At 37.7% G+C, this 113,938-nt stretch overlaps 4 protein-coding genes and 1 long non-coding RNA gene across 7 annotated transcripts; 2 read left to right on the top strand and 3 right to left on the bottom strand.

Moving 5' to 3' along the window:
* The first annotated feature begins 352 nt into the window (after nt 1-352).
* On the top strand, nt 353-18,670 carry trip10b (thyroid hormone receptor interactor 10b). The gene is made up of 14 exons (XM_028018362.1): nt 353-583; nt 6,754-6,869; nt 7,493-7,546; nt 10,044-10,191; nt 10,296-10,358; nt 10,814-10,918; nt 11,068-11,196; nt 11,292-11,438; nt 12,729-12,884; nt 15,752-15,861; nt 16,653-16,785; nt 16,865-16,935; nt 17,967-18,076; nt 18,161-18,670. Exons 1-14 carry the CDS (start codon nt 560-562, stop codon nt 18,304-18,306), a joined length of 1,512 nt encoding a protein of 503 aa, XP_027874163.1. The 5' UTR covers nt 353-559; the 3' UTR covers nt 18,307-18,670.
* On the bottom strand, nt 15,868-32,504 carry LOC114145040 (uncharacterized). Its single transcript, XR_003595597.1, has 3 exons — nt 32,492-32,504; nt 29,748-29,753; nt 15,868-16,647 (listed from the first exon to the last, which is right to left on the bottom strand). It is a non-coding gene; the product is annotated as an uncharacterized LOC114145040 (long non-coding RNA).
* Nucleotides 22,605-27,417, bottom strand: LOC114145039 (uncharacterized). Its single transcript, XM_028018363.1, has 4 exons — nt 26,433-27,417; nt 25,396-25,925; nt 24,990-25,238; nt 22,605-22,905 (listed from the first exon to the last, which is right to left on the bottom strand). The coding sequence occupies exons 2-4, from the start codon at nt 25,918-25,920 to the stop codon at nt 22,900-22,902; spliced, it is 780 nt and encodes a 259-aa protein (XP_027874164.1). The 5' UTR covers nt 25,921-25,925; nt 26,433-27,417; the 3' UTR covers nt 22,605-22,899.
* A 5,711-nt stretch (nt 32,505-38,215) lies between the features above and the next one.
* Nucleotides 38,216-57,929, bottom strand: sh2d3a (SH2 domain containing 3A). Of its 2 annotated transcripts, XM_028018169.1 has the most exons (20): nt 57,759-57,929; nt 57,452-57,552; nt 57,207-57,324; nt 54,511-54,540; nt 54,373-54,434; nt 53,096-53,229; nt 47,826-47,865; nt 47,593-47,709; nt 45,380-45,523; nt 44,259-44,551; nt 43,833-43,918; nt 43,229-43,348; nt 43,001-43,158; nt 42,726-42,926; nt 41,472-41,633; nt 40,606-40,721; nt 40,190-40,361; nt 40,002-40,113; nt 39,142-39,327; nt 38,216-38,803 (listed from the first exon to the last, which is right to left on the bottom strand). In XM_028018169.1, exons 2-20 carry the CDS (start codon nt 57,539-57,541, stop codon nt 38,613-38,615), a joined length of 2,532 nt encoding a protein of 843 aa, XP_027873970.1. In that variant the 5' UTR covers nt 57,542-57,552; nt 57,759-57,929; the 3' UTR covers nt 38,216-38,612. The 2 variants fall into 2 exon arrangements, with proteins under 2 accessions (XP_027873970.1, XP_027873971.1); XM_028018170.1 differs by lacking the exons at nt 53,096-53,229; nt 54,373-54,434; nt 54,511-54,540; ... (1 more) ...; nt 57,452-57,552; nt 57,759-57,929 and adding an exon at nt 50,653-51,782.
* Nucleotides 57,930-63,108: 5,179 nt separating this feature from the next.
* On the top strand, nt 63,109-91,596 carry vav1 (vav guanine nucleotide exchange factor 1). 2 transcript variants are annotated; one of them, XM_028019158.1, is made up of 29 exons: nt 63,109-63,266; nt 63,542-63,639; nt 63,751-63,867; nt 68,492-68,608; nt 72,137-72,195; nt 72,783-72,848; nt 74,087-74,195; nt 75,329-75,424; nt 77,268-77,336; nt 77,429-77,532; nt 77,617-77,716; nt 80,337-80,432; nt 80,515-80,583; nt 80,654-80,740; nt 80,824-80,909; nt 80,988-81,123; nt 81,594-81,703; nt 82,209-82,310; nt 82,400-82,494; nt 82,582-82,607; nt 82,700-82,736; nt 83,503-83,639; nt 85,326-85,391; nt 85,581-85,612; nt 87,398-87,508; nt 89,556-89,643; nt 89,763-89,892; nt 91,160-91,308; nt 91,400-91,596. In XM_028019158.1, the coding sequence occupies exons 2-29, from the start codon at nt 63,553-63,555 to the stop codon at nt 91,451-91,453; spliced, it is 2,535 nt and encodes an 844-aa protein (XP_027874959.1). In that variant the 5' UTR covers nt 63,109-63,266; nt 63,542-63,552; the 3' UTR covers nt 91,454-91,596. The 2 variants fall into 2 exon arrangements, with proteins under 2 accessions (XP_027874959.1, XP_027874960.1); XM_028019159.1 differs by lacking the exons at nt 91,160-91,308; nt 91,400-91,596 and adding an exon at nt 90,339-90,493.
* Nucleotides 91,597-113,938: the final 22,342 nt, after the last annotated feature.

Below are 113,938 nucleotides of genomic sequence, written 5' to 3' on the forward strand. Positions count from 1 at the left end.
TGTTTCTAGTTGACTGTTTCTGTGTTGACAGCACATCAACACTTTCAGAAAGATCTGATGTGTTTTGTTTGGTTTTTTTTCTCTCAGGTGTGAAATGCTGACGGGGCTTTAGCGTTTTTACTGTCAGACATTTCTTTAGTTTTAATTATGATTTTAACAATCCGCTCCTGAAAATTTCCTGGACAGGAAAACAGCCTAAAGCTGCTTCTGGCAGACAAAGCAAACAGCCGGTAGTTTTACATTCCCTCTTCCGTCCTCTATAGGAACAATCAAAGTTGTTTCCGTAAAACTGCGCCTAGGCATTCTCTCTCTCTCTCTCTCTCTCTCTCTCTCTCTCTCTCTCTCTCTCTCTCTCTCTCTCTCTGCTGGAGGAATCAGGACAGCCTTGTCGGTGCCAAGGAGGAGTAGGCGTAGACTTCCTTTAAACATTTTCCTTCGCTTTCATACAAACCTAGCTTTGCTCTTACATTTTTCGCGTTGTTTTGTGTTCCTGTTTTTCCCTCCAATAGCAGAGAAAAATTCTCTTTTTTTATTTTGAGACATCTTAGCCTCTGCAGACATGGACTGGGGAACAAGTCTTTGGGTGAGTTGACAGCTGACAACCCTTTTGGAGTCATTCCTGACAGAAAACAAACTTTTCAACATCTCCTAAATGTTTGTTGCTCGACTTTTTTTTTTTTTCCCGGAGACGCAACATGTAATAGTCGTTACTGTAACGTCGCTGAGCAGAATGATCCTTTGCGGGGCTGAACAGACTCCCGCAGACGGAGATTTCGTAACTTCTGCATACCTCATCATTAGCAGAGGAAGTAAAACAGTTTATGGCCCGTTCTGCTCACAGGAAGGTTCTGCACTTTTCTTTTTTTTTTTACACTGTTGTTGTGGTTTACAAGCTTTTTCTTTGTCACTCTCCGTCTTAATGCAGTGCTCTTAATCAGAGATTTGCTTTGTGACAACCCCGGTCAGGGCGCAAATTACCAGGAGAAAGTACACTGTGTCACCTGTGTTCCCAGGTAGCAGTGAACAGGTTAGAAAAACCTAAACACTACACACAGCTTATTAACAACAGCGCCACCTATGGCATCTAAAGCGAATACCTTTGTGCTGTGGCCCTTTACAGCTTCAGTCTGTTTTCTTGTTGTTGCTTTTGTCACATTCAAATGTTTCAGTTGATTAAAATATGATTTAATATAAGATAAAGATAACAGGTACAAATTAAAATCCAGTTTTAAAATTTAGATTTCTTTATTAAGGGCAATTCTTTGCTAACCTGTTGTGTGTCTGGTCAGAATTTCCTGGGCGTGTTTATTTATGTGGAAAACAGCCTGACCTTCCAGGTGTGATGCAGTGGGATAACCTTCCATTCTTTTTTTTCTCTTGATAACAAATAATAAAATGAGATTTTTCTCATTTATAAAATGATTTCCTCCTCCTCCAAACTTGTGAACTTTTGTAAGAGATGCTCTGCCATGATCACAAACTAAATTTAGAAAACTGGGAAGGAAAGGCTGAGTTTAAAATCATTGTGATAACACACGGACAACTGTCAGTTAATCCTGGGTTTATTTAGCATATGCATAGATATAGATGGTGTATAGCAGAAAAAAATGATAAAGCTAAAACAACATCAGTAGATTTGGGTTCTGCATGGCTGAGAATCCAAATACTGTTCAGTGTCCAGCTGCAGCTAATGCAGGTTTTATTTATTTCAATTTTGTTTAATCAGTAAATATTTTTTTATGTGTGAAAAATGTGAAAACAGAGAGAAGCTTCATCATAGTTATCCATGACTTCCACGAATTGTCATCAATACATTGTTTGATACAATAGTCTGTAATTACACTGAGTCAGTTTGACCAGCTGTGATTATCATTAACCTGATTATAAACCTGTATGTTCTTGGTACTGGTGACAGTTTTGTTTAAAATCAATCAACTCACTTTAGGATAACATGATACAGTCAGTTTGTTATTGTACCAGAACAAAACACAGTTTTTTATGTCTGAAACTTTTCTCATAGCAGAGCAGAAGACGACAGTGTTTGATTTTTGACCTTTGCTGAGGTCGATAAAATAGGTGGATCAGATCGACTTCACATGTAGAAATCGGCCGATCACCGATCTCCCAAAATTAAGGAAGGATAAATCGGTGGATGCAGTAGAGTGAGCGTCTCTGGGGCTGCAGAGACACGTGGAAGAGCTGCTGTTTTGAAAGTTGCTGCCCTTGTAAAGCTTGTGAAACATTAAACTGACTTTGTTTGCTGTTCAACTAAGTCAGTGTTGACTCCTCTTTTCCACTCTACAGTCAGTAGCCATGCTTTAGGCTACAGCTCTGTCTTGTTGTAAAGCAGTAAATGCAGTTAAGAGGTCTTACAAAGTCAAAGTCTGTCTGTTTTTGAAGCATAAACATGTCTAGAGCTTCCTTGTTAGTGTAGCTTCAGAGTTGTTTTATTTATTGTTATGAGACAGTTTAAGTACAAGTTTAGCTCCATCTTTATTACAAGTTATATTTTCACTGTGCCCCTATTTAATATTGTTTCCTTTACCTGCGTACCATTACCATCCTAGAACAGGTTCTGACTCCCCGGCTTTTCAGCATGTTTACAGTGTAAGCATCTTTTTGTTTGAGTTCATCAAGGATGAGCTGAAAGGAAAAAGAGCCATGTTCAACCTCCATTCAATCTTTTCTGACAGAAAACTGCATTGAATATTTTTTTGTGTTTCTAATTAACAGAAACTGTTGACAGCATAAACAAACTCATCTAAAATAGACCTTTAATAAATTGCAGGATTGTTGTTGTGTTCACATCAACTGCCATTGCTCCTGTTTGTAATACTTACATACAAGCAAGTGTTTCTGTCAGAGCAAAACAGTAAAACCTGTTAATTTAAACTGAGGTTATAGAAACAAGAAAAAGTCTTACATCTCTTTTGAGGAATTTTTCCAGGTGTTCCAAAGAGGAATGTGGGAGATGAAGGGATGAAAAAACCCTCAAGTCTATAAAAAATCCTTTCTGACAAAAAACTTTGGTTTAAAAAACTTTAAACTTCTTCAAGATCCCACACAGATCACGTACGGTTACCAATTGTTGAAGTTTCAAAAACTTTGCGTGTTGGTTTCTGATTAAGAAGATGCGAATCAGATGATTCCTCTCTGGACATTTACCCAGGATCCTCAGCCAGATCTTACCTCAGAATGATGTCATACAGGATAAATATAAAGAATTACTTCCATAGTTATTTTTGCTGTATCATTTATAAACACAAAGCATAATCCAGAGTATTACCAAAGTGGTGGATGTCCTAAATAGATACTCGGTTGTTGCACCTCATCACCAATAGAAACCGTCTGGCCACTTTTCAGAACAACACAAACACAGAGGGTCTTCTCTCTGCTGTTGTTTTCTACCTTATCAGAAATAGATTTAAAGCACATATTTAATACTTTAGCCAGTTACTTTGGTTTCATTTGATAGCTTTTATCCGAAGTCTTAACTATTTTTTATTCCTTGTCAGGTCTCCACTTCTCTTCCTTTGATTCACATGTTCAGAGTTGATGAAGAGGATTGAACTTTCTCACCAGGGGTTAATTTAATCCTTCCTAAACTATCGTCACCTTCACCCTCCTTGGCCTCGCTGTTGTGTTTAGATTTTAAACAAAAGTTATCGTTGCCATAGCAACAATAGTTGCTGGAGTGTCTTTCAAACCTGTTTCCTAATTCAGTAGGTAGAGTTAAGTTTAATTTATTTTTCCAAAGGTGACTCATAATAGAATATAGAAAACCAAAGTAAAAAATAAAATAATAATTTAATGGGGAATTCTCTAACCAGGGGAAAATAGAACCTGCAGGTTAAAACTCATACGCACACGGTTGTGATCATTCGTTGTCTTGTTGGAACACCCAGTTTGATTCAACTTTCATCCATCTACCAAAGAACCAGTACAGCAGCCGCACTGCACTGTGATACCTCCACTATGTTTGGAAGTTGATAAAGATTTGAAAATGTCACCTGTAACTGTGGCAAAGAGTTAATTCCTTTTCTTATCTGACAATTAAACAAGAAGGCACATAGACAGCAGTTCAGTTCAGTTCAGTTCAGCTCATTTTCATAGACCCAATTCACAACAAACGTCATTCACAACAAAAAGCCGTCTTTTCCCATTTGATTTGTTATTTATTTATTATTTACTCATTAATAAATATGAATATTACATGTGACAACTAAAAGAAATCATGAATGAGAAAGAACAGAAAGAACTACAAACTTACATTATCTCCCCCCTACTCACATAAATGTTAGAATATTAGCTGTTCAATTCAGAAGTCTATTACTGCCATATTTCAAATACAAGGAAATCCACTAACGCACAAAAATTACAAAGGAAATCAGCTTATTCAACACTAAATTACTTCATAATGATTTTCACATTTCTTTTAAATGCAGAAATTTAGATTGTTTTATGATGAACAGATCCAAGTTAGATCCAGGAATATACAGCAACATTAATACAGTCACATAGACAAATTAAATATCATAAATTAAATTAGGATATGATGCAGTTTATGTTGACTTATCATGACAGTTTGTAAAAATTGCAAAAGAAAAAAACAACTACACAATGTTCATCAATGAGAACACCCAGCTCACTGAATTGTATCTTTTGCTTTTCTGAAACTTATCGTCCTGAACAACTCCCTCTAACAGGAAGGAGTGTGTAGCAGAATGAGCTGGGGCTTTGATAAGAAACAACAGAAACACAAAAACACAGAACCACTGGTGCAGGAGTACTTTACTTTTTCTTAGAAAGTGTAAGAAGATGCAGGTTGCTAAATGACTTTTAACCAAATAGTGAAGATGTATGTTTATATTTTAACCTACATTTATAATTATGACAAAAATTATCCATCCATCCATTTTCTAAGACCCTTGTCCCTAGTGGGGTCAGGAGGGGTGCTGGTGTCTATCTCCAGCGAACGAGGTGGGGTCACCCTGGACAGGTCGCCAGTCTGTCGCAGGGCAATGACTAAAATTATGTTTTTAAAAATTTTGTCTGTTTTCAAGCAAAATGTTTTTTGTGATCATGTTTGAACATCTTCACAATCTCAGGACTGCTTCATCTGAAAAGCCTAAGGTTAAATATATATTTTTTAAGTAAATAAGTAAAGTCTTTATTGTCATTTTACATTTCTGCATAATGTACAGAAGCACAACAACATTGAGGAATTGGCCAATTATGCATGAGCAAAAGAAGTTGCCTGAGACATATGCACACAATGGATTAGGGTGTGGATCTTCCTAAGCCACACCCACAAATACCACAAATACCACAAATACCAGCCTCTGATATGTTTAAATCCTAAAACATTTATTCAGCTTGGAGTAGAAAAATACATATTTAAAAATAACCTTAAGCTCTAAAAACTTTCTTGCCTAACAATTGTGTACTCTGTGTATAAATGTCAGATGTACATCAAATATACAGTATGTTATGATTTTATTATCACATTATTTTAACATTAAAATGCTCCCAAAACCTGAACCTCACACTTGGTCCACTTTGTTACTTCATTTGTTTTAGAAAATGGCTCTGAGATGCTTTTGAAAAAGAATGAGACTTTTTGGTAAACTGTGTCTGAATGGAGATATGGAATGTTGAAACTGTTTGGTCAAATTACTATACTGACAAATGCTAAAAAAGCAACTTAGAAACAGTAAGAAGCAGATGGCAGAACCAGCCCAGCCATATTGTGATTGAGTTGAGGCAGAGTAAGCTAAGATCACAAACATTTGTGCTGCTGCCAGTATGCTGCGTCATAACGACGGATAGGACGAGTCAAACTGGTTCCAGGTTTCACAGCAGCCCCAGAGACGGCCAGTCACAGGGTGGAGGTAGAGCGAGCTAATGGTTATCTCATTCCTAAACAATATTTCCCCCTTTTCACACAAGCATGTAGACATAAGAAAGCAAAGCCTCGGTGTGTTCCTACACAGGAGTGATAAATCTGGGAGATTTGCTGGGTTAATCTCTTCATCAACACCAGCTTTTGCTTTGGTTTTCTTGTCGGCCATCTGATTTTCCTGATTGCTTTCCTTCCTGGTGCAAACATGCGGCTCCATTGTCCTGCTGTGTTTCTCCTTCACATCCCGACCATCGCTGACTGTGTTCATGTGTGATCTCCGTTTAGATTTTCCTTTTGACTTCCCAGTATCTGTGTTTACAGCTCTCCATTAAAGCAAAACATACGAGTCTCTTTCTTTTCATTTCCCTTCTACAACAGACTGAGGAGCCACCCTGAATCTGTGTTTCTCTCTGTGTAAGCAGACGTCTCAGTTTGGTGGCGTGTTGTTTTTCAGAAAACCTTTGAGCATATTGTTATCCATCGCTGTGGGGATAAAGGCCTGAGGGTTCACTGAGAACAACTGCTACTGGTCCAACAGGTTTTTTGTGTTTTTGGTAAATGAATGTGTGTAAACAGATAAGAGTTGTAGGCTATTGGGAGAGTAAAGTATGAGTTTTTTTTGGTTATTATACCTTTGCACTATTTTTTATGTGTTCATAAATATGCATGCCATGCTCCTTCGGTAAGAACTCAGCCCAGTAATTTTCTCAGAAGTACTTAGCATTGACTGAGCAGTGTGTCAGTGTTAGACATAAAACTGACTTCCTCAGGGACCAGCTGTTTGTTACACATGTTAACGTAATGGTGTGTCTCCGCAGAAGAATTTAATCACTCTGGGCTTTTCCTCTTAGGACCAGAATGATGTCATCGACAAACACACTCAGTCTGGCCTTGACCTGATGGAGCGTTACATAAAGTTTGTAAAGGAGCGGACGGAGATAGAACAGAACTACGCCAAGCAGCTCAGGTGTGCTCTGATTTTTTTTTTTCTTGCATTGATTTTTCTGTGCATATTACAGTTTTAAATGTCAGAGTTCCATGCAAAGCTACGACTGTAACTGCAATGAAAAAGATTTGTAGCTTATAAGTTTTCAAATAAAGAAAAATGGAAAGGTGTGGAAGTATTCGTCTTCTGAATTTGATACCAGTATGTGCAATTAATAACCCCCAAAAGCATCATGGTAGCAGTATCATCCTGCAGGGATGCTTTCCTTCAGCACAGACAAATAACTTGGTCAGACTTTATGGGAAGATCGATGAAGGTAAATACAAGGCAATACTGAATAAATAATAGTACGATTAATGATTAAAACCTGTAAAAGAAGCAATGGCCCAGCCAAAGTCCACATCTAAGTCCAACAAAAAATCTGTGGCAAGAGCTGAGAATCTGAGCTCTGCTATGATGTAGACTAACATCCCCAACACCCTTTCATACTCATCTGTCATCAAATCCCTATAAAATACACTGAAATAATCCCACAAAAAGTGGCAAAGTTCAATGAGATGCAGAGGACATGTAGACTCTCAGTGAACTTGTACCTTTATACCGGCATGCAAATGTCAATTTTGTTTCTTTTTATTATCTAACAGGAATTTGACAAAGAAGTACTCCAAACGAGGAGGCAAAGAGGAGCAGGAGTGCAAGTAAGAAAATGAATCGCTCATCAAAATCCTCCACAGTTCTGGTTTTCTTTTCTTGCACTTGACATTGTGTTGATTTTGCAATGGCATGATGAGGCCTATCTATCATTGCTTTTTTTAAAACAATGATTGATTGTCATACTTCCATTCTAGTGAAATTAGAAACCCCAGAAGGCTGTAAAATGCTGCACAATTAAATGCCAAAAGATCTTCATAATCTTCATACCAATAAGCATGTAAGACAGAGGGTGTCTGTCCAAAGGAGAAATAGTCATTTTGGAGGATTTTAGTAACTTTAGCATATCAGGGGAGGACTGCATAATTGACTGGCATCAGCTCAGATTAGGTTTGGTCAGGAAAGTGTTTTGGGTGTAGTCCATTGAGATCCAGCCTCTGGGCTGATCCAGACCACTTTGAACAGGTTTTATGTTGCAGTCGACTTGGGAACGCCTTCTATTCCCACTGAAAAACTGGAATAAGTTGCTGGGCATGGGGAGGCCTGGGAGCTCTACTGGAGGACAGAGCAAACTAGACAGGTAGTTACTGTAATAATTAGCCTTCAGGTATTATGTACATTGTGAGTTTGTTAACAACCATGGTCATTATATGTACAAAATAAATACATTTTGTGTTGCACTTGCTTAAAAACTCGCATGAAGCATTTTTAGAAAAATCCTACCTTTAATTAGATATTTTTAAGTGGGAAAACATTCCTCAATCTGTTTTTTTTTCACAAATCACAATCACTTTGAAGCAGATATAAATTAAGCTATTTCATAATGTATGCTATAGTTTTTAGAGTGTTTTAAATTAAATTTGAATCAGTAATGCATGACGTCCGGTTTACATGTACAAATATTACATGAGACAGGCGCTGGATGGTCAGTCCTGCAGTCACCCTCCTCAAAATATCATTTTTAGGGTTATTTACCCATTTTTAATATAATCACAGACAATACTTTATGCTGCTAAAGAAAGATATAGCTCAGACCCAACAAAATTCTACTTTGTACAAATGTTGAGAATAATAGCCATTGTAAGCGTTAAGCTATGGCTTCACTGGCCATCTCAAAGTATGCCATGTTTTAAAGCTATAGTTTTAAAAGCATTAAAAGTTTCTATCATTCCTGCAGTATAAAGTTTTTCTGATGAATCACCAGAGGAAGTGAATATAGGTTAGAGCAGAGTTGTTCTCAACTCATTACAGCTCTTCCTCAAACTAATTCTTCTGGTTTAAGAGTAAGACAGCTGGCTTATTGGAGATTTGTGCATTAAATCAAAGGATGTCACCCATTACTATTGTCAAGGTAATGCTCTTTTGAATGTGAGACTGGTATTTAAAAAATCTAAGGCATGTCTCTTTTAAGCAGAGTGCAGGCTAGCTGACTAATTGGCCGACTAATACTAGGTGTTACTCATTAAAAGTGATATTCTGAGCAATAAGACTTTAACTCTTCTTCAGCTGTCATAAATATTTCAATAATTGTTCTATTTTCATCTAATCAGAAACTCCCACTGAGGTCATAAATCTCTTCCAGAAGGGATTTACCATATTTTGCCATCCGTGACTGAGAGGAAGTGTTAACAATAGAAATACATATTTTAAAATGATCTAATTGTTCTCAGTTATTATATGAATTGAATATTTTTTCACTAAAGCAGGATTTATTCTAAAGCAGCCTAATATGCTGTAACAGAAAGAGTATAACCAAACATATAAAGTAATTATTAGTTCAGATTTTGTTCTGCTTAAAAAGCAGTTCAAGTCCATTTTTTAAAAGTAATAAGAACAGTTACTGCTGTTTTTGAGATGTTTGTTTTGACATTATTAAGCAAAGCAGTTAGCAAGTGTAGCGCTGATAAAATGCAAACAAATATTGATTATGGGATAAGTAAACTGCACTACAGCTGCATGTTAGTAGATTATATTTTTTACTGGAAAGGTAATTGAGTTCACAATGTAAATAAAATAATGAAACTCAATGTTGCCCAAAATAAACAAAAATATTTTCTTATGTCTTCTCATGAAATGATTGGTTCACTGTGTTTAGATTTGTTGTCCACAGATAAAATGTAGTTTTCTCCAAATGTTTTTATTTTATTATTTTATTTTCCACATAAGAAATAAAACAAAAATATACAGAACAAGTTTGTGAAAACAGAATTATTCCTTGTCAGCAACAGTCTATTATTTAGATTCATTACACAAACATGGAGCGCAATATTATTTCTGTTTCATTTTTTGTATAACTTAGATTATTAACTAATGAAAAAGGATTTTGAGAACAGAGGTGATAGGCTCAGTACTGTACTTGGCTGGAAATCCCTTTGCATGAATTACTGCATCAAAGCGGTGGGCATGGAGTAGATCACCCTGCAGGTGTTTTAATTAGAACATATTCTTTGCTTACAGTAGTCAACCACAAAATACAGTTTGATGGGTTCTGCTTTTCTGATGTATTTCCAACTTTCCAAATGTTCCCTCTCACTGCTGGTGTAGGTTCAGCAACCACGCGTCTTTCCAGGAGATCCTGAATGAGCTGGGTGACTATGCAGGCCAACGTGAGCTTGTTGCTGAGAACATGACGGCCAACATCTGTGATAAGCTTACCAAATATCTCCAGGACCTCAAACTGGAACGTAAAACAGTGAGTGAGGGAGGGAGGGATGTGAAGTTTTGCCCATCTTGCTGAAGTTTGCAGTGTTATCATCCAAAGCTGCAGCAGATTCTTCACAGCCTCTCTGTTTTCAGCACCTTTCTGACGTAAAGAAGGCCCAGCAGAATCTCGAGAGCAGCTTTAAACACCTAGAAAATGTGAGTCAAGAGTTGGTGACTTAGTTTTTTAAATCTAAATTATACCATGTCATAAATTATAATATATGTCTTGCTTTTGCTGTGGAACTGTTTTACAGGCTCCTAAATCTTAAAAATGTCTGTTTTTTTCTTGAATAAACAGATTAATTTAGAGTTTATCTAAGAGAAAACAGAGCAACATGTTGAAACAAACTCTGTTTTTATGTTAACTTTGCATTGCTAACTTAGTAACTCTGTTAATTATTCTCACTCAAACACAGTTTTGATTTATGTTTTGTATTGATCCAATGATCCAATTATACCTTACAGATTATATTAATAACACCCAGGAAGAGGTGAAGAGAACAGAGCAAATCTTCCCTAATTTGTAGAGTTAGGTCTTAGTTCTATGACTTTGCTTTGTTAAAACTGCTGTTGCTGAAATGTAATACATTTGTACATGTTCATGCTTGCAGATTAAAAAGCGCTTTGCCAAGGAGTGGGCGGAGGCTGACAAAGCCACACAGCAGGCAGAGAAAACAGAGAGCGACACTAATGCCACCAAATTTGATGTTGAAAAAGTAAATGCTCTTAAACATTGGCTGTTAAACAGTAGTATTCTAAATGTTTTCCTTTACCTGTCATTTTTACGCCATCCTTTATATTTGGACCTGCATCCTTTAATCTTCCATTGACTTTATTTTTATGTATTTATGTCATTATTCTCTAGGCAAAGAACCATGCTCTTGCTCGTACGCGTGCAGCAGAAGAATTCAGGAACAACTATGCAGCAGAACTCCAGAAATTCAACAAAGAACAAAAGTACTTCTACTACACAGAGATACCACAGATCTACAACGTGAGAAAGTCTTTTTGACGCACTGTAACAACGCTGCTCGGTAGTTTCTGATCAATTTGAATCTAAAAGAGTTTGACGATTTGTGTTTTGAACAGAAACTCCAAGTCATGGACGAGCGGAGGATCCAGCAGCTGGCGGAGTGTTACTGCCTGTTTTCACACATCGAAAAGGACGTCCTGCCAATCATCTCCAAGTGTCTGGAGGGAATTGCTGCTGCAGGAACAAAAATTGATCACAAAAAGGCAAGTGGGTCACTCTGTTCCTCTGACATGTCTGACATTTCTCTGATCTGATGGGCAGCAAGCTCAATCAATCAATCAATCAATCAATCAATCAATCAATCAATCAATCAATCAATCAATCAATCAAGTTTATTTGTACAGCACATTTCAGCAGCAAGGCAGTTCAAAGTTCTTTACATAATAATAACACTAAATTACAGAGTTATAAAGAAAACATCACAACAATTGAACAAACATCACATTGTGACAAGTGCCATCACCAAAACCCAAAACCAATTCATTCAGAGCATCAATTTACAACAAACAGGGCCAATTGAAGCCAATGATGCATTTAATACATAAATGCAATATAATGGAGTCAAATGAAGTAGATCAGATAATTCCAGTTAATTAAAACATGCGATTTAAGGAAGCCTGAAATATAGCATCAGCTGTTACCTCTGAAGCAATCTCTCATCCTGAGTAAAGGAGAAACCCGTAAAACTAAAGTTAAAGCAGCCATCTACCTAGAGCAGGTAGCAGACACTAAAGAATTGGGCCAGCTTTATGGAAAAGAAATATTAACAGTAACCAAAGATATTAGGAGCCAGTTAATGTGTTGTTTATGAAAGATGTATATCTGAACACAGAAATGTTGCTTCAGTTGTGTTCTCTTGTATATAAAAGGCAGGCAATAATTCCATATAATAAAAATCATTTTTGTGACATTTTTCGAGAATATTTCTGGGTTTTCTCAACAGACCACCACAAATTCTTTGCTGCAATTCTCGTTTGATGTTTCTTTGTTCAGTTGGACAGCATTGTTCTCCAGCTGCTGGCTGGCCCACCATGATGTCACAGTTCATGCAGAAAAATCAGATATTCTGCAATACATGAAGCTTCGGAGTCTCTTTATTTCTGTGAACTCTTGTGACAATGACTCAAAAACATGTTTTGTGCAGCAGGAGTTTTATAGCACATTGTGACCTGAGCCCTCCAGAGGAAGGAGAGGTGAAGAGATGTTTAAATTGTTTTGTTTTACCTGGCGAACACAGGAATTTAAATGACCCTCATCAATATGTTTAAGGCTTTTTGAATCTGACATCGGATTCAAACAGGCTTGAGGCTGTAACTGCTGCCAAAGGATCATCAACAACATATTAAGTAAACATACTTAATATGTATGATTTTTGATTTCAGATAGGAAATCAAAATCAACCACCAGAGCTGGACCATTTGATCGCTGAAACATCGCCCTTTCTGCAGTGTGTGTTGATTCACACCTGATGTTTAATTTTTGTGTCGTGGCAGGACTCAAAACTTTTAATAGAGCAACACAAGTCTGGCTTTGACAGACCCGCCGATGTGGAGTTTGAGGACTACTCCCAGGGCGTCAAACCATCAAACTCAGAATCTACCCTCAACCCTCTGAAAGGACGCAAGCACAAGATCTTCAAGAAGCTCAAGGTGAGCCTGACTGTCTCTGAATATGTTTGGAGAGAGAGAGTCAGATATTAACACAGCGCGGCTCTCCTTATCTTTGCTCTGCTGGTTCTACCTGTAGGAACCTGCTATAAGAAACACTATCTTTTATCACAATGTCTTAAAATAAATGCACACACACACCTACACAAATTCTATCTTGTCAGCCAACGTTCTCACTCAGGGGTAAATTCTAACTCCAGTTTGCTGCAGAGACATGCCCCTCTGACTTTTAATACGTGCTGTTTGAAATATTTCTTCATCTCAAAATCTCGCTCTTCCTGTCTTTCCTTTTGATCTGATCTGTTGTTTTGTTTCAACAAATCCCTCCATCTTGTGTTTTTGCTGTGTTCTCCAGCAGTGTCAATTGTGAAAGCAACTTTTTATTTAGTTTTAGTGTAATGTTAGTTTGATTAAACTTAAAATGTAATTTAGATTTAGTTGTAATTTAGTCATCAGAATTGTTTTAGTTTCAGTCTAATTTTAGTCGACTAATTATAATAAATATTTAGTCAACTAAATCTACTGTCAATTTAGTTGACAAAATTAAATGCAACCACTATTGTAGTTAGCATGATAGTGAAAGAAATAGTACTGATGCTCTATGTGTCTGTAGTTTACACTTCAATCTTTCCATCTGTCTGTCCTTTCCGCTCTCCACGCTGTTCTGTTCTGTTCTGTCCCGGTCTGAATGAGTTCAGTCAAAATTCCTCCACCCCCCCCCCCCCCCCCCCCCCCTCTTCCCCTTCCCCCAACACACACACACACACACACACACACGCACACACACAGAACTTTTCCCTTCATACATAAAATGTGGCTGTTGAGAGCTGGTCGATTTTGGACCAGGTCTGTGTTCACATCTGTTGTATCTACAGCCAACATGTAGTTCCCTTACCTGTGACTCAAATTAATGATAAGTCAATGCTGCTCCACAGAAAGTCATCAGAATACAGAGTTCATCTCAGGTTGTTGTGAGAGAGGCTGGAGATCTGCAGACAGTCCCAATGTTCCCCATTGGTTAGGGTTAGAGCCAACAATGAGTAGTGAGGATCAGACCTGGAGAACTATGAACTGCTTCAGGTTCTTGTTTATTAGAAATGTTAGAAATCCTCTTTGCAACTCGTCCCAGTCTGACAAGCATTTGCCTTGATTTCAAAGTTGATTTGATTTCTGTTTCTACAAACCGTTTCTACTGACTTCTAACAGTATCTCCGTCACAAAATCCAAATTCTAAAGATCCAAACTATCTGGCTGAAGCTGCTGAGACTTTTATTGAACCCCTTTTATTATTATGTTCTGATGAAAATCCCTGCTGTCATCCTGTGAGTGCAGGATTACTCATCTAGGTGGAGTTACTGTTTCACTAGAATAACCAAAGTGAGTTTAATTTGAGAAATGTTTGATTTGATTTTGTTCAGGGATCTCTGGTCAAACTTTTACCTGTGATGGCATAATAGACAGAGTGAATATGCCATCAGTTCTTTATAATTTAGATATCAATATCAAATGTACATAGCCTTAGTTTTATTTTCAGTATTTCTGTCCAAACATTATTTTGTTTACACATTTGCTCATTATTTAAAAATTAAAAAAGTCAAGAAATATGTGGAAATCGATTTGTCACGCTGCTTAAAACCTGAGATGCATTTATAAAAAGACATCAGCTCCACATAGCTTGCCGCTCATTTAAACGCTCACGCGGTATGCTGACTGTGTTAGCAGTTGTTTTGGGAATACTTCGTTGTGTGGGAAGTTTCTGTCTGAACCTTTGACGTTTGAGTGTTACAGCATTTTTCATCAAACTTCTTCAAGAACACAAACTCAGGCGTCACTATTCAAGCTGTACCTAAGACAGAGTCATCATGTTCTTTATGAAACTTTCATTAGACCAAAGTTGAATATTTTACAAAGCACTGTTCAATACATCATCTGAAACTATTAAGATTATAGCACAAAGTTTAAGACATAGTCATCCACCCAGGCTGAGGAGCAAAGAGAGCACAAAGCAATCCTGAGGTCCATAACAACTCTCAATGAGCTGCAGAGATTCACAGCTTAGGCTGGAGACAAGGATCACAATACTTGTAGACGGTGATAATCTGATGCAAATTTTTTTTTTCGATGTCTGCCAGATGTAGGGAACAGTGAAAACAGCGACAATTTGGCCTTCATTCAAAATGATTTGTGTTATAAAAATGAACATTCTGAACGCACCACGCTGAATGCTGGCAGCATGCTGTGGGGCTTCTTTTGTTCAGCATGGACAGCAGAGCTGGTGAGGGTTTAGAGACATTACTACAACAAAATATGTTGTTACAGTCTGAAGAATGTTCTTTCAGCAGGACAAATACCCTAAACATGCAACCAGACCTGCCATGGTCTGTGTATTTGTCAGAATGGTCCAGTCAAAGACCAGACCTAAATCTAAGTTAGAATATTGATCCTTGATTCCCATAGACTCTCACCATCACGCTGAAGTTACAGAGAACAGAGAACAAGAGGCCAAAATTTCAGTCTGTAAAAACGTACATGGAAAGACTTGATATGCAGCTGTAACTGCTCTAAGACATTCTATAAAATACTGACTCACAGATGAGTCAATGCTGACTCATACAAATGCATGCCACACTTCAGTTTATTAAGAAAACTATGAAACTACATATTTTATTTCTCTGCACAGTTATACCCTACTTTGCGTTGGTCTATGACACAAAATGTAACATATGTGGCTGTAATATGACTAACTGTGGAAAAGTTGAAGGGATATGGATACTTTTGCCAGGGACTGTTCATTATGCCCCTATCACTTGTCATAGTCATCTGCATTGATGCACTGTTTGTTTGTGTAGTCTCCTCCTGCAGAGGATTTCTCCCACCTTCCTCCAGAACAGAGGAAGAAGAAGCTGCAGGCAAAGATTGATGACATCACTAAAGAACTGACCAAGGAACAGGACTCAGGGTAAAACCGGGAGTTGCTAACTTCTGTTACTTGGAAACAAAGTGAAAGTAAAACCAGGCTCTGTTCAGTGGGAAATCTTAGAGATATGCTGCCTTATCGATGCAATGCTCTTTTATACAACATGTCCTCTGAACACTTCCCATTATTCAGATTCTTATCAGAAATTCCACCACCGAAAGAGGCTTCCTGTCATCATAGGTGTTTTTGATGGTGGACCCAAATGCAGAGAGGCTGAGGTAGCTTAGATGAGGAATGTTTTAATGAAAAAATGATTATCAGAACTTAAAAAAACAAAGGAGAACACAGGGAGCCAGAGCAGAGCAAAACACATAACTCCAAGGGAAAAAAACATCCAGGTAATCAGAGAAGAGATGGGATGCAAAGGGGTGTGAGCAGGAGAAGGGTTAAAATACTGGAACAAAAGACCTGGGCTGATGAACTAATGGGTTCCAGGTGTGAGGAGAGAGAGGGAAAATGGCACAGTGGGCGAGGGAGAGTATGCAAGGAAATAAATCTAACAGTAAAGAATAACTAGACCTAAGAAATATAATTAAGCTGAAGTAACAAAGAATAACTGGACACAAGAAGTAAACATAATGAACTAGAATCACTGAAGGACTGAACTAAAGTAAAACAGAAACAAGACTGATGTAATAAAAAAGAAAGACTAAGGAACACAGAATAATCAAACCTCAAAAACAACCCAGGACACAACACTTCCTTATTAGAAGCAGATCATTCCCCAGCAGTAACACCTCTGTCTGTCTGTCTGTCTGTCTGTCTGACCTCAGCGAAGCTCTGGAGAAGATGAGGGGTGTGTATGTGCAGAATCCACAGATGGGCGACCCCTCCTGTCTGGAGCCCCAAATCACACAGACAAGCCAGAACATCGGCCGCCTGAGAGGGGAACTGGCTAAATATGAGGTTATTACACAACATGCAGATATGCATGTGTACAACACACTGTGTGAGTTTAAACATTTGACTTGTCCATTCCTCCCAGATGTGGTTATCAGAGGCAGTGGGTGGAGAAGACTCCTCAAACAATACCACCAACAATAACAGTCAGTCTGGGTAAGACCTGCATTTAAGGGATTATTTAGGATCTGCATTACTTTTGTTGTTCAGTAGAAAGCCAGGCTTTCTAGTCAAATGAATTTTGTCAACCAAGCAGCCTTTCACTTTTTTTATTTGTCTCTCTTTTCACTTCATTTCTGTTGAACCTTGGCATCATCTTGTGTTATGTTGGGTTAAAGATGGAGAAACGGCCACAAAAACATGTCTACTGCAGAAGAACAGTTTGTTTGAATCAAGTCACATATTTAGGAAATTTGTAAAAATCCATCAGTGGATTAAAACAATTTTCAAAGTCTGCAGCCAAAATGTCTTTGGGAATCACTATTAGTTTTTGTCTGTCAAATTTAGTTTTTCTTTTTGGCATTTTTTAAAACAATTCAACTATCGAAATGACAACAAACTATGTCTCTGTGACATGCTGCTGGTCAAAGTGTCCCGAGTTTAAATTTGTCAGAACCGTTTTGTGGGGATGCAGACTTTAAGTTCATTTGTGGTTTGACAAAAATAAAAAAAGAAAAATTGTAAGAAAGCAAAGACTTTGGTGACTGTCCTGGACACGTGGCAACAATTATTGCACTTTCATCACAGTGGAACCCTTAAGAGTTTCATCTGAGTTTAACTTTAGTGTTCCTAGACAAAAAATTGATAGCTGAATATTTACAAATATTACAAGTTTTTTTATGTAACTACTTTTGGCAAACATAATGCCTACCTGCAAGTCAAGATTAAAAAAGGAACATATGGTGGTGGCATGCAGGCAGAGTGGGATTATTTCCTATTCTCTTACCTTCTTCTCTCTCTTCCCATTTTCTGACTAATAACAGAATAAAGGCTTTTAGTGTCACAAAAAAGGGAACATGTTGGTAATTTCACTGCTTATCTTAACTAATCCAAGAAACAAAATAAACCATAAGGAGAGTTATTTTCTTTTTCATTTGTGACGCCTACCTCATGGGTCACTGTTATGAATTTGCAGAACTTTAATGAACAGGAAAACGTCTTGTGAATCTCGTTTTGTTCTCCTCCAGCATAACAGCCACACAAAATTCGTCATCTAACGTCTACGCAGAGTTCGATGACGAGTTTGATGACATTGAAAGTCCCGTTGGTCAATGCACTGCTCTCTACACCTTCGCAGGTACATTTGTGATTTACCTATTGAGCTTCTGCTAGAATAAATCTGCTCTCCATGTTTCTACATCTGATGTGTTCTGGCGTACAGGCAACAGCGAGGGCACCATTTCTATTACTGAAGGGGAGCTGCTGAGTGTCATGGAGGAGGATAAAGGAGATGGATGGATGAGAGTCCTCAGAGCCAGTGGACAGGAGGGCTACATACCAACATCATATGTCAAACTCACACCTTAGTTTAGTTCCATCCCAGAGTTTTTTTCTGGAAGGTCAAAAATCTAGTGGTGAACACAAAGACGTGGGATATAATTGCAGCTGCCCTCAACTTGTGTTTCATCACTTCAAGATGGTTACAGTGAAATGAATATGAGTGGGTATTATTCACTTATATTGCAGTATAGTACACTCCAGATCTCTGCTCTCTGTGGCATGAAATGCTGCCTCAATATGCAGATTACCAGCTTGGTGTGGTCCTTATCAGTTTAAGTGCATTTAGAACTTAGAAATGACAGATCTTGTGAATGTTTACCTTAATTTGTGTCACGCTGATGATGTAAGCGCTGTTATATAGAACCTTATTAAAGTATTCATTGCATTTGAATTTTCCTTTTTTTTTTGTCAGATTAAAACCACAAACCTCAAAGTGTTTCAGTAGGTCATTTTGCAGTAACCAAACAAAGCAATGCACAATGTTATGTTGTGATATGAGGCTGAAAAGTGTGGCCTGCATTTGTATTCAATCCCCTTTAGTCTGGGACTTTTAGAGTCCAGGTGGGTGTAATTTAATCCCATATATATACATTTGAGAACATAAAATAATATTCCAACTTTTAAACATCTGATGGCAAGGGGAGTATTAATCAGAGAAGCCATGGAGTCAACAGTATCTGGAAGAGCTGCAGACAATCACAGCTGAGGTCTCAACAGCTATGGAAGAGTAGCACCAGAAAACTATTGAAGTCTGCAGTGTGCCACATGACACAATGAAGAAACAGCAAACATGTAAAAGATGGTGTTGTATTCAAATGAGTATAAATTGAAATGTTTTTGGTGAAAACATTTGTAAAACAATTAGAAAACCCTCATTTATCTCATTTATTTATTTATATAGCTATGAATACATTATACATATGATTTATTGAGATGATAAAAGAAAGAACCTTGAACACATAGATCAACAGGTTTTGTGTGTACATTCATAACATTCTCTTTCTGTTGGTTTTCTCATCCAGGGTGTCAGACACACACAGATCTAATATTTTTACATGTACTGCATGTATGAGTTGGAAAAGTGGACAAGCACAAAACTTAAACTTATGCACATTTGTTGACTAACATTGACTAATTTAGATGTCTACGCATGCATTTTTAATTGACAATAATCTTACGCCAGTCATAACTCCTTGTGTTTTCATAGCAACTAAAACAAACAAAACCCTGACACAGGTTGTTTGACATCATCGTATCCATGAGAACCTCTGTGTGATGTCAGTGATGTCATAAATGTTCAGAGAGATACAAGAATTCTCAGTTTGCTTTTCAACTTGGTTGGAGGTAGATCGATTCCAGAGAGACGACTTCAAACTGACTTTACAAACCATTTTAACTGAACACCAAGTCAAGAGGATTTTTGCCTGTGATGGGACCTTGGATTTCTTGTTACGAAGGGAGTTGAAAAGTTGTTAGGATATATCACAAGAGGCAACAATGTCCTTGTAGAGAGCTCTGAGGACGAGAGATGAAAAAACTTTGCTTTTGACATTGAAACCTGAAGACCAAAAGGACATGGAAGATTCCTCTAATGATGAGAAAGTTACCGTGAAAATCAAAACTACGGATTTGACAGTAAAGGCATCAGAAAACTTTGTTGCTTTTGAAAGTGTCAATGTTCCTCATGACCAAATGGACCTGGATGTGTTTGCTTGCTCACAGTTTGAGTGAGTTACATTTACAACCACACTTATCTCTTTGCCAACACAGATATTACAAAAAAATGTCTTTACCAGTCTTCCCAAAAACATAATGGACCTGGATGTGACTCCAAGCTGAAACAGCGAGGAAATTGTGACAAATTTTGAAGAAATCTCTGAGGATTCATCATCAGAAGAATCCTCTTCAGCAGAAGAAAAGAAATTCAAAATGACACAGACGATTTTGACAGTGTGGATGCTAATTTTGAGCCAACCATGTACTTTTGAAAATTTTCCAATTCAATCTTCAACTGTTGGACGAATGCCACAACATTATGAACTTGAGTATTACCTGAAGGTTTGTGGCTCAGAATCTGGATTTTTTATAGAGACGTCATTGTTTGCAAAGTTTTTCTTTACAACAATCCACCTTTCAGGAAGATATTTTCCCCCAGATGAAGTCTTTGCAGTTCAGAATGAAATAATTGAAACACTGAAGGTAATGGATGTAGTACATCGGGACAAGCCAGTATTCTTTTTGTTTTATATGTTGCACTATCTGACCCACTATGTCATTAACACAGACTGTGAGCTGTACAGAGGTGACTATTGTGAACAATGTTCTGATATTGAAGTGATTGTCAGAAGTGACATTCACCTGTCATTATCCTACCAAAGGAACAACAAGAGGACAATACAACTACTATTGTAAACTGTTAAATTTGTGGAAAATGTTGTGAAACTTGCAACGCTAACATAAAGACAAAATGCTTTTTCAAAGACACTGATGTGTTGACCCCGATACTGCCATGGTAAGTCAGTGCAGATGATTTAAGATATCCTGATTCCTGACCCAGTCTTTGAAATTCCTGTGAAAACTTAAACTCAGTCGTATCATCTGTCCTCAGTCATTTGCTGGTGACAAGCAGCGACTTCTAACACTAACAGCCTTCAAACATACCTGATGTGTGGACAGAATCATCACACAAACTATTTCTCAGTGCTACGCTAAATGCATGCCGGTTAACGGCATAATCAAATTCTAAGAATTGTTGTGATGACGTGGTGAAGGCCGGGCCTGGGTTCAAACCTGGGTTCAGCGTTTGTGCATTAGCACTTAGATCTCAGTCCTACCCTGTTCCCTGGGGCAGTGAGAGTTGTGGTTCCTTTTGGAAGCAGGGCTGGTTAGAAGTCAGCCGTTGGTTGTATCACTGACCACAGGGGGGATACATAGAAGAGTCGTCCTTCAGATTTTACAGACAGGAAACATCTGGTTCAGCTGCACCACGAGTCCAGCTCAGACATGATACTTAGTTGAGATATTTTTTTATTGATTTAGTTAAAGGGTAAAGTTGAGGTAACTAAAAAAATCCGCATCAAATTCTACTTTTAGAAATTCTAGTATCCACCATTATGAAGAAAAAAAAGAATTTATACAAATCTAACAGGATTTAAATTTCATATCCTGATCAAAAATAAAAGAGGGTTTTACTTTATTATCAGTGGCCAACTTAATGCCATCCAGATCAAGTGATGGACTAAATAGTTTATTCTACATATGCTTTGGTTCAAAGGCAATAACTTCTGTTAATGGTGGAACATTTTCAGTTGAATGAAGCCGACACTCCATCCATGTGAAAAATAACAGAAGATAGAAGAATGAGCTCTTAGTGCTCTGTCTGTGCTGCTTTGGTTTCTGAGATATTAAAAATGAGTCGAGGTCATCCAGAGGTCACCATTCCCTCATCTTGCTCCAAAACAAACAAAAGTAGTCTTACTTTTTAGTGCTTCATTTGTTCACATCTGGATTTTTAGCAACAAATCTCACCTTCTGAACTCAGTTTAAAGTCTTGTCTCCAATCAGTCCATTCTCTGATGATTGAAACATCAACAGTCACGTGTGAGCAAAACATTTTTAAAATTCTTGCTTCCAGCACAGTCTGGGATTTCTCCCCTTCACTTCGTCTATCTCCATTCAATTTTTGACCGGGCCAATCAGTGAACAGAAGGAGTTGTGAACGATGATGTTGATTTTCTGTGATGTTTTAGAATTGTGGTCTGCCTGTTTTAGCAATGACAGTGGAGGAAGTAAATGAAGCTGCTCAGTCTATGTTGGTCACGCTTTCAAATATTGAATTAATATTCATCTGTTCAGCTCGGCTTTTCTCTCTTTGCAGTGGATGATGGGATTTTAAAGCTCAGGCCATTTCCATTAATCGTCATAGTGTTGAACTGACACATTATTATGTCGTGGACAAATGTTTACTGTTGAGTAAAATTTAAACAGAGGCCACGCCTCCAGAAATGATGTTGAGAAATTATATTTATATCGATATTGTTTCTCAATAGCCAAGAGCCCAGACCCTCTGAACAAAGCAAAGCATAGAACATGGGGCTGGTTTTTACCAGGCTAGTAGTTTACAAACATGGATTAAAAAATCTAGGGGAATATATTTATAACACCCATATTTTATAAATATGAATTTATAATAGTTAATGTTGTGTTCTTGATTTTAGAAGAAAAGAAACGTGGAACAAAAGAACATGTACTTTAATAATGAACAAACATTTTGAACAAATGTCTTGCTTACATCCTGACTTACACAATCACAAAACCTCCAGTGATTAATGTTCAAGATCTCCAGTGTTTAACGTTTATTATTCATGAACATCACAGTTAAGATAAAATGACGTTTGATCAAAACATGCATAACAACTGAGGTGAAGAATCAACATTGGAAGAATCCCAAAGAATCAACCCTGGCTGCAGAATGTCATACGGATCAATCACTGTCCATTTCTGTCCTTTGCAGACTAAAAATCCAGGCGTTATAGACTAACTGTGAATTGCCTCAGGCAGAGTCCAGGACATGGCTGCATAATGATGTCACTCAAGCATTGACTGCAGACAGAAGGTGTCTCAGAGCTGGAGAAGAAATGCAGAGAGGAAATAATTGGGAAAAAGGATGAATCTTTGTTATATTAATGAGCCAGATGGATTATGTTTACCACTGAAATCCAAAAGTTCCTGGCATGACTTCACCACCTCCCAAGTTGTTTAGAGAGGCAAAGATCTTGTGGAGTGAAGACTCAAGCAATGCTTGATGTACAAGGAAACAACTTTATTGCTAATAAACATCTAGACAATAAGATTTACACCATTTATCCATATAATTTAGCTAACAGTGGGTTAAATTTTTTGAGATTTATATCATGTTAAAATGTTTCCCCACAAAAAAAGCAGACCTGTGATTCCTTGATCCTTGAATCTCCATTTGCTTGCTCATACAAACTGTTGCTTATTTCCATAAAGCTCCTCCTTAGAGCTATAGTCTTCAAGCTAAACATTTTGTTCACAGAGCACCCACCCCCACCCTTCCCCAATACAGCTCCTTTACACTAGCCGCAGCAGCAATTAGCAAACACCTAGTCTAGTCTTGTGTTCCTCGTTTGCTGGTGGCAGCACTTTGGAAGTTCAGCAAAGTACAAGCGGTCTTGTAAAAGCGAATGCCCACACACCAACACGCGGGATGACAAGAGACGGAGACATTATGACTGTGAAGCAGGTTGAGAGCTGAGTTTGTTCGAGGTTTATTGACAGAAACCAAAAGATGTTTTGTTCTCTGCAAACCTGCATTTGTAATTTTTTTTTATACTTGACTAGTTCTATGGAAATGTAAGGAATACATTTTAAGCTGGATGTGAAGTCAAAGCATTGCTTATGTAAACATGAAAGTTATTAAGATTGAGTTTGCTTGGCAGTTAAAGAAAAATCATTATTTCAGGCATGCTGTCTGAGAATTTTTATCACATTTTGTTCATTCATTATTACAATTTGACTAAATCTACTATTTTCAGTGAATTTTGAAAAAACATTTTCCTTTCAGTCTTTATTGTACTGCTGAATTTCAGTACATTAACATTAACATTTCTGTAATTCAGTTAAAAGATTCAACCTCATATATATTTATTGAACACACTGATACTTCATTGATTATTTTTTGTTGATTTTACAGCCAATAAAATTCAGCTCATAAAATTCATGTATTCAGTTTCTCAGAAAGGTGGATTTGTACATGACAAAAATATTACTAGATTACCCAGTTATTGGGTTTCTTTAGAGCGACAACTTTTGAAACTAATTTTTTACATCATGTCGATGAGAACCTCTATGTTCTCATCAGTGATGTCATAAATGTTCAGAGAGATACAAGAATTCTCAGTTTGCTTCTCAACTTGGTTGGAGGTAGATCGATCCCAGAGAGACGACTTCAAACTGACTTTACAAACCATTTTAACTGAACACCAAGTCAAGAGGATTTTTGCCTGTGATGGGACCTTGGATTTCTTGTTACGAAGGGAGTTGAAAAGTTGTTAGGATATATCACAAGAGGCAACAATGTCCTTGTAGAGAGCTCTGAGGACGAGAGATGAAAATACTTTGCTTTTGACATTGAACCCTGAAGACCAAAAGGACATGGAAGATTCCTCTAAGGATGAGAAAGTTACCATCAAAACATGGAGAAAGAAGGAGACCATCTCTGGTTCATCAAGTCTGATCATGATGAGTTTCATTTTATCTGTGCTGCAAACTAAGAGCTGTGACTCAGTTTGTGTCTCAGTTTATGAGTTATGGTAACCTTCATCAGGTGAAAACTTCACATCTTGTCTAGTATTGCTTTGCTCACAGAAAAGCTTTTTTTGACAATTTGACATACTTTCTTTTTCTTGTGTATTGTAGAAGTTTGCTGTAATTTCTGACACATTTGTGATTAGTATAAATTTGACTCACAGCTTTAAATGTTTAACTAATTGGAGTGTTTTATATGTTTTTTTAATAATGCAAATTACATTTTTTGTTTCTTCTATAGTATATATCATCTTGGAATGATCCCAAATGACAGCTTCAAGTCTGCCATTTAGTAGCAGTCACACATGATCCCATGTGGAAGGCACTCAATCAATATTAACAGGACAAATAGATGTGAATTTTAAAATGACAAGACTTACCCTCTTTTTCTCTACAGGCTCCTTGCCCTCATCCTCACTCGACGACTCTGACAGTGTGAGGAGACGAGGCTCCTCCGCTTCGCTACAACCTTGGGCGTCCGGGTCTGTGGCCTGTAGGAACTTCTTGCGGAGCTCCGCAAGTTGTTCAGTGCTTTGGTGCAAGGCGTAAAATTTTTCTGCTGTGGCAGTGTCATGGCACATGCATTTGCTCACTTTGCTCCTTGTTTCCGGCAACAACACATCTCTAGCCTTGAAAAATAATGGAAGTTGTTCAATATTTTGTTTTTATTTTAAGTTTTCACAATGAAAAAGTGATATAATTACTTACATAAGTAGCTATTCAAAGATTATCTTAAGTGGCAAGAACACAGGTAAGTAATTGAATATATTGAAGAATTTTACATACCTCCTCCAGAGACTTTATTTTGGCCTTTGCTGTTTTGGCCCACCGCTTCTTGATTCTGATTTGCCGCCAAAGCGCCTTGTTGTCGGCGGCGAGCTTGGTGCAGGTGGAGCAAAAAGGGTTGGAGGACTCTGCCGCATCTAAAACATCGTGGATGAGCTCATCCTCGTCCTGGTCGAGATCTAGGCTTGACATCATGGGCGGGGTGGGGTTGGAGGCCCTGAGGGCCCTTAAGCCGTCCATGGTGACCTTTCTCTTTATATCCTTGACAAACTCCTGGACTTGGGCCTTGTCCAGCTCTGGGTGGCCCTGCTCCTTTAGGTGCCTGTCAACCCGGGACTTGGAAAAGCCACATCCAGGGACAGGGCAGGGAAGGTGGCGGTAATTAACACGCCCTGAGGCATGGTTTAATAAGAGCCTTTTTTCAGCTTTATTGACCACCCTGTGTCTGCTGGCCAAGTGTTTGCCTAGATATGCAAACTCAAATTCGCATATTGGGCAACATGCTGTGGACTTGGGTGGAATCATTTCTCCTGACAAGGAGAAATAAGACAGTTTTAATTATTTTAATATAAAAAATTGGTGTGAAATTACAGAGCTAAAGTCACATAAGTAGGAGAAGTCAAGCATGATACTAAATGGCAGTCACTCACTGCCATTTTGAAGCAGGCAGGCACATGTGCTCTTAAATATCTTCATAAATAAACGCATTTTAACGCTATTAAGACATTAAAAACAACTTACCGTCCAGTGTTAGCTGTTAGTATCATGTTAGCTGTAGAACAGCTAACATGATGCTAAATGGCAGCCACTCATTGCCATTTTGAAGCAGGTAGGCACATGTGCTCTTAAATTAACACATTTTAACGCTATTAAGCCATTTAAAACAACTTACCATCGAGTTTAAGCTGTAGAACAGCCAACATGACACTAAATGGCAGCCACTCACTGCCATTTTGAAGCAGGCAGGCACATGTGCTCTTAAATATCTTCATAAATAAACGCATTTTAACGCTATTAAGCCATTATAAACAACTTACCGTCGAGTGTTCCTGTGGAACTGCTAAATTTACTAAGATTTTCTTTCTTTCTTTGCTCTCTCAATGTGCTGCTTGCTCCTCTGCAATCTCTCTCACAATAAGTTTAGCACCTAACTATTTAGGTGGTCATCTGCTTGATGGCCCATCAAGCAGATGAGTAATCATGTCATGTGACCCGCAGTGGCAGAGCTCCTGCTTCTGTATTTATTTTCATGGCTGTTCTACAGCAGTTAACAAGCTGTAGCTGTGAGGACATGTGACCGCTGTGGCAAAGCAGTTACTTATTTTTCTTAGAATAAACACATTTGAACAATTTTCAGTCATTAAAAACAACTTACCATTCACTCCTACCAAAGCCTGTGTGCGCTGCCAGTCGTGTCTCTCACAATGATGAAGCAGTAAAGAACTTTCCAGCTTTCAGGAAGCCTGTCTGCTCATATACATAATAATAATGATGTGGCCTATGATGTTACATGTCCTTGTGGCACAATGGTTAGGACACTTGGCTCCCACCTGGGAGAACCTTGTTCGAATCCACCCTGGGCCACCAATGTTTTTCCTGTTTGCAAGTGCACTGCCATTTCGGATCATTTTAGAATGATCCGAAATGGCTGTAAAATGTGGGGTATAGAACAGATAATCACGGAACTTGTCACATATCGCCCACTTTAACACCAAGAATTCAAGTTTGTCACTGTGTAGGTGATAAATCTGTTCCGCTGGCATCAGTGTGCGTGACCCATATCCAATCACCCTCATTTTTCCATCCTGGACTTGATAGAGAACCGCACTGAGACCTTTTTGGGATGCATCTGTGTGAAGCGTGAAAGAGCGGTTGAAATCGGGGTATGCCAGTACTGGGGGCTTGGTCAGTCGGTCAATGCTCAAGGACCTGTTGATGTTCTTTGGTCCACTCTATTGGGGTTCAGGAGGACGATTGGTGGTCTTTTGTTTTTCCCTGCAGCTGTTTAAGCTGAGAGGTGTCGGCCTTTGACTGAAGCCGACACATGTGCTCTTAAATATCTTCATAAATAAACACATTTTAACGCTATTAAGACATTCAAAACCACCTGTTGAAGCAGGTCATACAGCGGCTTGGCTATACATAAAAAATCCTGCACATATGTTCTGTAATAGCTCAGGAACCCAAGCATTTGTCTGATGTCCCCAACTGACTGTGGTGTCTTGTCTTTCAGTGCTTGAACTGCTTCAAGATCTTTGGGGTCCATCCTTACTCCATCTGCCGACACCAACCGACCTCCTGACCTGACCCAAACCTGAACTCCTTGCGAAAGAGCTCGCATTTCTCTGGCTTCAGCTTTACACCATGGCGCTGCAAGGCTTGGAGGACTCTGCGTAACACCTGCACTTGCTCTTCAAATGATCTGGAGAAGCACAACACATTATCAAGGTAAGAGACGCAGCACTCATCTCTCAGCTCATCAAGCATCCCCTCAATGCTCCTTTGAAAAGCTGCCAGTGCGTTCGACAACCCAAACGGTATTCGGACTCACTCGTACAGGCCCAATGGAGTTGTGAATGCGGTCAGGTACCTTGATCCTTCGGCAATAAATCCTTGATGGTACACTTTCTCTTGGTCCAGAATCGAGAACCAAGCATATCCTCCCAGGGAGTCAGTGAGGTCTTGGATTCTAGGGAGGGGGTGGCGATCGGGTACGGTTTTGTTGCTGAGCAGTCGGTAGTCAACACAAAGTCGTAAGGACCCATCTTTCTTCCTGACACATATGACAGGGGCTGCGTATGGTGACTGAGACTTCACAATCCACCCTTTAACCAGAAGTTCCTGGATGTTTTCCTTCACTTCTTTGTAGAGTGGATTTGGAATGGATGCATAGGCTCTTTGGACTGGGATATCATCCTTAGTCCTGATTTCCATCTGCAGAGAAGGGATGCATCCAATGTCATCACCGTCACGAGAAGGCTCTACACTCCTCACAGAGCACTACCTTTGCCACCTGTTGTTGTTCGTGGCTTAGGTGACTGATCTCGACAGGAGGGAGCCAGGAGTCGGTTGGAGAGCTGCTGGAGGACATAACACCATTGACCTTAACTGCAGCCATTTCTTTTTGGTCGGACCCTGAAGTGTTGGTCTCCAGAACTTTTATGACATGCTGGATGGTTCCCAGGATAGTTCTTTTGGGTAGAGTGACCTCATGTTTTGAGTGATTGGAGATGGGCACTTTAACATATGGTCGCCTGGCCTCATTGACTTTTAAGAGGCCCTCCCCCACGCCCAATTGTCCTATAGCAGTGCTCCCCTCTGCAGGCCCTATTACAAAAGGGTCAGAGATTTTAAAGTTTGGGGGTACCCTGCACCACACATGAGTTGTTCTGCCAGGGGGAATAATAGTGTGGTCTCTACCCACTCTTATTGTGACTGGATCATCATATGTCCTGGGTGACACCTGGATGAAAACTCACAATGGCCTCTACCTGCACCTCCTCTATTCCAAATGCATTCCGGAGGAGACTGACCACTGTGGTAACCGCCTCACCTGAGGACTCCTTCCTTTTGATGATCTCCTCCAGTACATTGGCTCCGAGAAAGGGCTGGGGCAGGGGCAGGGGAAAGGAGCCTGTATGGTTAGGTTGGGGTCATCGTTTCCTACTAAGTTGACAGTAAGCTCCACCCATCCACTGTATGGGACTGCATGGCCTGTAACTGCATAGATACTGAGTTTCTCCTCTAATAAATCAGAAAGGGGTCTCACTGTACAATTTGAAATGTGAGTGGCAGCCCATTCTTGGTCGATTATACCCACTTGCAACCCTGAATCAAATAGGGTTGTAATTGGGTAGCAGGCTTTTGTTTCCAACCAGGGGTGCTGAGGGGTGTGTGAGGCCCCTGATGTTGTCTTTGACTGAGGCGTCTTGCTATTTTACTTTGAAGTTTGATCTACTGTTCGGGACTGGAATTGCTCGCCGGTCTCTGGGTGTCCCTCAACAGAGACCGAGTCCCATTTCCCTGCGGCATGACTCGCTTCAAACACCCAATCGCTCTGTGCCCTGCTTCTCCACATGTAAAGCAGTGGTTACACTCCTGTGAGTTCTGCTCAGTACACCTAGGGCAATGAGCCATCCTGCCCCTCATCTGAGCTGTGGGTTGCCTCAAAAGAGGTTGTGGCGGCCTGCTTGAGGATGGTTGGTAGAGAGGGTGTGGTTGCATATGGGCTGACCTAGTTAAAGGTTGAAACACTTGTGGGTTAGCTGCATGCAGATCCATCAATGAAGCCACCATCTGAGTCAGGGCCTCAACTTAAGCACTGAACTGCCCTATTGTCTGGAGATTCTTACTGTCTGCTACTGTGTCTTGTGACTTGTTGTGGTCACCTCCTGTTTCAACTTTGGTACTGTGTGCTTGTGTTGTCTTTTGTCTAGGGAGTTGGCCCAGTCTATGCTGGTGCACATTCTCATCACTCATGATTTTCATGACTTGGCTGAGGATGTCATATAACTCTGACTCACCTTGGAGGGGAGAAATTGGGATTGTGGGGTCACAATAGATTCATACTGTTAGAGTTTCTCGCCCAGTTCTTCATACACCTGTCTCAGTCCTATACCGACCCCATTTTTGTGTTGGGTTGGGTAATGGAGTCAGGTTGAAGCTGCATGACTGTACTGTTAAAGTGAGCATGGGGTTGTGATGTGGAGTGTTTGATCATTACAGACTGAGTGTGACTAGGTGTCAGAGGTGGGGACTCGAGTCACATGACTTGGACTCGAGTCAGACTCGAGTCGTTAAAATCACGACTTGAGACTTGACTTGAAAAAATGCTCAAAGACTCGGACTTGACTTTGACTTTCATGCTATTGACTTGGGACTTGACTCGACTTGAAGCTGTTTACTTGAAAAGACTTGATATTTTTTACTCAAAGTCTTAAAATTTAAAACACATTATTTATAAAGTGGCGTCATTAATTAATTTCACTCATTCCGTATCAATATGCGCAGACCGTCACTATGGTTTTCCTCTCTCCTTATGTATGTATGTGTACGTAGCTGCAGCACAACCAATCAAATTAACAGGATTTGGACGTTTAAAAAAACGCGGCAAAGCTACAGAGCTCAGGGAACGAAATACGAAATAACCGCTCGAATATGCTTCCGCGAGTAATTTCTTTTGGCTACGTAGGTTATGAACTTTCGACTAAAAAACGAACTGCAACTTGTAAAACATGCAAGAAGAGAATATCGGATGGAGATGCCACGACGTCCAACTTTGTCCGGCATTTGAAGCTTCACAAAGATCGGTAGGTGGCACTTTTCTTTTGCTGTAAGATAGCTGACTTTAGCTAACTTCATGTTAGCATGTGTACTCCGGGTTAAATTGGTGATTATTTACCATAAATCCGGTCCTTCAAATGCCTCCACAAATAATGTGCACCGTGTTAGCTCAGGAAGCCGGTGGATAGTGAGCGGGGCTCCGGAACAGAAAGCAGATTCTGGACCTGAACACAGGGAACAGAGCCTCTCTGTCCCATCATGATGATGAGCCGGGTCTAGTATCATCTAAGGATGGTTGGTGTATTTGAAGACATCTACGTTGGGAAATTATATTGACAATATATTGTTTTGACAGGTCAGAGAAAAGAGGAAAAAACTGCTGTTATGGTTCTTTGTATTGTGCTGTGGAAATGTCAGCATTTTCGTCTTTTTTTATTGAATATCAAGTTTAACAGAACTGGGCAATAAAGTGGTCCAATTTAAAAATGTTTTTTATACTTTGTGTTCAGCTACACATGTTCTATCATTTGAGATAAATACATATTTTAAAACGAACAAATGGTCTATTATTTGAATTTTATGTATAATTGCAGCCCTGCGACAGACTGGCGACCTGTCCAGGGTGTACCCCGCCTCTCGCCCGGAACGTAGCTGGAGATGGGCACCAGCAACCCTCCCGACCCCATTAGGGACAAGGGTGAACAGAAAATGGATGGATGGATGGATGTATAATTGCAAATTATAAAAAATAAATAAATAAAAACGACTCAAAATGACTTGAAATTAAAGGTTCCTGACTTGAGACTTGACTCGACTTTTGCCTGTCTTTACTTGAGACTTGACTCGGACTTGAGGACAAAGACTTGAGACTTACTTGAGACTTGCAACACAGTGACTTGGTCACACCTCTGCTAGGTGTAATACGTGCACAAACATCATTCAAGACACCCGCTTCAGAATTATCAGTAGCATCAACGTTCTTTAGCTTATATATCAAGTCATTCAAATCCAGCAACCAACCCATAGCTTTGTCTTCCCGCCCGAGTAAGGTATCAGACTGCAAAAAGGAGATGACAAAGTTCATGCAGCTTTCTTCATCGTTTGGGTCCAGTACATCTCCATGCTGGCTGTTAGTAGCAATGTCTTTTGCCACCTGATAAACGTTGTCACTTGAGAGTTTGAAAAGTTGTTTCTTGATGTTCCATATTAACTCTTTGCGAACCACTGCCATGGTATTTGGTTCTACCACAGCTCAGTCCTCCAGTTTAGTCCTCTGATAAATTACACGTTGTCCTCAAAATCAATGAGTTGACTCCTCTGCAGATAGCGCACGTTGTCCTCTGGATCAACAACTTGGCTCAGCTGCAACTAGCGTACGTTGTCTTCTGGATCGGCGATGTGGCTCTGCTGCAGCTAGAGTACGTTGTCTTCTGGATCGGAGATGCGGCTCCTCGGCAATCAGCATACGTTGACCTCAAGATCAGCAGCGCGGTTCCAGTGGTGGATGGCGGTTCCTTCCCAGTCTGATCTTCCACCCTGGACACCCACGGGTTGACTCCTGGTCTTCAGCTGTGTACTGTCACCTTGGTCACATGGTTCTGGTATCACTGGATCTTCTTCCAACGGTTTTGATGAGGAGAGATCCCGGACGAGCCCCCACAGTTTGTTACACACCTCAGCTGTATTGAAACAGTTGTAACAAATGATGTTTTTTTCTTTTATGTCTCCACTTCTCCTTTCTTCCAAATGGAAAGCCTGTGAACAAGAACAGCTTTAGCGAATGAGAGAACGACCGCCGTCTTCTTCCCCAAACTCTGTCTGTTTGTTACAAATTCTCAAAATTATGAAATCATGAAATTATACAATGAATATTCCTTTGTGCATTCATGTCCATGTGTCCTTCTGTTGCTCCAAAACAACCATATTCCATCTACTTCAATAAACAGCATCAGCCCTCACCAGCTGTGACAGCATCCAAGGGCCAAATCAAAACAATTCGACAATCAATTTAAATCTTACAGATTTACATAAAAAGAAAACCTATTTCTCAAGTGCAGTGAAATTTTAAGGCTACTAATTTCTTTGAATTGTAATAATTCTGAAAAATGTAATCATGTTATTAGTTATATAATTTAATATGGACATATTTAGATGACTACTTTAAACTCTGAATAACTACACTAGAATCAATTACACAGTGATTGATTCTACTGCAATTGAATCAATCACACTAGATTCATACTTGAATCTAGTGTGAATAACGTATTATAAACATTATTGTAACGTCTATAATAACGTTTATTATAGACGTTATAGAGTGGTAACGTCTATAATAAATGTTTGAAACTCTGATGAGAAGTGATTTCATGTAACAGAGAGTAAACTTAACACTTCCTATTAACAGATAACGCACCACGTCAGGATACCACCGTAACCTTACTAAGGTTGGGCCGGGAAGTGGATCTGCGTTTATAGATACATGTAGCAAACTCTATAACGGCTGTTTTACTACCATTATAGCTAAAATCTCGCTAACTCTAATTATGAAAAAGATCACTTTTTTTCCCTTGAACGTCCAAGCACATCTAGCATGTACTGTAATTGTGAAATGAACACCAAACTAACTTGTAACTTTATATTTTAGCGGGGACAGTTTCCACCAGCTTCACACTACTAACCTGTGAACAAGAACAGCTTTAGCGAATGAGAGAACGACCACCTTCTTCTTCCCCAAACTCTGTTTGAGGAGCGAGGGGGCGGGGCTCCTCACTCTAGGTCTCCTGGTGAAACGCTGTCTATAAGTTGGTTCCTTTTTTTGTCTTTTTTTGATTTGACGTGGTGTTTTGGTCAATTTCACTTTTAAAAAACAAATCTAATGCATGGCAATACTAATAATTTTGTGGTGACTTATACCCTTAAACAAATTTTCTTTACTATATAAACAAATGATGATTACGATCTCGCACTTTATGGTATATCACAATTACGCATACATTTTTAATTGACAGTAATCTAACCCCATTCATAACTCCTTGTGTTTCCATAGCAACTAAAACAAACAAGAACCTGACACAGGTTGTTTCAACGCTCGCGTGGGCAATGACAGTGAGACCTGGAGGGGTGTGGTTGGGAGGATCAGCCACCCTGATCTAAACCAGAGTGGTGTTCTGTTATTGGATCTCTGTGCTCTTCATGGATTGTCCATAACAATATAAATTTGTTCATGAGTATCCTCATATGTACAATATTCCATTTTTACATGCATGTATGAGTTGGAAAACAAGACAAATACAAAACTTACATTTCTGCACATTTGTTGACTAACATTTACTAATTTAGATGTCTACGCATGCATTTTTAATTGACAATAATCTTACGCCAGTCATAACTCCTTGTGTTTTCATAGCAACTAAAACAAACAAAAACCTGACACAGGTTGTTTGACATCATCGTATCCATGAGAACCTCTGTGTGATGTCAGTGATGTCATAAATGTTCAGAGAGATACAAGAATTCTCAGTTTGCTTTTCAACTTGGTTGGAGGTAGATCGATTCCAGAGAGACGACTTCAAACTGACTTTACAAACCATTTTAACTGAACACCAAGTCAAGAGGATTATTGCCTGTGATGGGACCTTGGATTTCTTGTTACGAAGGGAGTTGAAAATTTGTTAGGATATATCACAAGAGGCAACAATGTCCTTGTAGAGAGCTCTGAGGACGAGAGATGAAAATACTTTGCTTTTGACATTGAACCCTGAAGACCAAAACATGGAAGATTCCTCTAAGGATGAGAAAGTTACCATCAAAACCACAACTATGGATTTGACAGTAAAGGCATCAGAAGACTTTGTTGCTTTTGAAAGTGTCAATGTTCCTCATGACCAAATGGACCTGGATGTGTTTGCTTGCTCACAGTTTGAGTGAGTTACCTTTACAACCACACTACTCCAACATAAAGAGAAAATGCTTTTTCAGTGACACCGATGTGTTGACCCTGATACTCCCATGGTCAGTCAGTCCAGACGATTTAAGATATCCTTCAATTCCTGACCCAATCTTTGAAATTCCTGTAAAAAGTGGACCTCAGTGGTACCATCTGTCCTCAGTCATTTGCTGCTTGTACTTACCTGACAAACAGCAGGTTAGATTACCCACCTTTTTTCCAATTGTTGAAGAGGTGCTGTTGAGTGACCCTCCTGGGGACTTCCTTATGCTGCTTTGAGATTTCAACGCTCGCGTGGGCAATGACAGTGAGACCTGGAGGGGTGTGGTTGGGAGGATCGGCCACCCTGATCTAAACCAGAGTGGTGTTCTGTTATTGGATCTCTGTGTTCTTCATGGATTGTCCATAACAATATAAATTTGTTCATGAGTATCCTCATATGTACAATATTCCATTTTTACATGCATGTATGAGTTGTAAAACAAGACAAATACAAAACTTACATTTCTGCACATTTGTTGACTAACATTTACTAATTTAGATGTCTACGCATGCATTTTTAATTGACAATAATCTTACGCCAGTCATAACTCCTTGTGTTTTCATAGCAACTAAAACAAACAAAAACCTGACACAGGTTGTTTGACATCATCGTATCCATGAGAACCTCTGTGTGATGTCAGTGATGTCATAAATGTTCAGAGAGATACAAGAATTCTCAGTTTGCTTTTCAACTTGGTTGGAGGTAGATCGATCCCAGAGAGACGACTTCAAACTGACTTTACAAACCATTTTAACTGAACACCAAGTCAAGAGGATTTTTGCCTGTGATGGGACCTTGGATTTCTTGTTACGAAGGGAGTTGAAAATTTGTTAGGATATATCACAAGAGGCAATGACATTTTTGTAGAGAGCTCTGAGGACGAGAGATCAAACTACTTTGCTTTTGACATTGAACCCTGAAGACCAAAACATGGAAGATTCCTCTAAGGATGAGAAAGTTACCATCAAAACCACAACTATGGATTTGACAGTAAAGGCATCAGAAAACTTTGTTGCTTTTGAAAGTGTCAATGTTCCTCATGACCAAATGGACCTGGATGTGCATTGCTTGCTCACAGTTTGAGTGAGTTACCTTTACAACCACACTACTCCAACATAAAGAGAAAATGCTTTTTCAGTGACACCGATGTGTTGACCCTGATACTCCCATGGTCAGTCAGTCCAGACGATTTAAGATATCCTTCAATTCCTGACCCAATCTTTGAAATTCCTGTAAAAAGTGGACCTCAGTGGTACCATCTGTCCTCAGTCACTTGCTGCTTGTACTTACCTGACAAACAGCAGGTTAGATTACCCACCTTTTTTCCAATTGTTGAAGAGGTGCTGTTGAGTGGCCCTCCTGGGGACTTCCTTATGCTGCTTTGAGATTTCAACGCTCGCGTGGGCAATGACAGTGAGACCTGGAGGGGTGTGGTTGGGAGGATCGGCCACCCTGATCTAAACCAGAGTGGTGTTCTGTTATTGGATCTCTGTGCTCTTCATGGATTGTCCATAACAATATAAATTTGTTCATGAGTATCCTCATATGTACAATATCCCATTTTTACATGCATGTATGAGTTGGAAAACAAGACAAATACAAAACTTACATTTCTGCACATTTGTTGACTAACATTTACTAATTTAGATGTCTACGCATGCATTTTTAATTGACAATAATCTTACGCCAGTCATAACTCCTTGTGTTTTCATAGCAACTAAAACAAACAAAACCCTGACACAGGTTGTTTGACATCATCGTATCCATGAGAACCTCTGTGTGATGTCAGTGATGTCATAAATGTTCAGAGAGATACAAGAATTCTCAGTTTGCTTTTCAACTTGGTTGGAGGTAGATCGATTGCAGAGAGACGACTTCAAACTGACTTTACAAACCATTTTAACTGAACACCAAGTCAAGAGGATTATTGCCTGTGATGGGACCTTGGATTTCTTGTTACGAAGGGAGTTGAAAAGTTGTTAGGATATAGCACAAGAGGCAACAATGTCCTTGTAGAGAGCTCTGAGGACGAGAGATGAAAATACTTTGCTTTTGACATTGAACCCTGAAGACCAAAAGACATGGAAGATTCCTCTAAGGATGAGAAAGTTACCATCAAAACATGGAGAAAGAAGGAGACCATCTCTGGTTCATCAAGTCTGATCATGATGAGTTTCATTTTATCTGTGCTGCAAACTAAGAGCTGTGACTCAGTTTGTGTCTCAGTTTGTGAGTTATGGTAACCTTCATCAGGTGAAAACTTCACATCTTGTCTAGTATTGCTTTGCTCACAGAAAACCTTCTTTTTGACAATTTGAAATATTTAAAACATTTCTCTTTTCTTTTTCTTGTGTATTGTAGAAGTTTGCTGTAATTTCTGACACATTTGTGATTAGTGTAAATTTGACTCACAGCTTTAAATGTTTAACTAATGGAGTGTTTTATATGTTTTTTAATAATGCAAATTACATTTTTTGTTTCTTCTATAGTATATTACATATATTTTACTTTCATTGAAAGGTAAAAAATAAAAGTAAAAGCTGTTTTCAGCCTCTGATTATAAGTGTTTAAAGTTAGTCATATTGCTGTTGCAGAAAAACAAACATTGCTAGTTTTCATTAGATCTCATTAACTGAACCAAGCAACATAAAACATTGTCAACACTCTGCCTCTTAGCATGATCAACTGACTCTTATGTTTTTAGTTTCTGTAAAAAACAGACTAAGAAACTTTGCAAAAGCTTTCAGCTCCGTAATCTTGCTGGTTCCAAGTTCATCAGTGTAACAGTGGCTGAATAAAACTTAGTTGATGAAATTTTTAGAAAACCATTCATAATTTATTATTCACTTCACAATAATCCACTGTGTTTGACAATCACACAGAATTCCCAGAATAAGCACTAAAGTTTATGCCTGTGACGTGACACATTATGGAAAACGTTTAAGGTTTAAAAGTACTTTTGCAAGTCAATGTAGCTGAAAGTCCAAGAGTAACTCTCAACTTCCAGAATACCTCAAATGTAAGTTTTTTACTTCACATTTACCTATATTGTATAAACTCAGATGTCTAAAATGTTATTTCTTTACTATTTTAGAACCTAAATGCTTTATTTTAAAAGTAAAGACTTAAAAAAGATTAAAATAAAGAAAAATGTAAATTTCTTAATCAGTTGTTGATCTATTTATGTTTTAAGACTGAAACATTTGGGAGTAAACAAAAGTTCTTTTTCAAAAAACGAAGCAAGTCATCAAAAAATAACTGGAAATCCATATCGACTGTGTTGCCCAATGTGCAATAAATAAGTTGCATCTGCATGTAAACCATTCCAAATGGAGGAAATGAGGGATTTAAGATTCATCTCCTGACTTGAACTATGAAGAGATTTCCTTCTTATTGAGTCATATCATGTTTAATCATCTGTTGCCTTTGTTGTGTTTTTATGTAATATTTAACAAACATTACACAACCTTTAAACAAGTGCCCCTTGTATCAAGTGACAAACATACAGTATGTCTTTTCTGTCTTTTCAGAAGCAGTTAAAAGAACTATTACTTTAAAGTAAAGCATTTTATTGAATTGTGAATCCTGAAATGAAAAACATTATTTACAATAAAGTCCCATAAAACAATCATTCAAGGGTGAACAGAACCAACAGCTCAGCAGGAAAAAGTTGCTAAATTAAAACCTAAAGTAATAAAAATGTTTTTGATAAATCTTATTCAGATTTCCTGTTAATGAAAAAAATACTCAAAGTCTTTTCACAGTGAGAGTCTGCTCATAGATAAACTCTAGATAAAATTAAGTAGTCATCTGAAACTTTACAGAGTCCTTCATCTCTGTCAGTTAACATCTCGCCGCTGCAATATTCTCCACTTCTGAACGCATCGAGGGTCACTGATGTGTTCCACTGATGAGGAAGTCCAGTTTACTTGTGCAGTAACTGGTTCAGGTTAAAGTGCCCGGTTGTTGTGGAGAGACCTCCACAGGTTCCAGTTTATCAGAGAGAACACAAAGAATCTTGTCAAACTTCTCGTATCTCTCCTTTTTGTCTGCGGCCGCCCCCTGCTGCCCCCAGAACAACCGCAGGGCGAACTCTGTCCGGAAAGTCTCCAGCAGTTCCGGGACTGGAGTCCAGTCTGCTGGTGAAGAGGTGCAGCAGACATGAGATCAGAACTCACTTTTTGAGCATGCAACATGTTGATCCTACCCTGAAAAGGCCCTAATCAATAACCATATTTAAACAGATTGATATGTAGCATAAGACAGTTGTGATGAGCAATTTTCCTATGAGTCTCAAAACTCTTGCAGCCTAACGACTAAAGCTTAAAGATTCAGCCTGCGTTTATTTGAAGGGGTGCTGAGAGACGTTACCTGAGCAGCAGCATCGTCTGTTCTCACCATAAACCCTCTACATTTACTTTCTGTTTCAGTTTTTAAATTAATCAGCTCTCATACTAATGTCATGAAGGCGAACCTGTGAGCAGAGTCTGCGCATTCTTCTGGTAAACCTGGGAGTGTAACGCAGCGCTGCGAGCTGATTGGAGGACATCGTACAGCACCTGGCAGCCCCGCTCATTGTTTTCCACTGGGTCCTCTCCTTGCATCAGCATGAGAAGAGGAACCAGGTGTGGCACAGCAATGGGACCCTGGACTACAGAATCTGCAGACGAACATGAACCCCATCAGTCACCAGCTAAAGAAATGGGTTACAGTTGTATTTATTTTACTCAATTCAGTTCGTTAACATAATGCCTATTAACAACTCACATCAAGGACCACAAGAAAGTAAATTCAGTCAAATCATACACTTAACAGGTCAATTACATTACCTTATTACGTTGTATGTTGACCTCAGTTATTAAACAACATGACATTTTCAAACTACTTGGAGCTTGACAATAGATATTTTGTTGTCTAAGGTAACTTGGTGGCCATCTAAGTTTAAAAATATCTAATTATGTGAGTTTAAAGAATGGCAGTGAATAGAAGAAAACCACTTATTGATTGCATTCCCACTTCAACTTCAAACCATGCTGCATTCAGAGTTCCTCAGACGCTCTAAAGTATTTGGTTTGGTAGCTTTAAACTTACTCAAGAAATAGTTTGTTTGAGTTTTAAACTTACTCAACCAATCAATAACTAATGATCGGTAATGATCACTGATTACCGACCATTAGGAAGCCTGACCCGCCGATTCTGATTTTAGCCAATACCAATGTTTTTGTCCTGAAAGTGGATAACTATAGCAAGATAATTGCTGCGTTGGTAAAAGTATGGTGACTATTGTTAATGCCGAACATGCAGACGTGACAATCAGACAATCAAAACACTCACTATTTCCTTCATTCAATGAGTTCATGAACGGTCTGAGTTTCTTCTCATACAAAACTGCACACTCTGTGTGGTTCCTCCTGAGCGCTCGCCATGTCATCTCCAGCCGCACGATCTGGACACGAGAGCACAAACAAAGATGAGTGAAAGAAAATTTGAAGGATTTTAAGCCTCTTGCCAAGTTGCACTACCTGAGTCATCTCCAGAGCCTTCATAACAGCTGAGAAGGAGAAAAGGTTGTACACATGTTCTTTCAGGGCTTGAGCCAACAGGATTACTTTGTGCAGAACCGTTGCTCTCTGGTTCACCGTCCCCGTGCAGCCCAGTATGTCTACTGCCACGCCAAGGGTAATCAGATGATGCCTACAGAAAAGAATAGAAATTAAGTGCAGGAGGTTGTCAGGATACTAGAACTAGATGCATCAAACTACTAAAACAGACTTCAGTGCAACTTGATTTCATGGTATAATTCACAGAGCAATTGAAAAGAATATAAACAGCGTTTTTAAAAAAAATTGTGACCATAAACATTTGGAAGCTAACCAAGAAGTTGTCTGGGTCGGCTAATTTTCCGTTTTAAAGAACCAAACGCATCACTGCTAATTACCTTTCCAGCAAGTCCTGCCGTAACTGATGTCCATGTGGCAGAGTAACAAGCTCCAGTCCCGAATTCACTCCCATAATCCTCTTCTGCTCATCAGTCACACCAACAATGCGTGCTACCTGCATTAAAGGTTTTCACATTAAGTTCTAAATGAGGACAACATGACTTCATTTGTGTAGCTGATTCATTTTAAATACATTTTGAACATTTTACAGGTGTTTGCTGTACAGGAGCTTGTAATTCAGTAATCACAATAGAGACATGATAGCGACAAGTATGTGCAAGATGGAAAACCTTTCAAACCAATTAGAATAGCTAACTGAACTTTGCTGCACAGTTTGATAGCTACAATCATGTAGAATGCATGTATGATTACATTAAAATAGTTTTTAGTTTATTTAATATTTAAACCACATGTGAATGACAAATGAAGTGAGAATCCTAGGGAAAAAAGGTTAAATTTCAAAAGAGCCAAAGCAGCAGAGTTTTAAAGACTAAAATAAATAAATAATAATAATAAACAATATACTTTTCCAAACTTTGTCAGATGATGTAGAAACCCCAAATAATTAAAGTAGATAAATTATTTCTTAATAATCACAATTAGTTATTTCCTGGTCAACCTGTTGCAGTCAAGGAATTCAGATGAATTTGTTAAAATGAGTGCAAACTAATTAAAAATGAAGTATATTTGGTGGTTCCTTTTAACTTCTGACTGTAAATGCTGGTAAATAAGATAGAAGTTGTCAAATATTTAGTTGATATAAGATTAAAATGGACAAACATATTTTCATTAAATGAACATAAAGTAAACATAATACAAGGTTTTGAAATGTTTGCAGCTGCCATCGCATAATGTAAGTTCCTACCTGACAGTCAACACTGAGCATGTGCAGAGCAAGAGTTTTGGTGTCTGATCGGCTGAAGAGCTCTTTGACAGCGAGCAAAACATTCGACTCCAAAGGCCTGTTGTGATCCGGCAAGAGCAGCGAGGTGAACTGGTCCAACTGGAAACAGGACGACGTCTCGATCTGCAGCACAGTCAGTAACAGGACAACTGTCACACCTTTGGTCTGAACTTATGGTAATCATTGAAGAGCTAAAAGTTCCAAAATTGAAGTCAAAACTTGAAATGAATTTATTAATTTTGACTGCACCAACTTTAATACTGATCTTTTTCATTTAACATAAGCAGGTAGAAAGTTGAAGTGTACCAGGCAGTGGTTTTGACTGGAATCGGACAATTTTCAACCTGATCCGAACTGACCAGTAATCTCTGGTTCAAAAGACCCAAAGCAGTTAGAAACTAAAATAAATTCCCTTCTTTTGATCATACCTAAGCTCTACCAGATTGTGCTAACAACAACACTCTTGAGTGTGGATGCTGCAATTCAGAGAAAAAGTTTGTTATTTTCAGAATGAAGTGTATAAAATGAAATTAAAGAACTGTCTCTCATGCTTTTGGGGATGTGAGGCTGTGAGAGCGAGGGAGAGCAAGACTTCAGCAGATAACAGAAAGGCTGGGTAGAGCACAGCAAAAATAATCTGATTTATTCTTTGTCATGGCTTTCCTTTGACACGGAAAACCAAAATAACAAAGGAGTGAATTCAGGAGCAGACTTTGAGGGGCAAAACCAGAGCCAGAGGCCAGAATCAGTCTAACCGATCATCTCAGAAAAGACCTCAATAGTTTACTGATGGTGTTCATCTATTGTGACTTGACGGAAGGAGAAGAAAATGCCCAAACGTCAATCTTGTAGAGATATACATCTGGCAGTGATTACTACCAAAGCTGCTACAACAAAATATTAAGGTATGAGTGTAAATTCTTATGAAAGACTGGATTACCCAACATTTGACAATAAAAACAATAGTTTCTAGAGAAAAAATATTTCATTTTCACTAAGGAAAATTGTGTTTAAGGCTGCCTTAAAGCAACCATGTGATGTAACACTATATGAAGAGATATACAAAGTGAAGCGGGGTGAATACTTTCTGGGAGAACTGTATAGATTATTGATAATAATAATAATAATTGCTAGTATAGTCCATAAGTACATCTACTCAAATCAGCTGCAAATATAAATATTCCTAACAGTAAACTGAATGTTATTTATACAAACATGCGGTCGTTCAAAATGCCAGTCTCTCTCTTCCTCTGCTGCTTTCCTCTGGAGCTCTTTCTGAAACAGCAGCTGTGAGGACAGGCCGTTGTTCTGGGCCTCCAAGAACCCAAAGGAAGTCTCTGTGAGGCGAGCTCGGCTCTGCCACTTCTCCTCCGCACGCAGCCGGTCCACATGGCCCTTCCTCTGAGACTGAGGGACCTGAACACAACAACAGGCCTTATACTCTCTGTGGAGGACTTACTGCTAGAAATAAAATAGTTTATTATTTTTACCCGTATGATGAGCTCACTGTAGTACGATGAGGGGTCTTCATCTGGGTCTGTGGAAGGAACAGGTGAGGCGTTGGAGAAGACAGTGGAGACTCTGAGGGGTTTGGGAGGAGCTCTGGGATGCAGCTGCCCATCTGAACCTCGCAACGTTGCACCACCACCTGGAGGCAGAGACAAGTGTGCTTCATGTGGGTTCACTATATTTTCCTGGGGAAAATAGTTTATTAGTACCTGGATGGGAGGGGCGCGTGTGATGTGGTCTTGGGCTCAGCAGGGGTTCGCTGCCTGTGCGAAACACAGGAGAAATTGGGTCGGAGTCTGTGTCGTCTGGTGGGATCGTCTCTGGAGCACCTGAATGAGAACATAAACTATTGAAACCAGGTACAGTATTTACATATGTTGTAGAAAAATGCATGTTTTTTTACCATCTGGCATTAAATCAGGCTAAACCTGAAATTATTTCCCACCACTAAATGCTAAATAATGAATTTGTTACTACTAGTTAAATTAAGGTTACTGTATTTAAACAATCTGAGAAAATTATGACATCTTCAGACTTCCCCCAGTATAATGTAAGTTGCCACCGGTGGGTGGCTCCGTGTCTGTGCTAATAAAGTCTGTATGTGTTCTTCAGGTGGCCGGTGCGTTAGTGGGCCGGTGGTTCAGCCCGTGGAGGAAATGTTGTGCTCGTCTTGTAGGCCAGTTATTAATTATGCTGGGGTTTTTTTCAGGGGTTTTTTTTGCAGCACCACAATGCTTCAAATGTAGTGGCCAGTTCTACACTACATTTGATGATGAGTTTAAAAAAAACAAAAAAAAAAACATGACGGTGTACCAGTTCGCAGATTGCTGTCAGACTGTGCAGACTGAAGTGAAGGCCTTCGTCCAACATTTTCCAAGTTGGCAGGCTGGCTTCCACTCCTGTCACACATACAGTATGGAGTTTGTTACTTCAACATCGCAATTCAGTGCAAAGGTTTTCAACCACTCTTAGTTTATTATGTTGCTAACAAGATGCCAAACCTTCTTTTCCAACTCATCTTTAATTTAGTCCTTCAACAGGACTTTGACAGGATACTGAGGAGTGTGGTAGAAACATTGATCAAACTAAAAGAAGTAAACAGTCACATTATTGAAAGTCTGACTCCTTGGAAGCAAGATATAAACATAGGAGATATGCTTTGCACCTTTTGACAGTACTGCATGTACTATGGTATGTAATATTTAGTACAGTAACACACTCATAGACCTCGTCCCGAACCTTAGCAGTGGATTGATGACCTGCAGCGTGTCCTGTTGGGAGTAGCTCAGGCTGCGCCTTTTGCTGCTCCCACCTTGGTTTTCTCTTGCTCTGCCTATGGTGCTGCTGCTGTTTTTAAGCTCCATGTGACCCTCACTGATCACACGCAGAGGAAGGGTCCGATTGATCGGGTGGGAGATGATGGCCCCTGAAGTCTTTGAGATGGGTCGGTTTCCGCCCACGTAAAATCGGATCAGAGCGGGAACGTTGTCGAAGCGATCTTCCTCAAACTGGAACAGCTCCCGGGAGTAACCCTGTCACAGGGAAGACTTGTGTATCAGCACAGTACTTTGAAGCAGAAAGAGCCCAAACGGGTGGAAACCCAGCAGCTGTTCTCAATCCGTACCAGAACACAGTATTAAAATTTCTCAAATCTATTTTGAAGCACAGCACTTCAAAAATTATGCATTTCTCAATATATTATGTGAAATCACCGTCAATCAATAGCTGCAGAGAGGTTCGTTCTGAGTGGATGGAGGCAGAAATTATTGACAAGCAGAGAGAAGGGAGTCACTTTCTGGGTTTGACTTGAGGAGTTTCAGAGTGTTTTGTTTCCTTTTTCTGTGATGGTTATGATTATAACCATCATTTCTAACTAATAACATCCATATCAAGTCATTATGTCACCCTGGATAACAAAATGCAACAATTCTGTAAAGAAATCCTGATTCAGAAACAAAACAGTTGTTTCATATTTTTGGTCTCTTATTGGGTTCTTAATTATTGGTGGCATAGCAACAGTATTTTTAGAAAATATTTCAAGTGATCTCCATACATGTACATGTACATGCATTTACAATCATGACTAATAATAAAAAAATTATAAAGCAAATATGATGATTGCAAACATTAATGTCATTTTTATTTGATTAATATTTAGTGTTATTATTACAAATCCACCATAAATAAAGAAAAAAAAAAACAAAAACAAGAAAATCCATTGAACCAGTGGCATGTTTACATGAGCTTTTAGTCCAGCCAGTAATAAGGAAACAGTGAAAAATATAAAACCTGTACAGAAACATTTACTGTAAAACCATAAATCATGTGGATATGTAAATGGTAGCAGGACATACACACACCTTCTTAGGCCGAAGAACTACTTTTATGATCTTAAAGTGGTGCAGACCATTCTTCCAGAAACAGCTTAGAACGTAATCTCCAGGAGTGGAGGATGAGTCTCGGACCAGGAAATCCTCGTCCCTCTCGAACAGAGACTCTGCAGCCTGGAGGAAACGCAGCAGTCATATTTAATAAATTAGAATATAATCCCAAATGAGTCTCATTTATCAGATTAAAAGTAGTTTCTGAAAGAAATATCCTTAAGCAAGTATTAAACATAATTCATATTAAGCTCACATTTCTGTTTTTAAAAATAGTTTTTTTATTGGTCTGATGTAATATTCAAAATTTAAATATCCAGTTTTACTCCACTTGTATATCATTGGATATGTAAGTGGAAAATCATCATAAATGACAAATCAAGTATTTCAAACATCCGCCTGCATGTAATCAGTCTATATAATATATTTCACTTTGTGATAAAGTTCCTAAAATAAGCAGGCTTTTTAATGGTATTCTAATTTATTGTATGGGTCTGTATGGAATTACATTTGTGCTGATGCTAGAACACACATTATTTAAGAAAGATGCTAATTAACCACCAGGCACAACAGAGCAGAAATTTAGTTTACCATTTTAGACCCTGTACTCAAGCTTAACTCCAGTAAATCAACACTGTAATAGTTCAGTCTAAAACAGGAGCAATGATAAAGACCAGTAACACAAAGCATCAAAATATAATACTACCATGTGAACACCTTTATAAAACAAGTTTTGACAAATTCATGCCCATTATGTTTTGATGCATTTGCTTTATATTACATTGTCTTATCAGCTTCTACTGAATACAGCATCACATGAATAACATCAAAATAGTGTTGCTTGTACACAACATTGCAAAGGACTATTATTATATATTTAAAATGCAATAATTGTCTCCTAATAGAAGTATAATGGCTTCTCACTTTATATGCCAACAGGATATTCGGCTTGATGATGATGGAGACTTTACAGCCTTTATGATAACTCACCTAAAAATAACTGCCATTAAACTTTGCTTGTACATTTAGGTTAATAAGTCAACTTCGTCTTATAATGAACAAGTTGCATGTTTGTCTTAATGAGCATTAACTTCAGTAAGACGGACTTAATGTTTAAATCACTAAGACTACAACAAAAGCCTGAATGACTGAATTAAAGCAAAACTCTTCATATGGCATCCTGTTTGTATGAGCACTAGGCAATATATCTGCTTGTGATTACATCACTTTAGTATTTGTGAATTCAAAGATAATGCAGCCTGAGAAAAGCCCCACAGAGCTGTGTTACAGGATGTAACGTAACCCCAACCACTCAGCAGCACTCAACCAACTGACAGCAGAAGTCTCAGGAAGTAAGAGAAATACTGTAGTTTTTCTAGAAAATCACTGCATCATTGGGTTTATTTTTCAAAAACACAAAGGTGTGCTGAATAATGCTAGTGAATAAATGCATAAATTGCATTTCAATTATGTTTGTTGTATATGTACATATTTATCGTTTTGTCAAAATGACTGCAATAGATTTTATTATCACTTATTTTTATCACATGAGTATCACAAAATACTGTGATAAACTTTCTCGTCCATATTGCTCATCCCTAAAAACTAAAATGGAAATGGACACATTTTCAGTCTCCAGATATGCAGAGCTGCATCATTTTCTTTCAATCAATCAATCAATCAAATTGTGTTTGTATAAATAAATAATTTTCTTTCCACCTCAATTTATGAATGTTTAATGCTGGTCTACTATAAAATCAAAATTAAATAAGTTTGTATTTGCAATTAACAAATTTTTAAAAAAGGAGAAACTTCCTTTATTTCCTGTATTCCAAAATAATTTATTACTCAGAGATTTATGAGTTAAATGTTGTTTTAACTCATTGTGCAATTTTCTTCAAAAACATGTATGCAAATGCTGATGGCTATGGAAAGGAAGGATCTCCTGTAGAGGTCAGTGTTACTGTGAAGCCTCTGACTGAAGACTGTTGTTGTATACCAGTTTCATAAGGAGGATGTTCAGAACTGTCAATAATAATTTGATACTTGATAAAATACTTAGGTAGATCTGGTTGCAGACCCATATCACAGATTAATTGAAAATTTGTGGTTGTGATAATTGATGTTATTAAACTAACAGCATAATGTTTTATTTGTGTGTGTGTGCAGCAAATATATTAGGGTATGTGCACCTCTCGTCTCAGCGATCCGTGGTACCAGGCATGGCTTCTCAGATCCTCAGTGCTCAGCTTCAGCTCCTCTTCAAGCTCCTTCTTCAGAATGTCCATCTCTTTCCGACCACCAAACATCTAGAAAACATAATTAAAATTATATCTGCCTATCCACTTTTGTATAAAGTGTCTTTGAAGACCAATATGTAGGGAGGAGGGAAAAGGGCAGAGACACAGAGAGGTTCTGTTCTTACCTTCAGGTGGCTGAAGTATGAGCTGATACTCTTCCTCTTGCTGAAACAAACAAAAGCGGAAGGGATGCAGGTTTACTGTACAGGCCAAAGATTATGGTGCTGCATTTTCCTACTAGCCAAGGACAGAAGACCGAGGTCTGGATGTGTCATTAGTACCAGAAAAACCAACAGACTAACAGCATGCCTCATTTTTGTCCTTCCTTCCTCCCTTGAGTTTTCACCTTCCTCCCACTGTAAACACTTCCACCTCAACTTTACATCAGATAACAAAGAGACAACTACAAACTAAAAATGGAAAACATGAGCATACCCTTTGAAAAAAACTAAATTCAGCTAATGAATGAAATTATTCAACCTTTGGGTGCGTTTCATTTGTACTGTAAAAAAAAGTAAAGTCTAAACTGGAAAGTTAGAGGTTCCTAATTAACATTGCCCTTAAAATCCAAAATGGTTGTCACAAACATTGTGAAATGTCAACAATAAACCATTTATTTGCTCCTCTTTTATTTATTTTTTTCTCATTGATTCAGTGACACTGGAAAAGAATTGCAGAGAAATACATCGCTAACAGTAGCTAGCCCAAAGTCACAGAGTAAAACAGAACCAATCCTGTTGATTTCCTGCCTTGGGACTTGGAAACAGACTGTTAAGTTGGAAGTGGATTAGGTCACTTCATATCCCAGGCAGAGTGGAAAACATGGACAGTACAAAATTCAAAGATTTACCATCAAATTGTCTCTAAAAGCTTTACAATATAATTAGTAGCAAAACACACAATTATTCTTATTTCACAAGAAATAAGTCTCCACTGCATTACGACTCACTATTATATTGTCATATAAAGAAAGCCTCAGTAGTTGTTAACCTAACAGGTTTTAAAGTCATCAGCCTTCACTAGGTTTACACTCCTGCTTTACTGTCAACAGCAAAAGCAGATCCCTGCACAGACCCTCCAACCATTGAAAATCCTCTTGACAAATTAGCAACAACAATATCCCTGTTAACTTTTACGTTTTCTAACAAATGTGTATGCCTTACTTTATAGCCAATGTTGTTAAACATCTAACATTTTATTTATTATTCTTGATTTGATTATACTAACAAATTCAGATCTTAGTCTGAATTAGTCAGGCAAATGAGTAAAAATTAAAAAGCACATTAAAAAATTACAATAAAACATAACATGAGACGACTATGAAAAAAATGTAACAGTTGAAAATAATACTGCATTGAAGTTGTACTCAGATGTGGAAAATTCTGACTGGAGTGCCCTCCAAAATTGGACCTCACTCTGGGAAACAGAAAATAACTCTGAATACCTGCAGTTACATGTTTCAATATTCCCGCTAGTTGGATAAATTATTGCAAGTTGTGGCAATCTTGGAAAAGTAAAACTATTTGAGACTGCAAAAGACCAAGATAAAGGTTCCCCTTCCAGCAAAACACAAACACTGAACATGCAGGTAGAAGAACAATAGGATATTTAACATCAAAGCATATTTATGAGTTAAAAGTAAAAAAAATTCTGAAAATTGTGTCATTATTTTTGGCCATAATTGGCCAATTATGGTCAACTTTATGCTCACCAATCTCATGAAAGCTCAGTAAAACAGCGTATGTCTGAAACCTGATCAATTGTGAAATGTTTGAGAATCATACTTTTTCTCTGACTCCAAGGTTCTGTATTTGTTGTGCCTTGTAAACATCACAGAGCACAGAGGTCTGAGAGTAACAAAATTAAATACATCATGAAATACAGCCATGTGAATTTCCAACTAATAAATGTACCATAAAATTAAACATCATTAAATAACTAACAAATACTTAAATATATCATCCATCCATCCATCCATCCATTTTCTGGTCACCCTTTGTCCCTAATGGGGTCGGGAGGGGTGCCGGTGCCTATCTCCAGCTACGTTCCAGGCGGGAGGCGGGGTTCACCCTGGACAGGTCGCCAGTCTGTCGCAGGGCTAAATATATCATTAAATGACAATATATTTTTTGAATTAATTATTTTAAAAGGCAGATTTAATTATTTTATGGCATTTATTTAAAATGTATAGTTTCACAACATATGAAATTATTTATTAGTGTATTTATTAATGTTGTTATATATATATACTTACTTAGTGGCAAACTTAAATATTTAATGATATTTTCAATAATTGTGTTACTCCTAATCTTCCATAGAAGAAAACATAAAACATGCTACAAAATAAAGCATTAGACTTTAATTAGAATAATATGGTCTGTTTATGTTTCTTTATTTGGCTGAGTGTTTCAGTTATTTTTTTAAAAACATAGCTTCAAGTATATACAAAGTCCATGTGATCAAAGTTTTAATATTTTTATGGGGCAACCAAGTTTTAAGGGGCGTTGGCCACGGTGGAACCGCCACTACCAACACCTTTTAAATGTGCTGAGAAACCACGTTGTGAAATCTAATGTGAAGTCACTGATTGCAGCATCTATAATGACCACCTGTGTTGTATCTTTGATAAAAAACATTTTTAAAAAATGTAAAAAAAAAACAAACAAAAAAAACGCAATCAAGCTCCAAATACATTTAAATACCTGAAGAGTATCCGTAGAATTGCGCAACAGGTAAACTATTTAATGGAAAACCTGGGGAAGTTACAGGAAGTAAACACATAGTAACAGCATACTGACTTTTTTTGGACTAAGCTATACAGCAGGAGCAACGTAAACAGCAGCTTTTGTCTGAAGCTCTATATGTTCCTCAAGCCCTCCAAGAACAAACTGGGTACATTTGCTGAAAATGATACCGTGTCAGGCTGCGGCTGACCAAAGCGGTGGTTCCTACCTGTAAGACCGCCTCACAACTCCCTCCCCTCGGGCATGTTTTCGCGGCTTGTGCTCCACGCTAACACCAACAGCAACCAAACAACAGCTGGGGTTGCATGTAATGTTCTGTCTTTTCTCTCCTCTGGCTCCTCCCTGAGCCCCTGATACTGTCCTTCCTGCCCAGAGTCGACAAGTTACCACAAGTTGTGCCGAGCTCTCCTTCCTCTCTCCTCCTCCTCCTCCTCCTGCGTCAGGCATTCCTGAGATACCTACACATCACCTGGTCTCATTTAGCAGGACTACCTTGCCTTCCTGTCTGTTTTTAGGAGAGCAGCTGTATTACGGTGTTTCTCATCTGATTTTCTCCCTCAACTTAAATGACCTACTTTTACCAGCACACACGCCACTCTACACGGTCCGAAACAGTTAGAGGGCTTCAAAGTCATTCCTCACCAATGTTGCTTACACTTGGCTATGTAAGGTGGCATGGGGGCCTTGAAAGGTGCCTACAAATAAAAGGGATTTATGTTTGCTGTTCCGATTTGCCAATATGTTTGTATTTGATGCTGGTGTCTCAACCAACACAATGACTCATTTTACTAAGCTAGGTGGATAATCTTGCTACAACGTTGTCCTGAGCTTTTTATTCCTTGATTACTCAAGGCTTATTTTTAAATATGACATGTAGTCGTACAATTTCAGTAAATTTCGTGTTTTGCACTAATTAGCATAAGCAATTGCACTGCATGGGTGTTAATATGAACATCTTACAAGCAAACTGAAAATGAAGTGAAGTCAGACTTGTATAACACTTTTCAGGACCCTCAAAGACGTTTTACAACAAAATCAGTCATTCTCATTCATAGGGTGATGATAGCTACTGGATTGTAGCCACAGCTGCCCTGGGACAGACTGACAGGCCATATCACGCCATTGGCCCTTCTGACCACCAACACAGGTAAGGTGGGTGAAGTGTCTTGCCCCAGGAAACCCACTGATTACAGGGTGAACTTCTGCCACCATTGCCATGTTGGTAAAAGATTGGACAGTCTGGGTTCTAACTTAAGTTAGCCATCTTCTCCTTCAGAACTTGGTTTTCAGCTCGACCTTCTGCTCTATTACTCTTTTACTCTTGACACTGAAAGGATATAAAGAAAATGTTACGTTGAACTGTGAGAACATATTAGCAACTATGAACTGATAATTATTAATTTCTCAGCATTTTGTATATTGATAAGAAGTACAAAATAATGCCATATTGGACTTTTAATATCATAACTGGGATGATGGTGGCAACGGTGAAAGGAGTTCATCCCGCAATCGGTGGGTCGCTGGTTCTATTCTGCCTCTGTCATTGAGTCCTTGAGCAAAACACTTCGCCTGCTGGTGGTGGTCACTTTGTTTTCCTCTACTTGAAATATATAACATTTTTATACACACTGAACACAGATGCACTGTGGCCCTGAGGTCAATTTGTTGTTGTGTTTTTTGTCCTTTTTAATTGCGCTTTGTTAATGTTGTTGTGTTTTTCAATTTGCTGAAGTGGTTTGCATCTCAAGGCCACCGTGGAATAGTTGGAATAGAAATGATTAAGAACTGGACAAAATTGAATTAAATAGCTGCCAATGTCAAATAAAAGAGTAACATTTGTAGATCAATTCCACATCAATTTTTTTTTATAGAGGGTCAGAGAAAGAATAAATATTATATCTGTGGTTTCAAATATTTTCATTGTGCTTTGCTAATATTAACCAGTGTTTTAAATAATATCTTTTGGAGAAAATGTGTCCCATTCAATCACCCAACAATTAAAAGATGCTTTTGAAATTTTTAAGCAGCAGTTTGATGACTGAAGGCTTTTTACTTTGCTTTGTTGAAACTGCTTTTATTTATTTGTTTGTTCGAACTAGAAAGCCAATGGCAGATTTAATTACTTTAGTTTCCGGTTTATAATAGCCTGAACTTTAAAGCAAACATCAAAGACAGTCAAATGCAATCAAAATGCTTTTAAATAATCTTGAGATTAAGATGGTTAATTCATAGCATGACTCATAAAAATGCAGTTATCTTTGATGATTAAATCATACTTAATGTTTCACAAACGGAGCAGTTCTTCATAGGCTTTTCAGATTTTCAGTAGATGGTTAGTTTTATGATTACAAAGTCTCAGAGGTTTTATGACAAACATGTTAATTATTATCCTGATGTGAGTGGGCTGCTTCCTAAAGTGTCCTTTAACTTTTAGATTTGCCTGCATTAAATGTCTGAATCACCTCCTCAGTATGCAGTGAAGTTCTCCAGAGCCCTGCTAATGAATTAATTATTTTACAGGTGTGTTGAAGCAGGTGCATATGTAAAAGTTGCAGGGTACTGGCCCTCAAGGACTGGAATTGCAAAACCCCTGCCCTAAAGCCGCAGTCATGTTCCTGCTTCTGACAGACAAACAGCAGGTGTAAGCTTACCTGTGTTTGCCCTCTTGACTGAGAGCATTGTCCTCATCTAGAGGGCGGAGCTGCGAGCAGGAGGCCGACAAACGGTGTTTCTTGTCAGTGCGATGGAGGCGGGGAAGAACGCGCTGACGAAACAGATCCTTTGGCTGGTTCCACAGCAAACAGTTGCAAGATGAAGATTCATTGTGTACTATTGTTTTTTTATTACTTATTCAACATTTTTAATAATAAAAATACCATGTAAAGGTTTTTTTATTTAAATATCCCCAATGGGGCAACTGACATAAAATTTCCACCAGATGTCTGCAACAACCCAGGTAACAGGCAGGCTGCCTAAAATAGAAATTAGTCCATCAGTTAAGTTTTTTGAGATGAAGAGGAATAGTACAGGAAATAAACAGTAATTAAAGTCACATTTGTAGCTCAGGTGGGATTTTAACCCACCTGAGCTACAATAAATTTATTTGAGCACTTCAAATATTGAAGTGCTGTTTATTCCTTCTTATCTCCAGTTCTTTCTGTTGTTTTTCAATTTGATTCAAGAATGAATGTAACATTTACTTAAAAAAAAAAAAAAACAATTCAAGTTTCCTTAGATATGTCTTATGAACAATTCCCTTGGATGGAAACCCAAACTTGCATCATTCATAAAGCTTTCTTATTCTTTGGTATTTAAAAAACTTTCCAAAGGCCATCAGCTAATGTAAAACCACTTGATATTGATCTGCACATAAACTGGAATGTTTTCCAAATACTGACAGAGTTCAGATTTCCAGACTTTCTTTTAAAGAAATTTGTCTAAAGTGGCCTTTATTTGAGGGTGAATTAACAGGAAAGTATGTTGTGAGAGAGGGAAGACATGTGGCCAAAATCAACAGGCTGGGACTTGAACCTGTGACGGCTGCATCAGGGCTGAGGACTCTATAGATGGGTCGCAGTTTCCCCCTGCACCACCATCATGCCCTTCTTTCTCTTCCTTGTTTCTTTTTGTTCTTGTTTTTAATATTCCCAGTGTCATTCCAGCTGTTTCCACACAACTTCAGTCAGTGACTACTTTGCTCTGATTTCCTGTGTATATGAATTATTTGGGTTGACGTTGACATTTGTTGCGAACTTTCTGTGGCCCCATTAGAAAGATTTAAACTGAGAAAAATGTTTACATCAATTGATGATTTATGTTATTATGCAAGTAATATAAATTACAATCTTTTTATTGATTGATTTATCTATGTATTGATTGATATAAACAATACAGTAAATATTAACTTTGGGTTTACTGAAGGCCTCACCAGGTCCGATGATGATCCCAGGGAATATTGTCGACTGACTTTGTGTTTCACAACCTGATCATCTGACAAGGAGAAATGCCATTAAGGTTTGAGTTCCTGGGCCAGACACACACATTTCTTAGAAGAGAAGATGCATACCACAGTCATATCTGTGTGGTAGAAATGAACCTGTGAGATAAGAGAAGGAAACACCATGTTAACAGTATGTTCGTACTGAGCCAAAGTGGATGTTTAATCTGTTTTTCACCTACAAATTCAATTTGGATGTAGAGGATATATGTTATATAAATTTCTGCCATTAAATTGTTTGATACGTTTACCTTGAGGGATTCGATTTTTTGAAGGAAACATCGAAATACCAGACAAGATGGCCTGATAAACCAGCTTGTCATGCACATCATAAACAATTTTAGTAACGACTGACTGTCTTCAAGTAAAAAAGTACAGAAAAAAGTTTTACACCTGAGGACTAAATCAAGCTTTCAAATTCTCAAGAATACAAGCAGCCTGATAAATAATTTTCAGTTGTGGTCAATTAAAATTGCAATGAAAGCAGGCATTGGTATCCTTGAAAAAGAAGGTGTATTCATGCATCTTGTGTTTACTTTTGGTTTTGTTTTACTATGTTGCAAACTAAAAAGGTCTCTCTCAATTTATTGGAGAACGCCTTGAACTGGTAGCTTATTTAGAGAAAGCTGTCAATTACTGTCTTTAAGCTTCTGATTTAAACATGAGCTAGTAAGAGATTTCCATTTCACATAAGTAGTGCAAGAATGACAGATAAAATGTTGTAACATGATCATATTGCTTTTATTTGCAAGGGGAAAATAACCACTATTTCTACTGCTATTATAACTGTAAAGTGTATTCATTGACTATATGAACAAACATGTCATCTGTAATGTGTATTTATTTGGGTTACCTAATGAAAATATGGACTAAATGTTAGCTAAAGGTGGTATTAGTTGCCAAATGCTTATTGTACAGAATATTAAAGGCAGCTGTCAGTTGTGCTACCGCCCAGCAGCTTGCCAACTTTAGTTTTAAAACAGCATCACCTTAAAACAAGTAACTAATTTGAGATGCTCCCTTTCATAACATGACAGTGTGTGCTTTTTCTTTTAAAGCGCTATTTACTTTGGCAAAATAATGAAAAGCTGAGAAAGTGACTGATTTTGAAAGGGATGGAATTTCAGCGCAAGTTGAAAAACAAACTGTGGACGGCTATTAAGTCTTTGACAAATCTTCTGTACAAACCTCCACACCTGCTGCTCCTCCATCTGGTCTGTCTGCTAATAAACATCTTGATGAGCAAATGTGTGTGTGGCACCTCTAATTGAGCCAACGTGGTCTTCTCTTTAGGCAGTGCTGTGATAAGTGCATCAGCACTGCAGACACTCTTGCTTTATAGAGAATTTAGAATTATACACCTACAAAGGTCAAGATGTTTTGATTTAGATTTTGCCATGAAGTAAAACAAGAAAAGAGTAGTACTATATTGTGAAATGAAAAGATTCAGGCTTTTATATCTCTTAAGAAATAAAAACCAACACAGCAAGTTATTTTGCATGGATGTCTACCAGCTTTGCACATGTAGAAATAGATTTTTTTGCCCCCATTCTTCATTAGAAATAAACTTAAAATCAGAATCTAGAGGCTCTGTATACAGGAATTCTAAAGTCTGCAATTACCAATTGTATTTGTTGTGGACTTTGGTTTATTGTCTGTATTTGTAGATTTTAATTTGCCTTACACTTCTTTTCAAAAACTCTGCAAGTTGTTCGAAACATAGGATATTTTATTAGCCTTACTGTACTTTGAACTTATCCTGTGAAAATCTTTCCTGTGCTGTCCATTGTGTTTCTTAGTTGTTATGATGCTCTTTGTTCTATAAGAAGCCTTAAAGTCCTTCACGAAACAGCTGGATACTGAGAGTAATATAAACACATCCACTATTTATTAATTACAGCATTTATAAAGGCAGTTGTTTACACTGTGTTTAACTTAGAAGCATCAGAGTAATGCTTATATTCCTTTAAATTCACAACATGCTATTTTATCTTGGTCTCTCACACTGACTGAACCCCCCAAAGCTTTAAACTGTCTGATTTTAATGTGACCGAACATAGAAGCAGTCTTTGGCAACAGAGACTTAATTTTGAAAAACAAAAATATTTCATTTTTAGTATCTGAACTGTAGGAGTTAGATTTTTTTATTATTATTATTTGTTGGATATGATTTGTTTTAGCATCATATGAGCTGTAATATTACATCAAGCAAACCAATACTAAGTGTGTTCTGTAATCACTAGCTCGACAATTACAGTAACTTAACAGCATCTTTAAAAATGCAAAGAACATGGCAAATTTAGAGTTTTAGAAATATAATAGAGAATGACATATAAAGAAAGCACAAACAGAATCATTGTGTCTTTTAATTATGGGCTATCATTTGTACTGCAGCACAACTAGCTGAAACGGAAAGTCAGAAAAGTCAGCAATTTGAAACTCCCAATAATTCTAATAAAGATTGTGTGATTGATTATGATTCATGAATTGAAAGTTAATTATGACCATTAATTAAGCTGTTCGCCATTTTGTAAGTTTAGTGATGGGTGTTGCTGAAAACTTTGTTCTGATCCACACAGAAATGGGTCATTTGTTGCCACTGTAATCTACCACTAACACTATAACAATTTGCAACTAGCTGTGTTTCAAATTATGAATAATTTAGCTTTAGTTACAAAAATAGATTTCAAGTAAGAAAACCTTTTTAATTTTTTTCCCTGCATGACTGTGTACATATCACACTGTGTGTGTTCTTTGTGTCTGACCAGAAAGTGGGTCCAGCCTCTGTCGATCTCTTGAAAGCTGAGTGAGGATTGTCTCTCTGTGTGTTGCATCCTCTATACCAGCATCCCTCAGCTCTCCATCCGTTACATACAGCAAACCCTGCAGAGTAACAACAGTGAGAGCCAGCAGGGGATTACACCGGATTGAAGTGAGGATTTCAACACAGAAGAAAGAAAAATGTACATCCCAGCAAGCACAAACAGATGCCTTTTGAGCCTTCACATACCTCCAGACCATAATATTCATTCTCCAGCGTCTTGCTGTACTGGGGCAGACCAATCTGTCTCAGCCACCAGGTGATAGAACGATTATTCATGTCTGAACGAACTGAGGAGAAAGGAAACTGTTGACACACGAAAGCAAATGCTAACACACATATGCCTGTACATGTCTCTGAACAAAAAAAGTGCCTAAGAAAGACAAATGAAGAATTATTGTGGCATCATCGTACTTTCAGAAAGTATTCTACCAGACACATGAGGAATAGGTCTTGTACTGTTTGGCTTTCAGTAGTAAGAGAATTCAGCACCTACCTATTTGCAGGATTCACAGTGGCACTCTTAGCTTTTTTGTTTAGCAATCTTTACATGTGCCCCTCCTTATTCATCTTACTTCCTTCTGATATTTTCTTTCTGTTTTCTTTTCCAACTGCTCCCTTCCAATTCATCCCTGTCATACAGTCAGTGTTATTTTCTCTTTGTGGTTACAGTGGAGGCCCGCTCCCCCCTCAAACCTGCAGGGTCACTTAGAGGCCAATCAGATTGTACAGCGGGCACCCAGCACCCCAAAGAGATCAGCAAATCACCATGCAAGGATTAGAATAAGCTCCCAGGAGGTGGAGAGAGCAGGTATAAGCATGTCAGGAAGAGGAGAAAAACAAGCAGCATGTCAGGTCAGAGATAGGTATGTGTGCACACTGGTGTGTCCTCCAACCTGTCTTTATTCAAGTCAGTGGAAACAGACAGTTAAAGATGGTATGTCTGTATGTGCAACTGAGCTGTGTAAGAGGGACATCTAGTGTTTAAATTGGACATACCATTTCTCTAACAGTCAATAGGCAAGTACATACCTTGGATGGGACCCCAGTTCATCTCTGAGCCAGAGAGATACAGGGCAGACAGTTGTGCACACTCCTTAGAGAACTACACTATTGGTTTTAGACTATGAAAGGCAGCTAGATTAACAGACGAGACTATACAAACATAAAACTGTCATGAAGTGTGGGTTTGTGATTGAACCAAAAAGCAGACCAGAGCTGGGACCATGGTTTATTTTAAGGTATTTAATGAAAAATGAAAAAAAAAAACAAGAAGTACAAAAATCACTGGAGCCAGAGCAGAACTCAAATGGGAGAATAGGAAGCACGGGAGTAGACATAACGATCCGGCAAGTAGTGACTAGCAATGAAGTGTCTAAATACTGGGGAGGTTGAGTGTAGGAACAAAAGACTTGGGCTGGTGAGCCAATTGATCATAGGTTTGAGTGGAGGGAGTGAAGGCAGACTCAGGAGGGGGAGAGAGAAAGTGGCACAGGGAAGCGAGGGAGAGAACTCAGGGGAACAGGCAAAATACAAGCACTAAAGAATAACTGGACTAAAGAAACCTATGTAGTGTCTGACCACACAGGAGAACTTTCTGGAGGATTTGGGAATGAAGTCAGGTCAAGGGTCAAAAGACACTAAGCTTGAAAAATAAGTCTAATATATGGTCTCCAGATGTATAAGCAGACAATCCGAAGCCAGGACCCGAAAGAAGACGTGAAAGTGAAATGTATACATGTGGTGATTTGTTTACTTTGGGGAACATGTGTATGTGACACTGCCCAGAGATCAGGAGCATTTCCTTATGATTGGGCCAAGATTTCCTCACAATTCGGTCATACTGACTTGGGCTGCATTATTCTAATAAAACTTTGCTGCTCAGTCAAGGTCTGTGGCATGTAGAGCCTTTTTCCTGCAATGTCACCACACAGCAACAAGAGAAGACGGCCGGAAGACACTGCACCTAATGAAACTAGAACAGAGAATAACTAGAAGCAAGAAATAAATGTAACTAGAATCACTAAGGAAGAACCGAATTAGAAAACAAGGCAACGCTGAATAGAAAAAAACTAAGGAAAATAAAAAATGACAAAAATCCAAAACCAAACTTAAACAACCCCAGACAAACAACAAAAAACAAATAAAAGAAAAGAAAGGTAAGAGACTCAGCCAACACTTTCTTGCTGGTGAGTTATTATTATTATTATTATTGGATTTATTATTATTTAAGTTCATTTAATACGTTTGTCTGAAAGGTTATGTTTTCATATTATTATTATTTTGTGTTTTTCTCTGTTCTTTGGCCCCTTTTCTTTTATGGTACATTATTAACTGTTCTTTGGATGTTTGTTTGGAGATTAGAAACGCTTACTCACTCTTCTTGTGTTATCAAACTGCTTGATATAAACTGGTCAGCCTTGTGCAGTTGAAAGAGCATGTCCCAGGACATCCTGTGGTAGAAGTCTCTGACAAAACTGCCTGTGTGACTATGTGAAGAAACCCAACCCCCTTTTTCCTTGTTGTGATAATAAAAGGCAGCTGAGGACTGAGAACCGGTGAAGTTGATCCCAGACAATTGTTTGACTGCAGTTCTCCGTGTCTGACTTCTCTCCCCTCTTCTGCAGAAAAGCAATTTAGGTCTCTGGTTGTTTCCTTGCAGGTTGGGAACTAAAATAAAGCCCACAAATATTATTATTATTATTATTATTATTATTATTATGAAAGCTGTACTAATTTGATGTTTCTGCTTCTGAAAGGATAAATAAAATAAATGTTAGGGTCATACACACCGTCTGATATACCACAGATTCTCTAACCTTTAAGACCTTTTCAACAGTAGCATCTTCCCAAGTTCCACTGTGCTGGGACACATTTTAAAGCATTAACACAAAATGACTTCAAACTTTAATTTATTGTGATATGTCATTAACACATTGAAAATAAATTCTTATCAACTGCAAATTGAGAGAGGAATACAATTCAATAATCTTGGATTGGATTCAGGAGCAGTATGACTTTTTTTTAAAGGTTTTATCGGCTCTTCTGGCCTTTATTTGATAGTGAATTGACAGGAAAGTGGGTAATGAGAGAAAGTGGAAGACATGCAGCAAAGGTCAACAGGCCAGGAATCGAACTTGCGACAGCCGTGGTTGTGTTTAACTCCTGCACCACCATAGCACTCCAGCAATATGACTTTCATCATGGCTTTAGGAAAGAGACCCTCTCAAATTTACTGGAGGGTCATCAGGGTTTAGCAGGGATGGAGAGCTGCAGTCCGGTCTGGACCTGTGTGTTCTCCGTCTCGGTCTCGTATTGTTATGCTTCTGTCTTGGTCTCGTTTAACAACATGGCCCCTTTAATAGACATTTATTGTGTGCACAAGGACAAGTAAGTAGCAATGCCAAATGCTCAACACCCAGTTTCAACACAAAGCACATAAATAATAATAAAATGAAAACGCTAAACCTGCACAACGGTAAAAACACATAATTATGCTTACACATATCTGGAACTCTTCCCCAAGAATTTTTATGGAACTGAAATCTGTTTGATTGCTATTCCAAGATGATAAAATTCTGTTTCTTAAGCAATTTTGTAATTAACTTATTATGTAATAAATTTATGGGCAGGACTGAAAGGTGTGTGTGAGCAAGGTGGCATAAACTCCGGCATGCCACGCCCTCTGCTCTTTTTGGGGCCTCTTACTGCCCTACAGACCACCTGTCACGCTGTAAGATAACATGTTTAACTTAATGCACAAAAAACAATCCTGCATAAAAAGAAAAACATTAAACTCATTACATCCTGATCGCCTCGGTGATAGCTCTGCTTCACCACACAAGCTCCACCACACAAGCTTGAAACTTAGTGACTAATAAAGCGTAACTGGATTGGCTGGGTGTTGGATTCTGACATCCATTGCTAATGTCTGTCTCCGCAAATAACCTTGTCTATTGTAATTGCCCTCCTAAGACAAATCTGGATCAACAGTTTTCTTCCTCATGTCTTGCCTGACTTCTTCAGATTTTCAATGATGTAACACCAGGAAGCAGAAATCTAAACTAGGATTATCATCCTCTGGGTTTTAGTGTAAAGGCATCAATAATTATTGATACAATCATGTATTTGTCTTCAGTAATACTTCAATAATATTTGAAATTTAGAATTTTTTAAAATAATTCCAAATATGTTTTGTTGATACTGTGTGCATTAGTAATTAATATGGAGTATAAATTATTATATTAACAGTATTAATATGGAGTATTTTATGGAGTATAAATGTGCCAGCTGACTTTTTCAAATGTGCTTTCATGTATGTGGAAAAACTACATTTAATTAGTCTACTATGTTTTAAGGGTTAGAAAGGTAACACTTAAAATTTGAATTTATTATCATCTATAAACAGCAAGCAGCAATATATCTTTTAACAACATGTCTATATTGTTAAAAAGTTAGGACTGTGTGAAGGTTTTGCATACTTAATGAAACGTTAGAAATCTTGAGTAATCCTTTGTAATCATGATGGATTCATTTGCTCATAATTTAACAAAAAATCAATTTGTGTAAGCTACTTAGTAGTTTATACTATATAGAGTTCAGAACCTATTCACAGCTAAAATGCAAGATTAATTTTTTTGAAGACTTGTTTTTGCTCTATGTAACAGTACCTTTAAAAATCACATTTCTTCTCTTAAAGGTAAAAGGTAAAGGTCATTTTATTTATATAGCACATTTTCAGCAACAAGGCAATACAAAGCTCTTTACAGGAATTAAAAGGAAATACAAACAAAATAACAAACCAAAGGAAATAGCAAAAGAAGAAAAAGCTAATAATGTTCATCCAAAGTAAATAAACTACATACTTCTATTCAGAGTTGGTAGATAAGTATAACTAAGTGCCCTCTGGTCTAATTCCTTTTCTGGGTTGGAAGAACAGGAGTCTAAAAAGTAGTTGCTAAGGTAGTTTTTCTGGATTCCAAGTTCTAATCCCTGGTTGCTGGGTTGCTAAATAAGTGTAAGTAAGTAAATATCCTCTGGACCTCTGGGATGCTAGATAAGTATAAGTAAGTAATCTCTGGATACTCCTATTCAGAGTTGTAGATAAGTATAAGTATTCTCTAGTCTTTCTAAGTATGCTCTAAATTTGTAAAAGTAATGAGTACTCCACAGTTTCTAAGTAATAATAAAAACTAAATGTTCCTGTCCTGGAAGAATTATTTCTTAGAGCCTCTGTTTGCTTCAGAGGAAACGTCTGAAAACAGTCTGAGTCTGATTCACTGCTGCTAGGTGTTTCTGTTCTTTGTGAACAAATATATCCATATAATGTATAATGTATCCATATACATTATGCAGTTTTAGGATGTCTGCAGTTTTCAGCTTCAAGACAAACTTACCAAAATTCAGAACACTGTACAGAAACATAGAAATGTTTCCTCAACATTGTAACAGCTTTACTTAGTTATTTGGTGTCTGCATGTGCTTTTCAAACATTTCTTCAACATGACCCTAAATTAACATTTTGGTAAAATGATACAAAACCCAACAGTCCAGCTCTAAAATCTGCATGTGCTGGTGCTTTTATAAAAATTGATGCAGGCAAACCTCTGTTTTGCATGTCACACAAACAGATGCACGCTTAGTAATTTTGCATCTGATCAGTTCCTTGCAATAAGTCTACACACACATTCTCATGCAGACTCACACTCTTTTTTTTATCAGTTTGCAACAGCAGCAACAGCAAAAACTTTGCGTATGGCCACACATGTGTGTCTCTGTGTGTGTGTCTGGGCGATGGTTGTGTGTGAGGGTGCGTCAGAGGAAAAAGGAAGTTGCGGGATGAAGTTAAAAGCATTCAACACAGTGCAGCTCTGCAGAACACCCACTACGGAAGACAGGCAGAACAAGAGCGCTGAAGTTGAAGTCTGAACATGAGATAATGAAAGTTAAGTTACGGAGTGAACATTGATAGAAGACATAAAGCTGTGAAGAGGAATTAGTAAAGGTAAGACTAGATTGTTTTAAATTTGTTCAATGTCATTTAGTTGAAAGAGGAAGTATTTCCGTGTAGATTTCAGGGAATTGTTATTTTTCACAAAGCTGCTTCTTTGAAATGGCTGCAAGTGTGACAGTTCAGTGATCTTTGTAGTTCAACTGATTTATTGTAAAGCTGAACTTAAATGGACTCTTACTGCGTCAAAGGTCAAATAAAAAGTCAAGCGTTTGTCTTTTGCAAGAAGCATATATTGTAAATTACTCTGTATAAACTTTATATTGGAGGAAAAGCAAAGATGGAGCTATGGAGGCAGTGTGCGATGTGGTTGATAGAGTGCCGTGTTCTTCCTGAGAACCACCGGGTCACATGGGAGGGCGCACAGGTAAATCAGCTGCATCTCACCCACACTTAAACACCTGCATACAAATGTACATCCTCATCTCTTTGCTTCTCCATTCAAATTTGTGTGAGTGTGTGTTGTTGATGTCCTTAGGTGTGTGACTTGGCTCAAGCTCTCAGAGATGGTGTGTTGCTCTGCCAGCTGCTCAACAACCTGCTGCCTCAGGCTGTCAACCTGAGAGAGATCAACCTGCGGCCACAAATGTCCCAGGTGCATCACTCAAATCTTTTCCTCTTCCATTTCCATAGGTGATTTTCATAGCTACTACTCTGCCAGCATGCATCACTGAGGCCCAAAAGGCTATATGATAAGAAAATATTGAAATGTCTTATCTCACCTGCTCTGGAAGCATGCAGAACTATAGTAGAGATGGTGGTGATGGTGGAGTAAGTTTGCAGCCAAACAGAAAGAAATGGTGTACATAGAAAAACAGGAAACCCAAAAACTCTGTAATTCAAGTCCTGAACCCAAACTGTAGACTTTCTCTTCTTACTGATCTACATTATCTACACCTCAAGCAAATTAAGGGGATTTTTTGCATTCCGTCAATTTCTGATCAAACAGCTAATCATTCTTAGGAGTTATAAAACTTTTCATATCTCACAAAACAGCATCTTCAATAAATGTGGTAAAGTTTACAGACATTTTTAAAAAATCTATACACTGCATTAAAAACCAATTTTGGTACATTGACAAAAAAAAGTATATTGTAAGCTCGTATTTAGGAGTTTTTTGATAGATCAGTAGCGTAACGCTGACTTTTTATATTGTGTAGTTGATATAAGAAAATACCAAAGTTTCTTTTACAAGAAGTTTTATTGCTTGAAGCTCAAATACGCTAAAAAGATTTAATGACAATAAATCTGAAACAAGGTATAAAAATGAGTTACTCATAGTATATACTTGTCATACCAACTCCATTCCTGCAAATTAAATTTCAGTTAAATTTAAGACTTTATGAAACATTTGAAAGATCATTTTAATTTAAATCTAAGTGCTGAATTATTAAAAAACAAAGATATGTTAACCCAATAGAAAATAACTGTAGCTTTAGTTATGAAAAACGCTAAACACACCCTAGAAAACTAGAAGTAAAATTCTTCTTAGATTTTTCTGGGAATCGGGTTGTCTGGCCTTGTGAGCTCACACTGTTTTTTTTTTGTTGTTGTTTTTTTGGGGGGGGGGTTGCCTTGCACATGGTGCAACCTTCACAGACCATACTCCTGTAGGAAAATACAATTTTGGCTGATAATTCCCAACAAATGAAAGATAACTTATTATAAACAACGTAGACACATTTTAATACATTTAGATCAACTTTGGAGTTTTAATTTAAATTAAAAAATACAAAAACTTAGCATTTTTTGTGATGTATTATCATAGACGTCTCTTATGTTTTTGCTATGAATATAATTCTTTTTAATTAGGGTGACATACATAAACTTAGCTCTACATAGAGCAGCACCGCTTGGGAGGAGTCATAATCACTCACAAAAAAGCTATCGATCAGGCAATATGTTTTATTGTTTTGTGGCATGCCTTGTCAATGTGAAGTGGGTTTCCCTCAGTCATACGAATACACTGTAAGCATTGTGAGAAAATAAGACAACTGTTGGTCAATGACACTGAAGTTGTTAGTTAATCAAGCAAAAAGAGGGAGTAGTTTGTGCCAGAACTGACCCAATTTCCCAGTAGAGCAGCACAACTCCCAATTTTATTGCTACATTGAAAGGAACAACAAAAGGCAAGAAAAGAGGTTTTGAATGGATATACATGCAAATGTAACAAAATTTTACTTCAGCCCTTATGGGGAAAATCTTTGTTATTTAAAACTTACCTAAATGTAGATGTTTAAATTTGTATGAATTTTTTAGACCCTGGAAAAATCATAAAACTGTATCTGCCAATGAATTTAGTGTCTGAATTTTGAATTTAGATAAAAAGATGAATGATTCGTCAATGACGATTCGTCAAAAAGCTCTTCATGCATTGTAAAATATGTCATAAAATGTGCTGATTCACATCTAAAACTAATAGGGTTAGCCAACAAGATTCACTTTGAACTAAATGCTATCTTCCAACTAATCAATATATATTACAGTACATGTGGCTGAAATCTAGTTAAAGTTGATTAAAGAAATAAATTAAAAAAAACATTTCAGAAGTTGTACGAATTTGTGGGATTTAATTTTGTTACATTTTGGATCAGGGTAGCCAGACTAGCAGATAGCTAGCTAATGTAGCCACTATTACCTATATTATATAGCCTTCTAAGTTATTGAAGAGGCTGACAGAAGCTGACATAAATCTTATGTAAACATGCATGTAAAAGAAGAAAAAGCTCCAAAACTCAGAGAGACCAGCAGTTCATGCATTGTAAGCACAGGCCTGAAGGTTTGCTTTTTTGGGAGGGATTACATTCTGATAGCATCATATTCTCAGTGCAGTGAAAATTACTGTTACTACAGGATGAAAATGAGATGACATAATTAGCAAAGAGGCCAATATTAGATGACAGTATGATGGTTTGGGAACATCAAAATAGACATTGACACAGAGAGATTGTCACATGCTGGGTCTAATCCCCTCAAGAGAAATGACACTGTGTCTGAGCAACATTTCAAGTGTGTGTCTAAATGTGTGTGTGCCATTGCAACCTTGCTAGACGTGAGCGGGGTGCAGGGTGCAGGGTGCAGTGTGCACGTGAAACTCTGGGAAATCCTATGAGGTCAGATTTGGTTGAGAAATATCCTCTGAATAACAGAAGACAGAGAGTCCACTGTGATGTGTCATCAGAGCATCGGCTCACCTGATGACATTACACAAGTCGGAGATATCCCTTATGATTAAACACCAATGATTACTTTGCTCTGATTATGTTTGCTCTGTGAGAACAAGTATGCTGCTGTTTTGTTCATTTATACCCTGATGTGCGCAGCAGCAACAGCAGCAGCAGCAGCAGCAGCAGCTAGAACTTAATGTTTCCTCTTTTCTCAAATTAGAGTTCTGCATTTAGCTGTGTAGAGGTAGAATGACAGAGACACAGTGAGACAGACAAACAGAGAGTCAGGAAGAGAAACAGACTGAGGGAGAGCTGCAGATTCAGGAAGTTACAAAAAGCAGCAAATGTCTGACCACCATATCACTCAAACCGTGCTCCGTGCGGTTTCTCTCATTGCCTTATTTTGGTCTCAATTACCGTTCTTCTGACAAGTTGTTTTAGGTTAAGACACTTTTTTTTTGTATCCTAATGCGTTTCTGTGTGAGTTCATGTGGCCCGTTCTGTCTGCAAGATCCAACTTCTAAGATGTTTTCAATTAAACATTTGGATTGCTAGTTAACAGGGGCAGACTTTAAGCGTCTCCATTTATAAATCTCAGGCTACACCACAAAATGCAAGATAAGTAAAAATGTTATAGGATCAAAGCATTAGTCTTTGACTGGGGTTGAATTGAGCATTTAACAAATGGAATATTTTTTTTAAAACAAGGGTTCATGGCTGACAATTATGTCCTTAAAGGTTGTAGAAAATCATTTATCAAACAATAAAAATCTTGTTTATCAATATTGTTGCATAAAGACCTTTTAAAATATACCTGATATTATCTTGAAAGAAAAGCTCTCATCTTCTGAGCCCAATCTGGAAGCCGGTGGGAGAAAATGATTAAATCTCATGAGTGGATGTCAGTGTGTTTCAGAAGGGTACTTTGAAATTTTTAAAGAAACGTGTGCTTTCTTTAAATTACATATTAGTTCTTTTCCTCCGCTTAGTAATATGCTTAAATTCAGCAGGTCATCTTGCCTGATCATTTGTTATTACAGCGTAAAATGCCAGCCTTCATGTTGTACGACTAACAGCGACACAGTTTCATGAAGGTGGAGACATGAAACGGAGACTCAATCAGCAACACTCACAGACTGTTGACTTACTGAAGTTTTACATTCGCAGATTATTTGTGTGTGACTGTAAATCAAAACTAAGCATCAAACACTGAAATGAAAGAAGAATTAACAGAAAAGTGAATATAAATGTTAGTATGAAGATTTGTTTATTTTAGAAATACGCAGCAAAACTCAGCAAAGATTCAAAATCTGTCTTTGTTTTTTGTTGAAGGAAGTCAACTAATGATATATTCTAAATGTTGCCTTAAGGAATTCTTTCTTACCTATTTTTGAAATTGTGTTTTGCACACAATCAGAGTTGTTAGCGCTGTTGACGTGCAGGGCAGCGGGCCCCTCATTACCAAGAGATGATAAGCAGGTATCCAAACCTGATGGGAGATTAATTCATGGTGTGGCTAAAAATAAGTGTTTCAATATGGTTTTACTTTAATTACTCATGAATTGGGACTCTGTTAATAAATTGTCTAAAATAGAAGACTGAACAATTTAAACTTTATTTTGAGATTCATATATTATGATGTCATTCCCTAATGAAAAACATACTTAAAGAGTTACTTTGATTCTTTCACGTGTTTGAGAAATCCTTTAATCTTTCCTGGCAGTCAACGCTTGCTCGTCCAATGTGGCAGTATTGAATTTTATTGTTGTTGTTGTTTTGTTTTTATTTAATTTCTAAAGCTGTTTTAGTGATGTAGTGAAGTGATGTGTGGATCACTGTAAGAACAACTATGACATGTGGATCCTAACCAAACTAAACTAAACTAAACCTATTTACACAAAGGTTGCAGTGGAGCTTCAGAAATTGTGAAGTGAAATTTCTTTTAAGTTATTTTTGATATATGCAGAATTTTTTACAATGACATAATTACTTGATTGTGCAATAAATTGTCTCTATGTGTAATAATGTTTGGGCTTTTTTTTTTTTTTTTAGTTTCTATGCCTGAAAAATATCCGGACCTTCCTGGCAATCTGTCAGGAGAAGTTTTCTCTCAAGAAGAATGACTTGTTTGAAGCCTTTGAACTGTTCGACGTGCGGGACTTTGGAAAGGTATGAACAAACGTTTCTGTTAGGACACTAGTGTCTTTTTGTGTATCACAACCTACTGGTTTATCTTCAGAAACATCTGGATACGTAGAGGTTAACAGAGGGCATGAGGCTGTAAAATTTGCAGTTTGCTTTCATAAATTCTATTTTAATTGATATGAAATCTAAATAAATGGGCTCTTGTTTACATAACATACCGGTCTAGTTGTCAGAGTGCAGACAATATGTTTGTTATTCTAAAACAACATTTTTGATTGTTGGACATATGCAAAACTTTCTGAATGGTAATCCTTTTTATTCTAAAATCCTGATTCTGTTAAAAAGTTATTCCGCTACAACTCTTCATAGTGGTCATTGAGAAACGTTAATGGTGACAGAATGTACTGAGCTGCAAAACCCACAGCTACATTACGTATTAGGATTCCATGGGTTACAGAAACAACAGGATCGATCAGTTCTACTGATCGTTGCTGGTTGAAGCATGAGCCTTCAGGTTAGAAAATTAAAGTTTAAAGTGAAATATCAAAAAGAGCTCTCCACAGAGAGAGACGTGTGAAACACTGAATTGTCACCAAGCTCTTGCCGACAGGAAAAAATGTTGTGACTCTTTTTTACAAGTACCAAAGCTAGTACATCCAAGGTCACTGTTTCCATCTTTAATTCACTCTGAAGCAGAGCAGCATTTGGCGTGTTTACACAGTGAACTGCGTAAACACATCTGTACTGATAAATTCAAAACCTCTCCAAAAATGTTACTGCTAGAGTGCCTCCAACTCACAGTTCAAAACGCAGAATGCCTGAGTTAATGGCATTCATTTCTGTGGTGTACATGGTTCAAAATGAACATGATTCATTTTGAAAAAAACACCAAAGCTGTGGATGCTTAAGTGAGACATTTTGCACCTGATTCGTCTTTAACATTTCAGACAGTTCATTTACGTAAAGTAGACTCCTAGAAGACCTGGAAGAATGTATGGCCCGATTTAAAAAAAAACATTAGATATATTAGTGTCATTGTTTTTATTCAAAATGTTTTTGAATAAAATTGTTCACATGTTCTTAGGAGTGGTGCTCATTATGCAGTCCTAGCAATAGTCCCTGCAAAAATGGGGAATATGTAACACAGTGCAGAAACCAAAGCCATGATCGGAGTTTGGACTAGTTAGTGCAGCTTGCAGGCAACCCACAGAGCCCCAACAGGAAGCACTTTGATACTGTCATTGTCTGTCATTTGAAAGGGCTGAGTGACGGCGTTCACTTCAGTGTTTCACGGCCCTCTTTCACTCTCTGTGTTTTAATCATTGTCTAAAGTAAGAAAAAGCAGCTTCGAAGATGGCCGCTTTGTTGGCTTTATGTGTAAATAAAGAATTTCTTCCTCCAGTAACATAATAAGTCAGTGAGCTGCTGATACCTGCACTCTGTTCTTTTAGCTTCCTGCCTGTTACTGTCACTTCTCTTCTTGCTTCACTTTACTACTTCCAGTCAGTCACGCAGTGAGGTACGGAGAGCGGTACATTTTATATCATGATGAAACATTTCAACTTTATTGTATTATTTGGACATAAAGTAATAAAAATCATAATTTATGAGATATACTGCATATAAATATCTTTACTGATGGTAAATGTATTTTGGTGTACAGTTTTTTTTGTTTTGTCAATAAATCTGAGTATCATGGGAAATTTAATTCATTTTAAAAAATGAAACATTTTTCATGTAGTTTCATTTTGCATATAGCAATATAGTTCAAATGTTGGAATGTTATATAACTGATCATTTCTATGTTTATGGCTTTCAGCTAATGAAAAACAAAAACTCACTTTTTCAAACAATTGAAATGTTTTACAAGATCCACTAAAATTATTATAATACAGAAATATCAACATTCAAAAAAGATGTCCATGTCCTGTACATGCATACAACGTATCATGGAGCGATTAGCATGTGGCTATGCTGCAGTAGGGAAGGAAGCCCAGGCTGCTTTGATAGCTGCCTTCAGGTGATCTACATTGTTGAATCTGGCTTTTCTCATCTTTCTCTTGACAATACTTTATAGGTTGTGAATGGGGTTCAGATACAGCAAAACGCCACAGTAAGAAATACAACAATCTTGACCCCCATCCTGAACGCAGCCTGTTCAGGGTGTGTGAAGGATCCGGAGCAGAACTGACAGTTCTGGCTGTTAAATTCTTGATTTGGTTTTGTTTCAAAGTTCTCTGAAGGTTGGGGTGCTGTGGTGGTGCAGGGGTTAAACACGACCCACATAGGGAGGCCTTTGACTTCAACTGGGCTGTCGCAGGTTCAATTCCCAGCCTGGTGACCTTTGGCACATGTCTTCCCTCTCTCATTACCTACTGTCCTATCACTATCAAATGAAGGCCACTAGAGCCAAAAAAAATAACAACTTAAAAAATAAGTGATCTGAAGGTTATTTCTGTGGCATCCGCTGATTTTTCAATTACACTTTTACTTTCCATACAAATGGGTGGACACAGCATTCAGTGGAGGGTGTCAGAGACAGTCAATGGGACAATCTTCAAGTCAGCATTTTTCCCCAAGATAAAGTAAATCAACAAAATACTTTTATACTGGTCTTAGATAAAACTTTTACTATTTAAGAAATCAGATTTGGGGACATTTCCATTAGACTGAAGCCGTATTTTTAAAAATACGTCTTGAAAAGTGAAACTGATTTCTGTGTGATAAAAATGGCAATATGTGTTTCTGGTTTTGGATAGAATTTCTGAAATGAATTGACTTTTCAATCAACTTCTAATTTATTGAGATGCACCTTTAACATATCATATGAAGACAAAATGTTTAATCAAATAGTTGCTAAAAAGTCCAGATCGAGATCTTTTCCTGGATTAGAAAAGCAAAAAAGAACCAAAACTGTTTCTTGCCAAATGTCTCTGTTTTTCTGAAGCCTGCTGAACACACTGGGCTAAGCTCTGCCTATTGCCAGTCATACCAGCCTACCGACCAATCAACTGAGAGTACATTTTTTTAAGATAGAAACCAGTTCATTCAAATATTTACTTCTCTAAAAATCTTTCATCCTTTTTTTTGCCCTGAGTGAAAGCAGAAATCAAACTGAAACTGTCAAAAGTTGCTGACTACAAAGCAATCTTTATGGTTTGACAGGGCATTTTGTCACTCAGTGCCATTGAACTAAGTGTTTGCGTTACTGAAAGACAAAAAGCTGCACTAAGGATTATTTTTGGTGTATTTCAACACAGAACAATGTCAATAATTAGTCTTTGTTTAAAAGAAAAAGAAGCATTTTAAAGTTTCCAAATTGTGGCATAAAACTTAAAACTCGTTGAGTTCACACACAGACAGTCTAGTATTGACCACTATGTCACATGCTAGTGGTTAGTGAAGCTGGTTTCCTGAGATCACTCGTTGTAATAGAGGCAGTAACATGTTAACAATTATTCAGTGTTAACTTGAAACATGTTTAATAGCATTATTCTGTCTCTTTCTCTCTTCATGCATTTCATTAAATGTGTGGGTCTTTTTGAATTACAGGTTATGAACACTTTGTCCGTCCTGTCCCATTCACATGTTGCTCTACATCGAGGACTTCAGTGAGTAAATCTGTTCCTCTAACATTTAATGCAACTGTAAAAGTGTTTCTTTTTGGTAAAAAACATTTAAAACTAGCTTTACATTCATCTAATATTTCATATATTTATATGTGTATATAACTGTATATAATACAATATTGGTCCTATGCTGTGAACCAAATTATATTCTATATTATATTTTAAAATTTTAAAGCGTAGTGCATCTTTTAAAAAGATCATACAGTTTTACCAGACTCCATTTAGAGTGGATACATCAGGCTTTTCAATCCTTCCTTTTCACATGTAAATCATTCACTTATGGTCTATATAAAGTAGAGCTGCAATGCTTTGGTCTGAATTCCTCGTTACTGTTGCTGCACAGACCACAGACCACTGGCCATAAGCCTTTTGTTCTCTACACATTATTCTACCAAGCAAAACTTTTGTTTTTACAAACACGTTTCGTATAATGTATTGTTTTTATAATCAGAAACGCAAAGCTAAAATGCTCACAACATAACACTTCTCATTACATTTTGTCTCAATGGTTTGTGTTTTGCACAGCCATATAACACAAATTCATCTAAACATCCTTTTCTCTGCTCCAGGCCTTTTCCTTTGGAAGGATGTGCTGCTGATGATGAGATCTACAGCGGCCTTTCCGACCAGATAGAGTAAGTCTTTTTCTCAGAAGTCATACTGTATATTCTTAGTCTTAATGAAAAACAAGAGACAAATAGTATTTTTTATTATTATTATTTTGATTTTAGTTACTTAGTGTTTTTTGATGAAAATGTAATTGCCGCCGGGTAGCCGCTCAGGAAGGAGGTGGAGGAGATCGACCTTTTCACAGATTATCTGTAAAAAAACATTTGTAACTTGCTCAAAGGAACAGGAAACATCGTTTTTTTTATGTGCACCAGTGACAAATCGATTTGAAGACTGAACAAGTAGTCTTGAGAATTTCAATTCTGTTCTGAGAAATGTGGCAAAGTGACTGAGGAAAACTGAGAGAGGGACTTAAGTTCCCATTTCTACTTTTGCTTTTTTTCTTTGTGCTCTCCTTCCTGTCTCACACTGGCAGTATCTCCCAAAAATTACAATAACTTCATAAATGTGAATCTTGTTCAGTCTTTTGCCATTGAGCTCCCACCATTCCAACTTACAATACCTTTGCCATAGTTTACATCAAAACGTCCAGAATCACTGTGATATGGACAACATGACCAATCAATTTGACTGTCTGGTCCGGACACAATGGAACAAGAAGTTATTCTAAAGCACTGATATGATCATTCATACAGATATTTAATGTTGAGAGATGAAGTAAGGATTTTGAGAAGGAAACTTGACTTTTAAGGAAAACCATGGTGTTTTGGTATTTGTACAGACTGTGTTGAGAAATTCACTTACTCCTGTGCAAATATCAAAACTGATTCTAGAAATGCACCAAAGCGACTAAGAAACTGTAAACAGAATTATACAACATTTTAGCAGCAGATCATATAGTATTAATACTAACTTCATTTGCTTCTTGAGGTTAAACCAAATATAAAAAGTACTTTTATAGGATACAGTAGAATAAAATAGAACTATAACAATCATAAGTTATTTTTTCTAATTAGGTTTTTTGAGGCATTATATGTCAGAAAGATTTTAGCTTAAGAATTCTGCCAAAGCAAAAAGTTTACACAGTTTCAAAAAAGAGAAGAGAATTTATCTGAAAAAACAGAAGAAAAACATTTTTAAAGTAAACAGTTTTTCAGAAATGACCTTAATGCTGATTTACAAAATCTCATCTCACACTATCGCAAATTATCTTTAAAAACTGCACATTAGTGCAATTTTGTGCACAAATTTCACTAAAGGAAAACTAAAGGTGGTAACATGATGTTTGTATGATGTCTTACAGTGACACGGTGGATGAAGATGATGATTTGTACGATTTTGTGGAGGATGAAGATAATGAAGGGGATGAGATCTATGAGGACCTGATGAGGACAGAGGAGCCGCCTGAAACTGTGAGTTTCAAACAGAAAGCAGCCTGTGTGCAGCATCTGGTTACCCACATCTCTGCAGGTCTTTGACATTCACCATCTTGAACTTTTGAAATGAGTCTGGTTTGCCCCAACACCTGTTCACCGTCAAACACCAGCCTGAGAGCTTTGAGGTCTTTTGTTTGAGTAATTTACTGCAACAAAATAAAAATATTCTAGATTTTTTTTTTTAGATTCAAGCTAGAGGAAAGTTTGCTGCGTTGTGAAAAAAAATGTTTGCCAAATTTAAAACTCATGCATTTAAGTACATTGTTTAATTTTTCTAGCTATTTTTGCCTAATGTTTTTATTATTTGCCATGTTTTAATCCTTTTGATTACATGTGTATGGAAGAAATATGATCTCTTTGAAATCAGCTTTTTTTTTCAGATATTAAGAGGACAACATTTAATGTTTATCATGTGCATTTATGAATAAGTTTGTGCCTTTTTTGCCTTAAATTTGCCAGCAAATCTTTCACCTATTAGATCCTCCATCCAAAATTCACCTTCACCTGCAAATCTGTACCTGGTAAAAATGTTGACTTTAAATGTGGTGAATTTCTGGTGACCAGATTCAAAGCAAATAGAACTACATCAAGTCAGAAAGCTTTTGGCCAATCAAATTACAAACAGCTTGTTAGCACAGATAACTGTTAAGATTATCTGCGCTGTGACTCGGCCCAACGCACTGTGTGACGTGAGCAGAGCCTGATTTACTGGCTAAGAGCCATCAGAAAACAGTAACACATCTCAGGAGCACTTTCTGTAAGGCTGTTGTTGGGTGAATAAAAAAGAAAAGTGGTGTGATTAATTTTATTCGGGGCTATGTTTGGCACACAGGTGACCCCATGGTCAACCAGACAGTTTCTCTTGGATGTTCAGATCCTAACAACAACAGATAGGCGATTACTGTGGCAACCCAAATGTGGTGGAGCCTCGCTGCTCTGCCAGCTCTCACCATAAAATTGCTCAACTCTGTCAAAGCCTCATTTTGTTTGGCAAAATTGTGAACCACTTTGGTCAACTTTTGTTGTTATTAACCATAAACGTAACCACCCTGTGGAAGTGTGGAAATGTGAGGCCTTGTTTGACAGTGTGTGTGTTCTTGGACATGCAGCAGCAGAAGGTTGGTGTCGACAAACGAGAGTGTTGCCTGCAGGAAATCCAACAGACTGAAGAAAAGTACACTGCTACACTGGACTCTATCTTACAGGTAAGTACACACACACACACACACACACTAACATACTGTGCACTCTATTGGCATTCATATGACAAATATATGTAAACATTTTGAGATAAATTTGCCTTTTATTTTAGGTACTAGTCATTTTTTGTCTCCCTTATGATCCTCACACCAAGATGAACTAAAATTCCCCTTCAACCTTGTTTATCAAAACTTCCTTTTTAATTATTATATTAACAAGTCTAGGTCAACTATTAGCCATTATGATTCAACACACATATGGCTTACTGTAATCTGATGTTCTCCCCTCTTTTCCACTTTGAACAGTGGAAAAGAAAAATGTGTGACCATATTTACAACTCAAGGAAAAAGGAAGCATAAACGTTCCTTGACATGCATCAACCTAAAAAGAGATTGGACAGCATGATAATGTGAATTTGTTTAGGCAATTTACATATGTATAGCTGTTTCCCCAATAAATGTGGAAGTCGTTGTGCATATCAGTCACATGAGAAAATGAGGATACATTTCTTTAATAAAAAAAATCACATTTCAATATATAGTTTAATTTTGTTATCCCTACAAAAAGGGATTTAATTCCATTTAAGCATCAAAGGGTTCACTTGTTTTAAACATTTAGCAACAAACTTTAACAAGAATACATTTCATCATAAGAGAAAATGATATTAGGCTTTGACTAGGCCCTGGACTTGCCATTACTTAATTTTCTCTGGTAGATTTACTGGTATATTTTGTCATGTTGGAGGTTATAGTTCTGATTCCGCTTTAATTCTTAGATACAGTCTCATATTTCCTTAAATATCTTCTGAATAACATTATAGTTATTTATGGGCTTTGTTACTTTAAGCTTGGTTGTTCTTGCTTTAGCAAAACCTCCACAAATCATAACTCTTCAAGCTGCTTCATAGATTCTCAAGAGGGTTTTTTTTGTTTTGTTTTCTTCAGGAAAACTGTTTTTGGTTTCGTTCAAACAGATCCTCTGTTCTGCTGCCAAATATTTAAATTTAGTCCTGGTCTTATCTTATCTTATCTTATTCCACCTCTGGCATTCATGTTTTTTTTGTTGTTTCTTTTATTTTTTTAAGCAGCAAAAGTTTTGTTTTTGGTTTCGTTTTCCTTTTTCATTTTTACATGTGCGCTCACTTTCTGAGTGTTCAGATCTAAACTTTGATATAAACATTATTAGGAGTCAGCTGTATGAGCTTTGATGGCATTTTAGGCATTTTTTGGAGGCTGCCGTTAGCATCTTGTGGTCTGAGTTCAGGGTGAACACGCTGCACCCTTTAACATTCAAAACGATGAACCTACTTCCCAGTAAAATTGATGATTTCAAATTCTTTCTAAGTCATTTTAATCCCCTTTCAGGACTCATTAACTGCAACAGCAGTCTTTCTGAAGGTCTCAGGCAGTCTTTACGATGTAACCATGGTGATCAGTTTCATATTAACAGACGTAAAAGGAGCACACAAACTGAACTTCGGTGGTTTAAACAGGCCAAACCGCTTTCAAAGTGATGAGTAAAAATGTTCTCATCATTTGATGAGATTTTAAGTGAAAATAAATGTGGGGTTTTCTAATGTTGTTCCTCAGCTGGAAATACATTTTATTACATTTCACATACAATTTTAAAATGTATGTTTTTTTGTTTTTGCTTTTTTATATATAACATAAATTTCACATGATGTATATATAAAGACATCAATTAAAGGTATGACACACAGTATATAATTTTTTTTAGATATTTCTTCTTTCTTAAAGCTGAAATGTTGCTTCAATAATACCAAAACATTATAAAGTTTTTAAAACGTCTTTGCCCACACAGTCATGAACTTCTCCCTGTTTTGTGCAGCACTTTATGAAACCCCTTGAAAAGTTTCTTCAACCTCATGACATTGAAAGTATCTTCATCAACATAAAGGTAAAGAGGGAGATTATCTGGACAGACACTCAGATATCAGGTGTAAACATCAGATTATTTCAGTGTTTCACATGACTGTGGGTTTTTCGTAGGAGTTGGCTAAAACTCATCGCTGTTTGCTGGAAGACGTTCGAAACTCCATTTTGCATCTCGGAGCCCAGAATCTTTACCAGGTGTTCATTAACTACAAGGAAAGGTATGCAGCAGCAGCTCACACACCACACTGTGTGTTTGAACTGATCCGAGCAGCGGATGCCTTTTCTGTTGTGCCTCCCTGCAGGCTGCTTCTGTACGGCCATTACTGCAGCCAGGTGGAGGCAGCAAGCAAGCACCTGGACAAAGTATCAAACTCGAGGGAGGACGTCAGGATGAAGCTGGAGGTGAGGACGTCCCACACAGTCACAAATAGCTTCCACAAAACCGGGAAGACAGAAAGTTGCCCTTTTTTTTCTGTTCATCTGTGCTGGATAAGCAACTTTAATCTACTTACGGGAAACTGCATTTGAGATTGGTTCTGTTTTTTTTTTGTGTGTTTTTTTTTTCTTTTTTACATCCATGATCTGTTCTCTAACACAGTCATTCAGAAGTGAAAAGGAGAACTGAGTCTCAGTTTGACCTTATTATAGAGACACAGTGGCCGGTTCTGGTCCATGTTTGATGTATTTCATGACTCATCTCTTTGCTCTTTCTTATGCTTTATTACTGGCAACTAAAGTGTTCAGCGTCTCAAGATTCAAGGGTTATAGTGTTGAAGAAGGTTTTCTATTTGGACATAAAAATAGCAAACAATGAGTAACAACATAAAAAACTAAATCTAGTTAGCATTTAAAAAAAACAAAGAACAGCATGGCATTTATTCTTTCTGAGCATTTTCAAGTGTTCTATTAACTATGGGTTAAGTTATGTTCTGACTAAGTTTTCTGACATTTAGCAAATAAAAATAATTTTGGTAATTCTAACTAAGCTAAAACAAGAAATGTTTTGTCTGATTTAATTTCAGTCAGCTAGAAAAAAAAGTGTTTGTGTCTCTTCATTCAGTGTATGTAAATATCTGGTTTCAACTGTACTTCATGTCATGTTGACTGTTAAGCAGGGGGCTCTTCATCTCAGGTTCAGGTTCTCTACCAGCAGCCTTTGGGTTTACGGGTTCTTTACTATCTCAGCTGTTCCAGGTTTGTTCTGTTCTGGGCTGAAATGTTGGATGTTTCTCCAGGTATTTTTGAGCCACTTTTCCAGTGTTGGAGTCACTGTCCAGAGTTAACTACATTTTTAAGTATTTTTGAGAGATCCAGACATTACAGTGAACAAAGAAAAACAAAAAAAAACTGAAAATAAAGAGAAAAATATTTTTAAAGGAAAATATAATTATACACAGAAGCACATACTAAAGAGATATGTGGCATACTTTTGAATTGGCAGAACATGTGTAATATGATACAGATAGGCCTGTCACGATAGCAAATTTTGCTGAGCGATTAATTGCCTCAAAAATTATTGTTATAAACGATAATATTGTTTGAAGATCTTTTTACACTGATTTAGTGGAAATGACATAATAATCCATGCGATTTCCTGCCAAAGATAGATACACTTTATTTTCAAAAGAACACTAAACACTGGAACTGATAAACAAAATAAACAAAACAGCCAAAAACAAAAATAAAATGGATTCTCAGTCTCCATTAACAAAAAACTCACTTGGAAAAAAAAAACTAAACAACATAAAGCCATAGTGAAAATAAATACTGCATTCAACCAAAAGATTATGAAGTCTGTATATTATGTTGCCCTTCAGTAATAATTAGATTTAAATAGAGAAAATGGGCACATCGACTACCTGATGCAATAATTCACACTACAGATTTTTTGCTCCTATTTTTCCCCATACAATAATCTTAGATCGTTGGTCTTTCTAAGATTGTGTGGTGTGTTATGGTAGATCGTCGTTGCCGCTCCGATCTAAATCAGGGTTTTTTCCCCTTCTGGGATCTTAACGCAGCCTGTTGAATGTGACAGGTAGCCAATCAGAAAGCGCGGATTCTCCTCCGTGTTTTCTGAGGGTAAATTACGTCGGGGAATCCCAAACAGCTGACACGGCACAACCCGAAGTCCAGCGGACATTGGAGATGATATGTGGAAACAACATTAATGTTTATTTAACATGCAAAGAATATAGAAATGACAAGAGGAGGAGTTGGAGCGAAACTGCTACCGCAGTTGATAAACCCGGTAACTTTTCAGCTGTTCTTCGTTAACGTGACGTAAATAGGTTCTAATGATTTTCTGTCAGTCAGGACTTTACGCTGACACTAGCCACATGCATTGCAGGTAGATTGTAGTAAAGCATTGATAATGCCTGGTTTTAAAATTAGTTAACTGGACTTGTAGCCATTATTTTGTGCCCATTGTTGGACACCACATGGCAGGAACGAACCCGATCGAACCGTTATACCTAGGATTTCTGTCGGCTAATGTGTGGTATGTCAGGTTTTAAAAATGGGCCGACAATCGGCTGGCAGCTCTAAGATCGTGTAGTGTGCGCTGGGCTTTACACTAAGGAAATGAGGGTCAGTGGAGAGCACCGAAGTTGAGCCCTTTTTCATTCAGTCTCATTAGCTGAAAGAGAAAAAGGTCGGAAGAGACGATAGTGCTGATAATTAAAATGACGTCGATAGCTTTAATTTATCGTACATTAATCGATTTATCGTTTATCGCGACAGGCCTAGATACAGATCAAACATGAAGAACACAATGAAATCTAAAACCATGAGGACACGAGTGGAGAAACACAGAAAACTAAACAAAATCGTAAAAGGACTAAAAATGGGACTTAAATAATTTTAAAAAAAACTTCAAAATGTTCACACGAACATTTCCACACAAAGTAAACATGATATAAGGAGTTACATGACCATGTGAAACAGCTTCATAGCTCATCAGACCATTTTAATATCCACATTTAGCATCTACATTATATTAACTTCTTGTTTTCTTCCTCAGGAATGTTCAAAGAGAGCAAACAGTGGCCGTTTTTCCCTCAGAGATTTACTCATGGTTCCTATGCAGAGGGTTCTTAAATATCACCTGCTGTTACAGGTCTGTGTGGACACTAATGATAAGAATGTCCCTTTGTTTCCTGGCTGGTTTCATGCAGTGTGATGTTGTTTGATTGTGTTAGGAATTGTTGAAACACACCACTGATGCTGCAGACAAGGACAATCTGCGATCAGGTCTCGATGCAATGAGAGTAAGTGTGTTACCATTAATAACTAGAACCGTTTGACTTTCCACTCAGTCTTTTTTGTGTGTATTATCAGGACTTGGCTCAATGTGTGAATGAAGTGAAACGAGATAACGAGGTCATCAAACAAATCACCAGTTTTCAGATGTCCATAGAGAACCTGGTGAGGTCATTTTTTTTGTGTGTGTTTGTTTGTTTTCTCTTTGATTGTTCTTTGGGTGACGTCGATAATTTTCTCCTCCTCAGACTCAGTCTTTGGCTCTTTTTGGTCGGCCAAAGATTGATGGAGAGCTGAAGATCTGCAGCTCAGAGAAAAAGTCCAAGCAGGACAGGTCTGTTTTACCATCGTCATCGTCATCATGAGGTCTGTAGTGTTGCCTTATGTTTGACACTGTTTTACTTTGAATCAGGTATGCGTTCCTTTTTGACAAAGCTGTAGTCGTTTGTAAAAAGAAGAGTGGAGAAACATTTGAGCTCAAGGATATCATTGAACTGCATAACTACCAGATCCGAGACGAAACCACAGGAGAGAAGGACAACAAGAAGGTGTGGCTCATTTTGCTACATTAACACTTATATGTTCTATTACTTTGCTAAAGTATTCACACCCTTTGACACATGGCACATTATAACCACATATCAATTTTAATTGGATGTTACTTGATAAATCAACATAACTGTCAAGAAGAAAATAAATGGTGCATAATTTAATAAATAAATAAATAAATTTATTTATTTACAAAAAAAATAAATAAATTGAATACCTTTAACTAAACTGTGAAACCAATGGTCTCACAATTAGTTAGTAAATATGTTTCTCCTTTGTGAAATTTAATCTCAGAACAATTGCACTTTCTCTGTTGGAGAACATATTTATTGCTGAAGCAAACATTTGGCGCTTTGTGTTGATCTATTCCATATGATCCCAAGAAAACAATGTTTGAGGGTTTGAAAAATGTGAAAAGCAATTATTTGTGCTGTCTAAGCAGGAAATGTGTGTGTTTGTGTGTGAACAGTGGTCCTATCTGTTCCTCTTGTTGGATTGCTTCGGGAGGTGTGGCTACGATTTCTACTTCAAAACCAGAGAACTGAAGAAAAAGTGGCTGGAACAGTTTGAGATGGCAATGTGAGTTACCGCAAAATGGAAAAACACAAATACAGCTGCAAACTACAACAGAAAAAAAACAACAACAACAAAGAACAGGAGTGGCTTGTCTTTTCACAGCTGAATGGTCAGGTGTTTCCCCAAGGAGTTGTTAAAAAATAATTTATAAGAATCTGTAAGAATCTCTTGGCTCACATCGAAGCTGCTGCATGTCTGAAGTTAGAAGACATGATCTGCGAGTGTGGAGAGTTTTAAAACTTGATCAAATTCAACTGAAAAAAAATCTATATGCAAACAATATGAACTTAACTCACACAGACTAATCTTGCCTGAATTGCCTGATACTTTGCAGTAGTGAATCTCACAGGAAATGTGTGGGAATCTCTCAATTTGTTTATTGTCTCATTTGCATTCCCACTACTAGAGCAGAAACATTCATTATCTTAGCTTTCATTCAACCACGACCAAATAAAACCAGCTGTGTGGAGCTTTGGTCAAAGCCTTCATATTTTGTATATAACTGCAGGTCAAACATGTGCCCTGAGAACTCCACTGCAAACAACCACGACTTCCAGATGCACTGCTTTGAGGAAACAACCTCCTGCAAAGCCTGTTCAATGCTGTTAAGGTATTTTTTTTCTACCTCCCACAACTCTTACGATAATAATAAAATAAAAAAAAGTTAACTGAGGTGAAATCTGTCCATGCTGTCACCAGAGGGACATTCTTCCAGGGCTACCAGTGCACTCGTTGCAAAATGGCGGCACATAAAGAGTGTTTAGGCAGAGTGCCGGGATGTGGACGAAACTCAGGTCTGTATGAAGTCATTCATAGCTGTAAGGTCATTCTGGATTTGTTAAATATTTCTTCTTACATAAACTGTCCTGTTGAATTTACAGATCATTCTGGCAATATTAAGAGACAGGTACAAAACTGTTTTACATGAACAGAATTAAATTTCCTCTTTAAATGAAATTTTGTACTTATATAAATTATCACTTTATTTTGTTCTCTCAGGATAAAAGTCACAAAAACTCAGGGAGTTCCAACACAGGTGAGGTTACACAAGAAACCTAAACTACCTTATAATCTGTCTGCCACAGCATTTTTGTTCTGTGGTCATTTATGCTGTCAGATTCTTACAGATTTTGTTTGTATTTGGTTTTCATGCCTTGCTGCTGAAATGTGCTATACAAATAAAATTTGATTGATTGATTGATTGATTCATGTCACACTTTTCCAAAGTTGTAGACAATCATGAATTAGTTGTAATTAGCCATATTTCTTAGAGTAAGACTATTTTTAAGGCTTTTGGATTCTAGTGAATTAAAGCTCACATTATCCACAAGTAGAAAAAACATGGAGCAGGAGAGAACGTTTCCTGGAGCAGTTGGTGTCTGGAAGCACCTTCAAAGGTCATAAGGAGGTCAGAAAACCCCTGCAGGCCTCACTTGCCTTAAAGCGAGACCTGCAGCATTTTAGAGGAGGAACATCATACTGACAGTCAGACAGTGTGATGGTCAAGCTCTGCTATGCTGCTCCAGAAAACGCTGAAGGATAATGTCCAGCCATCATTTACAATTATGCAGCAGATTTGGATCATTTCGTGCCCTTTATAGATGAAAATATTTGAAAACATTTACTGGAAACTGTTTTTTGGGATTTTCCTAGATTGTCTGGTGAAAAAAGTAAAAAAAAGTATTCTTATGGTCTAAGACAGATCTGTAAATAGTTTTTTACACTTCTGGACGTGAAAGCGATTGCGATATAATGTCCTTTCAAACATTATATCATCGCCTCTGTTTCTCCTTCATTTACAGCATGTCCAAAGATGGAAGTGTGTCAGGAGTATTATGGTCTGCCGCCGCCCCCCGTGGGCTTCGGCCAGCCCCTTCAGCTCTTTAGAGGTGACATTATCGAGCTGACCCGCGCAGACGTTGACCTGCCCTGGTGGGAGGTAAGACTGGATGAGCTCAGTATTCAGGGGTCACTCAACTTTTTTGTGCAGTTTTCAGACTTTGTGTGAGTTGCTGCTGTTCCTTTTTCTTTTTCATCTCAGTTTCTGTTTTTTACTTCCTTCCTGAAATCAAGGCTTCACTGCACAGCTGCTGTCTGCGGTCTTTACATGATGTGAGATTCATTTGAAAGTTGGCTTGAAAAATAAATACATTGCAATGGCGTTTCATTTAGCTGCAGAACCATTTATATGTCCCGGCTCTGTGTCATATTGCTGGTAAATAAAACTCCGCACATAATTTGTTAAAAAGACAAGCTGAAATATTTTCCTTAAAATTGGTTTGTCAGCATAATTTTATAGCAGCTCCAGAAGAAAAGCCTTTTTTCTGAAAGCATAGCTTTCCTACTTCACTTAGTATTAGCTAGTCAGCAACATCGTTGTGATATTCTTCCACAACATTTACCGGAAAGCTAAGGCTGCTTTAAAATGAAGAGTTATTATAGCCAGAGAATGAGAAGAAAAAAAAGAAAAGAAATGAAGGGCTTCTACTCAAGATTGGTGGTAAACACAAGAAAACACGAAGATTGAAAAACAGTGTGAGTGGAAACTTTGGTAAAACTTATAACATGAACATGACTGACAGCTCATGGTACCGTTAAAAGAAGCATCATTTTAATATAAGGCTACATTTCTACACCAATTTAGTGTAAAAATGGATGTGTGTTTATGCACTGTGACCATTGCAGACTAATAAAGACACCTTGACTTTGGGGCTGTAGTTTATTATTACTAACTTATCCTTACTCCTTTGCGGTATTTAAAACCATACATTTTTCCACTACACACAATGTAAGAACAGTTCAGCATTAATGGAGGAATTTTGGACCAATATGCAGAGTTTCTGGACACAAGTGTTTTTTGAACTCTGACTCTTCTCATGGTTGGTTTGTTAGTTTTCTGTTTTTACTTTGTCTCTAAGTAACCACTTGCTACTTCAAATCAAAGTTATAATATTTTTGAGTTTTTCAATATGGTTTGTTGTGACTTTCAGTTTGTCTGATCTAGTTAGTTTTAATCAGTTGTTTAGTTTTTATTAGTTATTGCAGTAGTTTTAGTTTTGTCATACTTCGGTTAATTTTTAGGTCCAGAATTCAAGTATTGTATTATGATTCTGTATACGTTGATTGGGTAATGAATACTCAACAGAAGATACCATTTTAAAAAATGTATTCAGTTATTCTTGAACAACCAACTGACTTTGATGTTTTATTCCAACTTTTGCTGTCACAACTTAGTGTAAGTGCTGCCAGAGCTGGAATCTGCCGACAGCTGACAAAAACTGCTTGTGTGGGGAGAAAAAATCTATTTCACTTCAGTTCTAATAGCTAATAAATAAATTCATAAACAGGAAAATGAAGAAAATAATATCGATCATTTCAATAAGTTTTAATTAGTTTTACAAACGTGCAATATAGTTCCTGATAATTATCGTTTTTTTCCCCATTAATTACTGCAGTTATTAATTTCAGTTGACATATTTTCTCAATTTCATTTTTTATGTCAATAGTTAGTTGACTATAAAAACCTTGCTTCAAACCTAATTTTTGTCTTCATGTAGCTAAATGATTTATGTCTGTATAATAGTGTATATGTGCTATAATCTGATCATGTGACTGTGATTCTCAGGGAAGAAATCTGACAGCTGGTCAAGTGGGATGGTTCCCGTGCCAGAGGGTTCAGCCCTACATCTCTGTAAGTACAGCAGTCAGCACAAGCTGGCCTAACAAAACACAAGCTTCAGTTTGTTGTGTTCTGAGCTAGTTTCCAGTTACCACCATTTGTAGCACAAAACAAACATTCGCAGTATTAGGAAGTGAGGAATTATTACACCCATGACCATGGGCTTACATATAACCTCTGTGTGATCTGGTTCTTTTCCAGAGGCCAACCCCAGACCTGTCTGACTTCCTCTGGTGAGTATGAACAGGAACTGAGCAAAGCGACTGACTCACCAACCACAACTAGTCTGTATGCAATTCAGTCCTTAGCAGACCTGACTGGGAAACACCACAATCCTGACACAGAGAAAGAAACACTATTGATAGCCATAAAACAGAAGCGCATACTGAGGAAAATATGCTGGTGTTTGTAAAGTTGTGCTTGCGAGATATTTTGTGCAACACTGATGGGGGCGATACAGCTCAACACAATTTCTGCCGTGCAAAATGTAACTCCAGTGTACAGAAACTGGTGTCTCACTAGAAGTAAAATGCTGCAACAAAAGATCAAGATTGTGATTAAACTTTAGGAAAAAAAAGATAAAATATGTGAAGCAGATAAAGTCCCAAACATCACTTTGCAAGAAGCCAGAATCTTTTACTGCTGCCACCTAGTGGTCAGTATTGTTAAAGCAGACACAATGAAATCCCGTCTGGACTACAATTTCCTTGACTTTTTTTTTTTTTTTTCATTAAAAAAGATTTTACCATCACCTAGCAGAGTATGTGTATGTACGGAAGAGGATTAGGGCCACTGAAAAAATTAAAAGAATTCTGAGATTAAAATCAATCTTTAATCTGAGATTAAAGACTGAATTCTTTTTTTTCAGTGGCCCTAATCTTCTTCCATAGTAGTCTGTAAAATCTACATTTATTTTAAACATCTGTCATAAGAGCTAATTAGTCAAACCGGTAAAATAAACAGTACAAACAAAATCAATTTAAATGAAAAGCTTAATGAAACTGTTAATACAACTTAGATAATAAATTGAGTATTTAAAAAAAAAATAGCAGACCAATTTTCTGCGCTGTTTTAGAATTGTGGCCTACTTGTAGTTTTAGCGATGGCAGAGGAGGAAGTGAAGGAAGCCGTTCAGCCTGTGTTGCTCACACTTCCAAATATTGAATTAACATTAACAGCCGCTTCGTTCAGATCGGCTGTTCTCTCTCTTTGTGGTGGAAGATGGTTGTTTTCAGGACAGGCAATTTCCGGTGAGCTTCTTTATGTCAAACTGGCACAAACATTAGCGACTGGTCAACATTTAAAACTTAAACACAGGCCACGCCTCCAGGAAGGAGAGGTTCAGAGGAGCCCAGGCCCTCTGAACGAAGCAAAGTGAAGTACCAGGGTCTGGTTTTCACCAGGGTGGTGCGATGATAAATCAGGGACAAATCAGTGATTTTGGCCCAAAATGTGATTTTATGCTGATGATACTAACTAAAGTAGAAGTGAATAATATGTTCTTTTGTTTTATCCACATTCGATAACTGCAATTGGCCTCCCAAAGACATATGCTGCAAATGTGCAAAGGATTGACGGAATTTAAGGAAGCCCACACACATGGAGGCACATTACTTCAACCGCAAATTTCTCCACTGACCTCCTGTGGCTTTAAAACTGATTTAAAGACTTCCTCTAATGACTGATACTTTATAGGCAAAAGAGGAGAAATGGAGCAGTAAGTTATGTCAAGCTCCAGAACTTCTCCCTTAAACAATTATGAAGAGTTTTTGACTCTTAACACTTTTTACTATTGAACTTTGTTTTCCTGTAACTAAATTTAATTGGCTTTTTGGTTTTTCTGATGTTTTCTTAGTTGAACTATTTATTATTATTATTATTATTATTATTATTATTATTATTATTATTATTATTATTGTTATTATTATTATTCAGAGCACTTATCTGTCATATACTCATGAACTGTACTCTGGTTTTGTTTCCCAGCTTATGTTTTTGTTATCTCACATTGATTAAAGGTTTGCTGGAAACATGGACCGCACTGCTGCCAAGAACCTGCTAATATCACGTTCTGATGGAACGTTCCTTGTGAGGCAAAAGGATGGAGGAGAGTTTGCAATCAGCATCAAGTAAAAATCCTTTAGGAGTTATGTTTCTCTGCTGATGAAATCTTAGTTTTGTTATAGCAACAAAGAGTGCTTTGTCAGCAAAGCTTGGTTTGGAAATGAAGGTTTTCGGTTTGTTTGTCTTGTTCAAAATGATCTCACATTTAATTAATTTAATGATAATGTCCTCTTTAATATCCCTTGAATTAATACGTTTATAGATATTTTATTTTTAGATAATTTAATGGGATAGACAATGCAAAGCTCAAGGATGGTCTTCACGCAAGTGAGAAAGGTGATTATGAGAGGAAGCCACAAGCCATGCAGGGAACACAGTTCTGTTCAGATGAGACCAAATATGATGGTTTTCACCTGCAAAAGACTATATGAGGAGTAAAACTAAGACTCTATATCAACCTAAGCTTTTCAGGCTCAGGACCACTTAACCCATTTAACAAATTTGAGAGCTGTGAGCGAGGCGGCCTTCAAACATAACTGACAGGAAGAATGGGCCAAAATTCCAGCAAACTATTCTGATTAGCTTGTGAAAAGGGATACCCGAAATGTTTCACCCAAGTCATACAATTCTTTTATTCTGGGGAAACCCTAAGTGTTCCTCAGCCAAACAAGAAAGAAAGAAAGAAAGAAATCCCTCCATCCAGCATGTTCTGGATGTATATATATATATCTCCATCCATCCATCTTCTTCCGCTTATCCGGAGTCGGGTTGTGGGGGTAGCAGCTTCAGGAGGGAGGCCCAGACTTCCCTCTCCCCGGCCACTTCTTCCAGCTCTTCCGGGGGTATCCCGAGGCGTTCCCAGGCCAGCCGAGAGACATAGTCCCTCCAGCGTGTCCTGGGTCTTCCCCGGGGCCTCCTCCAGGGGGGACGTGCCCGGAACACCTCACCAGGGAGGCGTCCAGGAGGCATCCTGACCAGATGCCCGAGCCTCAACTGGCTCCTCTCGATGTGAAGGAGCAGCGGCTCTACTCTGAGTCCCTCCCGGATGACTGAGCTTCTCACCCTATCTCTAAGGGAGAGCCCAGCCACCCTACGGAGAAAACCCATTTCGGACGCTTGTATCCGCGATCTCGTTATTTCGGTCATGACCCAAAGCTCATGACCATAGATGAGGGTGGGAACGTAGATCGACTGGTAAATCGAGAGCTTCGCTTTTTGGCTCAGCTCTTTCTTCACCACGACGGACCGGTACAACGCCCGCTTAACGGCAGACGCTGCGCCAATCTGCCTGTCGATCTCCCGCTCCCTTCTTCCCCCATTCGTGAACAAGATCCCGAGATACTTGAACTCCTCCACTTGGGGCAGGACCCCCCCCCGACCCGAAGAAGGCATTCTACCCTTTTCCGGCTCAAGACCATGGCCTCGGATTTGGAGGCACTGATCCCCATCCCGGCCGCTTCACACTCGGCTGCGAACCGCTCCAGCGAGAGCTGCAGATCATGACCTGATGAAGCCTATATATATATATATATATATCGCTATAATCTAACAGAAGGCTGGCAAGAAGTTCATGCCACACTTTTCAGATTTTATTCGTCCAAAACTTTTTAAAAATATGGTTGATGTTTTGTTCGCTTTTATATGCCTTCCACAATTACTCATTCATCGTATTGGTCTATTTCTTAATATTGTTTTAATAAAATGTAATAGAGTTTGTTGAGGTTACAAAATTGCAGGGTACAAATATAAAAATTGTAATTTTTGTTTTGCTTGAAGTGTTATTCCAGGTTATCGTCAAGTGATTGTTTTAGCTTCATCTTGCTAATCGTGGTGAAAAACAAAGTAATGTGCAAACTGTTTCATGCCACTTCTTCTCAATCAAATATACCTTTTCAAACAAAGGATTTCTTCTTGTTCTGACTGGAAATCATTGACATACAAAAGGCAGCTCTTGTTTGCAGAAGTGGATTCAGAGTGAATTAAAACAATGGACTTTCTGCTTGTTGCTGGTAATCTGTCAGTAATTTAACCAAAGAACTGTCTTGTATTTTTCTTTGCTTTATTTGTGAAAATGAGGGTCTGTTTAAAATCAAAGTAATGATTCGTCTCAAGGTTCAACATGGACATCAGACACATCAAGATCACCTCCAGTGAGGGCCTCTACCGCATCAACGACAAGAAGGCATTCAGAGGTTTAATCGTAAGTTTGAAGTAGGACAGCCGTTCTTATGTCAGGGATTTCTGATTGACAAAGTTTCCCTTTTTTAGGACAACTCTATGTTTTCTCATGAGCCCTTTTCTTTTTTCTCTCTTCATCAGGAAATGATTGAGTTCTACCAGAAGAATTCTCTGAAGGAGTACTTTAAGGATGTGGACACGACACTGCGCATCCCTTTTAAACAGCCAGAGCAAAGCAACTCATCTAACAACACACCACACACAACCTCAGGTACAGAAGCCTTCCTGTGAGAACCTTAAAGTGTCAGTCGGGTATACTGAGGGACTATTTATGGTTGCTCTGTTATGCTAATTAGACTAGGAATTAAGTGACATGAGACATTTTAGTCCATTTCCAGTATTTATTAAAGGTGCATTTATACATTATATGGATCCTTTACACACAAAGTGATATGTTTCATGCATGTGTTTCTGTTTCTGTTAGGATTGTTAAAGCTTATGAAAACTCCATATTTTGCTTGTATGAAAATTTGAAATAACCCGAGATTAATAAAAAATACAGAAATGTCATCATGCTTCAAAATGTCAGCAATGATGCTTAATAAAATCCTTAATTAGGCTGTTTACTCGACTACCAACTTGCCCTTAATGGACACAGCACTTTATGAACAGCCGTGCTCTTTAGCAGCAGCATTTTGTGTTTTTTCATGCTTGCAGAGGATGTCAGCGACGGTCTCCAGGACAACAGCAGTCATTACTCAAATGGGTGAAGGACAAGACAATGTCTGAGACAAAAAAGACAAAACTCGGGCAGAATGTTAAGGTTGCACATCTGGCAAGCTGATACCAGTGACTACATAAAAAATAAAAAAGAAATAGGAGGTTATATCTGTGTTTTTGTCAATGGAATTTGTTTTCTTCATGAATTAATATAAAGTATAATTTTATCAGTTGAAACCTTTATGTGTTTTTTGTCTGTTTTCTCAGGTCAGCAGGATTAAATCTGCAATTTTAAACACAAAACTGCAAATATTTATTTTTATAGCATTTGTTGTACGTTTCGAAAATTGATGTATTACAGCTTGTGTATTTATTTTTTTCAATGTTTTTTTATTATTATTATTATTATTATTATTATTATTATTATTATTATTATTATTATTATTATTTCAAGTGGATTCAGATTTCATTTTAATGAGATCTTAGATTTTTTTAATGGGTTGTGTAGCCCATTAATGTCTGTATTAGAAAAAACTATTGTTTGTATTGGTCTTATGTAATATCCGAATTTCCTTAATTAAAACAATCATACTGAAAAGTTAATCTATACACGAGTTTCCCATTTTCAATTGGATTAGTAAAATAAATGGAGATTTTGATGCCATTCAACTCTTTTGACGTCTTTCTGTTTTGGCTAATGATGTCCTGGCTGCAGCTTCATGTAGAGCATAACAGACATGAGACTCTCCCACAGGTGTTTTAAAATGCTAATCTTATTTTAAGCCTCTTCATGCTGCAATGTGGGCTCTGTCTCACAGGGGGCAGCATAAGGAGCTTCGGCTTGGCGAGGGCCAGATACGACTTCTCTGCCCGGGACCGCACTGAGCTGTCCCTGCGAGAGGGGGACACCATCAAGATCCTCAAGAAGGGACAAACGGGCTGGTGGAAGGGAGAGGTCTACGGCCGGGTGAGACTAGCAAGACGTCATCGACACGACGACAAAACATTCAAATATTGAGAGACCATCTTGTCTTACTTGTTTCTGCTTCTACTTCCAGGTGGGGTTGTTTCCATCCAACTATGTGGAGGAGGATTACTCTGATTACTGCTAAGATGTGTCAACCTGCTCTGAATGTCAAACGTTTTTTGTGAGTGACTGCATTAAGCCAAATGCATGAGTGTGAAGCTGTGTGTGTGAAAGGAAATGTGATTCTGCTGCTGGGTGTCCAATGATGTGAATAAAACTTTTTATTCAGTTGGTCTCATCCGTCTCATTAATTCATTACAGATTTTGAGCAAACCTTGGCAAACAATTTCACTTGAATATTTATTGAGACATAAATAAATATGTAATAGGACATATAAATATGTAATAGGAGCTTTAGGAATTTGATCTGAGATCAATTAAAAGTTTCAAAAATGGGTCTTTAGGGATCTTGTAAAAGTTTTATTTTCTTTGCAGTTTTTCCACATTGTTGCTATTGCATTTAGAAGCTTCAATGGGATCATTACAGTATGTCAGCACAAAGTAAATAATTAAGAAGGAGGCAGAGAGAATGCTAAAAGTCTTAACATTTTTTAAAAATAAAACTCTGAAAAGTGTGGCAACCATTTGTACACTGAAAGTTTTGCCCATTTTTCTTTGCAAAATAGTTTAAGCTTAGTCAGATTGGATAGTAGGTTTCTAGGAACATCAATGCTCAAGTTGTAACACAAGTGGTCAATTTTATTTATGTGTTAACTTTGACTGGGCCATTTTATATGACATTAATGTACTTTCTGGTAGTCTGGTTAGGGTTTTTGTGCAGGAAGGTGAACCTCTGGCTCCCAGTCTCAAGTCTTTCACAGGCTGTAACATGTTTTCTTTTGGCATTAGTTCAGCATTACTTTAAACTACATTCATCGAGGGCTGCTGTCCTGCAACATTTAGTCGCTTGTTTTACACACTTGAATTAAATGGTGAAACTGCCGGACCAGCATGCAGTTCAGCTCTACAGATGAGCTGATATTGGAGCCAGTGAGCTGAAGCAGAGACTGGAGTTTGAGCCCACTGCTTTAGTGTTATGTTTAGTTTTGTATTTGACACAGCCTCTTCCACTGATTTGCTTTGTACCTTACAAAGATTGTGGCAAACTTTAAACCAAAGTTTATTTGAAAGCCATATTTGTGGAATGCACATCCAAGACTTTCTCTGACCTCTGATCTGTGCATGTCCTCCAGTTATTGGCCGTCTGTTTCTCTACCAGTTTAGGTGGACAGCCAGATCAGCAGGTTTTCAAATTTCCATATTTGGCTAATGGATTGAATAGAGCTTTATGAAATATAATTGTAATTTGATAAAAAAAAAAAATAAAGCCTCATTAATAGGTTCTTTTTAAAATCAGGCTACACTGCATTCAGAAAAGCCTAACGCCAATCTGTTTGAAAGCTGCTGCAAGGTACTTGCATGAAACTAAACTCAGTTCAGCTGCGATGCTTGATGAAGATAAATTAACTCTACGCACGTCAAAGATAGATGTGATTGTCAGAGTATTTGTGGTTTTAAGTCCAGGACTCAGAATGTGTGACGGAAAGAAGAAAAGGTGACAAAGTCAAATTTTGTAGACAGTTATCACTGTTCAAAACTTCACTTGTGGTCAGTGTGGACTGGGGGTGTGAATATATTCAATATATATATACAATAAAACAAATTCACAATTTCAACCAATCATAGAAATATTCTTACTTACAAAATAAACATACCTTGTGCCTTTATCAAGGAGACCGCTAATAACAACATACATTTTAACAATGTTGTTGCAACTAGTCTTTTGTTTTTTCTGTCGTTAAGCTGCCATTTTATAATGTAAACAGCGGAAGTTGTCTTATCAAAATAAAGGCATCAAATCAAAAACCGGTAGTCAACCAGATATCATGCAAAAGAAATAAATAAATAAAGGCAATAAGTCCTAAAAAAGGATACAACAAATAAGGAGCTTAATTTGGGGTTATTTACAGATGGTCTCCTTCTTTCTCCATGGCTCCACTGGTGTCACAGTTTTCTTTTGGTTTGTTGTGACCCCAGTGTTTAAACTCTACAGCACTGTCATCAACCCAGAACCAGTAATGGAGGGAAGAGGTGCAGTGAAGGCAGAGCCATACGAAGGGACTGTTGGCTTTTCTCAGCCTCCAGTTCAGCAAAGGTTTGCATCTGATTATCCAAGATGGAGGCCAGCTCTTTGTTGTTATGTCAGGGCTTCTTCCCAGGTCTTGTTTTGGTCAATCAGCGACAAAGGTGAATCTCAAAAAGAAATGTAAACATGTTTTATATCACAGAGAGTCAAGCAACTCCATATAGGATATAATGTAAACAGCACAGTCAGAAATGCAATAAGTTTATAGCAGGTGTACGAATGATCTAATCACCTGCTGATTGCAGCAATTATAATGCTAATCCACATTATTAGCATTATTAGTACATTAGTCTTAATGCCATATTGGGTCAGATAGTGTAACATATAAAACAAAAAACTCCTGGCTTGTCCCAATGTACTACTTCCTTCATCTTCAGTGTTTCAATTATTGGGCCCTGCCATAGCAATGCATAGCAGGGCAACTGCAAAGCAAATTATTTCAATGCCTCCATGCAAGGCATGGAAGGCACCTATTACTTTACACCTCAAAATAACTGCCACTTCACCATTAATGCGGCTGGTACCGCTGTGTGCACCCCCACAATATATATATCAAAACATGCGACTGGATCTCGGCATGCGGACTATTACTTCTGTTGTAATAGAACAGAAGTTGTTTTTGGCTTGTTAGCGAAAACCAAGCCAAATTCAAATCAAAAGAAATTATAACTGATACTGTTTCGTGTCTGTTAAACACAGATAGAATGTTGTCTGCACCTCTGTGTCTCACACGACAGTTTTCAGAGAGGATATTAATTACCATAGCAATAGAACACTGAGGAGAGCAGAGATGTAGAGAACTACAGAGATGGCTGGACACTCAGTTCCTACAGAGGAGGACAGAGCTTCCAGTTAGAACTACAGAGACACCACCTTGGTGGAACAATTAATACAGACAAGTATATGTTTTATAATATACAGTATTTACCACCAGTGGCAAAAGAAAAAAACCTTTTCACTTTTCTGCAAAATTCACCAACTGCACAATTCTTGTTAAGAAGTAAGTATGTAAAATAAGTAGTATTTCAAAAGAGCAGAAGAAATCTTTTGTTTTTTTTAACGATAACAATATTTGTTGTTAATCTGTTGCTAAGAGATGAGCGCGTTTTCTGATAACAAAGTGCCACTAAGTAAACGTGACTTTTGTTTTGCAAAATTTACCAACTGTTAATTTCTTGTGTCTAAGCAGATAAGCAGTATTTCAAAAGAGCCTATGTTTTACAAAACATAGGCTAATTTATATTACTTATAAATTACAAGTAATATTGTAATTTATAACAATATTACTTGTTATAAATTTGGCGTTAAGAAATAAGTGTTTTTTTTCTGGTAACAAACTGCCACGAAGTATAAATCAAATGTTTACTTTTGTGTTGAATGTCTGTTTTAAAATATAATTTAACTTTAGTGCATGTTTAAATATTAGACGGATCATGATTGTATTAAGTAGGTCTCAATTTAGGTTAGATTTATATTTATGGTTCAATCAATATATAACTTCATCAGTAGAACATTTTTCTTAGATATAATGATCACGATTTGATTAAAATTAGTCTAATCAGTAGCTTTTATATTAGATCACATTTTTAAGAGTGTGTAAATCATATATTCATCTGGATATTGTTTTAGTTCATTATAACTAAGGAAGTTGAGAACTAATCAGAAAATATTGAGTGTAACAGATGTTTTGATATTGAAACTGCTCATGTCTGTTATATAAGAGTGTGAAGATATTATATGAAACGTGTGCTAATTTTTATAATCAAAATCTGCTGCTTGATGTTCTGGGTCAGAGGAGAGGTCAGGAGAGATCTTTGCAGTTCAGGAACCAGTTTGAGGCAGTTTGAAGGGATGAAAAACACAGACAACTGATAAACTTTGGTCCTGCTTTCTTGAGAAAAATATTTCTATATGAAATGATCACATCTATTGTTAGTATGCTGGGAAAGTGCACAGGGAGGACAGCTTAGACAGCGATGAATTCTTCCCTTGTCCTGTAACACTTGCGTGGTCTCTGGCATGCAAACAGCAACATGTCATTACGGGCTGTTTGAGACCACCTCTGAACTGTACTTTAGAATGCATCAGACAATAGAAACACGCCTTGATATAAAGGTAATTGAGCTAAAACAGCTGGTCAGATCACTGGGGTGGAACTGTCTTAACTGCCACGCCGTGGTCTCCAAAGGTGTGTCTTCGTATTTTTGTATTTTTCTAAGGTAAATAATTTCTTCTTTGTGGCTGTGGTTTCTAATGATTCTGATGACCTGTTGATGTGATTTTATGCACTTGATTGTTTAAATAAAATTCTGGTTGATTGTGAAGTTGAATAGTGACTGTTGTCTTTGTGGTTCACGTTTACACATGACATTAACAGACCTGGGGAGACGAGAACACAACGAGCAGCAGGTAGCAAAAATATCTCGTTTTCTCAACAAAGCCCATGTTACTCAACAAGCTTGTCACTCTCCCAATGCTACTGAGTACGTTGTAGCTTACTTTAGCATTGATGCAAATTTTTAGTATCAGAAAGCTGGGTTCCAACCAACAGGCATATTTTGGCAGGCCCTGTTTAAATTTCTTTGGAAAATTTCTAATTTCATCTTGAACTCCAAAGACTTCGTCTGGGGGAAAATATCTTCATGGATGGTGCATTGCTGTAAAAAAAACCTTGCAAACAATGGCATCTCTGTAAAAAATCCAGATATATCTTCGGAATACTGAGCCACAAAGCTTAAGGTAATACTCAAGTTCATAATGCTATGTGTTGTGGCATTCGTCCAACAGATAAAGAATAAGTTGGAAAATTTGTAAAAGTACATAGTTGACTGAAGATTAGCATCCATGTTGAAGAAATCAACTGTGTCATTTTGAATGTCTTTTCTTCTGCTGAAGAGGATTCTTCTAATAATGAATCCTCAGAGATTTCTTCAAAATTTGACAAGATTTCTTTGGTGTCACAGCTGCGTTTCACATTAAGATCTGTTATGTTTTTGGGAAGACTGGTAAAGATACTTTTTGTAATATCTGTGTTGGCAAAGAGATAAGTGTGGTTGGAAAGGTAACTCACTAAAACTGTGAGCAAGCAAACACATCCAGGTCCATTTGGTCATGAGGAACATTGAACATTTCTAAAATGTCATTGCCTCTTATGCTAGACCGTAACAACTTTTAAACTGATTTTGTAACAAGAAATCCAAGGTCCTATTAAAGGCAAAAATCCTCTTGACTTGGTGTTCAGTTAAAATGGTTTGTATGATCATTTTGAAGTCGTCTCTCTGGAATCGCTTGTCCCGATGTACTACATCCTTTATCTTCACTGTTTCAATTTTTTCATTCTGAACTGTAAAGACTTCATCTGGGGGGAAATATTTTCCTCAATGATGGATTGCTGTGAAGAAAAACCTCACAAACAAAAGCACCTCTGTAAAAAGTCCAGATACTGAGCCACAAACCTTCAGGTAATACTCAAGTTCATAATGTTGTGGCATTCGTCCAACAGTTGAAGAATGAGTTGGAAAAAATTCAAAAGTACATGGTTGGCTCAAGATTAGCATCCACACTGTTGAAATCATCTGTGTAATTTTGAATTTCTTTTCTTCTGCTGAAGAGGATTCTTCTAAAGATAAATCCTCATAGATTTCTTCAATATTTGTCACAATTTCCTCGCTGTTACAGCTTGGAGTCACATCCAGGTCCGTTATGTTTTTGTAAAGACTGGTAAAGACATTTTTTGTAATATCTGTGTTGGCAAAGAGATAAGTGTGGTTGTAAAGGTAACTCACTAAAACTGTTAGCAAGCAAATACATCCAGGTCCATTTGGTCATGAGGAACATTGACACTTTCAAAAGCAACAAAGTTTTCTGATGCCTTTACTGTCAAATCCATAGTTGTGGTTTTGATGGTAACTTTCTCATCCTTAGAGGAATCTTCCATGTTTTGGTCTTCAGGGTTCAATGTCAAAAGCAGAGAAGTTTGATCTCTCGTCCTCAGAGCTCTCTACAAAAATGTCATTGCCTCTTGTGATATATCCTAACAAATTTTCAACTCCCTTCGTAACAAGAAATCCAAGGTCCCATCACAGGCAAAAATCCTCTTAACTTGGTGTTCAGTTAAAATGGTTTGTAAAGTCAGTTTGAAGTCGTCTCTCTGGGATCGATCTACCTCCAACCAAGTTGAAAAGCAAACAAAGTACCATGCTAAGAGGCAGAGTGTTGACAATGTTTTATGTTGCTTGGTTCAGTTAATGAGATCTAATGAAAACTAGCAATGTTTGTTTTTCTGCAACAGCAATATGACTAACTTTAAACACTTATAATCAGAGGCTGAAAACAGCTTTTACTTTTATTTTTTACCTTTCAATGAAAGTAAAATATATGTAATATACTATAGAAGAAAGAAAAAATTTAAATTGCATTATTAAAAAACATATAAAACACTCCATTAGTTAAACATTTAAAGCTGTGAGTCAAATTTACACTAATCACAAATGTGTCAGAAATTACAGCAAACTTCTACAATACACAAGAAAAGAAAAGAGAAATGTTTTAAATATTTCAAATTGTCAAAAAGAAGGTTTTCTGTGAGCAAAGCAATACTAGACAAGATGTGAAGTTTTCACCTGATGAAGGTTACCATAACTCACAAACTGAGACACAAACTGAGTCACAGCTCTTAGTTTGCAGCACAGATAAAATGAAACTCATCATGATCAGACTTGATGAACCAGAGATGGTCTCCTTCTTTCTCCATGTTTTGATGGTAACTTTCTCATCCTTAGAGGAATCTTCCATGTCTTTTGGTCTTCAGGGTTCAATGTCAAAAGCAAAGTTTTTTCATCTCTCGTCCTCAGAGCTCTCTACAAGGACATTGTTGCCTCTTGTGCTATATCCTAACAACTTTTCAACTCCCTTCGTAACAAGAAATCCAAGGTCCCATCACAGGCAAAAATCCTCTTAACTTGGTGTTCAGTTAAAATGGTTTGTAAAGTCAGTTTGAAGTCGTCTCTCTGGAATCGATCTACCTCCAACCAAGTTGAAAAGCAAACTGAGAATTCTTGTATCTCTCTGAACATTTAGGACATCACTGACATCACACAGAGGTTCTCATGGATACGATGATGTCAAACAACCTGTGTCAGGGTTTTGTTTGTTTTAGTTGCTATGAAAACACAAGAAGTTATGACTGGCGTAAGATTATTGTCAATTAAAAATGCATGCGTAGACATCTAAATTAGTCAATGTTAGTCAACAAATGTGCAGAAATGTAAGTTTTGTATTTGTCTTGTTTTCCAACTCATACATGCATGTAAAAATGGAATATTGTACATATGAGGATACTCATGAACAAATTTATATTGTTATGGACAATCCATGAAGAACACAGAGATCCAATAACAGAACACCACTCTGGTTTAGATCAGGGTGGCCGATCCTCCCAACCACACCCCTCCAGGTCTCACTGTCATTGCCCACGCAAGCGTTGAAATGTCAAAGCAGCATAAGGAAGTCCCCAGGAGGGCCACTCAACAGCAGCTCTTCAACAATTGGAAAAAAGGTGGGTAATCTAACCTGCTGTTTGTCAGGTAAGTACAAGCAACAAATGACTGAGGACAGATGGTACCACTGAGGTCCACGTTTTACAGGAATTTCAAAGTTTGGGTCAGGAATTGAAGGATATCTTAAATCGTTTGGACTGACTGACCATGGGAGTATTAGGGTCAACACATCAGTGTCACTGAAAAAGCATTTTCTCTTTATGTTGGAGTAGTGTGGTTGTAAAGGTAACTCACTCAAACTGAGCAAGCAAACACATCCAGGTCCATTTGGTCATGAGGAACATTGACACTTTCAAAAGCAACAAAGTTTTCTGATGCCATTACTGTCAAATCCATAGTTGTGGTTTTGATGGTAACTTTCTCATCCTTAGAGAAATCTTCCATGTCCTTTTGGTCTTCAGGGTTCAATGTCAAAAGCAAAGTATTTTCATCTCTCGTCCTCAGAGCTCTCTACAAGGACATTGTTGCCTCTTGTGCTATATCCTAACAACTTTTCAACTCCCTTCGTAACAAGAAATCCAAGGTCCCATCACAGGCAAAAATCCTATTGACTTGGTGTTCAGTTAAAATGGTTTGTAAAGTCAGTTTGAAGTCGTCTCTCTGGGATCGATCTACCTCCAACCAAGTTTAAAAGCAAACTGAGAATTCTTGTATCTCTCTGAACATTTATGACATCACTGACATCACACAGAGGTTCTCATGGATACGATGATGTCAAACAACCTGTGTCAGGGTTTTGTTTGTTTTAGTTGCTATGAAAACACAAGGAGTTATGACTGGCGTAAGATTATTGTCAATTAAAAATGCATGCGTAGACATCTAAATTAGTAAATGTTAGTCAACAAATGTGCAGAAATTTAAGTTTTGTATTTGTCTTGTTTTCCAACTCATACATGCATGTAAAAATGGAATATTGTACATATGAGGATACTCATGAACAAATTTAAATAGTTATGGACAATCCATGAAGAGCACAGAGATCCAAAAACAGAACACCACTCTGGTTTAGATCAGGGTGGCTGATCCTCCCAACCACACCCCTCCAGGTCTCACTGTCATTGCCCACGCGAGCGTTGAAATCTCAAAGCAGCATAAGGAAGTCCCCAGGAGGGCCACTCAACAGCAGCACTTCAACAATTGGAAAAAAGGTGGGTAATCTAACCTGCTGTTTGTCAGGTAAGTACAAGCAGCAAATGACTGAGGACAGATGGTACCACTGAGGTCCACTTTTTACAGGAATTTCAAAGTTTGGGTCAGGAATTGAAGGATATCTTAAATCGTTTGGACTGACTGACCATGGGAGTATCAGGGTCAACACATAGGTGTCACTGAAAAAGCATTTTCTCTTTATGTTGGAGTAGTGTGGTTGTAAAGGTAACTCACTCAAACTGTGAGCAAGCAAACACATCCAGGTCCATTTGGTCATGAGGAACATTGACACTTTCAAAAGCAACAAAGTTTTCTGATGCCTTTACTGTCAAATCCGTAGTTGTGGTTTTGATGGTAACTTTCTCATCCTTAGAGGAATCTTCCATGTCCTTTTGGTCTTCAGGGTTCAATGTCAAAAGCAAAGTAGTTTGATCTCTCGTCCTCAGAGCTCTCTACAAAAATGTCATTGCCTCTTGTGCTATATCCTAACAAATTTTCAACTCCCTTCGTAACAAGAAATCCAAGGTCCCATCACAGGCAAAAATCCTCTTGACTTGGTGTTCAGTTAAAATGGTTTGTAAAGTCAGTTTGAAGTCGTCTCTCTTTGATCGATCTACCTCCAACCAAGTTGAAAAGCAAACTGAGAATTCTTGTATCTCTCTGAACATTTATGACATCACTGACATCACACAGAGGTTCTCATGGATACGATGATGTCAAACAACCTGTGTCAGGGTTTTTGTTTGTTTTAGTTGCTATGGAAACACAAGGAGTTATGACTGGCGTAAGATTATTGTCAATTAAAAATGCATGCGTAGACATCTAAATTAGTAAATGTTAGTCAACAAATGTGCAGAAATTTAAGTTTTGTATTTGTCTTGTTTTCCAACTCATACATGCATGTAAAAATGGAATATTGTACATATGAGGATACTCATGAACAAATTTAAATTGTTATGGACAATCCATGAAGAGCACAGAGATCCAATAACAGAACACCACTCTGGTTTAGATCAGGGTGGCCGATCCTCCCAACCACACCCCTCCAGGTCTCACTGTCATTGCCCACGCGAGCGTTGAAATCTCAAAGCAGCATAAGGAAGTCCCCAGGAGGGCCACTCAACAGCAGCTCTTCAACAATTGGAAAAAAGGTGGGTAATCTAACCTGCTGTTTGTCAGGTAAGTACAAGCAGCAAATGACTGAGGACAGATGGTACCACTGAGGTCCACTTTTTACAGGAATTTCAAAGTTTGGGTCAGGAATTGAAGGATATCTTATATCGTCTGGACTGACTGACCATGGGAGTATCAGGGTCAACACATAGGTGTCACTGAAAAAGCATTTTCTCTTTATGTTGGAGTAGTGTGGTTGTAAAGGTAACTCACTCAAACTGTGAGCAAGCAAACACATCCAGGTCCATTTGGTCATGAGGAACATTGACACTTTCAAAAGCAACAAAGTTTTCTGATGCCTTTACTGTCAAATCCGTAGTTGTGGTGTTGATGGTAACTTTCTCATCCTTAGAGGAATCTTCCATGTCCTTTTGGTCTTCAGGGTTCAATGTCAAAAGCAAAGTAGTTTGATCTCTCGTCCTCAGAGCTCTCTACAAAAATGTCATTGCCTCTTGTGCTATATCCTAACAAATTTTCAACTCCCTTCGTAACAAGAAATCCAAGGTCCCATCACAGGCAAAAATCCTCTTGACTTGGTGTTCAGTTAAAATGGTTTGTAAAGTCAGTTTGAAGTCGTCTCTCTGGGATCGATCTACCTCCAACCAAGTTGAAAAGCAAACTGAGAATTCTTGTATCTCTCTGAACATTTATGACATCACTGACATCACACAGAGGTTCTCATGGATACGATGATGTCAAACAACCTGTGTCAGGGTTTTTGTTTGTTTTAGTTGCTATGGAAACACAAGGAGTTATGACTGGCGTAAGATTATTGTCAATTAAAAATGCATGCGTAGACATCAAAATTAGTAAATGTTAGTCAACAAATGTGCAGAAATTTAAGTTTTGTATTTGTCTTGTTTTCCAACTCATACATGCATGTAAAAATGGAATATTGTACATATGAGGATACTCATGAACAAATTTAAATTGTTATGGACAATCCATGAAGAGCACAGAGATCCAATAACAGAACACCACTCTGGTTTAGATCAGGGTGGCCGATCCTCCCAACCACACCCCTCCAGGTCTCACTGTCATTGCCCACGCGAGCGTTGAAATCTCAAAGCAGCATAAGGAAGTCCCCAGGAGGGCCACTCAACAGCAGCTCTTCAACAATTGGAAAAAAGGTGGGTAATCTAACCTGCTGTTTGTCAGGTAAGTACAAGCAGCAAATGACTGAGGACAGATGGTACCACTGAGGTCCACTTTTTACAGGAATTTCAAAGTTTGGGTCAGGAATTGAAGGATATCTTATATCGTCTGGACTGACTGACCATGGGAGTATCAGGGTCAACACATCGGTGTCACTGAAAAAGCATTTTCTCTTTATGTTGGAGTAGTGTGGTTGTAAAGGTAACTCACTCAAACTGTGAGCAAGCAAACACATCCAGGTCCATTTGGTCACAAGGAACATTGACACTTTCAAAAGCAACAAAGTTTTCTGATGCCTTTACTGTCAAATCCGTAGTTGTGGTTTTGATGGTAACTTTCTCATCCTTAGAGGAATCTTCCATGTCCTTTTGGTCTTCAGGGTTCAATGTCAAAAGCAGAGAAGTTTGATCTCTCGTCCTCAGAGCTCTCTACAAAAATGTCATTGCCTCTTGTGATATATCCTAACAAATTTTCAACTCCCTTCGTAACAAGAAATCCAAGGTCCCATCACAGGCAAAAATCCTCTTAACTTGGTGTTCAGTTAAAATGGTTTGTAAAGTCAGTTTGAAGTCGTCTCTCTGGAATCGATCTACCTCCAACCAAGTTGAAAAGCAAAGCAAAGTACCATGCTAAGAGGCAGAGTGTTGACAATGTTTTATGTTGCTTGGTTCAGTTAATGAGATCTAATGAAAACTAGCAATGTTTGTTTTTCTGCAACAGCAATATGACTAACTTTAAACACTTATAAGCAGAGGCTGAAAACAGCTTTTACTTTTATTTTTTACCTTTCAATGAAAGTAAAATATATGTAATATACTATAGAAGAAAGAAAAAATTTAAATTGCATTATTAAAAAACATATAAAACTCTCCATTAGTTAAACATTTAAAGCTGTGAGTCAAATTTACACTAATCACAAATGTGTCAGAAATTACAGCAAACTTCTACAATACACAAGAAAAAGAAAAGAAAAATGTTTTAAATATTTCAAATTGTCAAAAAGAAGGTTTTCTGTGAGCAAAGCAATACTAGACAAGATGTGAAGTTTTCACCTGATGAAGGTTACCATAACTCACAAACTGAGACACAAACTGAGTCACAGCTCTTAGTTTGCAGCACAGATAAAATGAAACTCATCATGATCAGACTTGATGAACCAGAGATGGTCTCCTTCTTTCTCCATGTTTTGATGGTAACTTTCTCATCCTTAGAGGAATCTTCCATGTCTTTTGGTCTTCAGGGTTCAATGTCAAAAGCAAAGTATTTTCATCTCTCGTCCTCAGAGCTCTCTACAAGGACATTGTTGCCTCTTGTGCTATATCCTAACAACTTTTCAACTCCCTTCGTAACAAGAAATCCAAGGTCCCATCACAGGCAATAATCCTCTTAACTTGGTGTTCAGTTAAAATGGTTTGTAAAGTCAGTTTGAAGTCGTCTCTCTGCAATCGATCTACCTCCAACCAAGTTGAAAAGCAAACTGAGAATTCTTGTATCTCTCTGAACATTTATGACATCACTGACATCACACAGAGGTTCTCATGGATACGATGATGTCAAACAACCTGTGTCAGGGTTTTGTTTGTTTTAGTTGCTATGAAAACACAAGGAGTTATGACTGGCGTAAGATTATTGTCAATTAAAAATGCATGCGTAGACATCTAAATTAGTCAATGTTAGTCAACAAATGTGCAGAAATGTAAGTTTTGTATTTGTCTTGTTTTCCAACTCATACATGCATGTAAAAATGGGATATTGTACATATGAGGATACTCATGAACAAATTTATATTGTTATGGACAATCCATGAAGAGCACAGAGATCCAATAACAGAACACCACTCTGGTTTAGATCAGGGTGGCCGATCCTCCCAACCACACCCCTCCAGGTCTCACTGTCATTGCCCACGCGAGCGTTGAAATCTCAAAGCAGCATAAGGAAGTCCCCAGGAGGGCCACTCAACAGCAGCACTTCAACAATTGGAAAAAAGGTGGGTAATCTAACCTGCTGTTTGTCAGGTAAGTACAAGCAACAAATGACTGAGGACAGATGGTACCACTGAGGTCCACTTTTTACAGGAATTTCAAAGTTTGGGTCAGGAATTGAAGGATATCTTAAATCGTTTGGACTGACTGACCATGGGAGTATTAGGGTCAACACATCAGTGTCACTGAAAAAGCATTTTCTCTTTATGTTGGAGTAGTGTGGTTGTAAAGGTAACTCACTCAAACTGTGAGCAAGCAAACACATCCAGGTCCATTTGGTCATGAGGAACATTGACACTTTCAAAAGCAACAAAGTTTTCTGATGCCTTTACTGTCAAATCCGTAGTTGTGGTTTTGATGGTAACTTTCTCATCCTTAGAGGAATCTTCCATGTCCTTTTGGTCTTCAGGGTTCAATGTCAAAAGCAGAGAAGTTTGATCTCTCGTCCTCAGAGCTCTCTACAAAAATGTCATTGCCTCTTGTGCTATATCCTAACAAATTTTCAACTCCCTTCGTAACAAGAAATCCAAGGTCCCATCACAGGCAAAAATCCTCTTAACTTGGTGTTCAGTTAAAATGGTTTGTAAAGTCAGTTTGAAGTCGTCTCTCTGGGATCGATCTACCTCCAACCAAGTTGAAAAGCAAAGCAAAGTACCATGCTAAGAGGCAGAGTGTTGACAATGTTTTATGTTGCTTGGTTCAGTTAATGAGATCTAATGAAAACTAGCAATGTTTGTTTTTCTGCAACAGCAATATGACTAACTTTAAACACTTATAAGCAGAGGCTGAAAACAGCTTTTACTTTTATTTTTTACCTTTCAATGAAAGTAAAATATATGTAATATACTATAGAAGAAAGAAAAAATTTAATTTGCATTATTAAAAAACATATAAAACACTCCATTAGTTAAACATTTAAAGCTGTGAGTCAAATTTACACTAATCACAAATGTGTCCGAAATTACAGCAAACTTCTACAATACACAAGAAAAAGAAAAGAGAAATGTTTTAAATATTTCAAATTGTCAAAAAGAAGGTTTTCTGTGAGCAAAGCAATACTAGACAAGATGTGAAGTTTTCACCTGATGAAGGTTACCATAACTCACAAACTGAGACACAAACTGAGTCACAGCTCTTAGTTTGCAGCACAGATAAAATGAAACTCATCATGATCAGACTTGATGAACCAGAGATGGTCTCCTTCTTTCTCCATGTTTTGATGGTAACTTTCTCATCCTTAGAGGAATCTTCCATGTCTTTTGGTCTTCAGGGTTCAATGTCAAAAGCAAAGTTTTTTCATCTCTCGTCCTCAGAGCTCTCTACAAGGACATTGTTGCCTCTTGTGCTATATCCTAACAACTTTTCAACTCCCTTCGTAACAAGAAATCCAAGGTCCCATCACAGGCAATAATCCTCTTAACTTGGTGTTCAGTTAAAATGGTTTGTAAAGTCAGTTTGAAGTCGTCTCTCTGCAATCGATCTACCTCCAACCAAGTTGAAAAGCAAACTGAGAATTCTTGTATCTCTCTGAACATTTATGACATCACTGACATCACACAGAGGTTCTCATGGATACGATGATGTCAAACAACCTGTGTCAGGGTTTTGTTTGTTTTAGTTGCTATGAAAACACAAGGAGTTATGACTGGCGTAAGATTATTGTCAATTAAAAATGCATGCGTAGACATCTAAATTAGTCAATGTTAGTCAACAAATGTGCAGAAATTTAAGTTTTGTATTTGTCTTGTTTTCCAACTCATACATGCATGTAAAAATGGGATATTGTACATATGAGGATACTCATGAACAAATTTATATTGTTATGGACAATCCATGAAGAGCACAGAGATCCAATAACAGAACACCACTCTGGTTTAGATCAGGGTGGCCGATCCTCCCAACCACACCCCTCCAGGTCTCACTGTCATTGCCCACGCGAGCGTTGAAATGTCAAAGCAGCATAAGGAAGTCCCCAGGAGGGCCACTCAACAGCAGCTCTTCAACAATTGGAAAAAAGGTGGGTAATCTAACCTGCTGTTTGTCAGGTAAGTACAAGCAACAAATGACTGAGGACAGATGGTACCACTGAGGCCCACTTTTTACAGGAATTTCAAAGATTGGGTCAGGAATTGAAGGATATCTTAAATCGTATGGACTGACTGACCATGGGAGTATTAGGGTCAACACATCAGTGTCACTGAAAAAGCATTTTCTCTTTATGTTGGAGTAGTGTGGTTGTAAAGGTAACTCACTCAAACTGTGAGCAAGCAAACACATCCAGGTCCATTTGGTCATGAGGAACATTGACACTTTCAAAAGCAACAAAGTTTTCTGATGCCTTTACTGTCAAATCCGTAGTTGTGGTTTTGATGGTAACTTTCTCATCCTTAGAGGAATCTTCCATGTCCTTTTGGTCTTCAGGGTTCAATGTCAAAAGCAAAGTCGTTTGATCTCTCGTCCTCAGAGCTCTCTACAAAAATGTCATTGCCTCTTGTGATATATCCTAACAAATTTTCAACTCCCTTCGTAACAAGAAATCCAAGGTCCCATCACAGGCAAAAATCCTCTTACCTTGGTGTTCAGTTAAAATGGTTTGTAAAGTCAGTTTGAAGTCGTCTCTCTGGGATCGATCTACCTCCAACCAAGTTGAAAAGCAAACAAAGTACCATGCTAAGAGGCAGAGTGTTGACAATGTTTTATGTTGCTTGGTTCAGTTAATGAGATCTAATGAAAACTAGCAATGTTTGTTTTTCTGCAACAGCAATATGACTAACTTTAAACACTTATAAGCAGAGGCTGAAAACAGCTTTTACTTTTATTTTTTACCTTTCAATGAAAGTAAAATATATGTAATATACTATAGAAGAAAGAAAAAATTTAATTTGCATTATTAAAAAACATATAAAACTCTCCATTAGTTAAACATTTAAAGCTGTGAGTCAAATTTACACTAATCACAAATGTGTCAGAAATTACAGCAAACTTCTACAATACACAAGAAAAAGAAAAGAAAAATGTTTTAAATATTTCAAATTGTCAAAAAGAAGGTTTTCTGTGAGCAAAGCAATACTAGACAAGATGTGAAGTTTTCACCTGATGAAGGTTACCATAACTCACAAACTGAGACACAAACTGAGTCACAGCTCTTAGTTTGCAGCACAGATAAAATGAAACTCATCATGATCAGACTTGATGAACCAGAGATGGTCTCCTTCTTTCTCCATGTTTTGATGGTAACTTTCTCATCATTAGAGGAATCTTCCATGTCTTTTGGTCTTCAGGGTTCAATGTCAAAAGCAAAGTATTTTCATCTCTCGTCCTCAGAGCTCTCTACAAGGACATTGTTGCCTCTTGTGATATATCCTAACAACTTTTCAACTCCCTTCGTAACAAGAAATCCAAGGTCCCATCACAGGCAAAAATCCTCTTGACTTGGTGTTCAGTTAAAATGGTTTGTAAAGTCAGTTTGAAGTCGTCACTCTGGGATCGATCTACCTCCAACCAAGTTGAAAAGCAAACTGAGAATTCTTGTATCTCTTTGAACATTTAGGACATCACTGACATCACACAGAGGTTCTCATGGATACGATGATGTCAAACAACCTGTGTCAAGGTTTTGTTTGTTTTAGTTGCTATGAAAACACAAGGAGTTATGACTGGCGTAAGATTATTGTCAATTAAAAATGCATGCGTAGACATCTAAATTAGTAAATGTTAGTCAACAAATGTGCAGAAATTTAAGTTTTGTATTTGTCTTGTTTTCCAACTCATACATGCATGTAAAAATGGGATATTGTACACATGAGGATACTCATGAACAAATTTAAATAGTTATGGACAATCCAAGAAGAACACAAAGAGATCCAATAACAGAACACCACTCTGGTTTAGATCAGGGTGGCCGATCCTCCCAACCACACCCCTCCAGGTCTCACTGTCATTGCCCACGCGAGCGTTGAAATCTCAAAGCAGCATAAGGAAGTCCCCAGGAGGGCCACTCAACAGCAGCTCTTCAACAATTGGAAAAAAGGTGGGTAATCTAACCTGCTGTTTGTCAGGTAAGTACAAGCAGCAAATGACTGAGAACAGATGGTACCACTGAGGTCCACTTTTTACAGGAATTTCAAAGATTGGGTCAGGAATTGAAGGATATCTTAAATCGTCTGGACTGACTGACCATGGGAGTATCAGGGTCAACACATCGGTGTCACTGAAAAAGCATTTTCTCTTTATGTTGGAGTAGTGTGGTTGTAAAGGTAACTCACTCAAACTGAGCAAGCAAACACATCCAGGTCCATTTGGTCATGAGGAACATTGACACTTTCAAAAGCAACAAAGTTTTCTGATGCCTTTACTGTCAAATCCATAGTTGTGGTTTTGATGGTAACTTTCTCATCATTGGAGAAATCTTCCATGTCCTTTTGGTCTTCAGGTTTCAATGTCAAAAGCAAAGTCGTTTGATCTCTCGTCCTCAGAGCTCTCTACAAAAATGTCATTGCCTCTTGTGATATATCCTAACAAATTTTCAACTCCCTTCGTAACAAGAAATCCAAGGTCCCATCACAGGCAAAAATCCTCTTAACTTGGTGTTCAGTTAAAATGGTTTGTAAAGTCAGTTTGAAGTCGTCTCTCTGGGATCGATCTACCTCCAACCAAGTTGAAAAGCAAACAAAGTACCATGCTAAGAGGCAGAGTGTTGACAATGTTTTATGTTGCTTGGTTCAGTTAATGAGATCTAATGAAAACTAGCAATGTTTGTTTTTCTGCAACAGCAATATGACTAACTTTAAACACTTATAATCAGAGGCTGAAAACAGCTTTTACTTTTATTTTTTACCTTTCAATGAAAGTAAAATATATGTAATATACTATAGAAGAAAGAAAAAATTTAATTTGCATTATTAAAAAACATATAAAACTCTCCATTAGTTAAACATTTAAAGCTGTGAGTCAAATTTACACTAATCACAAATGTGTCAGAAATTACAGCAAACTTCTACAATACACAAGAAAAAGAAAAGAAAAATGTTTTAAATATTTCAAATTGTCAAAAAGAAGGTTTTCTGTGAGCAAAGCAATACTAGACAAGATGTGAAGTTTTCACCTGATGAAGGTTACCATAACTCACAAACTGAGACACAAACTGAGTCACAGCTCTTAGTTTGCAGCACAGATAAAATGAAACTCATCATGATCAGACTTGATGAACCAGAGATGGTCTCCTTCTTTCTCCATGTTTTGATGGTAACTTTCTCATCCTTAGAGGAATCTTCCATGTCCTTTTGGTCTTCAGGTTTCAATGTCAAAAGCAAAGTATTTTCATCTCTCGTCCTCAGAGCTCTCTACAAGGACATTGTTGCCTCTTGTGATATATCCTAACAACTTTTCAACTCCCTTCGTAACAAGAAATCCAAGGTCCCATCACAGGCAAAAATCCTCTTGACTTGGTGTTCAGTTAAAATGGTTTGTAAAGTCAGTTTGAAGTCGTCTCTCTGGGATCGATCTACCTCCAACCAAGTTGAAAAGCAAACTGAGAATTCTTGTATCTCTTTGAACATTTATGACATCACTGACATCACACAGAGGTTCTCATGGATACGATGATGTCAAACAACCTGTGTCAGGGTTTTTGTTTGTTTTAGTTGCTATGGAAACACAAGGAGTTATGACTGGCGTAAGATTATTGTCAATTAAAAATGCATGCGTAGACATCTAAATTAGTAAATGTTAGTCAACAAATGTGCAGAAATTTAAGTTTTGTATTTGTCTTGTTTTCCAACTCATACATGCATGTAAAAATGGGATATTGTACATATGAGGATACTCATGAACAAATTTAAATAGTTATGGACAATCCATGAAGAGCACAGAGATCCAATAACAGAACACCACTCTGGTTTAGATCAGGGTGGCCGATCCTCCCAACCACACCCCTCCAGGTCTCACTGTCATTGCCCACGCGAGCGTTGAAATGTCAAAGCAGCATAAGGAAGTCCCCAGGAGGGCCACTCAACAGCACCTCTTCAACAATTGGAAAAAAGGTGGGTAATCTAACCTGCTGTTTGTCAGGTAAGTACAAGCAACAAATGACTGAGGACAGATGGTACCACTGAGGTCCACTTTTTACAGGAATTTCAAAGATTGGGTCAGGAATTGAAGGATATCTTAAATCGTTTGGACTGACTGACCATGGGAGTATCAGGGTCAACACATAGGTGTCACTGAAAAAGCATTTTCTCTTTATGTTGGAGTAGTTTGGTTGTAAAGGTAACTCACTCAAACTGTGAGCAAGCAAACACATCCAGGTCCATTTGGTCATGAGGAACATTGACACTTTCAAAAGCAACAAAGTTTTCTGATGCCTTTACTGTCAAATCCGTAGTTGTGGTTTTAATAGTAACTTTCTCATCCTTAGAGGAATCTTCCATGTCCTTTTGGTCTTCAGGGTTCAATGTCAAAAGCAGAGAAGTTTGATCTCTCGTCCTCAGAGCTCTCTACAAAAATGTCATTGCCTCTTGTGATATATCCTAACAAATTTTCAACTCCCTTCGTAACAAGAAATCCAAGGTCCCATCACAGGCAAAAATCCTCTTAACTTGGTGTTCAGTTAAAATGGTTTGTAAAGTCAGTTTGAAGTCGTCTCTCTGGGATCGATCTACCTCCAACCAAGTTGAAAAGCAAACAAAGTACCATGCTAAGAGGCAGAGTGTTGACAATGTTTTATGTTGCTTGGTTCAGTTAATGAGATCTAATGAAAACTAGCAATGTTTGTTTTTCTGCAACAGCAATATGACTAACTTTAAACACTTATAATCAGAGGCTGAAAACAGCTTTTACTTTTATTTTTTACCTTTCAATGAAAGTAAAATATATGTAATATACTATAGAAGAAAGAAAAAATTTAATTTGCATTATTAAAAAACATATAAAACACTCCATTAGTTAAACATTTAAAGCTGTGAGTCAAATTTACACTAATCACAAATGTGTCAGAAATTACAGCAAACTTCTACAATACACAAGAAAAAGAAAAGAGAAATGTTTTAAATATTTCAAATTGTCAAAAAGAAGGTTTTCTGTGAGCAAAGCAATACTAGACAAGATGTGAAGTTTTCACCTGATGAAGGTTACCATAACTCACAAACTGAGACACAAACTGAGTCACAGCTCTTAGTTTGCAGCACAGATAAAATGAAACTCATCATGATCAGACTTGATGAACCAGAGATGGTCTCCTTCTTTCTCCATGTTTTGATGGTAACTTTCTCATCCTTAGAGGAATCTTCCATGTCCTTTTGGTCTTCAGGTTTCAATGTCAAAAGCAGAGAAGTTTGATCTCTCGTCCTCAGAGCTCTCTACAAAAATGTCATTGCCTCTTGTGATATATCCTAACAAATTTTCAACTCCCTTCGTAACAAGAAATCCAAGGTCCCATCACAGGCAAAAATCCTCTTAACTTGGTGTTCAGTTAAAATGGTTTGTAAAGTCAGTTTGAAGTCGTCTCTCTGGGATCGATCTACCTCCAACCAAGTTGAAAAGCAAACAAAGTACCATGCTAAGAGGCAGAGTGTTGACAATGTTTTATGTTGCTTGGTTCAGTTAATGAGATCTAATGAAAACTAGCAATGTTTGTTTTTCTGCAACAGCAATATGACTAACTTTAAACACTTATAATCAGAGGCTGAAAACAGCTTTTACTTTTATTTTTTACCTTTCAATGAAAGTAAAATATATGTAATATACTATAGAAGAAAGAAAAAATTTAATTTGCATTATTAAAAAACATATAAAACACTCCATTAGTTAAACATTTAAAGCTGTGAGTCAAATTTACACTAATCACAAATGTGTCAGAAATTACAGCAAACTTCTACAATACACAAGAAAAAGAAAAGAAAAATGTTTTAAATATTTCAAATTGTCAAAAAGAAGGTTTTCTGTGAGCAAAGCAATACTAGACAAGATGTGAAGTTTTCACCTGATGAAGGTTACCATAACTCACAAACTGAGACACAAACTGAGTCACAGCTCTTAGTTTGCAGCACAGATAAAATGAAACTCATCATGATCAGACTTGATGAACCAGAGATGGTCTCCTTCTTTCTCCATGTTTTGATGGTAACTTTCTCATCCTTAGAGGAATCTTCCATGTCTTTTGGTCTTCAGGGTTCAATGTCAAAAGCAAAGTATTTTCATCTCTCGTCCTCAGAGCTCTCTACAAGGACATTGTTGCCTCTTGTGATATATCCTAACAACTTTTCAACTCCCTTCGTAACAAGAAATCCAAGGTCCCATCACAGGCAATAATCCTCTTAACTTGGTGTTCAGTTAAAATGGTTTGTAAAGTCAGTTTGAAGTCGTCTCTCTGGAATCGATCTACCTCCAACCAAGTTGAAAAGCAAACTGAGAATTCTTGTATCTCTCTGAACATTTATGACATCACTGACATCACACAGAGGTTCTCATGGATACGATGATGTCAAACAACCTGTGTCAAGGTTTTGTTTGTTTTAGTTGCTATGAAAACACAAGGAGTTATGACTGGCGTAAGATTATTGTCAATTAAAAATGCATGCATAGACATCTAAATTAGTAAATGTTAGTCAACAAATGTGCAGAAATTTAAGTTTTGTATTTGTCTTGTTTTCCAACTCATACATGCATGTAAAAATGGAATATTGTACATATGAGGATACTCATGAACAAATTTATGTTGTTATGGACAATCCATGAAGAGCACAGAGATCCAATAACAGAACACCACTCTGGTTTAGATCAGGGTGGCTGATCCTCCCAACCACACCCCTCCAGGTCTCACTGTCATTGCCCACGCAAGCGTTGAAATGTCAAAGCAGCATAAGGAAGTCCCCAGGAGGGCCACTCAACAGCAGCTCTTCAACAATTGGAAAAAAGGTGGGTAATCTAACCTGCTGTTTGTCAGGTAAGTACAAGCAGCAAATGACTGAGGACAGATGGTACCACTGAGGTCCACTTTTTACAGGAATTTCAAAGTTTGGGTCAGGAATTGAAGGATATCTTATATCGTCTGGACTGACTGACCATGGGAGTATCAGGGTCAACACATAGGTGTCACTGAAAAAGCATTTTCTCTTTATGTTGGAGTAGTGTGGTTGTAAAGGTAACTCACTAAAACTGAGCAAGCAATGCACAGATGGCGCCTTAGTCCTCGACTCTGCTGTCACAGATTTGATTTTTGGCCTTGCAACCTTTGCCACATCTTATCCCTTCCTCTCATTACCCACTTTTCTGTCACTTCACTACAGAAAAGTAGTGAAGTGACAGAAATCAGAAATGAGTTTTTAGGGTGTCTGGGCTCTCTGTTAGAGATAGGGTGAGAAACTCAGTAATCCAGGAGGGACTCAGAGTAGAGTTGCTGCTCTTTCACA

Source organism: Xiphophorus couchianus, chromosome 5 (genome assembly GCF_001444195.1).
Source record: "Xiphophorus couchianus chromosome 5, X_couchianus-1.0, whole genome shotgun sequence".
Lineage (NCBI taxonomy): Eukaryota > Metazoa > Chordata > Actinopteri > Cyprinodontiformes > Poeciliidae > Xiphophorus > Xiphophorus couchianus.

Bases quoted from the DNA above. Each gene is read 5' to 3' on its own strand.
- LOC114145039 (XM_028018363.1), bottom strand. From the start codon at position 25,920: ATGATTCCACCCAAGTCCACAGCATGTTGCCCAATATGCGAATTTGAG. The intron at 25,239-25,395 runs GTATGTAAAATT...TTATTTTTCAAG, and splicing joins AAATAAAGTCTCTGGAGGAG to GCTAGAGATGTGTTGTTGCC.
- sh2d3a (XM_028018169.1), bottom strand. From the start codon at position 57,541: ATGAATAATCGTTCTATCACCTGGTGGCTGAGACAGATTGGTCTGCCC. The intron at 43,349-43,832 runs GTACACCGTCAT...GTTCTCATTCAG, and splicing joins TGACAGCAATCTGCGAACTG to GTGCTCCAGAGACGATCCCA. The intron at 42,927-43,000 runs GTAAAAATAATA...TGTTGTGTTCAG, and splicing joins ACAGTGAGCTCATCATACGG to GTCCCTCAGTCTCAGAGGAA.
- vav1 (XM_028019158.1), top strand. From the start codon at position 63,553: ATGGAGCTATGGAGGCAGTGTGCGATGTGGTTGATAGAGTGCCGTGTT. The intron at 82,608-82,699 runs GTACAAAACTGT...TTGTTCTCTCAG, and splicing joins CTGGCAATATTAAGAGACAG to GATAAAAGTCACAAAAACTC. The intron at 89,644-89,762 runs GTAAGTTTGAAG...TCTCTTCATCAG, and splicing joins AGGCATTCAGAGGTTTAATC to GAAATGATTGAGTTCTACCA.
- trip10b (XM_028018362.1), top strand. From the start codon at position 560: ATGGACTGGGGAACAAGTCTTTGG. The intron at 7,547-10,043 runs GTAAGAAAATGA...CTGCTGGTGTAG, and splicing joins AAAGAGGAGCAGGAGTGCAA to GTTCAGCAACCACGCGTCTT. The intron at 16,786-16,864 runs GTTATTACACAA...CATTCCTCCCAG, and splicing joins GGGAACTGGCTAAATATGAG to ATGTGGTTATCAGAGGCAGT.